Consider the following 144179-nt stretch of genomic DNA (forward strand, 5'->3'; position numbering starts at 1 on the left):
GGTGTTCCTTCGAACTATGATGTTGGAGGTCTGCGTTTATGTTAGACCATAACTGACATCTATGTGACCTGTAATAGAGGCATACAATGGAGATGTTGCAGTTCAGTTCCAGGAATACTGCAATAAAGCGAGTCCGTTTTTGATTTCTCAGTGCATATAAAAGTTATATTTACACTATACAATAGTCTATTCAGTGTGCAATAGCATTATGTCTAAAAAACAATGTACATACCTTAATTAAAAAATACTTTATTGCTAACAAATGCTAACCATCATCTGATCCTTTGGCAAGTCATATTTTTTTTGAGAATTTCTATGAGTTTATTTAAGCCAAAATGACAACATGTGCCAGGGAGCAAGATCTCTAAGTCAGTGGTCCCCAACAATTTTGATCTCTAAGTCAGTGGTCTCCAACAATTTTGGGACCAGGGACTGGTGCTCCTATGAGAATCTAATGCTTGATGATCTGAGGTAGAGCTCAGGTGGTGATGCTAATGCTGGGGAGCAGCTGCAAATACAGATGAAGCTTCGCTCCCTCACCTGCCACTCCCCTCCTGCTGTGCGGCCGTGTTCCTTAACAGGCCGAAGACCAGTACAGGTCCGTGGCCTGGGGGTTGGGGACTCTTGCTTTAAGTCATAACATTTTTGCTGTTGGAGGATCTTGCCTCAGTGTTGATGGCTACTGACTGATCAGGATGATGGCTGCTGAAGGTTGGGGTGTCTGTGGCTGTGGGGTGGTCTTATTCTTAAAATAAGACCATAATAAAGTTTGCTGCATTAATTTATCTGTAGCATGCGGTACTGTTTAACATTTCAAGAGAGGAGAGGAGGCATCTGAAACATGCAAAAGAAAGGGCTTGCAGAAATGACCGACTCAGCCCGTTAAAGTCCATTCCTAACTGCCCTCTGTCTCGCCTGCCCCCACCCCCAGGACTCTCCAGCTAACATGTTTTCCATAATTACCTCCTCCACTTCAAGGACTCTCCAGCTCACATCTGCTGGTTCATGCTATCCAACTAATGTTCTTCCTTATCTCTGTAGCTGTGTAGGAATAACAAGACTGTATAAAACTGCCTGTTATGTTACAATTGGGGCTCAGCCTTTGGATAGGAGTCTACTGAGCCGGTGCCGGCATCAATAAGTGCTACTTTCTGCTTATAGCCTCGGTGTTCTGTCTCTCCATCCAAGAATCCTATAACAGTGCTGATAACTCCAAGGTCGCGGGTTCTACAAGGTAAAAGATTTGTAAATAGATAAGACCAGTGGTCTGGAAATTCCTCCCCCCTTTCAGCCTCCCACCCAAAGCTCCTCTTCTCCATCCTGAGTCATGAGGCACATGTGAAACCTCAGACAAAGCAATCACGCGCCCCTTGCAGTGTAAGAAATCTAACTAAAGGGAGCTCGTGCTTTGGTGCTATTTAAAGCCCCATGCACTCCGCTGGCAATAAATCCTCCTTCCTCTAACAAAGTTGTCATAGTGTCCAATTTCCACCATTAGGTGTCTTTCTGCAACAATTTTACCTACAGTAGAACTCCTTTCAAAATTGGAGTCAATCCTCTCCAACCTGGCTGTTGCTTTATCAACTAAGTTAAGGTAATAGTCTAGATCTTTTGTTGTCATTTCAATAACCTTCAGAACATCTTTACTGGGAATAGATTCCATCTCAATAAACCACTTTGTTTGTTCATCCATGAGAAAAAATTCCTCACCTGCGACAGTTTTATGAGATTGTAGCAATTTTAATCACGACTGCAGGCTCCACTTTTAGTTCTTTTGCTATTTCAACCCCATCTACAGTTACTTCCTCCACTAAAGTCTTAAACCCCTAAAGTCATCCATGAGGATTTTTCAACTTCTTCCAAACGCCTGTTAATATTTTGACCTCTTCCCATTAATCACAAATGTTCTTAATGGCATCTAGAATGGAGAATCCTTTCCATATTTTCAATTTACTTTGCCCAGATCCATCAGAGGAATCACTATTTATGGCAGCTATAGCCTTAAAAAATGTATTTTTTAAATAATAAGACTTGAAAGTCAAAATTACTCCTTGATCCATGGGTTGCAGAATGGATGTTGAATTAGCAGACACAAAAACAACATTAATCTCATTGTGCATCTCCATTAGAGCTCTTGGGTGAGCAGGTGCACTGTAAATGAGCAGTAACATTTTGAAAGGAATCCTTTTTTTCAGTAGTAGGTCTCAACAGGCTTAAAATATTCAATAAATCATGTTGTAAACAGATATGCCATAATCCAGGCTTCGTTGTTCCATTTATAGAGCACAAGCAGAGTATATTTAGCATAATTCTTAAGGACTCTAGGGCATTTTGAATGGTAAATGAGGATTTAACTTAAACTTAAAGTCAACTTAAAGTCATCAGTCTCATTAGCCCCTAAAAAGAGAGTCAGCCTGTCCCTTGAAGTTTTGAAGGCAGGCATTGACTTCTCCTTTGTAGCTGTGAAAGTCCTAGATGGCATCTTTTCCAATAGAAGACTGTTTCACTTCTGTTGAAAATCTGTTGTTTAGTGTAGCCACCTTCATTAATTATCTTAGCTAGATCTTCTGGATAACTTGCTGCAGCTATATCAGCACTTACTGCTTCACCTTGCACTTTTGTTATAAAGATGGCTTCTTTCTTTACACTTCATGAAGCAAACCTCTGCTACTTCAAACTCTTCTTCTGCAGCTCCCTCAGCTCTCTCAGCCTTCATAGATTTGAAGAGAGTTAGGGCCTTGCTCTGGATTAGGCTTTGGTTTAAGGGAATTTTGTGGCTGGTTTGATCTTCTATCCATACCACTAAAACTTTCTTAATATCAGCAATAAGTCTATTTTGCTTTATTATCATTCATGTGTTCACTGGGGTGGCACTTTTAATTTCCTTTAAGAACTTTTTCCTTTGTATTCACAAATTTGCTGTTTTGTACAAGAGGCCTGCCTTTCAGCCCATCTCAGCTTTCAACATGTCTTCCCCACTAAGCATAATCATCTCCAGCTTTTGATTTAAAGTGAGAGACATGAAACGCTTTGTTTCACTTGAACACTTAGAGGCCATTATAGGGTTATTACTTGATCTAATTTAAATATTGTTGTATCTCAGGGAATAGGGAGGCCTTGTACAGCAACTTAAAAGAGCATGGGCTGTAGATGCAGACTTCCTGTTTCATATTCCAACTCTACAAATTCTGCCATTTGGACCAAGTTTTTAAATTTCTCCTTGCTTCACTTTCCCCTTCTGTATATGAGAATGATATAAGTACCTACTTCAGGTGATTGTAAGAATAAAATGGGTTCATTCATGTAAAGAGTTCAGAGTAACACCTGGCAGAGTGTAAGTTCTCAAAAAGTGTTCATTATTATTATTATAGTTATCCCTTGGGAATGTTTTAGTACTGTGCCTTGCACAGTGCACAGTACACAGAAGGAGTTCAATAATGTTCATCGAAAAATTGTAACATAAATAACTAAAATGTGAGGGGGAAAGAAGTAAAAGTACAGGATTTCTATATGTTATTGAAGTTATCAGCTTAAAATAGAATGTTTTAAATATAAGATATATAATGTAAGCCTCATGGTGTTGCAGAAAAGATCCAAAATCAGACCGGTGAGAAACCAAGCAGCCCTCAGAGAGTTAGAGAAAGGTTTATTACACTGATGGTCCCAGAGGAGATAGCACTTTGAAGATCTGGGCCAGGAGCTCAGTTGCAACATTCCTTATATAGACCCTTTTTGGCACGGGCTGATTGGTTAATTTGTCCTCAGACTATTACAAAGGGCGGGAGTTGCTATGGGTTACCGGCAGTTACAAAGTGTTACAAAGTGGGAGAATTGCTAGGGGGTACAAACAGTTACATTTCTTGCTTAGACAGATCAAACAAAAGGGAAGATGAGTCTTTAGTCAATATCGAGTACAGCCCATGCAGCGAGCGTATTTACAGAAGCAGAACAGAGAGCTGATTAGCCTTTTGAATGAAAATTGCTCTTCAATGGTAACCACAAAGAAAAACCTACAGTAGATATACAAAATATTATGATAAAGGGATCAAAGCATACTACCAAAAAAGTCATCAAATCACAAAGGAAGGCAGCAGGAGAGGAAGAAAGGGACAAAAGAACTAAAATATAGTCAAAAAACAACAAATGTCAATAGTAAATCCTTACTTATCATTAATTACTTTAAATGTAAATGAATTGAATTCATCAAAAGACATAGAATGGCTGAATGAATTTAAAAAAACAAGATCCAATGGTGTTGCAGAAAAATCAGACCCGTAAGAAAACAAGCACCACTCAGAGAGTTGGAAAATTCAGGTTTATTACATTGGCCATCCTAGAAGAGCTAGCGCTCTGAAGAGCTGGGCCTCGAGCTCAGGAGTAACCTTGCTTTTACAGGGCTTATCCACATAGTTACAGTTGGCATGGTTGTCCTCAGGCAGTTACAGAGCACAGGAGTAGCTATGGGTTACAGGCAGTTATAGAGCACGAGATTTTCAGGCAGGAACTTAGGCAATACATCTGTTATCTATTCAGAACAAGTAAAGGGAGGCTGAGTCTTTAATGTCAAGGTCACCCTGCCTTTTGGCCTTGCCACATCTATAGATGTGGCAAGCATATCTATAGAAGTAGAACAAAGAGCTGATTATAAGGTTAGCCTTTTGAGTGGAAAATTCCTCTTCAATGGTATTCTGCTGACAAGAGACTGACTTTAGCTTGAAGTACATACAGGCTGAAAGTGAAGGAGTGGAAAAAGGTATTCCAAGCAAATCATAACCAAAAGAGAGCAGGATAGCTTTACTTATACCACAAAAAAAGAGACTTTAAGCTGAAAATATCACAAGCAACAAGGAAGGGCATTGTAGAAGATAAAAGGGTCAAGTCATCAAGAAATTATAACAATTGCAAATATTTATGCACTCAACACTGGAGCACTGAAATATATAATGCAAATACTAAGGGAACTAATAGAGAAATAAATAGCAATACAATAATAGTAACCATAAATAGATTATCCAAAGAATCAGTAAGGAAACAGTAGATTTAAATAACACTATAGACCAAATGAACCTAACAGATATATACAGAACATTCCAGCCAACAACAGAATACATATTCTTCTCAAGTGCAAATGGTCTCAACAAATTCAAGAAGATAGAAATTATATCAAGTATTTTTTACGAAACAATGGTATGAAACTAGAAATCAGTAAGAGGAGGAAAATTGGAAAATTCACAAATACACAGAAATTAACACACTCCTGAACAACCAATGAAACAAAGAAGAGATCAAAATATATCTTGAAATAAATGGAAATAGAAACACAACACACCAAAAATTAAAGGATGCAGCAAAAACAGTTTTAGAGGAAAGTTTATAGCTATAAACACCCATGTTAAGAAAAAAGATCTCAAGTAACCTAACATTACACCTCAAGGAACTAGAAAAAGAAGAACAAACTAGGCCCAAAGTTAGCTGAAGGAAGGAAATAATAAAGATTAGAGCATAAATAAAATAAAAAATAGACAAGTTAACAAAACTAAGAGTTGATTCCCTAAAAAAATAAATTTGTCAAATCTGTAGCTAGACTCACCAGGAAAAAAAAAGAGGACTCAAATAAATAAAATCAGAAATGAAAGAGGAGATGCGACAAATGATACCACAGAAATACAAAGGATTATGAGACTATGGACAATTATACACCAACAAATTAGATGCCCTAAAAGAAATGAATAAATTCATAGAAACATACAACCTATAAAGACCAAATGATGAGAAAATAGAATATATGAACAGACTGATTACCACTAAAGAGATTGAACCAGTAATCAAATATTTCCCAAAAACAAAAGTCCAAAACCAGACAACTTCACTGGTGAATTATATCAAACATATAAAGAAGAATTAATACCAATCCTTCTCAAATTCTTCCAAAAAATAAAAGAGGGAACACTTTCAAATATTTTATGAGGCCAACATTACCCTTATACCAAAACCAAACAAAACACCGCAAAAAAAGAAAAAGAAAAGAAAATTATTGGCCAGTATCCCTGATGAACATAGATGGAAATAACCTCAACAAAATATTAGCAAACCAAATTCAACAATATATTCAAAGGATCATACAATATGACCAAGTGTGACTTATTCCAGGGATGCTAGAAGGGATTAACATTCACAAAAAATCAATGTGACACACCACATTAATAAAATGAAAGATAAAAATCATATGATCATCTCATTGTAGAAAAAGTATTTGAAAAATTCAACATCCATTTATGATGAAAACTCTCAACAAAGTGCACATAGAAGGAACACCCCTTAACATAATAAAGTCCATATATGATAAGCCCAAGGCTAACATCATACTCAACAGTAAAAAGCTGAAAATGTTTTCTCTAAGATCAGTAACAAAACAAGGATGCCCATTTTCCCCGTTTTTATTCAACGTAGTTTCGGAAGTCCTAGCCAGAGCAATTGGGCAAGGAAAAGAAATAAAAATCATCTAAATCAAAAAGGAAGAAGTAAAATTGTCACTATTTGCAGATGACATGATATTATACATAGAAAATCCTAAAGACTCCATCAAAAAAAAAAGTTAGAACCAACAAAGTCAATAAAGTTGCAGGATACAAAATCAAAATGCAAAAATCTATTGCATTTCTATACACTAATAATAAACTATGAGAAAGAAAAATAAAACAATTTCATTTATAATTACATCAAAAAGAATAATGTACCTAGGAATAAATTTAGCCAAAGAAATAAAAGACCTGTACACTGAAAACTATCAGACATTGAGGAAAGAAACTGAAGACACAAATAAATGGAAATATATTCTGTGCTTATGAATTCAAAGGATTAATGTTGTTAAAATGTCCATACTACCCAAAGCAATCTACAGATTCAGTGCGATCCCTATCAAATTTCAATGGCATTTTTCACAGAAATAGAGCAATCCTAAAATTTTTATTGAACCGCAAAAGACCCCGAAGAGCTAAAGCAATCTTGAGAAAGAACAAAGCTGGAGGTACCACATTCCCTGGTTTCAAATTATATTACAAAGATATAGTATCAAAATAATGTAATACTGGCATAAAAACAGACACATAGGTCAATTGACCCATTCATGTATGGTCAGTTAATTTATGACAAAGGAGCCAAGACTATACAATGTGAAAAGGACAGCTTCTTCAATAAATGGTGCCAGAAAAACTGGACAGCCACATGAAACTTGACCTTTATTTTATACCAAACCCCAAAACTAACTCAAATTGGATTAAAAATTTGAACATAAGACCTGAGACCATAAAACTCTTAGGAGAAAACATTGTTGATAAGCTCCTTGTCACTGGTCTTGGTGATGATTTTTTAGTTGTGACACTGAATGCAAAGGCAACAAAAGCAATAATAAACAAGTAGGACTACATCAAACTTCTGTACAGTAAAGAAAACAATCAAGAAAATAAAAAAGCAACCTATGGAATGGGAGAAAATATTTGCAAATTATGTATCTGATAAGGGGTTAATTTCAAATATATAAAGAACTCACATAAATCAATAGCAAAAATAATAACAATACAATTGAAAACTGGGCTTGTTGCAGAAATGTTGCAAAAATTAGACCTGCAAGAAACCAAGCAGCACTCGGAGAGTTGGAGAACTCAAGTTCATTCTGCCGGTGGTCCCAGAGGAGCTAGTGCTCTGAAGACTGGGGCCCAGAGCTCAGTTGCAACTTTGTTTATATAGGACTTATTTGGCGTGGGCCAATTGGTTAATTTGTCCTTAGACGATTTTAAAGCGTGGAAGTTGCTATGGGTTACAGGCAATTACATTTGTTGTTTAGACAAGCAAAAGGGAGGATGAATCTTTCGTATTAACTATTTTGAGGTTGCCCTGCCCTACAGCCTATGCAGCAAGATTATCTACAGGAGCAGAACACAGAGCTGATTATAAGATTAGCTTTTTGAGTGAAAATTCCTCTTCAGGCTAAGAATCTGAATAGACATTTTTGCAAAGAAATTAAACAGAGGCCAACAAATACATGAAAAGGTTATCAACTTCACTAATCATCAGGTAAATGCAAATCAAAACCACAATGAGATATCACCTCACACTGTTAGAATGGCTATTATCAAAAAGACAAGAAACAGCAAGTGTTGGCAAGGATGTGGAGAAAAGAGAAGACTGTGCACTGCTGGTGGGAATTCAAATTGGTATGGCCACTTTGGAAAACAGTATGGAGGTTCCTCAAAAAATTAAATATATAACTACCATATGATCCAGCAATTCCACTTCTGTGTATTTATTCAAAGGAAATGAAAACACTAACTTCAAAAGATTTATGTACCCCCACATTCATTGCAGCATTATTTACAGTAGCCAATACATGGAAGCAACCTTAACATCCATCAACGGGTGAACGGATAAAGAAATGGTAAGATATATATGGAATATTATTCAGCCACTAAAAAAGAAAATCTTGCCATTTGAAACAACATGGATGGATCTTGAGAGCATTATGCTAAGTAAAATAAGTGAGAGAAAGATAAATACTATATGATAGCACTTATACGTGGAATTAAAAAAAACCAAACTCATAGAAAAGAAGAATAGATTGGTAGTTGCCAGAGGATAGGGGTGGAGGAACCAATAATGGTTTTAAAGGGCACAAAGTTTCAGTTATAAGATGAATAAGTTCTTGGGATCTATTGTAAAGCATGGTGATTATAGTTAAGAATACTATATTTTATACTTGAAAGTGTTAAGAGTAAATCTTAAATGATCTCACTACCAAAAAAATGGTAACTATGTAAGGTGATAGATGTGTTAACTAATCTTATGATGGTCATCATTTTGCAATATATACATGTATCAGATATCACATTGTATACATTAAACTCACAGTTATATCAATTATACCTCAATAAAGTTGGAAAAAAAATACAAAATACTCTGGCAAAAAAAATGTTCATTGACTGAATGAGTGACTAAGAGCTGACTAGGAGGAGCAGACATCAGAGATGGAGGAGGACAAGGACTTGCACAGAGGCTGGTCATGTTCCAGTTCAGCTTCAGGGGTGGCATTAGTGAAAAAGAGGAAATGCTCCTATTTGGACAGTGCTATGGGGTTGAGCCAGGGCTCAAACAGGTAGAAGAAAGTTCCCAGGTGGATAGGCCTGACAAGGATGCTCTGCTTTGCTGCCCTGGAGACTGGCCAGATCTCAGAGCCTACGTGATCAGCCTCTGCTCCAGGGGACACTCAGATATCCCTAGCCTTGGTTTAGGGTGGCCCTCCAGATCAGAGATAGCCCTCAGGGAGGGAGAAGCCCTAAGGCCCATCTACCCCGGGCTGAAAATCCCCTTGGAGTGAGCACAGTTATTAACGCAATTTCCTAGAGGAAAAAAGTACATTTTAAGAGTCCACTGACTTGTCCAAGAGCCCTCAACTTGATGCCACTGAGCTGGATTACAAATTCCTGTGGCCATTTTCTTAGTTGCTACAGTATATCACCTTCCTAATTTAAGGCTGTAAGTCCCTTTTCTGTAAAACCAGAACTGTCAATGGTTCCTAGCTCAGTTACTGGGGAAATCCCAGGGCATAATGTGCCTCAGAGCCCGGCACACAGTAAGCACGCAGGAAATAATGTTGGTTCTTCTTCCCTAGTCTCAGATTCCATTTCAGGCACTCATCTCTCACCCAGCAGTGACTTGTACTTTAAGGGATTTTCAATGATCCAAATTAAATCCTGGAATAAACTACTCAGACTTATGAAAAAAGGATCTGTGACCTTGGAAAAGTTACTCCACTCTCTGGTCCTGTTCTGTCACTGTTGGGTGTTGCTCTTAAATTTTACCTAGGAGGATTATGGGAGCCTTAAAGAACAGGAGGAAGCATGGAGACAGTCCAGGGCCTACTTCGTGACGCACGCACGCACGCACGCACGCACGCGGCTGCTGCTTCCCTCCACCTTCCCTATACCCCAGCAGCCATGGCAAGGTGGGAGGAATTCTGTCCTGATTAAACTAAAGTAAGAGAATTAAGAGGATTACTTTCCACAGCGACTAAAAGTGAAACTGTTGAAAGAACTTGGGATGCTTAACTCTGAGAACAAAGGATTTATGTGACCCCAGCTAACTGGGTGCTGGCACCTATGTGAAACCAAGGCTTCTTAGGGATCAAGAGAGGCCCAAGCCACTTCCATTTAATGAGGTTTCTTGTATATTAATGAAAAATCTATATATATGTGTGTTTTAAAAGGAAAAATAGCTAGTAGTTAAAAAATACTAGAGCGGGGTTACAAATACAGTTAACTCTTGAACGGTGTGAGGTTAGGGTACCAACTCACTCCACACCACAGTTGAAAATCTGGGTATATTTTAAATACTTAGCTTAAATTCCCAAATTCACATCTAGAATGCAGTTGACCCTTGAACAAGGAGAGTTTGAATTGCATCAGTCCACTTATATAGGGATTTAAAAAATCTTTAAGTATTACATTTAATGAATGTTATCACAAAAAACTAAAATAATTGTGCTAGTCATAGAGTAACTACTGGATTTATGTATTTTCTGAAAATCTTAATTCCTAGTGCACTGCAGGCAGTGTTGGCAGGTAATGGGACCCGAACTTTTTTCAGCCCTGTCTGAACATGATCTGTCTCTCATGATAGACTCATTGTAAGGGGGACTGACATTCTGCAAGCCACAGGGATCGGAATGGGCCTTGGCGTGGACTCTTGAAGAAGGCCCATTTCTCCTAGGCTGTGCACCCTCGACTCCGTGCCCTCCAGCAAGTCACCCAGATGCTGGAGTAGGGGTAAGAAGTTTGTGCATGACTACTTTGGCCTGTCTGTGTGCAAGACATCTATAGGGCTGGAGCAACGATTTTTAACTTTTGTGGGTTCAAAGAATTGTCTGAAAATCTAATAAAAACTCGGGACCTTTTCCCCAGAAGAATTATATCTCCCCACACACTCACCCGCGCACAGTTGCTCCCCATCCTCCCGGAGTCCATAGACCCCAGGGTGAAACCCCCGGCCTGAGGAAGGCTATGGCACTTTCTAGGGTCTCTCTCTTTCCCGAATTCTGTTCCAGGCCCAGCCTGGCACCTGGGAACCCTGCCTCGGGCGCAAGCTAGCTGTGGGCGGTGGACGGTGTCCGGCCCTTGGCACCTAGACGCGCTCCACCCATCCCGGGACCGGATTCGCGCAGCCAGTGCAGGGAGGGGACCAGGAGCCGGTGCGACCAGGTTCTCCGGCCCCACCTGCGGACCCCGGGGGCGAGGGGGAAGCGGCAGCTGGGCTCCGCCCCCGGACGGCGTGGCCAGCCTGGCTGCGCCCGCCGCCCCAGGGCTCACAGGCGCGGACCGCGTCGCCTCTGGTTTGGCTCCTGGACTGTTCACGTAGCTCGGATTCGGAGACCGCGCCAGCGCCGCGGGTCAGACGGCTCCTCCGCTGCAATCCCAACCCAGACTCGCGAACCGCTCCGCCGCCGCTACCAGAGCCATGAAGATGCACTTCTGTATCCCGGTGTCCCAGCAGCGGCCAGACGCGCTGGGGGGCCGCTACACGGTGCGCCCGGGGCCGGGGTCTAGCTGGGCAGGGAGGAGGCAGGAACGTGGCGGGGGCTCACCTGCTCGCTGGGCTAATATGGGACAGGACGTCTCTGTGTTTGCAGCTGTACTCAGTGTACCTGGACGGCTTCCTCTTCTGCAAGGTGCGCTATAGCCAGCTATATCGTTGGAATGAACAGGTGAGCGGGTCCGAGGTGGGTACCAGCCTGTTCGCCTGAGGCAGGTGAGGAAAAGTGCGCCCACTGGGGTCTGGGAGCGCGACTCTGTCTGGCGAGATACTGGGCCTTTTGAGGCCTGAGGGCAGGCTCGTGGTAAAGATTAACTGTAAATTGCTAGGCATACAACCTAATGAATACGTGGTGATTGCTGCGCCTAATCACCTACAGCTGGGAGATGAGGGGACCGGGTGCAGGTGATTCTCCCAACCCCTTTCCAACCCAGCGATCTCCACCAGACCATCCACTGGCAGGGTGATGATGAGCTCCATTTCAGTGCCAGGACAATGTCCTCATTCAAAATGAGCAAACCATGTCTAGACCAAGGTGTAGTCTTAGGAAGCGTGCGCGTGGGTATTTAATCTCCTTTCTCCCAGTTTCTTAAGCTGACCCCCTTTAAAAGGTGTGTATTTTTGTTTTCAAACGACTGTATTAATAAGTTTCAAGTACTGGTAGGCTTGGAAACCCAGGAAACTGATGAGGAGAATATCGAGGCAGGAGGCCGTTTCCCACTATAGTTTCTCACTCTGAAGTCCTTTTGGTATTTTCCTTGGGGTCAGTACAGACTGATTTATAAGCCTGCTCTAATGGGTTTTAGTGTCCTGATAAGGAAGTGTTGCAAGTCTTCAAAATGGGTTAGAGGAATAAAGTTTGGAAATAAACTTCATCTTCTCCTCTCCTCCACTCCCTTGCACATTTTATTTATTTATTTAGATTTTGTGTCCTGGTAAAGGAAGAAAGAGAAAGAAAGAATGAATCCATGGGTTTCCAGTGAGTGGATACACCATGTTTCTTTTTAACATCTTCTGTTGATGGACAGCTCAGTTTCATTTTTCTATGGAATACCTCGCTGCAGGGAGCCTTCTTACTCATTCACAGAAAAGCCCAGCTCCAATGTGGTTGTTCATTTGCGTGGTGTCTTTGAATTGCTAGTACCTGGTACAGTGCCTGCGATCCAGTAGACCCTCAGCAACGATTGCCAGATGACTGGATCAGGAAGGGTATGGGTTCAGACTTCAGAAAGATGAGAAGCTGCTTGTGACTAAAAATGTGTCTGGGGAGTTGGGAGGACTGCAGAGGCAGGCAGATGGGGATCTTGAAGGATGAGAAAGAATAGGTGTTTTAGGCTTTTGGAGGAGGAGGTTGAGGTATCATCTCCCCCCTCATCTGTCTTCCTGCAGTGGGATTGGGGAGGGAGCCCTCACAAGGTGAAAAGCAGGAGACAGCAAGATAATGGGAAGGAGCAGGGAGATGGTGGAATTGACTGACCACTTCCTGGCTGGTCACCTCACCTTTTCTCTGACATTCAATTTTCTCATCAGAAATCAAAAGTAAATAGGTGGTTATGATTGTCAATGTCCAGTGTACTTGTGAAGATTACACCCAGTTTCTTATACAGGCTGGTACATAGTACATGCTCAGTAAGCACTGACTAACCCAGAGGCTTGAAGGATTCCTGAATCTGGCTCTCCTTAACCAACAGACTCAGGAAAAAGCTTGTTTTCAGAAGAACTTGGACCTATCAAATCCTAGCAGGTCCAGAAGCAGAGACATAAAGTTAGTTAATTTTCATTCTTGGTCTTCTGTTTTGGAAGCCAAGAACAAGAAACAATTTGTGATTCACTGCAGTGGATTCTTAAATACTGAATTGCCACAGCCCAGTGCTCTCTGGGGCAGTATACAATAGATTATTAATGAACCCCTATTTGTTCCAGATTTCTCAAAATTCTAAAGTGGAGATTTTTTAACGCAGTTTCCAACTACATTACACCTTGCATTTATCACTGTTTCCCCTTTCTGTAGGAACAACTCCATTTTAAAGAAACTAGTTAGATCTTAGATGGCTATTGGTATTTATTATTAATTTAAAACAATAACTAACAATTAGGTAGTTACTGTGTGCTAAGGTTTGTGCCAAGAGCTTTACATGAAATAGCTTGTATAATTTTTACAACGGCCCTATGAGCTGGGATTATAGTTAATTCCGTTTAACAGATGAGAAAATTGAGGCACAACTTGCCCGAAATCATACTGTTAGTAAGTGTTGGAGCCAGGATTTAATCTCTAGCACCTTCTCTAACCTAATGTGTTTTGTGGTTTCTTACAAAGCTGACAAAATAAATTGTATCGGTAAAATGTGTCAAATGATTGAGTTCAAACTAACATGCTTTTACTCCATTTGGAATAACATAATAAAATTCCCCAATTTTAGGTGTTCAGAGTGATGAATTTTGGTAAATTTTGGTATACAATTACCACCACTATAATCAAGATAGAGAACAGTCCCCACATTCTTCAAGTTCCCTTGTCTCCTTTGCCCTTGATCCCCTCCCTTCACCTCTGGCCCCAGGCAACCAAGATCTGCTTTTTGTCATGAGAGTTCCATGCACGGGATTTAACTCCAGCTGCTCAGCCAGCCCCTGTAAGGTTGGTGTTGCCGTTGTCATCATAACTCCTATTTTATAAAGTGTCTGAGTAAGGTTGCTAAATCCAGCAAATGAAAGTACAGGATCCCCAGTAAATTTCAGATAAATAACACTCTTTTAGTATAAGTATGTCCCGAGCAATATTTGGGGCACACCTTACTGTATTTTATCTGGCAGTCCTAAATCTGAGACTGAAAGCTTGGGTGACTTCTCCCAGCCGCTTCTCATCTAGATTTTCATTCTTCCTGTTCCCTAGATGATGTGAAATGGCTTCAAATTCTTAATCTGATTTAATACAAAACACAATAAAAAAGAAAACAATATAAAGGCCCCATCTGTATGTGTGCGTGGTGAGTATAAGTGTACTTCCAGTTGATTTCCTGGGAAGTTCTGTATCCCGATAGAATAGAAATGTCATCTTATAGAATTAACTAACTTATTCATTTACTTAAAAAATATCTACTAAGTTCCTATTAGATGCTGTGCACTGTGTTAAATTAAATGAAGACTGAATTGAGCATGTGTCATTTTTGGCTTTAAGATTGGATTTCTATTTTATATGCTGTACATTGTTTTATATTGATTGTATATTAGATAACTGTAAGATTGAGGAGGAGCACCTGGCTCAGGTGAGGTGGCGTGGTCCCTGTTTTTTCTCAGCTAAGCTACATGGAGGCTAATGCATATAGATTAAACCTGGGGAGAGATGGTTATGTTTCCAAGAGATCATTTGTGACCTGGGCCCTCTGAAGTTGTCACCTGCAGCCTTGTCCCATGGTGAGGCTCCCTCAAAGTCTGGCAGCTTGCCCCACCTCTGCTGCTGAAATCTGTCCATCTCTCTGCTATGTGAACTGCCTGACCTGACTTCTTTCTGTCCCTTTAGATAAATAAAAACCAGTTTGATTTATGTACCTGCTTTTGCCTGCATCATCCATCTCCTTCAAATGGATTTAAAGATATCTGTGAAGGAAACATTTAACTGGCTCATTTGGCCAAGTGTTAAAATGAGGCCATCTGTGTAAATGAAACTGAACTCTATGAAAAGATTCTTGCCTCTTTGCAAACGTCCTGCCAGCATCAGACATGGCAATGGGGGCAAGCCATGTAAGCTTGCAAACGCTCTTTCGTGGGAGAGGAGGGCTCTTGTATCAGGGTAGCCCATTCACCCGCTCTACCTGGCTCACATCCCATTCCTGGAGAGACCCTGGCTTTCTGGCCCACTGGTCAGGGATCAGTCCTTTCTCAAGGCCCACCTCAAGCTTCCCCTCCTCTGGGAAATCCCTCTCGATGGCAGGAGATGTCTTTATTTGATTCCTGTGCCATTTAGAGTTTAGAACTTGCCACGTTCCTCTTTTTGTGTGTGTATATTTTGTCTTCCCTGATTATTTAGTTGCAAAAGCCAGATACTTAAATAAAGGAATGGATAGAAGCTGTAGGCATGTTACTCAACAGATAATCCTACTTTAGTAGGTACTCAATAGAGATTTACTAAAGGAGGAGGAGGGAAGGAGGAGGAAAGTGAAGGGAAGAAGAAAAATGTAGTGAAGGGCTGCCCAAGTTCTGCTACTCATTAGCTTGTAGGACATTGTTTTAAGTCATTTTATCTCCCTGAGCTTCATGTTACTCTTCTTGGCAAGTAATTTTGTCAAGGTGGAAGAATATTGTCAGGTACTTTCATTGTCAAGGTGGGAGGTTGGCAGTGTTAACGGTGATGATGATCACAGGGTTTTTTTGGGGAGCAAATAGGATTATATACAAGCTACCAGGCTAACGTTCTTTGGTACCAGATGCCACAGCCCAGATTGCTTTGAGCTGTGGCTCTTTATCTGGAGAATCTGGGATTTTGATTACAAGGGGCCTTTTAAGAGGTGGGATAAGTGAGTCAGCATTAGAAACAGAGACTTATTGAAAGGCCACTGTTTGTGTCTGTAATTGTGTTTGTCCCAGGTCACCGTTCTGGGAGAGGTATGAAGGCTGCGAGTGCATAGGGCAGGGAAGGAGGTAATATTTTCAATTGGTCAGTAAAGTCTTCTTTGTGTTAAAAGACAGAACTGCATGATAGAAAAATCAGTGCAAGAGATTGTTCTGGGATTAAAAATATATTATCTGAACATGGTCTTTCAAAAAAAAAAAAAAGACCAAATAAACAAAAAACACCTCACAATAAAAGAACAGAAGCAGTGTGTTTTCCTTTTGATCTCTTGAAACAATTTTTTGAAAAAGTGGGCTAAGCTGTAATGCTGGATCATTCTCAGTATGCTACTGGTTTTAATAGCTAAACTATGTGCTGTCTGAGACAAATAGAAAAGGCTATATTTTGATAGAGTTGAAAAGCTTGTGAAGTTGAGAAGTGACTTTTGGCAGACTTGACTAAAGTTCATTATATGTTTATCTTCCCCCTTCCACCAATATTAGAGAAGGGAGGGGAAGTTTCCTTGAAGAGGCAGCTCAGGTTGTAAAACCTGCTGGGAGAGTTTCTGCACTTGTGATGGGTATTAGGACCTTGATCCTTGTTTTCTCCCAGGTCGTGGCCTTAGGGTAGGGACTTCCACAGGATGCTGTCCTGCAGATGGGTCACCGGCAGCCCTGCTGGCTCAAGGCTACTGTGATTCAAACATCATATCAAGGGTACCTGCTATCTAGCTACATGACTTATCACTGTTGATGTTGACCTTGGTCACCTGGCTGAGGTTGTGTTTGTCAGCTTTCACCACTGGAAAGTTACTCTTCCTCCCTTTACGTAGTGTACTCTTTGGAAGGAAGTCATTTTGCACAGCCCACAATTAAAGAGTGAGGAGTTATGTTCAGCCTTGCAGGATGAGTGTTTATATAAATTATTTGGGATTTTTGCACAGGAGATTTGTCTATTCTCTTCATTCATTCAACAATTTATATCTGTATAGACTCCTGGATATTTACTTTATACTTTGGGTTATATTTCAATATGATTTTATTTTGCTCAAATTGTACCAGCGTTGACCTGTGTGAGCTCTTTGTTTGCGCCAGTGTCTTTTCGATATACCTCTATTGTTGATTTTTGTTGTTGTTTTTACTGTTGTTGTTTTGAGCACTTCCTTATTTTCTGGTGCTCCAAGATGCTCCAGACTCATCTCGCATACGTACTGCCTCAGTCCTAGAATCAGCCATTTCTCCATGGAACCCTGGTAACTTTTTTTGGAGAACAGTATTAGAAACCAAGATCTGGGCACTAGGTGTGTTTGTTGCTACTGCACTATTGTTGCTTTCAGGTCTTCTCAGCTGTTATATATGTGTACAGGCATATCTGTAAATAGTTCTATATGTAACAATCTGTATCTATATCTATAAATATGAGTTAATACCATTATCTTCAACTATAATCCATTACCATATGGATCTTTCTAGCCTATTCCCCTTACTTATCTGAAACTCCCAGTCCAACAATGAGAAACCTGATTTCCACTATCTGCCGTCTATTTACTTAATTGTTCATTTCTGTACACATATATAGAAGTATTTGAATTGTTAACCTGTATCCCCATGGCAAACAACTTTATCAACTAGAGCACAGCGTTTATGTAGTTTCTGTTGCTTTTAGTTTTACAGACCCCACTCATTTCCAAAGTTGCTTAGGTCAGTGCGTGTTTCTCTTTATTGCAATGTGTCAGACATTTGTAATAAAGCCGAATTGTCACATTCTGCATTCCATCCTGAGTTTCCCCCACCTCTTAAATGATTTTTAAAATATTTTCGTACATTAAGGGTGTGTTTTAAACTTCATTAGCTTTGACAAATGCATAGCCTCATGTATCTACAATGACACTATCATGTGAATAGTTTCACTGCCCTGAAGAATTCCATGTGTTCCACCAATTCACTACCCCTCAACCCAAGCTCCTGGTGACTATTGATCTTTTTACTATCTCTGTAATTTTGCTTTTTCCAAAATGTCATATAATTGAAATCATACAGTATACAGCTTTTCCAGACTGTCTTCTTTCACTTATCAATATGCATTTAAGTTTCCTCCATGTCTTTTCATAGCTTGATAGCTCATTTCTTTTTACTGCTGGATAATATTCCACTGTATGGATGCACTACAGTGTATCCGTTCACGTATTTAAGGGCATCTTTATTATTTGGGGTAGTTATGAATAAAGCAGCCATAAACATTCACACACACATTTTTGTGGACATAGTTTTCAAATCTGTTGGATATATATCTAGGAGCATGATTACTGGATATTATATAGTAAATATTATACAGTAAAACTACATTAACTTATAAGATATTACCACGCTATCTTCCAAAGTGACTATATCATTCTGTATTCCTTCCAGGACATGAATTAAAAAAATTTTTAATCACAAAAATAACTGTTGGAATCAAATTCAAATTCTCTAAAAATCAAATGAACAATGACCTAGCAGAGCAAACAATATACATCATGATGCTGTATCTTACCTACAGGCAGACAGTTAATGATGTCTAGAAAGTTACCAACACTGTCCAATAGAATTTTCTAGCTGATGCTCTATATTGGCTTTTCCCAGTTCTGTAAGAACTTGCCATATTTTGAGTGGTTACTGAGTATTTAAAAATGTGGCTAGTATGACTGAGGAACTGAATTTTAAATTTTATTACATTTTAATTAATTATAGTTCAAAGTTAAGGAGTCATAGGTGGCTATCATATTGGATGGCACAGTTCTAGGTCTTTTAAGGATACTTGCTTTTACTTGAGTGAGATGGGAAACTCTGCAGGATTTTGAGCAGGGCAATGGAATGATCTAACTTACATTTTAAAATATCATTTTAGATTCTGTATTAGGAGTAAGCTGAAGGGAATCGAGGACTTGGAAGGCTACAGTAACCTGAGAAAGACGACAGTCGTTTGGCCAGGCTGATGGCAGTGGGGGTGGAGAGGAGTGGTCGGGTTCTCCGTGCATTTTGAAGTTAGGACCTATGCAAGGTAAATATTTGCCAAATGCACACTGTATTTGTGACAAAGGCCATGGAATTAAAATTCTTCCCTGTTTTCAGTCTCGTCTGTCTGGAACTGTTTCATCTTCTTTAAGCATTGACTATTGTAGCAGTAAGAGTTTAACCCCTCCAGAGGTGCCATTAAAACCTGACTGGGCGTCTGACTGGTTTCCTTTATCTTGCTTTAAGGAGGACGATGCTGTGCCTTAACTTTAAGGTGCCACTCTAAGCGTAGGTTTGGCATGAAGAAGACATACCTCGGTGATCTTAAATTAAAAATCATTTTTAATGCCTCCACTGCTGACTTGAATAAATATAATTGTCATGGTTTGGGGTCATACGTGTGTGGGTGGAAAGGAAGGGTGTGACCGGCTTTCTAGTGGGATCATATGTCAGCCTTATGGGAATTCTATAAACCAACCCTGTCCAAAAGAAATATAATATGAGCTACACATGTAATTTAAAATATTCTGGTAGCCTGACTAAAAAGCATAAAAAGAAACAGGTAGAATTAATTTTAATATATTTACATAATCTAATATATTCAAACTATTATCATTTCAACATGTAATCAATATTAAAAATTGTTAGATATTTACATTCTCTTTTATAAGCAGCTAAGTCTTTACAGTCTGTTATGTTTTACACTTAGAGCACATCTCAGCTTGGACTGGCTGCATTTGTAGTGCTCATTAGCCATAGGTGGCTGAGTGGCTGCCATATTAGCACAGCTGTAAACACCTGCTGTTACGCTCACATTTGGTGGAGGCAGATGTGGGGTAGCAAATTAAATTCCTAACAATCATCATTGATATTATAGATACTATTGAGGTGTGAATTGTATGATGTGAGTGGCAGGTAGTCTTATGAAAACAAAAAATTTTAATGTACCCCAAATCTACCAAACTCAGACTGAAGTTGTCATTCTGTGATATGTCTAATATAGTATCTCTAGGAATCTATACTGAAATAAATTCCTCCTTAAGCCAATCAAAGTATCTCTCTTTCCTCCCTTCGGCCACCAGGAAGGGTTAATTTTAAAGAAAGTCCTGGAGTGAAGTGTGCCCTCTGAGGGGGCTTTGCTATCTCCCCAGCCTTGACTTGGAGGCTCTTTGCCATAAACGTGTGTTTTGTGCATCTTTCAGCTGAGACGAGTGTTTGGAAATTGCCTGCCTCCCTTTCCACCAAAGCATTATCTTGCGATGACCACATCTATGGCCGATGAGAGGAGGGACCAATTGGAACAATACCTGCAAAATGGTAGGTCTTTGGATTTTTCATGTATAGATTTATTGAGATTTAGGTTCCACATCATAAAATTCACTCATTTAGAGTGTACAATTCAATGGTTATTCGTATATTTTCAGGATTGTGGAGCTATCACCATGATCTAATTTGAGAACATTTTCATCACTCCAAAAACAAATCTCACACCTATTATCAATTGTTCCCTAGTCCTCTTTCCCACCAGCCACTACACTAGTCTCTATCTTTATACAGTTGCCTGTTCTGGACATTTTAGATAAGTGGAATCTTACAATATGTGGCCTTTGTATATGATTTTAAAAAACTTTCTTTTCTCTAGCTTACCTTATTGTAAGAATACAGTATGTAATATATATAATGTATAGAATGTGTGTTAATTGACTGTTTCCAGTCAAAATGCTTCCAGTCAAAAGCAGGCTAAGTTTTGGAGAAGTCAAAAGTTATGTTCGGATTTTCAACTGCATTAGGATTGGTGCCCCTAACCCCCACGTTGTTCAGGTGTCAACCATATACAATGAAAGCTTCATTCCCTTCTACCCCAGACCCCCAGGCTTCCTGAAGTAAACACTATTCCAAGCAGCTTGTGTATTCTCCAGAAATGATCTGTGTGTATACGAGCATGTATGTACATCTCTCTTTGTTCAAAAGTAATTGAAACTTAGCCTACACATTTTTCTGTATCTGATTTTTAAAAACGTTTTATTCTTAAAGAATCTCTGACTTACAGAAAAGTTGCAAAAAGTAACAAAAAAATTTCTGTAGACTCTTCACCCAGATTTTCCAAATGTTAACGTTTTACATTTGCTTCATTGTCTCTTTCCTGTGTGTGTGAGTATTACAAATGTGTATGTGTGTATATGTGTGTGTGTGTATATATATATGTATATACAATTTTTGAGATGCTTGTGTTACACAACCCACTTCATCCTTAAATAGTTCTGTGTGTATTTTCTAAGATCAAGGACATTCCCTTCTATAACCATGATACAATTATCAAAATCAGCCAACTAACAGTGATACAACAATGTTTTCTAATCTAGAGACCTTGTTCACACTTCACCAACTATTCCACTGGTGTCCTTCACAGCAGAAGAAAAAAAAATTCTTCTGTATGTTCATTTTTTTCATCTTAAAATATATATCTTATAGATCTTTCTAGGTCAGCAATTATGGATTTACCTCATTTCTCATGGCTGTACATTGTTTTTAAGCATAGTAAATGAAAATTTTAGAAGTCATCTATTTCTCACTTGTCTTTTGTAATGGCAAATATACTTCATTTAGACCTGTTAAATAAGCCCGTTCAAACTCAAAATGTGATAGTTTTTGAATTTGCATTCTCTCTTGGTTTGTTTTCTCACGTCTTAGGGAAATACTCCTTTAACAACTGCCCTTTTCACACATGATCACGGTGTTCAGCAGGTCACTTTCCCAGGTTCAGCCTTTATCCATGTCGTCAGGATGTCTCCCACCTCCACTTTGTCAAGATGGCTGTTGAATGATTCCGGTACGCATGAGTAAAATGATTCCTGGAAGCGGTCACCTGGGATTGCTGTGGTTGTCAAGGCTGCCTGCAGGAGGCAATCGCTGCAGATTTTCATGTATCTGGGAGGTTACAAACTCCACTGCCTTCGAGGAGGCAGTGGTGCTCTGGCGAGGGCCGGAGGGTTCCCTGGAGGACAGAGCATTTTAATAGAGAAGGCAGCCCAGCCCCGTGCTAACCTGGCTCGCTGTCCATGTTTTTCAGTAACTGTGGACCCGAACATGTTGAGAAGTGATGTCTTCGTTGATTTTTTAAAAGTGGCACAGCTGGTAAGCTTGCTCTTCTTCATTAATGTTGTATTTCGCTGCAGAATATATCTCTTCGTTAATCACGTGTGCATTTCTAGCCATCAGCCCTACAGAAGCTTACTTCAACTGAAAGTTGAAGTGTTGTGTCAAACAGAACATTGGAGACTCGACACAGGATGAGTACATGTCTGGGAGACGTTGGTCAGGGAGCCCTTCTAAAGGCAGTGACATCTAAGCTAGTATCGGAAGATTTTGGGGGTAGACAGGGAGATGAAATTATACTCTAGCTTTTTCTTTTCATTAGGAGAAAGAACAACAAACCACTTAACATCTGGTAGTCTGGGAGACTCAGGACTGACATTAGGAAAACAGAAGCAGTCGCCACTTCTTACTGGGGGCGGGTCTACTCCAGCTGCCAGTAGACTCTTCCCTTGACCCCTTCTAGGGCCATGGTGACTCATGAATAGTAAATAGGTGCCGTCAGCGCCAGAGAGAATTTGCTAGCCAAGCTTGCAGCAAGACTGCTCCTGCGGGGCTGGTGGGAGTTGGGAGGGCTGGGATGAGCAGTGGTGATATGTGGACGTGCCAGACCATGAAAGGAGCCCAAGGAACAGAGAACAGGCAGCTTCCCCATCTCAGTATTATAGAGACCCTACCTGGATATTTTCACTGCGTCTGATGAGTTCTTGGCCTGCAGTTTCCAAGTCATTATTGCCAAATAATCACGGGCCCACAAGCCTGGCTCTCCAGGGCTCAGCAAGCACAAGCTCTGGGCAGGAACACACAGCATCAGAAACGTGAATCTGAGAGTCCAAGGGGGGACTTTCCCACAGCTGGCCAAAGGCAAACTGCAAAAATAAGAGGGGTTTGCCTCCATAGGGGCGTTTAATCAGGGCTAGGCCAGAGCCTTAGGTACAGTGCCTCACAATTTGTTGAGGGAGGTGCTATCAGTGTCTCTTTTTCAGTTTAAGTTATTTGTCCAAAGACACATATCTCACAAGGAGAAGAGCTGGGATCTGACCCCAGAAGCCTGTATCAAGAACCCCTGCTCCACTGAGGTTATGAGATATTTCTAGAGTGGTAGTAGCCCACCCAGCCCTGCCACCCATGGTCTCCCTTGTGTTCTGTGTTTAGACCCTCTCTACTTACTAGGCTCTGTGCTTCTGCCCCGTGATCACCTTAGAGATGAAGGGACTTTTGGGAAGGCAAAACTGAAGTTTTCAGACTGAAGACCTTTTTACGTGTCTAATTCTTAAACTGTTGTGTTCTGTGGCCTCATGTGAACATGTTGAGAAAAAGAAGACAAGGTATTTGGAGTGGCTTTGGTGTGCCTGAGAAGTTAGGGTAACTTATGTATTGGGGAAGTTTTGCCCACTGTGGCTATGTTTGGGGATCTAGGAAGTGACTATTTCCCCATTTCCTCTTGAGAATGTTTCCCTTGCAGTGAGATGATTAGGGCCTATTATCAAATGTGATGGAAATTTAGAGTTTGGCAAGTTCAAGTACGGATTTTCTGGGATAAGAAACCTCAGGTGTAAGCATCAGGGCTGTCAGACATTCCTCTTCCTCAGAGCAGAATATCAGTAAAGCACACCGGTTGATATTCTTTGGGAAATTAACAAATTTCTCAGGTTATTAAAATCAATTTGAAAAGAATTAGCACATGTTTTAAAGTGTGTTAAGGGAGCCCATGATATTGGAGGATTGCAATGTTTCTTAAAGGGAAATGTGTCCATTTTTCTAGTGCGAATTGTTTATTTTGTTTCTTGATCTTAGATCAGAATGACAGCTTAATTAAGGTTTGGTTTTTCTATGATCCAAATTCACCAAGTTGGCTTTTTACCTCTCATTGTGCTTTTGTATTGCATTTACATTTATTAATTATATACATTCTAGTAAAATTGAAATATCACAGAGGCCAAACTCCTCCTCGATTACTACTCCAAACCTATAATGTTTTATCTGGCTTTTATTTCATAATATGAAGATCTTTCGATGCATTGTTTATCCTCCTTACCATATCGTTCTAAAAATGTTTATTTTTTTCAAAGCAAAATGTGTTCGTGGTTTTAAAAGTAAAATAGTGCTAAATAGGATTATAACCATTTTCTGCTCTCCAGAGGCAGTGGCTTTCAAATCTTTCAGCTTTTCTTTAGAGATTTAAAAATCTGGAGGTTACTGATATACATCTCTAACTTTCTCTTGTTCTTCAATTTGTAGACATTATCCACTGATTGCCTGTTATGGGGATGGGGACTCGGCTTTCTTATATTCCTCCTTTCTTCTCAGTTCTGTTATGTCACAATTTATAGCTGGTTGGCCAGAATCATGGGTGGCCTGGACTTGCGATTGGCGTCTGAAGTTGGGGCAGCCTTGTGGGACCGAGCTGAACCTGTGGGGTCTGTGCTAACTCCAGGTAGCTGGCGTCAGAAGAGCTGGTATGAGCAGAGTCCCATGAGCAATATAAGACCATTGGAGTGTTTTAAACAAGAGGACATTTTTAGGTTTACATTTAAAAAATATTTCTCTCCCGTATTTTGAATCCCAGAAGCTATGCAATGGATTTTGGGGGCTTTAATCATCTTCCCCACAATCTTCTTCAAGTCATCTCCTGCAAACCGCCTCAGATAAATGCCATTTAGTAAAAATATATATATATTTCTCAGGAAATGCGGAAAATAGTTTGTGGGGGAGAAGAATGGAAGCAAAAAGACCAGTAAGAAGGCCATAGCAGGGGTCTAGGAGAGAAGAGACGTCAGTTGGGTCTAAGGTGGTGGCAGTGGAGATGAAAAGTGGACGGATTTCAGAGATAGTTTAAGATATAAAATGTACAGGACTCAGAACTTGAAAGGATGTGAGTGTTGGAAACATCTTCCTGAATCTTTTCTTGTTTCCTTTACTTTTTATCTGTTGCCACCAATTCAAATCAAAGGCATGTATGTCTTCCTCCTCATTCCCAACAATGACAAAATAAAGCTGCCATCTGAGTGACTGTAATGAGTGCCGTTCCAAGTTTCACACGTTACCCTTTGAATCCTCCCCGCAGCCCGATGAGGTGGACGCAATTGCCAGACTTATTTTAGAGCGGAGGAAATGGGGAATACGGAAGGAGAGTAACCTCTCCAGGTTTATACCAGGTCGCATGCGGGTGCGGGGGGTTGGGGGGCGGGGAGGCTGCTAACCCGAGCAGTTCTGTGGCTGGTGTGGTTCTTAAACAGGTGGTTGGCCCCACCCCTCAGTGCCTTCCCCGCGGATTACCACCACAACCAACCTGCCTCGAGTCTCCCCATCCCCCGGACTCTGTTCTAGTCTATTGTCACCACACTGCCAGAAAAATCTTTCTATAACTTCATTTCTATCCTTCCATTTCCCTGATCCAGAACCACCATGGCTTCTTTCTGCTTTTTACATAAAATTCTCGAGTGCCCGGTTCACGACCACCTATAATCTTACTTGCCCTACTAATCCACTCTGCGTCCTCACTTTTCTTTTGCAGGAGAATTTAATAAAAATATGCATTTATGTCATTTTAACTGTTTATGTAATTTAGATATCTTACTGGTCTGCGATGTGGTTTGAGGTGGGAGTTGCACTGAGGTAACTGAAATCAGTGGTAGATTTTCCTTTAGAATTATCAAAAATCAATGACCTTCTTTCCATTTATTTTATGAATGTTTTTCCCCTGAGGTAAGAGATGTCTGTGAGTATAGGCCAAAAACCTTTAAGAATCCAAGACCTAGGCAAAATGTACCTAGAAAGGGACTATTTGCGGCAGTTGCTCTGGGAAACCCTTTACCCTTGATTACCTGTGTAGCAAGCAGCTAAGTTGGGGGCCTCGGGGTCCTGCTATGATTCACCATCAGTCAGTTATCATGCCGGGGAACTAGGGAAATCTTCCAGAATGCCCCTGGAAAGGTGAGAATGAAGAAAGTAAGAAAGTGTGGCCCTAGGTCGTGTGGGGGTTGCTCAGGACCTGTGCTGTGCAGGGAAACCAAGGGCCCTGACATCCTCAAAGGATTCTGGGAAATGGAATGTGCCAGGACTGGTCGCTTGGAGGGAAAGCCTGGTTGGTGGTTCTACGCTGCCTGATGCAGAGGCCCGTTCTGACAGGAAGAAGTCACAGCAATGTTTGAAAAGTGACAAACATGATGATCAGTAAGTGGCAAATTCACATCATGCACCCAGAAACCTAGTCTATGGAGGGAAGGAGCATAACATGGTGCCTTATGCTGGTGTTATGGTGGTAACTTGGTGGCCATATAACTTATCCAAGCTTAGATGCTTGGGGGAGTGAAAGACGTGCTGTAATTATTACACTTGTATTAGGCCGTGTGGGTTGCCATAACAAAATGCAGACTGGGTAGCTTAAATAACAAAAATTCCTAGAACTGTGAGAAATAAATTTCTTTTTCTCTGTATGCATGGAGAGAGCAGGCTCTCTAGTGTCTCTTCTTATAAAGGCACTAATCCCATCACGAGGGCCACCTAACTCTAATCACCTCCCAAAGGCCCAATCTCCAAATACTACCACACTGGGGGTTCGGTCTCAACATATGAATTGGGGTGTGGGTGGGGGGAGGACACACACATCCCATCCATAGCAATGCTGGATGACAGCTTCATACTGGAACCTTCCCATTTAGAGCCCAGGCCCTAGAGTCATGTGGAGCTGGCCTTGACTCCTGCCTCTGCCACCATCTAGCAATGTGTCCTCAGGCAAGTTACTTGACCTTTGTGAACTCTTACTTCACCTGAAAAAAGGGAGATTAATAAGTATATATGCCTCATGGAGTTGTTCTGAGACTTATGAGTTATTATATGTAAAGCAGTTAGCACACAGCACCATGATCAGTGTCAGATCTAACAATATATTTATATATAACGAATACATACATATTTATAAATGATATGCTATATATACACTTGCCTATATATGGAGATATAATACATTCACAAACGTAAGGTTTTTTTTTTTTTTGGACCAACCCTTTGAATTTGGAAAACAGCACATTTTCTCTTCTAAAGTACTTAGGTTCAGAATCATAGAAACTTAGTAATTGTAAGTATGGCAGTGGGGGGGAGGTTAAAATTTAAAGTTAAAAATTTTTTAATAAAATTAAAGCTTATCTTTTGATAACAAAATTAGGAAAAATAAGCCTGTCACTAATGTGATTGGCCTTTTCAGGTACCTGATCTATGTCGTTGAGTTGTTGCATCCCCTGGTTTTCTACAAAGCTTGATGCCTGGTCTGCTGTGTCTGTGAACCTGGCGGGGAGCGTCCAGGAGGACTAAGGAAAGCGGAGGTGTTGCCCGCTCAGGTGGAAGGGTTTCACCTGGTCAGCCTACCTGAGCTCCAATTCTATGATCTCCAAACGGTCTTCAGATTGATCATTTAGATCTCTCCCCAACCAGATACCAGGAAGGAAGGTGACCTGGGCTGGATAAAAAAAATTTAGTCACTGGAAAGAGATTATACTTCCCCCTTCCCACTCTGCCCTCTGTGTGGGGAAGCAAGTTGCTAAACTGCAGTGGGCTCCCAGCTGAGGGCCGGCACCCCCAGCTCTCCGCAGCTCTGCTCGTGCTCATGCATTCTTGTATAGTAGTCTTAGAACACAGAAAATGGTTTGAGTGACTCTCAGTTCTCCCAAGGATGCCCCATAATTAGTGCCATTCTCAACGCCTAGAAGAGAAATGAGCTCACTGCATGCAGTGGGTGCTGGGCACTAGGAGTTAACCCTGTTGTAGGACCAGGGAAGAGAAAGGCTGTGACCTGAGTCAGCCCCCTGGAGGTAAGGCGACCCTGTAGACTGACAGAATCCGCTTTGGGAGGTGCTAGAAACAGCCCACCCTCAGCTGCAGCACCCTGTGAGACCTGTGAGATCTGTCTGGGAAGCCACTGGTCACGCCCCTTCCTGGCGTCCCTCTCTCTATGGTAAGCTGAGCACCAACCTCAGCTGTGCCCTTTCCTAAACTCTGATGGCCTTCCAGAGTCTCTAGCGTGTCCTTGATATTCTAGAGCGCTTCACCCAGGGACCTCACAGATCCTCAGATTTGCACTCGCCTCCAGCACAGATGTGTCTCCTTACAGAACGCATGAGCACGAGCAGAGCTGCGGAGAGCTGGGGGTGCCGGCCCTCAGCTGGTAGCCCACTGCAGTTTGGCAACTTGCTTCCCCACACAGGCCTCAGAGTTTGCACAGTTCAGATGTTTGATGTAGCAGAATCATAAATTACTGCATTTTATGGACTTTTAGGGATGCCTGGAAATATTCAAAGAGTTAAAATCTGAGACCACCAAGGGTCACTGGGATGATTTTTTTTAAATGGATACTTTGTTGTTCATTTGGAATTATTCAAGCTATAAGTCATTGCTTTGCCTCAGCCCTTCCCCACACCCCGCTTCTAATCCCTGCCCTGCCCTGCCCCCTAGAACCAAATCTCTGCATTAGCTCTGTGTGCTTCTGGGGACTGCATACCCCCAGGGCCTGGGGAGAGGACACTGCTGAGTGTCCCCTGCTGCCAGGTGCCCCACTGAGGGCCCTGTGGGGCTCACTGTGCTTTCCCTCTGCTCACAGGACACGTTTAGCATCACTGCCAAGAGAACGTCTCTGGACATATTTCTGCCCGATGGAAGGAGCATTCAAGCTGAAATTCTCACATCAGACACCGCCGAAAGAGTTCTAGAGGTAAACTCCATCCAAACTCCAGCTCCAGAACTGCACTGAGGAAGCATTCTGTTTGAAGGCAGGGACTAGGATACGGTTGCCTTCTGGAAGCTTCTTGCCTATCATTTCACTCTCGATAACATATCTGTAGAGATGCTGGGATTTTCTGGGAGACTGACCAATGAATCTGAGCTATAGCCAGTCCCATGGGCCCCTGTTGTTTACTTTCTTTGTGGGCGTCAGTTTTCCAGCGATATCTGAAGGCCTTCCCAGGGCTGCTGTCGGGTCCCTGGAACAGCCAGGATATGCCCTGGAACCGAGCAGAGTGCTTCATTATGGGGGGCCCATGGTCGGGAGCTGGAAGGAGGGCAGAGCCCAGATGAGTCTGAAACAGGCTGCACCCACGTGAGCTGGTGACAGGTTCTAGGAGAGAGTGACAACAGAGTTCTCAAAGGCTGAAAGAGTTGTCCCTTCTCCCCCACAGGGAAAACCCCTGAAACCGACACCTCAGTGGGTCTAATTCTGTGCCAGACCTGAGTTTTAGTTGGTTCTCTGAGGACTCCAAGGACGAGACCTAGAAAGCATCCTCTCCTCCTTCAGATGTGGCCATCAGCAGCTCTGCCCTCGGGCCTGTCCACCCTCTGAGCTGGGCTGCCGAGGGGATGCGGTCTCCTCACACCCACACACTGCTCCCAGGCCCCTTTCCTTTGGAGGGTTTTAGTTCTAATCCTACAGAGAAACATACCCAGGAGAATAATATAAACAGGAGAAAGTGGGAAAGTTTCTAGGACCTTGCCAAGTTCAGAAAGCTCTTGTGCTGGGGTCATGGTATCTGCCGCTCTCTGAGCTGGAAACGAGCAGAAGTGTTCCCTGTCGGGCTCCCAGCTCTGGAACTGTCTTTACCTACATCTGGGGTGGGAGAGGGGTCCCTCCTTGCATTGTGGCTCCTCTTTCTAGTCTGAGACTCAAGCCCGCCCGTGCCCTCCCAGCCTCAGAAGAGCAGTGAGCATCCCTAAGTTAGGGGACACCCCTTCTCTAGATCTTGGCCCTGCCTGAGCATGAGCATTTTGGACCTTTCTTCTTGCTAAAGTCACCGCACACACTCCACCCCCACCTTTCACAGCCCCTGTATTGCTGACCTGGTTGAGTGGTGTCAGCAGCCACCTGGTTGCTGAGGCCACCCAGTGAGAAGCTACCCTCAGCTCTGCCCCCACCCTCCCACCACTGTATCCCAAGTCTCTCTCCTACTCACCCCTTCTCCTGTTTCCTCCTATCCATCTCCATGCTCCTCGTTTGTGCTCTTAACGATCTCAGCTAGATTTCTATAGCAGCCCCCAAACTAGCCTTCCTGCTTCCAGTCTCGCTAATCTTCTGCACTGATTTCCAGAATGATCCTTCTAAATAATAAATAGCATCAAATAAATAAATAGATAAATAGCATCAAAGGCCCTTGATGCTTGAGGAGATTTATATAAAAAAAAAAAACCCCAAACCAAACCACAGTTTCCTTGATTGTCCGCCTGGCACCTGCAAAACGGGAGACAGACACAGTAATGAAGGAGAAGGACAGTAACAGTGAGAGTGGGGGCTACACAGACACCTCCAAGGCCCGGCAGGTGATGCGGACGCATCTGCACAACCTGAGATGATTTGGAAACGGTCGGGCCTGTGGGACAAGGGAGAGTGCCTGCCCTGCCCAACAACACCATCATTGACATGTTTTTTGCACACTGGGGTCGCTGGCAACCTAGATATATCTGCAGCTGAAGCTGGCTGCTGCTGCGAGTTTGGGGTCTCCCATCTGCTGGGGTTTGGACAATTTCTGGATTCAAATGACAGTGCTGCCATGTCATAGCTGAATGAGTTTGGGTAAGTTGCTTAAACTTTCAGAGTAACGTCTAAGTAATTATACAGATAGCTCATGTTCCTTTGCAGTGGTGGTTATGGTTATTTATCATAATTGGTATTGTCATTGATGTTATAGGGAGAGCTAAATAAGAATTGAGTAGGGCAATAAGGCTAGGCTACTATAATACCATCTGCTTTGTCCAGGTCCCCTTGTAACTAGCAACATAAGTTTAATTAGGTACATCTGTGATCTCAGAAAAATGTACTTTCTCTCTTCCAATCACAATTGCTTGTGAAAAATTCCAACCCACGACACCAACTTCATTACCATCAGGTAGGTTTAACTGGAGGTTCCCCCCTCAAAGTGGTGGAGTTCCCCCCAAAGGTAAAGTGAGCACTTTGCTAGGAAGAAATGTGAATTCTTTTCCAGCGGCTGGGAAATTCTCTAGCTGGCATAAAACTGTAACTTAAATTTTGTAATTAAAAGTTACGGTCTGTGTATCTCCTCAGGCATACTTGCTGCCACTCTCGCTTTGCTGTTCCCAATCATCTCATGCCCAGCAATAAGCTAAAAATCTTTTTTTCATTGTTTTTCATTGTTTGTGCTTATGTAGTTTTATTGCTGGTGTTTGTGTTTTGAAGCACCATTAACATTTGCTAAGGAGGAAATATTATTGTCTCTTCATACATGCTTACTCCTCTCAAAAGAAAGTGCTTGTATTTACGACTTTATAAAAGCTACTCCATTTCCCTTTCCTATTCTTCTGTCTGCCTTGGCATGTAAGCTTGCTGTCTTCACTGAATGATTCAGAGAAGAGAGAATCTCATTTGAGTGGACGTGGGTCATATTTACTCTAGGACAAGATGTCTTTACCATGTTACCTACCAGCACACGCTCACCCCACACACAGAGGAGCCCTGTGGTTTGAATTTGGTTTGGTTTGGTTTGGTTTGGTTTGGTTTGGTTTGGTTTGGTTTGGTTGAAGAGAGTGATGTAGAAAGAAGAATGGGGATGAGTGTTAAGTAAAGGTGTGAAAAGTTCTTGGGCTCTTCTTTATTTGCAAAGCTATACTGAGAGCGCCCGCTCATCCCACCCAGCTGATAAGACTTCCTCACGAGGTCATTTTCAGATCCCCGACAAGAAAAGTCCCCCTTCGTGCCTGGTATTTGGACAACTTCCATCGTGAGAAGTTGGAGCCGTGGTTAAAGCTTCAGCTCACACGCAGCCCTGTAAAGGCGAATCCTTGGGTGTTAGAGATGACCTAGAGGATTCAGTCGGGGCATGCAAGGAAATCACTGAGGAGCCCAGTCTTACAGAGAGATTGGGCTGGGTGGGTGAAGAGAGAGGGAATCTGGGGTAGCATGGAAGTTCCTGCTAAGGGAAGGGGAATGTGGGTGGAAAACATTATGAGGTTACAGGCTTGTGACCCATTGGTAAAAATGAACCCATTGGTGTTGAAATGAAAGCCGTTTGATGTGAAAGTCATAAAGGAACATGAAATGAGGACAGCCTGTGCCTGGGATCTAAGGATTTCACTGAGCAAACGCCATATAAATTAGACTTGAACATCACAGGAGACGTCAGAGAGAAGCAAGCCTGGGCGTGAAAGGCGGAGAGTGGCTGGTACGCTACTGCCGGTACACTATATGACACCTGAGCAGTAGGGGAACAGCTTTAGTCCCCATATCTGGTAATCCAGCCCACAGGAAGGTAGACTGGCGTGCAGGACCCCGGGGGCACGTATCACAGAATTACAGATGTTCCTTGAGAATGACCACTGCCGTCCAGGGGGCAGTAAAGTCCAAAATGATCCAAAAGCTCCTCCACATCTGGGATGAGACAACCAACCTCAGGGACAACCAGCCTCAGCAGAAGCCAGTTCATGTCCATTGTGGTAGGACAGATTTTCTTCTTCACACTATTTTTTTTTTAATATCTAAATTTTCTAAAATGAGTATGTACCATTTTTAGATTCAGAAAACATTTAATGTCTGCTAGCCCATTAAAGGACTTTTTATCGATGTTTCCAGGCTATTTCAAATTCTGCGTATCACAATAAGCCTGGTGGCCACTCCTAACGCCCCCCTTTTCTTGTCTTTGGTTGAAGGTGGTGTCACAGAAAATTGGACTGTGTCGGGAGCTGCTGGGCTACTTTGGCCTATTTCTCATTCGGTTTTGCAAGGAGGGCAAGCTCTCTGGTAAGAAGGAGAGAAGGAACACAGGGTGGGCAGGTGTGGGCAGGCACTCAGCCCAGGAGATGCAGGAGTCATGGCTGAGGGGCCGGTCACCCCCGTCCCACGCCAGGGGAACTCCCCAGTGTGTGGTCCCTACTACTGTTCTTTGCTCCTGGATCAAAAGTGTGGGGATGGGAGGTTTCGTCTGTGTTCAGGGTGAGTTGGGGACGAGCAGCTCTAGAGAGGTGGCATGGACAGGAGCAACATGCCAGGTCTTTCCAGAAACTGCACTTGCTCTGGCCGGTCCCAGCCCCAATCCTGATGTCCACCTCACCTTTACCAGTGTCCCCTGGCTGCTCACCGTCAGCTGTACCACAGTCTCCTGAGAATGGAGTGCTAGACTCTAGGCATCAGGGCATCCCATCACCGCTATTTCTCCTTGTTAAGGAATATTTGCGATAGAATGTGGGTGATATAAATAAATTCTGAGATTCTTAAAAAAGATGTAACGAGGTAGTGAAAGATGACAGTACGTTTCACATAGCTTGTGCTTTCCTCTGCAGTGCATTTTTAGATATCGTAAGTTTTTTAGCTGTGAAATGCTATCAATCATCTCAAAGTAGTTTACATATGTCCTCAAGAAGCTGTGGGAGGAAGTTTCAAGTTAGAAATTAAGGGGTTTGTGTGTTGGCGTGGCCACTGGGCTACGTGGTGTGCTGGTGAAGGGGCTGGACCTCTCTGGACCTGTTTCTTCATCTACCTCAAGGATAAAATATCACTTACTAAGGTGCTGTTATTTTATCAGAATAAAATATTATTTATATTTTGAATAAACTTTAGAAAATTAAAAATTACAAGTGCAAGAGAATATTATTATTGTGTTTTATCCTTTCCAGTGGTAATGCTTCCTGTTCTCATTTTAAAGCCACTGTATGTAAACTATTTGTGCTGTTTCAACCAGTAGGACTCCCTCTCCCCTTTCTGTAGTCATGAAAAAATTGGCGGACTTTGAACTCCCTTATGTGAGTCTTCGAAGCTCTGAAGTGGAAAACTGCAGGGTCGGACTCAGGAAGTGGTGAGTAAGCGTGGTGGCAGTGCGAGATGAGGCGATCTTAGCACTGCTGATCAGAATTGGTCAGTCTCACCATGTCGGTTCACAACCCCACAGCGAGTGAGAGACCAGGAGCTTAACAGGGAAGGAGAGAGGGAGGAATGAACGAGGACATTTGTCCTGAAGAATAGGATGCTGAGGATGACTTTCACTGATCTTAAGTAAATACCTGAAGGATATTATGAGGATGACAGTCATGAAGGTAAGGCTTGGAAAACAAAGGCTGTGGGGTGGGGACAGAAGCTGGTAACGGTGAAGCGCTGTGGGCCACAGGCTTGCTTTGCAATGGATTACTGGCTGTATTAATTGAGGGCCTTGTTGATGACTACAAGTGGGCCAGATTAATCTGTTGAACTATGGTATTCCCTGAAGCCGAAGGCTGGGCTTTGCCAGCTTGCAGAGCATTTGAACTCTAAGTAGTCGGCTTACCTTTCCTAAAGGATTCCAGCAATGAACACACATATACCAGGGCCAGCCATATTCCTAGATCAGTAGGACACCTTGCAAAAAATACTGTCATTTCCCCCAGAAACAGAGGGCCCTATGGAGAACAAAACACAGAACACTTCCCCCAGCCCGCCTCCACACACACCCTGTCCCCTGGAGTTCCCAGTGATTATTACCATGGCTGTATTGGATTGCTTCTTTGGTTCACTCTCCCCCAGCTCAATTATTCTCTAATCTGAGCACGGAAGCTTGAAAGAAAGGCATTTTGAAGTTGAGGAATGGTAGTTCTCTTGACCTCGTGGTGCCCTGCTAGAGCTCCAGTCTGCGGTTTTGGATTCTGGAAGGATATTCCCAGCAAGGCTAGAAGTTCATTTACTGTTACTCAAAAGTATTCTGAGAAAGGGTCAAAAGCTGTGGCGTGGAACCCTGAGAAGGGAAAAGGAAAACCCCTTCACAGTTCTATGGAAGGGTTTATAGAGTAGCTGTTCTGGAAGCTGCTTAGTAGCACGAGTGGCTGAGCACGATTATTCCTGGGATCACAGTACATGAATTTAAGTCACGACTCTTTCAGGGTTTAGCTGAATAACCTTAGCCAAGTTATTCACGCTCTCTAAGCCTCAATTTCTGTCTGTAAAATGGAAATAATAATAATAGAGTCTACCTCATAGGATTATTGCGAGGGTTAAATAAAGTAATCTATACAGGATCGTATACTCAGTAAATTTTGGTTTGGTTTGTTATCGTTACATTGAGGATAATAATGATCATAATAGTGACAATGACAATGAAAATCTTTGGGGCTTAAACTTTTTGCATATAAGTTCCCCAGAGAACTTGAGGTAGAGGAGAGATGAGAATTCTGCCCCTCACCTTGAAGCCTGAATTTGGAAATTGGGCTTTGCTTATGTCTTCTTTAAATAGGTAAATTCTAGATTATAAGTGCAAGATAAAATGTCTACCCTATCACAAAGCAGTGTCTTGGATCCAGGCAAATTGCCTTTGCTCATGGGAACTGGGAAGAAGGGAGGTCCCACTTCACTTGTTAGAGGTGAGGAGCAGGTCACTGAAAGTGGAGGGCGTAGGATTCCGCAGGTGCCTGGTCCACTTTCCAGAGTGAGTTCTCACTAGGTGGGAGCAGGGAGCCTAGCTCCACTGCCACGAGCTGTGGGATTCCTAGCAGATGAGGCTTTGCCGTGAGGCCTAGCCAGAATCTTAGGGATTTTTCTCTGTCCATGAATCCCCTGGTGCATCTTTCTAATGATGATATAGTTCTTTCCAGACCAGAGGGTGCCCACCCTGGCCTCTGAGAGCTCCAGGCTGGGATGGGCCTGGGTGCTCTCTGACTCCCCGATGCAGTAGTTTCTATTCTCTGCCACAAGGGATCCATGGGAGGTGTGAGTGAAATAGCTAAGTGAGATGTGAGTAGAAATACTTCAGTTGCTTCTCCCCAGAATGAAGTTGATCTTCAAGTAATATTTTCATCCTTTTCCTTGTCTAAGCCAGTCTCATTGGTCCAGTCACCCTACACATCTGAGTGTAGTGATTCTGCTTACCTCTGCCTTCAGATTGGTTATAGACCAGCCATAGCACACCCTTTCCTGACCATTTCTGTCAGTTCTTAGCATGATACCATGCTTATAAAGTAACTGTCATTTCAGTTCATCCTGGTGATTATGGATCCATTAGACAGACACGGAGCCCTGCTATTTGCAAGTCACTTTGCCAAGTCCCAGAGGGGCAACTCTGAATAAGACCCAGCCCCTGGGTTCAGGGGTCTTCATACCTGGTATCAAGATCAAGTTGATCAGAGCAGTGATCAGGATAAACTCAAGTGCCGAGGAAGCACAGTAGGTGGGCTCCTAACACAGCCTTGCAGAGTAGGGACCAGAGGAAGGGACATAAAGACGAGGCTTGCAGGCAAAGGCAGACAAGTCAGGGAAGGAGGTGCTGAGGGGAGTGGTCTTCCAGACTGAGGGAGAGGAGAGAAAAACACATGTAGAGTGTGGGGGAGGGGAGGGCAGGGAGGGTAAGAGATGGAACTGGAAATGAAAGCTGGAGTGTCCTATGACACTCAGAAGTGAGCAGGATAAGTGATCTAACTCCTGGGACTACGAGAGTCTGAAAGGTTGCTTGGGAAAGACCACTTTAGCTAGAATGTGGAAGGTGAGATTGAGGCAGAAAGCCTGCTGAGGACGTTACCAGAGCAGCTCAGGCAGGAGATGAAGGTGGCCTGAATGCCGGGCGGTGATATGGATGTGCATGGGGGGCAGGTGAGCGCACTGGGTATTGTGGGTGGGGAAAGCGCATGTAAGACGTGGCAACTCAGAGTGGGGCTGAGTGTAAACAGGGATGCAGACTGTTCCTCTAAAGTGTTATTTTTCGGCATTTTTGCTCTCTGTGCTCACCAGGCAAGAGCTTACAGTACAAAGAAATAGAAAACAGAGGAGGTGAAGGAACCAATTGAAAGCTAGGCGAGGAGAGGGGTGGGGCTTTGTTAGGAAAGGGATCCTGGGTTCAAAGTGCAGAAGGCCACCACTTCAGAGAAACTTGCTCCCAGCTGTGCCCATTAGTCTTGTCAAATGAATAAACCTTAATGCTCCTGAATTATGCAGGTACCTGGACCCATCCCTCGACTCCATGCTGATGGACTGCAGAGCAGCTGTAAATTTGATCTATATGCAGGTGAGGGTAACCAAGAACCATCAGAACACCGCGTATTATAGGCCATTTGGGTTTGAAACCATTAGAAAAAATTTGTAGTAGTTAAGAATTCTACCTTCATACCTAGAATAGGCAAATTCATAGAGACAGAAGTAGAATAGAGGTTACCAGGGGCTGGGGGGAGGGAAGGAGTTATTGTTTAATGGGTACAGGATTTTTGCTAGGGATGATAAAAAGGTTTTAGATAAGAGAATGGTGATGATGACACAACATTGTGAACGATTTTTAGTGCCACTGGATTGTACACTTACAAATGGTTAAAGTGATAAATGTTACGTATATCTTAACACATTAAAAAAATCAAAATAAAAAAAAGAAGTAAAGGAGTTTAGAGGGGAAAAAAGAATTCCACCACCATTTTAACAATCACTGTCTGAATGTACAGGTGACACACCATTATCTATGCTAATTTACATGAGCCTAGATAGGACATCCCTGATAATTGAAAGTTACACATGGTCCCTATATCTCATTTTAGCATTCTTTTCTCTTTCCCTGACCAACAAGTGGCATTCCTGCCCCCAGGGTCAGCTTCATAGGCAAGTAGCCTGTGAAGCTGCAGTGGGCTATGTGCTCAGAAGAACCCCACACTTGTTTAATGCTTCGCTGTCATATCTTTAAATTCTGAATAGTTTTTGAACAAGGGACCTCGCATTTTTATTTCCCATTAGGCCCTGCAGACTATGTAGTCAGTCCTGTCTCCCCCTCCCCGACAACCCGCCAAAAAGTAAATTTAGAATTTTGCCTCTCCTTCTTTCCCCAACTCACATGAAGGTTCTGCTAAGCAGTGGAAGGGTCAGCATGCCGCCTCCCAGATACATGTCCCATCACCCCCTCTCAGTTCTCCTTCCTGCTTCGGCAGCTCCCCTTCAGTGTTCACCCTCACCAAGTCAGCGCTGTCGGAGGCCTCGTCCTTTCTGAGCCCTGGCTTGACAGTTCTGGGAGGGAGGCGTGGAAACTTTTTTTAAAAGAATTCACAGGCATAGCCCACGATCTGTTCTCACACAGCAGGCAGAGTGGCAGGTCAGATTTTTGTCCTGTTCAAACTCTCTCAAGTCTTTCCATCTCACTCAGACTAAACCCCAAATCTTGACACACACATATATGTATTTATATATGTGTTTATATATGTAGTTTTAAAAAATTTGTTTGCTGTCTCTCTTCCTAGTGGGATGATTTCTCCAAAAAAGCAGGTATTTGTTCACTGCTGTATCCCCAGAAACTAACTATTGCTGGCACAACATCGACATTAAGCCCTGTCGTGGGCTTGACATTGTATTCATTGTTTTAAATGTATTGTTTCATGTAAGCTTCATAACAGCTCTGCAAGGCAGTTGGTACCTTTCACATTTGTGAAATGACCACAGTTCCATATTTTCTTAAAAAACAACGACCAGGTTCTTTATGTGCCCAGAGAGAGGAAACCACTCTGTTTCGTACTGATATACACAAACGGACTGCCTAGCATAGGCCGAGCAGTGCAGCTGAAGGCGGGAGAAATCACCAAATGCCTCAAGAAATAGAGGTAGTTACCAGCCAGAAAAGGCTGGCGTGACTGGTTCATGCACCATACAGGACTGTCGAGAGGCACTGTGTCATATTTTAATTGAGAGTGTTTTTACCTAGTGTCACACAAAATCATGGTATCTCAAAATCAAAGGCATCTCCAGTTTGACAAAATAGAGCATCAGATATGTATACATCTCCCCACTAGACCACCAGCCTCGTGCTGGGACCTTGGCTTTTTCGGCACAGGGCTGAGAACTTGGGTACATGCCTGAGCAGACACAGCAGATCCCAGCAACTAGAATGTCAAATAAGGAATCACAACTTTGTATCCATTCCTCCTCAGGTAATGTTTTAAGAGATCTAGACCATCTAATAAATCATTTCTACAAGTCTCTTCTAAATTCAAAGAAGGCAAATCAAAATATCACTCGATAAATGTTTAATGTTCTCTATTTTTATAGCTAGAATATAGTTTCAAGTTCATTTCATATCATACTTTGATCCATGTATAATCATGTTTAGTGGACTTATACTCATGTTATATGAGTTGGCAGGTAATTTACCATTTTAAATGTTTACTGAGGCTCATCACCATTGTATCCTCACTATTATGATACATTACTATTTGTACCTGCTTTATTTGCTATCACATCCTTGGTTGAGAATGCATTACCTAACTCTAATATTGTTCCTGTGGGAAATAGGGTCTTTGTGGCATGGTTTCCAGGGGTTCATTGTGATGAGAGGTAAGGGACTGCTAGCATCACAATATGATTTTTATCTGTCTTCACTAAGGAATTGCATACCAGAGAGAAATGGATGGTATTTCCTCTACTTACAGCTGAAAAAATAATCAGTTCATGGAAAGCATAGTGAATTGCAGTTTCAAAGATGTATTCTGTCCCTTGCTCTGCCGCTGGCCCTCCCTCTGTCTGTGACCTTGGACAAGGCACTTCTTCCTTCTGGAATTGGAACTACAATGTCCCCTGTTAAGCAATGAGGTTGAACTAACAGTCTCTAAGTTTTCTCCTAGCTTAAATAGACTGTTATTCAAACCTTAGCCTTTGCCTGGCAAAGTCTTCCAAAAATTGGAGTTTATGTGTAAATAACCTGTGCCATTATCATTGCCACCATCATTATTCCCTGAATCTGAGTGGAGGTCCTGAGAAATCTAAAGAGGCCCAAGGTCAACAGGAAGGAGAGGCCTGTAATGACTGCCTCCTTTGGGAAGCCTTCTTGGGCTCCTCTCAAAAGAAAATGCCTCCCTACTCTCTGCTCTCATGGTTTTTGTTTGTTTGTTTAAACTCTCTATTATGATTCTTCTCACCCAGCGTTGTAAATATTGGTGCATGTATGTATCTCCCTAACTAGACTCTGGCCAAGGGCAGAGGCTGTGTCCTAGGTGCCTGGGATATACGAATGAGTGAGGAGCAATTACCATTTTAAAAACTTAAAGCAAAGTTCTCGTGCAGTCTTTTGATAAATAATGGCACTATCATAATTAACTATTAAGGCATACTCTTGATTTTTCTAAAGCAGATGTACCCAGTGATGTCCCAGGATCAAGTGGACTCCGACAATTCTTTTTCGTTTTTAAAAAATGTACCGATGTTAACAAAATAGAAGATTGCATATAAAATTATACATTTCTGGGTTTCATAAATATTATGGTCAATTCTGGGCCTACATTAGAGCAGGGTCAACACAGGCCCATCTGGTAACTGTGCAAATTAGAAAAAGTTGCGCCTTCATCCAGGAAGGGCCCGTGGCTTGGTGAGGGAACTGGGGGCTGACCATTAGCCCCCTAATGCCCGCATGGCCCAGAACTCTTGTACAGGCTCACCAGTTTGCTCACACATCTCTGGCCTTGCTTGGCCACAGACAGAGGGAGGACCAGCGGCTGATGCCTTGTTTAAAGAGGCACGTGTTCTTCATTTCTCACTACTGTACCCTCTGCAGAGGGCACTAAGAGTATGTGTGATTGAAGCTCATGAAAACCACGACTTGTGTGATTTCACATGGTTTAAAACATTCATTTCTGTATAAGTCTCCATCAGCCGGTCTTTGGGGAACCACATAACTAAGTAGAAACATTTGTCTCATCATCTAGAGTGAGGTACTGTATATAACGTATTTGAGTGATGACTTGTGAACTCATAATCAGGGTCAAATATTTTCAAAGGCAGTGAAACAAAAAGTTACGTTACTCGTCCTGTAGGATATTTAAATCTCTGTGTTTGAGGGTCCCAGGTGCCCTAATGATGACTGATATGTCTTCAGTTCGTACTTACTGCCATGATTGCTGTTTACTTTCTCTCTTTAGGCAGGCTTTCTCTCTGACATTGTTGCCCTGTGCTCACAGTAATTACAGGACTCTAACAGCAAATAGAAATCAGGAAAGAAAAAGGTGTTTAGTTCTTCACACCCATGCTGGTTCCATTTTGGTGCGGTACCAAGATTCAGTTTTGAGAACAGTTTTTAACAAGGAGACAGTCTTGGGATGGGTAACTGCCTGTGTGGTAAGAATTCAGTGGCTTGGGCAAGTGGGGGAGGGCCTGGTGTAGTGATCAGATCTGGGTTTTAAGCCAACTTTTTCCACTTATTTTCTGGGTCATCTTGAAAGTCAGAACCTCTCTGGACTTCTATTTACCCATCTATAAAATGGGGTAATTTTCCTACCTTACAGAATAGTAATTGATAAAACCTACCTAAAACAGGTTATCAGTAAATATTACTGATTTTTCTTCTTGCTGAACTCATCTCTTGCTCTCAACCTAAATAGCAATGTTGAAATTTATTCAGCTTTTCGTTCTCCTCTTTAGAGATAAGACAAAACCTGCCAATACCACTGAGGGACGAAAAACACAGATTTATATTTATACTAAGGTGTAAGTAAGCACCTGATAATTGGCAGAGAATAATTATGTGTTTGCTGTATGTACAACACTGGACAAGCTACAATGAAGCAAAGGACACAGGATCTTCCCTTAAGGGGCTAAAACTCTTTTAAAGCGTGATAAATAAAAGCAGGACAGGCTCATTGTACCAATTTAAATTATACCAATTCTATATGAAACTTCTTGTTTCCCAAACCCTTTCAACCCTAAGTATTATATATAATTTTAGGCTTTGCTAAGTTGAGAAGAAAAAAATTATTTGATTTACTAGTGAAGTTAAATATATATTTGTCATTCAGAATTGCTTTTTATCAATTGCCAATACATATCCTCTGTCCATTTTTCTATTAGGGATGTTAACATTTTTCCAGTTGCTTTCTATAAATAATATTAACTCTTTGCCACATATGATGTAATCATTTTCCCTGGTTTGCCATTTACTTCTTAGTTTTGTTCTTGGTAGTTTTTATGTGCAGAAGGTTTATATTTCTATGTATTATATATTCCTTCATTATGACATTTTGTCTTTCAATCTTAAAAAGATATTCCCTACCTTAAGATCAGATAAAGATATTCACTTTTATTTTCTTCCAGTCCTTTTATATATTTTTAATACTTAGATTTTTAATGTATCTGGATTTATTTTATTTGGTGGTTGGTGAGAAAAATTAACTTTATTTATTTATTTTTTTTGCCAAGTGCTACCAGTTGTCCCCAAAACACTGAACAATCTCTTTCTACACTCACTAATTCAAAAGTAACTTTTATAACATGCTAGGTTCTTATATATGTCCACTTGGGTCTGTTTTTACAGCCTTTCATACACAAATATGTTTTTTGTCAAAGTAATTCATTTCTGTGAAGTTTGCTAATTTTATGTTGTTTTAAGGCAATACAAGACATTGAAAAAGAATGGGCCAAACCCACACAGGTGCAGAGGCAGAAATTAGAGGCTCTCCAGAAAGAAGACAACCAAACAAAGGTGAATCAAATATTGCACCAAAAGAAATCCCCTGGAAGGGAGTTAAAGAAACATATTGGAATTGAGCTGTTTCTGTAATTTATAAACCCATCAAGCACTAAAAATGGGACTCAAAAAATGAGAATACTTTCATTGATTTTTCTGATTATAAAATTAATAAAGGCTTTTTGTTTAAAGATTCTAAATAATACAGACACTATATTGGGAGTCCTTTATCAAGTTAATTAGTATAAATGAACATTTTTAATGACCACAGAGTATTCCATTTTATGGTTTATTAGCCTTTAGCTAACCAATTTTCTATTATTGAAAGTCAGATTGTTTGCAGCTTTTGCTGCTATAAATCACTTTGGCAGCGAGCATCATGAGGCCCAGGACTGTGTCTAACTTATACATACACTGTGTATTCCCAACACCTAGTATGGTTCCTGGCCGAAGGTCCCTGAGCACTGCGGCCACATCCTCTGTGTTTGAGTACATGTTCTGTTATGCTTGAGAATATATTTCTAAACATCCATTTTTTAAAACTTCTGTAAAGATGGTACCAACTCACACTCCCTGCCCCCAAGCAGTACATACAAGTCTGACAAACAAGACATATCTTAACAGAAGAAATGGCCGCTACTCCACTGCGTTGTCGTTTCCATTCTTTAAACTTTGCCATCGTTCACAACTACAGCATTGATTTTGACCAAAATGCAAACAAAATTTAGAGGACTCATTTATACTTGGGTTAATATAGAATAATTTTTCAAACTCTGTGATATTTTGAGAATTTTACCGCTGAGCTGGAGGGAAAAAAAGAAAAAGCATATGCTGCCACGATTTAGTATTTCTCCCGCTTGGTATTCCACAACAGAATTTTTAGGATTCGATTTCTCTGTGTATTTGTAAACTTTTACAATTATAGTTTCTATTTCGATGGGTAAAATATTGCTGCTACTTTGGATGCAATTACCAGTTCTAAGAACATTTCTTCCCTGTTGCTTCTTCATTTGGTAAAAATATTGTTTTTACCATGTTGCTATACTATACCAAAATTCGTATCTGTATTTTTGCCACAAAACAAATTTTATCTTCTATGATGAGTATTTTATCTAATTTTACAATACTATTTTTTAAATTTAAGTTTAAATTTTTTTAAAGTTTTTTAAGTTTAAACAATTTTATTTTTCAATTATAGTTGACATACAATTTTATATTAGTTTCAGGTGTCAACAGCAATTAAACATTTATATAACTTACAAAGTGATCACTTCGATAAATCTAGTACCTATTTGACACCATACATAGTTATTACAATATTATCGACTATATCCCCTATGCTGCCTATCACATCCCCATGATTGTTTTGTAACTGTCAATTTGTACACCTTAATCCCTTCATTTTTTCACCCATCCCCCACCACCTTCCACCTGGCAACCATCAAAATGTTTTCTGTATCTATGAGTTTATTTCTGTTTTGTTTGTTCATTTATTTTGATTTTTAGATTTCACATATAAGTGAAATTATTTGTAATTTGTCTTTCTCTTTCTGACTTATTAGCATGGTACTCTCTAGGTCCATCCATATTGTCGCAAATGACAAGATTTCATCCTTTTTCATGGTTTAGTAATAGTCCATTGTATATATGTACCACTTCTTTATCCATTCTTCTATTAATGAACACTTAGGACTTAGGTTGCTTCCATATCTTGGCTATTGTAAATAATTCTGCAATGAACATAGGGGTGCATATGTCTTTTTGAATTAGCGTTTTGGATTTCTTCAGATAAATACTCGGAAGTGGAATTGATAAATTGACATTTTGTCTTTCAATCTTAAATTGTCTCTTCTTTGTCTCTTGTTATAGCCTTTATTTCAAAGTCTATTTTGTCTGACATAAGTATTGCTACCCCAGCTTTTTAAAATTTCCATTTGCATGAAACATCCTCTTCCATCCCTTTCCTTTCAGTCTGTGTGTGCCTTTCAATCTGAAGTGGGTCTCTTGTAGGCAGCATATGTTTTCTTACCCATTCAGCCACCCTATGTCTTTTGATTGGAGCATGCAATCCATTTAAATTTAAAGTAATTATTGATAGGTATGTAGTTATTGCCATTTTATTACTTATATTTTTGATCTTTTTGTTCTTTTCCTTCATGAAGTCTCTTTAACATTTTTTGTAAAACTTGTTTGGTGGCAATGAACTCCTTTAGCTTTTTCTTGTTTGGGAAGCACTTTATCTGTTCATCAATTCTGAATGATAGCCTTGCTGAGAAGAGTAATATTGATTATAGGTCCTTGCTTTTCATCATTTTGGATATTTTGTGTCAGTCCCTTCTGGCCTGCAAATTTTCCATTGAGAAATCAGCTGATAGTCTTATGAGTGCTCCCTCGTAGGTAACTATAACTGCTTTCCAACTGCTTTTCTCTTGCTGTTTTTAAGATTCTCTCTTCATCTTTAATCTTTGGCATTTTAATTATGATATCTTGGTGTGGGTCTCTTTGGGTTCATCTCGTTTGGGACTCTCTGCACTTCTTGGACTTGTATGACTGTTACTTTCGCCAGATTAGGGAAGTTTTCAGTCATTATTCTTCTAATAGATTTTCCATTCCTTGCTCTTTCTCTTCTCCTTCTGGTACCCCTATGATGTGAATGCTGGTTTGCTTGATGTTGTTCTACAGGTCCTTTAAACTATCCTCATTTTTAAAATTCTTTTTTCTGTTGCTTTTCTATTTGGGTGTTTTTTACTACCTTGTATTTCAAATCACTGATTTGATCCTCTGCTTCATCTAATCTGCTAATGATTCCCTCTAATGTATTCCTTATTTCTATTAATATATTCTTCAGTTCTGACTGGTTCTGTTCTATTTTTTCTATCTCCATTTTTATACTTCTTATCTCATCGTTAAAGTTCTCACTGAGTTCATCTACTCTTCCCCTAAGTTCATTCAGCATCCTTATAACCAGTATTTTGAACTCTGCATCTGGTACATTGCTTGTCTCCAATTTGTTTAGTTCTTTTTCTGTAGTTTTATTCTCTTCCTTTATTAGGGATATGTTTCTTTGTCTCCTCATTTTGGGTGATTCCATGCATTTGTTTCTATGTCTTAGGCAGATCTGCTATGTCTCTTGGTCTTGATAAGAGTGGCCTTATGTGGTAGGGGTCCGGTGGGGCCCAGTGGAACAGTCTCCCTAGACACTTGAGCTGTGTGTTCCAGGTGCGTCCCTTGTGTGGTTTGTGAGTGCCTTCCTGTTGTAGTTGAGCCTTGACTGCTGTTGGCACATCAGCGGGAGGGATTGACCCTCAGGCTGACTGGCTGTGAGGAATGGCCATGGCTAGAATGGAGGAGCTGTTATGTAGGGCCGGCCTCACAGAGCAGGATTTGCTTTAGTGGGGCTTGGTGCCTGCTAAGTTCACCCTTTGGGTGTGTCATTTGTGGAGGTAATAGAGTGGTGATGTTGTGTAGTCTGGAGCTGACCACTGGGTGTTTTGGTTTCTGGAGCCTCTTGGGAGGGGCTCTGGTTCAGGCCAAGGTCAGCCGCTGCCTGTACCCTGCCCAGGGCCACCTGGTATGAGCTACAAAGTGATCTGCAGATGACTGTCATTTATTCTGGGCTTGGGGGTTTCTGGAAGAGACTAAGCTGCAAACTGAGTCTGGCTGTCACTAGTGCTAGGCTTGGAGCTTCTTAGCAAAAGGTACGGGGCACACCAAGGCCAGCCACTGCTCATTTGGGTTAGTGAACCTTTGAGAGATTTTGAGAAAGTATGCAGCACAAGCCAAGCAGAATGTTTGTATGGAAGAGCTGCTGGAAGTGGCTTAGGTGGGCCTGCTATTTGGATGGAGCAGGTTCTTAGGGAATCACCAGGTGGGCTGAATGCTATTAGGTTGATGGAGACTCAGATATGGTGTCTGCCTGCATATGTAGGCTGGGTGGGGGGAGGGCTCAACAAAGAAACAATGGCATCTGCCAGCACTTCTGTTTGAACAAAAAGTGCCCCTCTAGCCCTACCCTGATGCCAGACAATTCGGTTCCTCCCCCATATGTCTCTGGTACTTTTGGAGCTGCTGCCTCAGTGCTGTAGATCAGAGCAAGTGATTCCATCCGCAAGTAAATCCATGCTCAGGCCCTTTAAGAGGAATACCTGGGACTCCAGCAGCCCTCTGTCTCACTCAGCCACAATCTCTGCTGGTTTTCATAGCCAGAATTTATGGAGACTTCTCTTCCTGGTAATGGAACCCGAGACTGGGGATCCTGGTGTGGGGCTAGGATCCCTTGCTCTTCAGGGGGACCTCCTCAGCTGAGATGTCCCTCCCATTTCTTAACTGCCACACCATGGGTGTGGGGCCTGCCTGTTCCTCATCTCCACTTTTCTACCAGTCTCGATGTGGCTTCTTATGTATGTCCTTAGTTGTAGGACTTCTGTTTAGCTAATCTTCGGGCGGTTCTTAATGATGGTTGTTCTATAGTTTAGTTGTAATTTTGATGTGGTCATGCGAGGAGGAAACAGCATTTACCTGCTCTGCCATCTTTACCAGGAGTCCTTATGATACTATTTTAATGGTGGTCTTTTAAAAACTTTACTTTGCATACAAGAATCTGTCCTCTAAATGTTGTCCTCTAAATTTTCTTTGCATTTTATTCAAAATCAATGTTTTAGTGGTGAACATTGGCCAAGTCTAAAGAATTTTTAAAAACCACACACACAATAAAGCAGAGGCCAGTTTTTTCCTGTTAAAATATGTCTTGTTTGTCTCACTCATATACACTGCTTGGGGACAGGGGTTGTGTGAGTTTTCTACTATCTGAAAAAAAATAGAAGCATTATTCAAACAAACAAGTGATTTTTCTCTTAAAGCATCTAAGGATATTGCTATGACACCAACATTATTTAAGTGTTTGTGAAGTTCTTCTGCTAACGGAGCCAACGCATTAGCAACTGTTGCTTTACTTTATGTTCATGTACAAGAAAACTCATAATTAACTAATTAATTTATGTTCATGTACAAGAAAACTCATAATTGAAAATGAGTGAAATTAATCTAAATCGGAGATAGGCTAACTATGGCCCCATGGACCACTATTTTTGTAAATAAAATTTTATTAGTATACAGCTATGCTCCTTCACTTTCGTATCGTCCAAGGCTGATTTTGTGCTAGAGCAGTAGAGATAAGTAGGGGCGATAGAGACAATATGTCTACAAAATGGAAAATATTTACTATATGACTCTGCAGAAATGTTTGGAAACCCCTGATCTAAATAAAAATATATAAACATACCTTCTGCAGTCATACATGTTAAATTATCTTTTCCAGGTACAGTCTTCTTAAGAGAACTAATTTTCAAGTAGATAATCCTTGCAGATTTCAGTCATTTGGTTTTCATATAGTCAGTAATATTACAGCACCCCCTTGCCGAATGGCAAATGCCAGCAAGCATTTTGAACAGGTTACTTTCTTATGACCAACTTTCTTGAGAAATGGAGCTTAATATTTAATTAAACAAATACTTTCATCTCTTTTAGAGCACTGCAGCCAAGAGTTTATTATAATTTTTTAAAGTGTTACCAGACAAAGATTTATACCATAAAGTAAATATGAAACTTTTGTAGCAAGAGCATGAAACTATATGCTCTGTGGCAAAATTACTCAGCCCCTGCCTCCACCCCTGCACAGTTAACATCGACTCACAACCTGTCATTTCTGACCCAAAAGGAGGCCCAGCAGCTTAATGCATCTCTTAAGTTGGATGCCTGGGCCACAGCACGAGCTGGTACAATATGTGGCTGGGAGAGACAGGAGCCTCGAGTACTTCTCTTTCCTTGTAGCAAGGGTCAGCTGTCCCTCACTGCATGTGTCTTAGCACTTCTATCACCAAGCACTTCATGTAGTGCTTGAAAGGGAGACATAAGTTACCCTGCTTCAGGAAAGGGTAAAGAGCCAGGCTGTCACTGGGTGGTCTTTCTGATTTAACTGTGTTAAAGTGAGAACTCCCCTCTGTGCACACACATCTCAGATACTCTCAGGCAGGACCATGGTGAAAGCTGGAAGGAAAAGGTGAAGGTCACCAAGCTGATATCAGGTTATTTAAAAAGTCGTTAATAATCACTGTTAAAAAAAAAAAGTCCTCAATTAACGTTAACAGGATAGGATGCTTGACCACAGGTGTGAACTGCAGCTGTCCTCTGTTCTTAAGTCATGTCAGAAGCAGAGAGAAAAGCTAAACCTTAAATGTCACATAAAAGTGTTCCCTTGACACTTTGGGGCTATCTAGAACTCTACCTAGAAAGCAGACTCACTCTTGCTCTCATTTCATGGCTATTTCTAAAATCTCTTCCTCTGACAATTCATACCACCATCACATAAAACAGCCTGCAAAAATGAACTACTTTCCTCCTACATAGACCTCAGCTCAGTTTTTAAAAGACAGCATTTTAAATGTACACTTTTTATTTATTTTTGCTGTTATAATCTACCAAGATGGAATCACATCTGCTCATTCATTTGATTCATTCTATTTTTTTTTCATTCATCATTCACACATCAAATATTGCTACTCTGTACCAAGCACTGTAACAAAAGCAGGGACACAATGCTGAATGAGGCAGAAATGCCCTGTCAGAACCCACCACAAACTACCCCAGGTTTTATTGTCAGAAAGCACAGGGGTATTATCTTCATTCATATTGTCCAGAAGAAAAATATGCTTTCATTGTGACTCAATTCTATGTGTCCTACTAGAATGGCAGTAGCTTCTGACATGAGGTTTTCATCTGTTTTAAGTGGTCTCTTGCTTCCTCCTGCCTTCCACATCCCCCTTGGAGCAGTTTTTGGAGCTGTCCCAAGAGGTATGGCACTATGGATACCTGCAGCTGGATCCTTGTACCTGTGACTACCCGGAACCGGGCTGTGGGGCTTCTCTTTCTGTGGGCAATAACGAGATCAGCTGCTGCGTGACCCTGCCTGATAACCAGACCCAGGACATCATTTTCCAGATGAGCAGAGTGAAGTGCTGGCAGGTCACTTTCCTTGTGAGTATCTTGGCGCTGCCTTACCCATGATTTAACATCTCCACTCATGATTTAAAATCCTATTGTTTTTAGGTGACAAAGTTGACACTAGGAAGACAGGTCTGCCATTTAAATCAGTATCTTGAACTAACTAGCATCTAAGCCACAATAAGCATCACCCATCACTAAAACCAAGTTTCTCACCCATTGCAGTGGAGACACCCTTCTTCCCACCTGACAACAACAGACTTCTCTGTTGCTTGAAGGGTGCCTATAGTAATAACAGCATATAGAAATAACAGCTACCATGTATAGAGCACTTAATATGTACTTGGTACTGATAACATCTCTACCCTTGAAAACTGGCTGCTGACCAGCAAGCTATACCTGAGGACTGCTGGCATCATACCTACATTGTCTATTTCTTTTGTGTTTTTTATCATTTTTTTCCTGCCTTCTTATTTTGATTCCACTTATTGGCACCATTGATTTTTATTAGCTATATCTTTTTTATTATGATTACTTATGAGTTTTTAATACACATTTTTAACTTATTAGAGTCTACTTTCAAATATACAACTTCACAAAAAGTGTAAAAACATCACAACAGTGTATTTCTATTTTCCTCTTCTGTTCTTTATATTTTTTGCCATACTTTATTTCTGTATATATAGAAATATATACAGAAATATAATAATGCAGCTTCATTCTGCATGATAATTATTTTTGCGTTAAATGCATTATAATGCAACTTCATGCTGCATTATAATTATTTTTGCTTTAAATAGTTAATTATTTTAGTTAAGCTTTTAATTTTGATATAATTGTAGATTTATGCACAGTTGTAAGAAATAGTACAGAAACCCTGTGTACTCTTTACCCATTTTTCTCAATTATTACATCTTGCAAAACTATAGTACAATATCACCATCCAGGATTTTTATATTGATGCAATCAAGAGTCAGAACATTTCCAGCACCACCCTCATGTTGGCCTTTTAGAGTTGTACCCACTTTCTCCCACCCCCACTCCTCCTTAACTCCTTGCAACTGCTAATCTGTCTGTCATTTCCATAGTGTATCATTTCAGGAATATTATATGAAACTTTTAGAGGTGATAGATACATTTATTACCTTGATCGTGGTGATGGTTTCATGGATGTATACTCGTATATCTAAACTCATAAATTTGTATACATTAAACATGTGCCTTTTTTTGGTATATCAATTATACTGCAATAAAACTTTATAAATAAAACAGAAACACATAAAATGACATTATGGATTGGTCAGATGAAAATGTTGTGACCAGAAGTTTGAAGGACCCAAAATGTATTTCCCCTTGGGCTATTATTCAGTATTCAATAATTCAGTGTTTATGGTGACTTTATAGAACATGAATACTGTGAATTAGAACAATTGACTGTTTTTAGAAAGTAAAAATATAAATAAAAGCAAGAAATTGATTACCTTAAAAAATAAAAAATTTTACATAAATGGAATCCTATCGTATGTAGCCTCTGGGATTGGCTTTTCTTTTACTCAGAATTTCTTTGGAAATTCATCTAGGTTCTTGTGATCAATAGTTTGTTTCTTTTTATTGTTGAGCAGTATTCCATGGTATGGAATGGCCAAAATTTGTTTAACCATTCACCCAATGAAAGATATCTGGTTGTTTCCAGACATATAAAAGTTGCATGTTTCATCTTTTAAGAAACTGCCAAATTGTTTTCAATTTATATTCCCACCAGCGATGTTTGTGTATTCCAGTTACTCTGCATCCTCATCAGCATTTGGCATTGTTACTACTTTTTATTTTAGTCATTCTGATAAGCGTAATGGTATTTCACTGTGATTTTAATTTGCATTTTCCTCATGGCTAATGATGTTGAACATCTCTTCATGTGGTTATTTACCATATGTTTATTGTCTTTGGTGAAATGTCTTTTCATATCTTTTGCTCATTTTCTAATTTGATTGTTTACTGTTCAGTTATGAGAGTACTTAATACATTCTAGACAATAGTTCTCTGCTGGATATGTGGTTTGCAAATACTTTCACTTTGTAGTATTTTTGTCCTCTTAACAGGTCTTTTGTGGAGCAAAAGTTTTTAATTTTGGTGAAGTCCAATTCATCAGTTTTTCCTTTTATAAATTGCGTCTTAGTGTCAAGTGTAAGAACTCTTTGCCAAACCCTAGACCATGAAAGTTGTTTTCCCTAGGGTTTTTTCCTAAAAGTTTTATAGTTACAGGTTATGCATTTAAGTCTATTATCCATTTTGAGTTAATTTTTGTATAGGGTGTGAAACTTTGGATGAATTTCCTTTTTTTTTTTGCCTATGGAAGGCCAAATGTTCCAGGACCATTTGTTGAAAAGGCTCTTTCCTCGAATGAATTGCTTTTGTACCTTTGTCAAAAACCAGTTGGGCATATTTGTGAGGGTCTCTTTCTAGGTTCTTTATTCTGTTTCACTGATCTATATCTCTATCATTCCAATACCACCCAATCATTCTCTTTCTTTGTAACAGTTTTATCAAGATATTGTTCACATACCATATGATTCACCTATATAAAGTGTACCATTTAATGGCATTTAATATAATCACAGAGTTGTGCAACCATCACCACAATCAATTTAAGAACACTTTTATCACCTCAAAAAGAAACCCCATACCCTTTACATGTTGCTTTCTTATTCCCCAATTCCCACCAGCCCTAAGAGAACTTTAATCTACTTTCTGTCTCTATGGATTTACCTATTCTGAACATTTCATATTAATGGAATTATATGTGATCTTTTGTGACTGGCTTCTTTTACTTAGGATGTTTCCAAGGCTTATCCTTGTAGTAACATGTATCAGTACTTTATTCTTTTTTATGGTCAAATAATATTCCATTGTAAGAATATACCAAATTTGGTTTATTCGTTCATCCATTGATGAACATTTGGGTTGTTTCTACCTTTTGGCTGTTATGAATTATGCTGCCAAGAGCATTTGTGTACAAGTTTTTCTGTGGACATATGTTGTAATTTCTCTTGGGTATATACCTAGGAATGGAATTGCTGGTAACTCCACCATAGTGGTACCTCTATGGTGAGCCTTTTGACAAAATTCCAGGATGTTATCCAAAGTGTCTGCTCCAATTTACATCCCCACCAGCAGTGTAAGAGAGTTCTGATTTCTCCACATTCTTGCCAGTATTTTATTATCTGATTTTTTAAAATATAGCCAGATATGTAAAGTGGTATCTCATTGTGGTTTTAGTTCAGTCTTTTTTCTCTCTGTGTTTCATTTTGAGTAGTTTCTGTTGCTATGGTTTTAAGGTTGTCTGTTCTTCTGTAGCGTCTAACATGTTTTTTCCCATCCAATGTATTTTTATTTCTATCATTATATTTTTCATCTCTAGGAGTTCCATTTGGATTATTTTTGTGTCTTCCATTTCCCTTCTTATCATGCTGTTTTTCTCTAAATTCTTGAGTGTATTTTTAAAATAACTGTTTTAATATTGTTGTCTACTAATTCCATCATCTGTCATATGAGTCTGATTGATTTTTCTTCTGTTTGCCAAATATACTTTTCTCCTACTTTGCATACCAGGTAATGTTTTTATGGTATGCTAAACATTGTAAATTTTACGTTGTTGAATACTGGAATTTATTGTATTCTTTTAAACAGTATTAGACTTTGTCCTGGCATGCAATTAAGTTACTTGGGATTGGTTTGATATTTTTATTTTTTTATTTTTTGAGGCTCACTTTTAAGCTTTCTTAAGGCAGGTCAAGAGCAGTCTTGAGGGCTAATTTAGTTCTTTCCTCTTTGGTTACCATTCTTAGGATTCTTCTAATGTCTTGTTTATTACAGTCTCTCTACTCTGATAGAAACACAAATGATTTCCAGCCTGATCTGTAAGCTCCTGGAATTGTTCAACCTACTGCTTTTCTGTGATTCTTTCCCCAGCCTCACATACACAGATGTGTCTGCACATCTGCACATCCTCACACATGCACAGATTATTCAACCAAAGATTTGAAAGGAGCTTTCTGGAACTCTTTCTCTGTATAAAGCCTTTGTCTTTGGTCTTCTGTCCCACAAATTCTAACCTCGACCTCTTCAAACTTTTTTCTCATTTTTCTCAACTCAGTAAGACCTTGGGCTCTGCTGAGGTTTCCTCTCCTGGTGCCACCTCCTGGAAACTCCTCCAGGCAGTAAGGAAGGTAACTGTAGGGCTCACTTCATTTGTTTTCCTTTTCCCTGAGTTAATAGCCCTGTATTATCTGGTTCTGAAAACAGGTGTTTCCCAGTTCATTTTTTACATTGATGTTGTGAGACCAATATTTCTAAAATATAAATCTAATTGTGTTATTACTCAGTTTTAAAAATCTTTTAATAAATACCTGTTGCCCTCAAGATAAGAGTCCAGGTTTTAGCTTAGCTTATAAAACCTGTAACAGGGCTCTTTGGTGGCTAGCAATGGAAAGCAATATATGTGGCTCTAGTAAAAAGGGGATTTATTGGAGGGACATAGGGTTACTGATTTAAACTAAAGGCTGAAGCAGCGGCTTAGGAGTCAAGAAGGAAAGAAGCTGAAGGTCTCTAGGAATTCTTTATCAGGAACCTGCTCCTTGAGTCTCTATGCCATGGAATCAGATGAGGGGCACAGAGAGTGTTTGTTCAATTGGCTTGAGCTTGGGTCATGTGCCACTCTCCAGAGGGCAGCAATCCCTGATTGTCCTACCTGCATAGCCACAGTAGAAGAGAAAAGTTTTTCCCAAGGGAATGTGAGACTCCATTGTTAGGAGAAAGAGGGATAGATGCCATATAGCAAAAATCACAGGTGCTTTCTACTAGGCTTTCAGGATCTGGCCCTAGCCTGCCTCCCTAAGTGTCTTTTCTGACCACCCATGTGCCTCGTAGCCTGTGCTTCAGCCATACTTGATCCCTTGACACGTCTCCTATGTGCCAGGCTCCCTCATGCCCCAGTGCATTTGCACTTATTTCTTCTACTAGGAACAACTTGTCTACTAGGAACAACCCACCCACCACCACCAACAACAAAAAAAACAAAAACAAAAACCCGCAAACGGCAAACTTAATTTTTACTTCTGCCTAGATCTCCTACCTCCAGGAAGATTGCCTTTGCCCTCCTAGTCTGTATAAAGTGTCCATCCTATTTCATAGACCTGTATTTACTTCCCTGATAACATTTATTATATCCAATTGTGGTGATTTACTCTCATGGCTCCTCATAGCCTGATAGCTTCTTGGGAATAAGGACAGTCTCACTTGTTTTGATATTTTGCAAGTATATAGTAGCCACTTAAATTTCTACTGATTACCAAATAATATATTTTCTTCTGTAGGGGACTCTGTTGGACATGGATGGGCCCCAGCGAACTCTCAACCAGAACTTAGAGCTCAGATTTCAGTATAGTGCGGAAAGTCGCTGGCAGTGGTTTGTTATTTACACAAAACAGGTGAGTTCAGAGCATGAAAACCACCAGTCCTGAAATGCTCCCTTGCTTGCTGGGGTAGATAAAGCACCTTACCCTAACCCAACTGGAGTAGAGTACTAGAATACACTATGCACTCTCTTTTTGACCTGTAATATAACCTGTTTGTTTTGTTTTGTTTTGTTTTGTTTTGTTTTGTTTTACTAGTCATTGCAGCCTTCATATCAATTAGAAACAAATTTAGTTACCAAATAACAGGAGACTCAACTAATAGTGGCATAAACTATGAGTCAGTAAACTTTTTCTCAAAGGGCCAGAGAGTAAATATTTTAGGTCCTTATGGTCTCTTTTACAACTGCTCAGCTCTGTTGTTGTAGCACAAAAGCAGCCACAGACAACATGTAAACAAGTGGGTATAGCTGTGTTCCAATAAAACTTTATTTATAAAAATAGGTTGGAGGCTGAATTTGTTTGCTCAGACAATACAGATTTTTATCACCTCACTGGAGAGGTGGTAAAGAATTCACCGGAGGTAGATGATTGGCATCCCTATCATTCTCTTGATCTTTTCCAAGCAGAAAAGCTATACCTTATCTGGAAAACAAAAACTTTACCCTAGAAGACCCCAGTAGATTTTCCTTTTGTCTCATTGGCCAGAAGTGGATCACTCCTAGCTGCAAGAGAGTCTGGGAATCAAACATTTAGCAAAGGGGAACAGAGTTCATAATCAGCTCAGAGTAAACATGAGTCATTCATTGCCTGGAGCTGGGCATGTGTTGTCCCAAACAAAATTGGGCTTATAACTAAAATTGGAATAGAAATTATTTTTTAAAAATCAAATTTTCTAAATACCAACCTCAGTTGAAAACTACTATCTACTGAACTAAAGAAAGCTATTTCAAATTGAAATCAAAACTACAAATGTTCTAAAATGAAACAAAAATAACAAAGTAATCCTTGCATCAACATTCTTTTCAGCTTGAGTCCCCGATAGTCACACTAAGGTCCTTGGAGCATTCTGATTTTAGGTAAACAAAACTTCCATTCAACTCTCTACTTCTTGTACAGTGTGATCAGAGGTACGAGATATCAAAGTCCTCTGAGAAACATGAAATACTAAGCCAAAATCCTACGTTAAAGAAATGGATCCTTAGGTTCACCTTCAATATGAAACATCCTCAGGGAAGTGGTAGGATGTTTCCTGACACAAGATTTGCAGTCCCTTGGAGAGACAGAGATTTTGGTAATCAAACCACCCTCCCTCCCCCAGAATGCTAAGTGCAATAGTTAAATTTTATTATGGTCTTTAGTCTGTAGCAAATGAATTTAAGTCACTATAGAGAGGTATAGTAAACATTCTTTTAAAGGATTTCTAGTAAGGTTTTATTTCCTTTGGAGTATGGGTTTATTGATATGCACCCAGGGGCTACTTCTGCAAAAGGCAGAAATGTGGGTTATGTGCCTTGCAAATACATACAAATGAGGGCTTGGGCTCAAATCTTTTCTAGACCCTTTAAACAAAGGCTCAGCCTCTTTATATTTAATAAACTTTACCTGGTTTATAGCAGAGTCCTAACCTGCATATCTATGTACATTGTATAATAATATGGAATCAGTTCATACCTTGTGGGACACCATTAAATATCCTTCCTAGCTGCATCAGCTCAGGAGTTATTGTTTAACTGTTTTATACCCTGGTTTTGTGTAGGTTACATATATGCACAGATCAACAGGGTTAGTTCTCATCAAAACCAAGAAGTCAAATTTGTTGTCATATATAATCCCCACATTTTTTATTCTTTTCCTTATTAGTGGCAGTGCCTTTCTTCTCTCTTCCCACCTTTCTCTCCTCTTAAAATAAAATGAATTTCTATCATGCTCTATATTCCTGCAAGACTTTGAGATGTTCCCTCTATGTAGCCCACTCTCCCTCTAATTATTTCTTTGAACTGTCCTCTAAGAGTTATATGAACTACCACCCTAATCTGAGTGTTTGCTCTCTTTCCTCCTTTCCATCATTCCCTCTATCCCCCCAGCGCCATCTCAGGCTATACTAAGGTCATACAGCCTCAAACTTTGAGCTTCGGTTGTCTTAAACCTTGGTAAGGCCCAAAGAGAAGAGAGCAAGGCAAGAACTGAGAGCAAAACAAGAGAGAAAAATAGGTCTCTCAGTTATTATGCATACAATTAACTATCAGATTAACCAACATCAGCTTCTTTGATTATAATAATAAGCACTTTTTATTATTTGTTGCTTGTAAAACATGAGCTGCTTACAAAGTAATAGAAAAAAATGGGATGTGAAAGGTAAGTTTTAAGAGGCAAAAAGATTAGTAATGAGATCTTGGCCATTTCTCAGCTGTCTTTTTAAAATTTACTGTAAATAGATCCACCTGATTAAGCAAATTTATCATTACTTGATAATTATATCTTATGCAAATTTATGGAAATCAAAGAACTCTAAATTCATACTATTGGAGGCAGAGATCAAAATCTGATTTGTGGTATAGGAGGGAAGGAAGAGAATGAAGATCTCCTCAGCTGAAATACTTCTTTTCTTCTGGATTTCTTAGGCTTTTTTGCTGAGTAGCTGCCTGAAAAAGATGATCTCAGAAAAGATGATAAAGCTAGCTGCAGAGAATCCAGAAATGGTAACTGCTCTTATTTGACTATATTTTTCACTTTAAGTTCCCACCATTAGCCGACACTAAACTATACTGATTAACTCTAGGGCCTGAGAGTCTGGGCCTCAAGGAAGGAATCTGGCAGCCCACCTGTGAGCTCCTCTGCCCTCTGGGAGCTCAGTCTTTAGAATTCAAGCTATTTTCCAAGGAGAAGTCATCCTTGGATTGCTGAGAACTCTCTAATCCTCTCTATGGAGAATTCTGGAATTACCATCAATGCTACATTATAAAGTCAGGATCTTGAGAGGTTTTTAACACAACACAATGATCTTAAACTCTACAGTTTGTCTCTAGAAAGAGCCCTCAACCTCTGTGATACTTCTACTGTGCCAAATTAAAATACCTTTAGCAGTTGAGAGAAACCATTGAGGAAAAGAAGCTCTCCAGCCTATAATTTTTTCTCGAATGTAAAATTAAACTTTGTTTTTCTAGTCTATATCTCTTCAATAAAGGCTTAGGAACTCATTGAAAGGGCCAGTGGCAGACTGTAAAAAGTATTCTTGAGACATTAAATTTTTCTATTTGCTTTGTCATCATCATGATATAAGCATGTCCTTAATAAGACAGTACCATTTGATTTTTTAAAAAATAATTACAAATACTAATGCCTGGTTGACATTTATAAACATAATTCTTTTGCAGAATATTACACTGATCTTTAAAAATGCAACAAAAAACATTTGGAAATGTTCTCTAATGTTTTTATTTAAATTTAGTCCTTTATAAGAGGATGGACGACATCTTCATTTTAACTTTGCTCTTTCTTGACTTTGTAGTTTTTTTCTAAGAAAATAGTTGCATTTTATCTTTATTTTTCTTTTTTCCAGAACTGAAAATATTTTCCCAGGGAAAATAAAATGTACTTGCTATTGGTGTTTAAACAATTCAAAATGTACTAGAGTAGCAAATTAAAGCAATACAAGAATCAAGGATTTTTTTTTTATAAGAGTAGTAAAATCTAACTTCTTAGGCAGGATGGATTCCCCAACTCCCCTTAAGTTCCAGTTATTATATATATTTAAAAAATAAAGAGAAAAGTAATTGGCTGAGTAGCCCCATTAAAAGGGAGAAGTATCCTCAAATGTGGTTAAATAAAATGTAAGCTACTTGATGCAAGAAATACTTCTACAATAAATAGCTAGAATTTGCTCAATAATAGGGAAAAGTGATCTATTTAAAGTTTTCAAGAAAAACAGCCACACTACATCCCTTAGATCTGCACACAAATTGAAATCTATAGTTATCCCTGTGGCTGATCACAAAATCAGCATTTTAGTCAATATTTGTATTGCTTTATCCAAATACTCAAGTTTTATTTCCACAGACTTTTAATTTTATTTCTTATTTTGGTTCTTAAAAAGACAAGTAAGGCCTTCCCTTTTGAAAATTGAGTTTTCAAGAGGATGTTGTAGGCAAAGTCTACATTTCAGTCTGGAATTTTATTTATCTACAAATCCCTGGATAGAATGGGACCCTGGCAGGGAAAAAGAATAGACAGATCAGCTGTTTGGATTTTAGCTGATTCTGGGCCTCCTCTCAAAGTAGAGTTGATGAGAACAAGTCATTTCATGTTTAAAGTAGCCATATAAATGTATGACTGTGGCATTCACTTGTTTTCTAGGTAAACACATAAAATCTGAACTGACGTATATCACTTATAGAAGGCTTGTATAGACTAGAATAAAGTGGTCTCTATTTTCAAGGCAGAATAGACTTCAAGATTTTGATAATCATGAAGAATTTGGGGAGGAGGAGAAAAATTAAGGACACTGTAACCAAATGAGCCCCATAAATAAAGCAGATGGTTCCTAGAAGCAGATCAAATAGTACTATTTTATCCTAGTAAGAAGGAAGGAATAAAAAGAAATTTAATTAGCTTAGTTAGCTTTAGGCAATGCTTTCAAAGGTAAATTTGAAATGTTTATGAAGACATCATTAAAATTTGAAAAACAAATGCTCTAGAGAAAAATGTAAATACTCGATATTAAAAAGTTAAATTCTTAAAAGCAATATTCCCTCTAAACCAGAAAAAATAAAAAATGCTCCTACACAAAAGCCTAAGTAAGTTTTGTTAGTATTTGCTACTTTCAACTAGAACAGAAATATAAAGATTTTTTATTTGAAAATAAAGTGTATTTGTTAGGTGTAGATTTGGCTACATATTACAAAAACAAACCACAACAAAATAAGTGTTTTCAGCAAAAGAAAATTTGTTTTCTCTCTCATCTAAAAGCCCAGAGGTAGGCATTCTAGGGCTGGAATGGTGGCTCAATGGTGTAACCAGAGAGCTTTCTACTCTGCCATCTGCAATGGCTTTTACTTCATGCTCAAGATGGCTGCTCGAGCTCCAGCCATTCCATTCATCCACATTCTAGGCAACAAGTATGAGGAAAGTATAAAGAAGGGTTTACTTCTTTTTTTTCAGAAGTCGTCTTAGAAGTCTCACACAAAATTTCTGCTTATAGCTCATTGGCCAAGAGTTAGTCAGACCACAGGCCCACACGTAACTGCAAAAAAGCTGATAAGTGTAGTCTTTTTATAGGGTATGTTTTTATCTTTTCAAATAAATTCGGGTATTATTATGGTCAACAAAACGTTGCTGCCACCAATCTAATGACAACAGGAGTCCCCAATCTTGGGTGCGGAAAGAGGAGAAATTTTATTCAGACGAACAGTTTGCAAACCAAGGAGAGGCATCCTCTGGTGGAAACCAAAAGAGCTCTCCAATGAGACAAAGAGCAGGCCCACTTCTATAAAGTGTACACCTTTGTACTTCATTGGTCTATTTTTATGCAAATGAGAAATCCAAATTTACATGGTTTGATTGGTCCAAATAGCAAATAGCACTGTCCTGATTGGTCGGAACCACAAGTCTGGATTGCTATTACAGAGCTACTCTGATTGGTCAGTAAAGATACAAATGAGGATATAGCTGTGCAGCTCCAATTAGACAGGGCAGGTCTCAGCCCATTGGTCAACATATGATTCCAGTAACTCCTTTATAAGATTCAGCTCAGCGGGCAGGAATACAGTGCAGGAGACTTGACAGCTCAGTCTGCAGGCTGTTCCTTAATATACAGTGTGTGTGAGATGCCTCGGTAAACAATGGCTGCTAGACTCTGATTATGAATTTGGGCCCAGTTAACTACAAGTTCTTCCTGGCGGATCTATGCATTCTCAAGGCCCACATTACTAAAAAAGAAGGGTGGAATAGATAATGGAATCTCTACCAGAAATCTCTGCCATGTAATGAAATACAAGACACCAAGAAAGGAAAGCAGATGTATTTTATGTAGTAGATGTGTTCCTAAGAAGTTTCTGGAAGTATATCATTGCCCTTATTATTTTGTATATTGAAGCATAATCTGAATACATGAGAGTTATCAGGAATATGCTAGTGAATAATATTCTGAATTGTAAATATTTTGTATTTTTAATAATCCATACCTAGTTTGATTGTTTTATTAGTTCGTAAATTTTTTTCTTAGGTTCACTTAAAAGTGGGTCTGAATCTCTAAATTGGTTTTCTGAAAATTGGCAGAGAACAAGATGGCCTCTGGTTCCAGCATGCCTCGTACCTCTCACCCCTGCCCCACCAACTACCATCACCATATATATTTTTCTCTCTACTTCTTTTTCATTTGGGGTAAGATTAGATTATGTAAAAGGCCACTGAGCTCAGAAATGGGTGCTTGGGAGTGTGTTCTTGTTATGTGGTAAGGTGGGGACACACTAAGAGCAGTGCTATATGATGCCCCAGGAATGTCGGTCTTCGAATGGCTCGTCCAGTTCAGAAAATAGAAGTACAGACATGTTGCACCTGTCACTAGAATGGCTTGAATATAGCAGGAGGGCAAAGTTTTAGAGAGCCAAGGGGAAATTACAGTGCAGGATAGGTGGTTAGATTATTAACAGAAACTATTATTAAAGGAGAGAGTGCAGGAATACTGCATTATGAAAAGGATTAGCTTTTTCCCCCAACTTGATTCCCCTTAGTATATAAAATATGTGAAGCCTTATAGAAATAAGTCAAGGAAACAGATTATATCAGAAATTGCTTAACATTTGTAGTTGGTTCTATTTTGTTTATTTTGGTATAGGGAGAAAGAGGGGAAAGAAAATAGGAGAGAGAAAAATACCAACTTTTCCCCAACTCTATTTCATTGCATGAGACTACTTTAAACTATACTTGTAATATTGTAAAATAATAATAACAACAATAGCAAAACACATAAAACATCAGAGTATTAATTTCTTATTACTGAGACTTATAACTGATTTTTTTAAATTAGTGAGATAAGCCCCAAATGTAGGAAGTTTTCTCTCAAGAATACTAACCTAAAGGACGTCCTTTGCATACTTCAAAGTATATTTTACAACAGAATTAAGTTAAACCATAGTTAAAAGATAATGCTCTTTTGCAGTGTCATGTTATTTATCCCACTTATTTGAAAAAGTCCCGCTCCATATTCTCATGAATAATAAGCAGTAACAAACATCTTAATTCACTCCTCATTCTATTATTTTTGAATGCCTGTATTTACCATGCAATGGCTAGAAACTGAGGCTCAAGTATTAAGGAGCCTATTTGTTGGAGGAGAAAGGCAATTAGTAAAGAGATATTTACAGTTAGAGCGATGGGTTGAGACATGCTCATAATGCATAATTGTTTAATAGTAGTTCTCTTCCTATAAGAAGAGTTTAAGAATTCTTTCCCCCAAACCCTGGCTTGGTCATGTTTTCTGGCTGTGACAGACTCTCTTTGCCTCTCCACATTCACTCTCCACTCTCTTCCATCCTCTCTGTGCCCTGGAGACTGAACTTTGTATGCTGTGTCTTTACCTCTGACCTCCAACCTTTAACCAAGCTCACCACAGTGGCGGTGGGGTGGGGTGGGGTTGCGGCGCAGGAGGTGGCGGGGGGCAGGGAGAACCTAGCAAGATTGGAGGGTGGGAGAAAAGTGAGATTGGGTATTTATTTCTCCCACTCTGCTTCTGGGTAGGTACAGTGCTATCGAGGGCTATGCTCCTGTAGGTGGCTTCTCCTTCTTGCAGCTATAGCTACTTCTTTTTCTGTACCAGCTGCTCTCCTTGCCCTCCCAGGTCCAGAGGTGGTAAGAATTATCCCCCACACCACAGCCCCTTATTGCTAGCCCCTGGGGGCTCCAACATCCTTTCTTTAATTCCCTTTAATCCTGTCCACACCTCCATTAAATAGTTCCTTTTTTAAAACCCTCTTCAATCACCCCAGGAGAGCACCATCTGTTTTCTGCCGAGACCCTGACTGTTATATTAAGTTCACCTTATATACATGAAGTAGATTCAAGTGTCTCGAACTTCAGTTTGATTCTTCCCTTGATTAATGGTGCCTTTTGATTAATCAAAGCCCCATTTGGCTTTGATTCAGTGTATGGATTGGAGTTCTGTGGATTATTTCAGGTTTTAGAAGTTCATTTCATTTTGTGTGAAGTCCTTTTAGAATACGTGTTAAATCATAATATCCACTGGCAACTACCAAGGTCAAACGTTAAGCTTCACTTAACTTTTGGCGGTTCAATTACTATACCATTTAGACACTTGCAAATGGAGGGGGAATATGCAGATGACAAGCAGGTGTGCCTGCCGACTGCCAGCTTTGGGCCATTAAGAGGATTATTGTGGAAGGAGAAATGTGCTGGTTAAATAGGTAATTTGTGAGCTTGCTTCTCAGAGCTGTACTGAATGACATTTTACTAATCTATTTAGCAGATTGAAGTTCCAGAACAAGGCAAAAGTAAAAAATACCACATTGAACAAAGCTGGTCGGTGAGTAAAATTATGTAATTGGTAAACTATAATTTTGATAAATATACCCTTTTCCCCTCTGTCATTCTACTTTTAAGACTAAGCCAGAATTCGCTTTTTCAGAAACTCTTCCATGTAGGTTAGGCCGATTGGAGGGCCATCAGAGAAGTACAGTATGTTTATTGTAGCCCCCAATAAGGTAGGGAGAAATGATTTTCTGAGTTTTTACATAAAAATTTTTTAAGAAACACACAAAATTCTTTAGTGATTACCTTCTACACCCTATGCTGTTTTTGGAAAATTCTCTTTCTAGTTTATATTTTCTACAGTATACTCTGTATAAAACAACTTTTAAGTTTGTAAAACACTTTTTTGAGCATTTACGTCTCCTGTGCAGATAACAATAATAGTAAAAAAAATATTAATAGAAAGCATTAATAGTCTCTTGTTATTTCCAGGCACTGTTCTGAGCACTTTTATGTGGATCAACACAATCATTTTCATCATTGCCCTATAAATCAGTTGAGGAAACTGGGGCACAGAAAGGTTAAGTGACTTGCCCCCGGTCGCACAGTAATCGATAGGGAAAGGAAGCAAGCAATCTGACTTCAGAGCAGTGACCTTAACTGCTTTTGCTAACTCTTCCTTTCTAGGTTGAAATCCTAGTGTAGGTGAATGAAATAAAGGTGGCCTCAAAGTAGCATTTGAATGGAATTTATTATTGATCTAGCTCTTGTTAGAGGGTCCGCTATATATATAAAAATACTTAGTATATAGTGATAGTATTTATAAATATGTAAGTATATAAGGTTCTTTCTTGAGTGAATAAGCTCAGAAAAAAATTTAAAACAGACTAAATGCAAAGTTTTTTCTCTTTCATAATAACGTTTCTGACTGCTTAGATCAGGGATAGAAGATGAGAATACCACTTATGGCTATGTGTCTTTAGGCAAAATACTAAATGTGTGTAAGGGATTCCTGAGGTACTTAGTAAAATGCAACTCCTGGGCCTCACCCCAAAAGATTGTTGCAATAGATTCTGGATAGGGGCTCTGAATCAGAATGCATAACAAGCACCTCAATGGGAAACACTGCACCAAGCCTCAATTTCTGTATCTGTAAAATGTAGGTCATCACTCCATCATTTAAATACATCCATTTCAGCAGCAGAGTGACATTGTAGAGCTGTGGTTCTCAACTTTGATTGCACACAGGAATCACCTAGAGATATCTGAAAACTAATGATGGCTGGGGCCTGGACACAGAATTTTTAAAAGCTCCCAAGTGGTCTAATATACAGCCAGCACTGGAATCATTATTCTAGAGCAGTGGTTCTCAAAGTGTGGTCCCTAGACCAGCAGCATCAGCATCGCTTGGGAACTTACTAGAAATTCAAATTCTCAGGCCTGAAACCTACTGGGATCAGAAACTCTGGGGGTGATGGCCAGCAATCTGTGTTTAGCAAACCCTCCAACTGAGTCTGATGCATGTTCAAATGTAAGAGCCACTGTCTTAGAACAACAGGCAACACAACACACAACACCACTGCAATCAACATTAATGCTAATTTGTTCATCCTCTCAGATGAGCAACAGTGCCAAAAAGGAAAATTTCTTTCATGCTCTAAGCAAGGCTATCCCACCATATTGAATTCCAACTTATTTTAGCAAACCTTTCTTTCTTTTCTTTTCCTTCATTTTATCTATCTATCTATCTATCTATCTATCTATCTATTTATTTTATTTATTCATGCATTTATTTATTCGTTTATTTATTTATTTTTTAATCTTTTATTAAAGTATAGTTGGCATACAATAGTACATTAGTTTCAGATATGCAACACAGAGATCCAACATTATATACCTTATAAAAAGCAAACCTTTTTATAAAGCTTATCCTGAGCAGGCACTGTTATAATTACTTTCCATACATAATTTGTTTAGTCCTCATAACAATCCAGGTATTATTATCCTTGGTTTATAGCCAAGGACCGGAAAACACACAGAAAGATTAAGTAACTTGCTCAAAGTCACACAGCTAGTAAATGGCAGAGCCAGTGTCCAAACTCAAGCCATTTATATTTGCTGTTTAACAAATAAAGTTTTTTTGTTCCTTTAACCACTCTGCTATGGGGTCTCTCTATCAAGACAAATCTCTCATAGAATAAAAAAATTTCAGCCTATCTGCCCATTGAGGTGCCCCACATTTATTTCACCAAGGCCAAAGCATACTCTCCATGGCCCCGTCTTTTAGATTTCATAAATACTGAAAGCTGACTACTCACTCATTGAAGGTTTGTAGCAACCATAACCTCTTAAAATGTTTTAAAATAACTATTATACTTTTTAAAAATGTGTATTTGTGTGAGATGTGCACTAAAGATTTGGGGTAAAGTTAAAAATTGAAAGTCACACGGCTCTAGGAGGCAGGAAAAACAAGAGAGAAAAAGTTTGTTTCCTGGAGACATCCACAGGCTGGAAAGGTGCTCTGGACAGGGCTACCCCGGCGTGCCAGCAGGGGGCGCTCTCAGCCCTAGCAGAGGTCCACCTACCCAAATACAGCTTCTACAGGGTATAGCCATTTAAAATAACTGTTGCTGAAACAAATGTAACTTTCTGTTGCCTTTTTAATGTTAACATCCTTGACTTTTTTATTGTTATTGTTGTTATGGAAATTATTTCCTCTCATATACATTTCTGACCTCTGTTTACTTCACAACAGAAACACTATTCTAGCTTTCTATCAAGAAAAAGCAAGATTAAGATAGCTGAAGCTGACTGCGTTTCGGAGACCATAAAGGAAGAAGGTCTTTGAAGAGAAAGTCTCACTTTTTAAAATGTCCTCCAAGGCTGTCTTGACAGTGAAAGAGATTAGGGGTTGAAAGTGGGCTTCCTACCATCAATGAAAGATATTTGACCCCTTCCCATTTTTGTGACTTTAAGATGGACCATATTCATCAAGACTACTGCAAAACTTTGTTTATCTCAAGATTTAAAAAATTTTATTTTTAAATAAATTTATGTTTATTTTCAAGGACTCATAAATGACAATTGGCAAATCTGAATCAATCATATGAAACTCATTCTCCCCCTCTACCCTCCAAATAGATGTTTACCTAGCTTCATGAAGTCTTTTATATGTTCTGGTTATTGTACCGGTGAAAGGCTCAGTATAAGACAGAATAAATGCATTTAAGGTTAAGTTCTAAAGACAACTCATCAGCTGAGGAAAGTGTGACTCTAAGAAATGGAATCATTGAAAAAGAAATCTAGACGTTATGCATCCATCCACTGGAGCAAGGAGGGGATGATTTGTTTCCTTATGTAATTCTGAGCCTACCAATATGGATGTACTCAAAGGAATAGGCTGCGTGATTCTCTATTTCTCCACTGGTGTAATTCTGTCCTTAGAATAGTGAATTCAGTTCAGTAATCATCATGCTATTTTGAATATTTTTATTTCTAAAAGCTATGCACTTGATATCAGATACCTTATTAGTTTCTTAGCTTTAAAAAATAAGTATACTTTTTCACTCGACTTTTCCTTATTCTAATTCAGTTTATCATGATAATTAATGTAATTATATATAGAATTAAGGCTGTAGTAAGAGAGAAGGGCAGAAGAATCTATGTAATGTAATTAGGCAAAGTGCATTATTCTAATGTTCTTTTCTAACTGGGTTGTGTAACTATTTAATAAATATAAAATATATTCTAGTGACTAGTTTACTGATGAAAACTTTATAAATGATCTTTTCGAAGTATAGAATCTATTGAAGTTCTATAGTATTTGTAAAGCAATGCCTCTAGCCATAACTTCTAGTGTCATAAAGTTTTATATTTATATTTTAGGCTATAGTAGGGAATTTTGGCAGAAAGGATCATAAACATCCCAAATCATCCACGGTACTACATTAATGGGTTAGATGAAAATGGAAGCTTGTCTACTATTTTGCCAAAAAAAAAAGAATAGTTAAGATCTATTTATTTTTAATAGCAAAAACCTACACTGTGTAAGAGACTGTTGTAGATACCACAAATGCAAAGAGAATTTGTATTTGGGTGAGGAGACATATATATTAGGTTGAACTATATGCCATTGCTGTTATGCAGGTCAGAAATAGTTGAATGTTGTCAATTTGATCTGTTTCAACTTGATACATAAGAGCAAGTAATCCCAGAGAGCATGTGCTAGGTGCGCAATGCATAGTATGGACCTGTGTGTCAAAGGCAGTTGGGGGGCCGTCAAGAAGGCCCAAGGGGAAGCGGGACTTTGAAGAAAGAGTAGAACCATGTGGAGGTAGAGATGGGGGCACACACGAAAAAGGAAAGGATAAACACGGATGGGAGAGTGAGCACAGCGTTTGGGAAATGATCAGCAAACCTGCTTCGTGCTAACGAAGTTTTAGGTTGAGGGAGTAGTTAAGAGATATGATGCTAAGAAGAATGGAGATCAGTACATATGCAGACGCAAATGTAGCATCCCTATAATATAAGTAGAGTGGTTTATCTCTTATTCGAGGATGGCAAAAACAACATTATATTTGTTAGTTTTTTTAAGGCATCGAGATTTTCATTCATATATATCCGAATATGAGAAGAAAAATACAGGTGATGAAATGCATTCACCGTATATTCTGTAAAGAATAAAGGAACTGGGATAGTAGAAAACAAAATTCAAACTTACTTTGTAAAATGACACATTCTTTAGCAGTTCTATGAGAGAAGAAGAGGCTGTTAGCCCTTTGGGGGGTTAGTAGGCCTATCTTTATCGAGAAGTTTGAAAGTTTGAATCACTGCGGGATCAAATCATGTCATTATTGGATAAAAAATCTGAACTCCAGCTGCCAGCATGGCCTTCCCTGCTGCAGCCCCTGAGACAAGTCCCCCAGCACTCCTGGGGGTGATGACCTCACCCTTTGGGTGGTACTACTGTGGCGTGACCTTCCCAATAGTACAGCCACCCAGCACAGGAAACATCAGCCAGCATATGACCTTTTTAAAGGTAGGCAACTCTTGAAATCATTCAACTAACTCCTAAGGGGTGTGACATGAAATTACCAGCATATGCTTTAGCCTATAGATTCCTTCCTCATATACCTGCAAAATGGTCCCCAGTCAGCCAAATTTTTTTCTGATGCATTTACATTCACCAACTTCATTTCTCTTATCACTTCCAGACATGGATCTTTTTTTCTACTGCTGTTCGTATTCCTAAAATAACTGTCATAAGCTCTCTGCCCACAGGCAAACACATTTGAGTTTGAAATTTTCAGAAAAAAATCACAATGAGAATAAAGGGCAGACTGCTTAGGCCCCGAGGTCTGAGCCCTCTTGAGTCCTGTGATGGAAGCCTGTGCAGGCTTTGTCTGAAGAGCTGACATGCTCGCTAAAGCCAAGTCTCAGTCTAGGTGAGTATATGGTGAGCTTACTGCTTGCACACATCCCTGTATGGGCAATTAGGACTCAAATTTTATGTTAAATATGTAAGTGAGAAATTTAGTTCATCCTCAAAGTGAAGTTGCGAATCACTAAGTGATCTTAATTTGTGGAAAACCAAATAGGTTCCAAGCCTCAGTGAGAAGATAGTGGCTAAAGTGATCCTAAATACAAAACGAAAGAAAAATCAGCAGTGGAGGCCACTCTGCTTCTCCAGATGCGTCCTGGTCATCCCTCCTCTCGGAGTTTGTGGATAGCGGTTCACCAGGCCATGGAGGGAGGGCCCGTGTGGACTCGGGATGATGGGAGATGGAGCAGAAAGCACTTCTCTCCATCAAGGTGCTCTCGATCCTGTCATCAGTGATCCTAGAAAAAAAGTTAAGACGTTATATGTATTTTGCTGGCCCTTAACACCCCAAAATGAGATGTGCTGAGTTAACTTAGAAAAATTATGGCTAACCAGTAATCCCACGTGAAGTGGCTTTTAATTCTTGTATTTGTACTTTTCTCCCACTTTATTGAAGTATAACTGTACTTCATGTATAAGTTGCTTTATAGTAGCGGTTTGTTGGATTCTTAGAAGTAGTTTGTATAACAATTTTCCAGACAAAAAAAACAATTAGATAGACCTTTAGAAAAAGTACATGGTGAGCTTGGGTCTTTGGTCTAGCCCTAACCCATGTACTTTCTGTAGGGCAAAGTCTTTAGCTAACCATATGAGCTTTGCTTGTGTAATATCTTGGAAGAGGTTAGACATTCAGTTGATTTAAAGGCACTGACCCTAGTCCTTTTACACAGGTCTCTGCACCGACTGTGGTTTCTCTCCCGGGAATGTGGGAACACGGAGTTGGCTGTACTTCCTAATGGGTTTTCCATCTGTCCACACAAGCACACGTTTGATGGGTTCTGCGGTGCAGCAGTTGTCTGAGGCGCTCTGAGCAGCGGGCTAAAACTGGTATGTGTGAGCTGGCTTTGCTGAGCGCATGCACATTCTTATTCTGGCTGGAAACTGGTCCCTGCAGAATTTCTGGGGAGTGCCAATTCTTTGTAACAGGGGGGTCTAACGTGCAGAGGAAGAGATGGTGTAAATATACTGCTTCTGGGTCCTAATCAAGGAAAATTCAGAACTTGATTTTCAGCAGAAAAATTATGAGTAAAACAAGTGAAAGGGCTATTAAACACAGATGTTGCAAAAGTTGGAGAAGGTTCTGTTAAAAAATCAATTAACTGTAGAGTTGATTCCCAGATTTTGCTTTACAATAGGTGGTGGAGCATCCGCTTTCCAGAGACACTAGACCAGCAAGTACACCAGCTTTGCACAGAGGAAATGCAGGCCCACGCCTCAGCACTTGTATGGTACCATGTTAGAGAATATTGTTTATCAAAGTTTATTTTCATGTATCGACTGAATATGCATCATAGTGGTTAAATCTAAGAATCTTACAGGTAACTGGACTTATATCAATTATGTATGTAAGCATTGGTCAGTCTTTTGCAATTAACTATGGCTTCTTTTACCCTTTTTTCCTACCTTATCTCCTCTTTTCCCTTTTCATTTGTCAAAGTTAAAACAGGTGACATGCAGCCTGAGAATCACAATGAAGACAGCTGAGATCTTAGTTAATTCACTGTAGAAAAATCCTAATATCTTACTGCCCTATAGCAAACTCCCTTACCTGGGACTTCAATAAAATTCTGCTGCAAGGTTAATAAAACAAACACAAAAAGCAACTGTCTCCATTCTTTTTAAATGTACCTTGTGAGATCGGAAGATAGACATGTAAAATATATTTTTCAGATTTTTTAAAACTAAAAGCAAGTCTTTTCTGTTTGCCTTAAAACAAATGCATAGCCTAAGCAATTTACATCACTTATCCACTTTTTTCCCCCTATAAAAATGTCAAAAGTATCCTTCCTTGTTGGTGGGGAGTGTTGAGTTCCAAAGTTGTATTAGTCCAGTTATTTACAGAAAATGGTTGTCAGAGTGGAACAGCCTTGGGCTATTTAGGCAACACGATTTTGTCACAGTGGAAATAGAACCACAGGATCAGTGTTTTGAGAGGAGAGTAGAATCGAGGCAAGTTCTGATAAAGTTCACTTCCTGTCATATATTTCAAGCCTGAGGAAGAGATATACTTTGCTTCTATGATTGCCAGGAGTTTGTTTTGAGACTAACATGAGAGTTAAAAATCCCTCTAAGCCTAAAATTTCAGTTCGGCTTGAGCCCCTGGGCTGAGCTAAGTGTGGTTCTAGAATTGAAGCAACTGCTTTAACAACACAGATTGCTGGAATGGGCCAAGCTGCTCATTATCTGGACGGAGCAGACATCCCAGGGCCTCTGGGGATCAGCATGAGCCCTTTTTTAGTGTCTCCTTTGCTGAGACTTAACAAACCCTGAACTGGCAGGGTCTCTAAGGATTGGGAATATTAAAGAGATAGAAAGGAAACTTACAGCCAGAAAGGAATTTAAAAAAATAAGGCAAGGCTGGCTTGGGCTATCAGCTTTCCTCATATTATCTTCTGTTGCCTTTTCTTGTCCACTTCTGAGAAAATTTATAAATCTATTGGCTTCTCGAGTTTCTGATGCTTGCTTTGAAGTATAAAATTCACGATCACATATGTGAACATTGTCGTTTCTTATGTACTCTGGAGTTTTTATCGACTTTTTCAATGATATGCAGCAGTGTTCTTTGGAAGATCATTTCTTGAGTGCTTTCGAACCCAAGTCCTCACATGGTCCTCCACTCCAAGTAAGATATTTCTTTCACTTGCCTAATAGCTTCTATCTCATTACTCAGCGAGTTTGTGATCTGGTGGTCACAGGCATAACTTCTCACCACAGAGCCCCTGTAATCCAGATGCCCAGAGATAAGGGAATCAAGACAGTCTGATTTATGTGTAGGCTGTTCATGGACTCAGACTATGAAGGGAACTTGGAAATGATGCATGAAATTTTTCTAAAATCTTTCGACATACTTAAGAGCGTTTAAGTTCCACAGAGGATGGGAGTCATGATAGTAGAGTGACTGGAATTCTGCCTTGAATCCTGAGCCTGCTTCTGCTTCAAGTTAGCAATGTGAGTTTCAGCAAGTTACCTAACAATACAGCCCTTAGTTTTCTCATCTGAAAAATTAGTTGTAGGAGCCTACACGTGTACTGGATTTCTTTTGCATGTGCGTGCCTACTTGGCTAAGTTAGAACTGGCCTCACCTGTATGGTTCCAGTTTAGAATTAGCCTAAAGAGAACCTTGCATGAGGACTGAGAGACAGCAAGGGAGTGGCATCACTTTCTGAAGGTCTTTTCACAATCGGATACAGTGGCATGCAAATGCAAGGTGTCCACAGTTTCCAGTTTGTCCTTGTCCCTCTGCACTCCAAATTCAGCTTTTCTTTTTGCCTGCTGACCCGCAGAGCCCGGGCCCACCACCAGACACTGGCAGGGGACTCGCAGAAACAGCAGCTGCACAGAGGCAATGACTTGCACGGATCCCTCCAAGAGCTCTTCCTTAGTGGTCCCATTTCAGTGGCACCCAAGCCATGCCTGGCTTCCTCGAATCCTCAGGCCAACCAGTTTGTGACTTTTTATCTTTTCCCAACATCCCTTTCCAAACCTTCACTTTATGGACTCCTCCCGCGATTGCATGAGGTGGAATGCCTTCAATAAATCCTTTGTTCTGTACCACGGTAGTTATGCTTCCCTGACAGCCCAGCCTCTCATCAGTCATCCTTAAAGGCTTTGAAAGCAATACATTTGCTTAAAACTTTGCAAGTTATTCTCGTAGATCAGTTACTTAACTTTTGGAAGGGAAGGTTAATCGGCTAGGCACAGTATGTGTATCTGTCACGTACATTATCTTGTCTAATATCTGTGTGAAAATCTGTGTGGGTCTGGCACGTGTGGGTAACTGCAAAGAACAACAACAAATGGGTGTTACAAAGAGGAGCCAAGCTTTTCTTTCCAGGGGTCCAACTATTAGTAACTCCAGAAATTCAAGGAGATCTAAGATGTTTACTTTTACTTTTCGGAGATCCTTTTCTGAAAGTTTTGCTTAAATTCTTAATTTCTAGAAGAAAATATGATCCTCCTGTTGTGTCCAGAATAACCAGACCCAACTTGAGTGCTCTTAACCAGGAGACAGTTTATTAGCCGGCGGCTGTCCTTGCAAAGGAGCAGCCTCGAAATGCCAAGATACAAGGTTTTTAAGCCCCAAATCCCATTCCTCATTCTGTCTTAAACACAAAGGTCCATCTTTCTCCTATTCACTACCTGTCAACCCACTGGTCAGGTGTGCAAGCGGGAAGTACAGAAGCAGAAAGCTTGTGTTAGAATGTTATGTTCCTATGGGTGATTGCCTATGTTCCCATGGACAATAGCCAGTGTTCCCATGGGCGATGGCCAAACAGTAATTTTCAGCTTATATACAACTGATTATTTTTCATGCCACGCAAGCAAGCAGGGTTACACAGGCTAAAATTGGCAGTTAGCGTATGAGCTCATTGTTACAAGTTTCATGATTAACAGAATGTGGTTAGAGGTTCCAGAAACTAGGCCTAAGTTATAGACTTCTTTTGTCCAGTTTCAGGTTTTAATTATTCTTTAACCCTTTCATATTTCAGCGGGCTATTACACTCCTACCTTTCAAATTTTTTCCTTAGTTGTGCAAATACAATGCCTAGTGCACAGACACACTTCATATTTTTTTTTCTGTAGTTTAAATGTTTAAACTGTTGGGGAATTGAAATGAATCTAACTCTAGTGTAGATAAATATATGCTACTTGTCTCATATCCTGTGATGTGTTCATGGTTATGCCTTGAGAACCCACAGTGTTTTAAAAACACCTGATTCGTGGTAGCTGATGTGGGGTGGAACACCTGTGGAAAACACCTTCGGGAGCATGTCTCCCTCTGATGGTCATTCATTAGTACTACAAAACAAAAACAAAAAACAAAATGCCTTCTGGACTATAACGACAGCTCAAAAACAAGAAGAAATGCCTCTTCCTTTGTAGGTACAGTGTGTTTTTTAAGTACCTCTTCATTTGAACATATTTCTTTTCTGCAGAGACAACTGCTTACACTGGGATGGTTGCTAGATCACTTCAGGCCTCTTCTGATAAGCATTCAATTATGTATTTGAAAGTCTTTTCTGCATTTTCTAAGACTGGATATATAATCTATGTAGAAAAAACTCTTCTTTTCCTTAAACACAAGAAAACCTCCCAAAAGAAAAATCCTACCCCAAACAAATGTTTTCTGTCATCTATTCATTCATTTGCTCATTTAGTCGTATCTAATACAATGGATCTCAGCCCTGGCTGCACACTAGAATTCCCTGAGCAGCTTTGAAAAATATTGATATTGGGCCATACTTCCAAACTATTTTTACTTGGTCTTGACTAGCGTGGGGGTTGGTATTTTTAAGCTCCTGTGGTGATTGTAATGGGGGTTGGTATTTTTAAGCTCCTGTGGTGATTGTAATGTGCTGCCAGGGTTGAGAACTACTAAGCTAATATTTCTAAGCACCTACTATGTGCTGTTCATTGTGGTAGTGCTAAGGATCTAATGGTAGGGATACAACTTGGCTGCACTGAACTTCTGACAGCACCATTTCCAAGCCACCATACCACCCCCTCTGCCTGAAACTTCACTTATTCATTGCATAATTAACTCCTCATCCTTTGCGTCTCAGATGAAATATCTCTTATGCAAACTGCCCTTCCATTTAAATTAGTTCCCATATTTGGGGACATTGTTTGCCCTCACAGCATCTCTCCTCTTTTCCTTCATAACACTTTCCCCAGTTATAATTATAGGTATTCCTTCCTGGGGAACTCTAACAATCAGAACTCAGTACCAAATAGATTTTGGTAATGAGGAAGAAGAGGCAAATTTACCTGAAGGGAATGGAGTTTAAGCTGCAGGCCACTTGTAGTGGTTCAAATAACCTACCCTCAAAGATCTGCATATTGTAATCCCCAGAACCTGTGACCATGTTACCTTGCAAGGTAAAAAGGAATTTGCAGATATGATTAAGTGAAAAACCTTGAGATGGAGAGAATATTCTGTATTATGCAAGTGTGTCAAATGTAATCCAAGGGTTCTTATATGGAGGCGGCAGGGTGGGTGTCAAAGTTAGAGAAGATGCGAGGATGGAAGCAGAGGTCAAAGGGATGAGAAGATGCTACCCTGCTGGTTTTAAAAATGAAGGAAGGGGTCAGGAGGCAAAGAATGTGTGCAACCTTTAGAAGCTGGAGAAGGCAAGGAAATGGAGGCTCCCTAGAACCTCCAGAAGGAATGCAGCCCTGCCTAACTTTGATTTTAGCCCAGCGAAACTGATTTGGGACTTCTAACCTCCTAACCTATAAGAGAATTAATTACTATTGTTTTAAGTCTTTTAGTCTGTGGTAATTTGTTACCATGATAATAGGGAATACAGCCTCCCCTTGTACAGCCCCCTTCTGAGATCCTGGAGGGGACTCTGGAAGTGTGTTCACATGTTAAATGTTTCTGTAAAGCTTGCAAAATTAAAATATTTCACTACGATTGATTAAAGCTGCTGTCCCTTTGCAAACTTCCCAAGGCTCTTTTCTCCTCTGATTGAGTAGCACTGAGTGGCTACAGATATTTTCAGGCTCTGGCTAAGGAGAGATGTAGTTGAAGATACTTTAGTTTGTGTTTAATGGTATAAGTACCTGTGGTTCATGGTCACTTCCATGCAGCATTAAGTTATTGCTGGAGTGTGGGAATGGCTTCCGTGAATACTCCTTATGCCCACTGTGCTAAAGTCCCAAGATGTGGTGACATGAAGGAGTCACAGACTATGTAGCATGCAATCCATTCCCTTAATCTCATTGGAGAAAAAAGCTGTCCATATATTCCTACATTTTTCAGATCAAATAAAGCAGTAATTCATGACGACGGAGAGATAACATTTGAATAGAAGTAATGAATAGGCTCTCAGATTGTTTGCTAAACCAATTAATGAAGAAGAGTGAATCATATGAAAACACTGGGAAAAGGTTGAAATTCTTTTCTGATTTGACATAATTTACAGGCATCAAAGAAAATATTATAAACTCAACACACAATCACAAGGACATCCATGACAAATTGGTTAATAAATGTCATCCGTTTGAAGAGTATTTAATATTTGCGATTAGTCACTGCACTAATCACAAACCACTGCACTAATCAGAAAATGTTAAATGCCCTGAAATCTTATAATTCTTATGTGAAAGAAATTTGATAGAGGTTTTCTCAAATTTGACAATAATCGTAAACATTTACATGACATTTCCAAGAACAGACTGAGTAATCGCCCTTGAATGGATGGTCATGTGACATTCTAGAAGGTGGCTTGGTTGGATAGTATGCTAGGATTCAGAGGAGCAATGATCACTGCGCAGAGGAAGTCTTGGCTGTAGGATCAGAGATGGTAAACAAAAAAAATTTGCGGTAAATGAACTTACTACCACCCACATCACCAACCATATTACTAGTACATATGTATGTTACACTTAGTCTGGAGAATTCTAAAAAGTGGGATGTAAATATTCAAACCTTTTTTGAAAAAACAAAAACAAAAAAAGAAACTCAGGGTCACATTTTAGTTAGAGCGGTCATTCATTAGTTGCTAATACAGTTTGGGTTATAGAGAAGACTTACCTACTGGCCAGCAACTATTAATTAATAAAACTGTCTTTGCCTTTGAAGCCTTCATTTAGCTGAGTGGGTGCGTGTACATATAGAAAAGGGCGCGAAAAATGCAAAATACTCCTGGACTCAGATCGGAGAAAACTCAGGTTGTCTTCCCCTTCTGCCCTGCCGCAGTTTGGGTACTTTGCGGTATTCAGAGCCGGCTGGCTAACTCCGACTTTCCGATTCGAGCAGGCCGAGCCGCCGTGCGGGCAGCCCGCCTCCAGGGGGCGCGCCGGCCGCTGCGGCGCGAGGCCGCTCTGGCCCAGTTGGGGCTCAGCGTGGCTCTGTGGCCGGCCTGTCGCCCCCGCGCGTCGTCGCCGCGGCTGCCGGGAAGGTGCAGCAGCTGGCATCTCTGCTCGACTGGGTCGAAGGTACCTGGGACGGGGCCTGTGGACACTTGCAGGGCAGAAGCCACTGACATTTCCCCCGCTGGCCCCCGAAGCACCGGAGAGCCCGGCCCGCGGCCTGGCCCGGGGCTGTGAGGGGCGAGGCCGCACGGCCTTCGCGCACCTACGCGGCGGCCGGAGGGAGCCGGGCGGGTCGTCGCGGATCCGGGCAGGGGCTGTGCTGCTCGTGAGGGCTGGGAATGGCCTGCGAGGCGTCTTGTTTGCTTTTGCGTGTCGTGGCTGTGGTTGTGCGCGCGAGAGTGTAACCATAGATTTGCCCGCCCCGGCGGGCGAGATGGGCTGGGTGCGCTCGCGGTTAATCGGGAGGTGTGATGTCCGAGCCGAAGCCATAGCCCGCCTCTAGTCATCAGGCCTGACGAACCGTGTGCTTTTGTCGCATTAGCACAGAGTACGTGGCCGATTATAAGGAACTCGCAGTCTAGGCGTAAACGCTGTTGAGATGTAAGCGAACTGCGGGAATGGCACCAGGCTCCCGGGGTGCCTGCGTTCAAAGGCAGCACTCGCCCGTTAGAATTGCAGGTTATTTACTCCCCAGGTTTTCCGACACAGTGCTCTGCCTGGAGAAAAAGACATTTATTTTTCAAAACGTTCCACAATTTCAGAATATAAACATAATGAGGTAAAGAATATACCGTTGAATAAGCAACGCTTCTCATTCCTTGAAAAATGGTGGTACCAAGGTGGTATCAAGGAAAAATGGTGGTACCTAGCTTGAGCTGTAATATCAGTGATGTAGGGATTACGTTATGGTAGTAGCTATCTTCAGTGCTTACTATATGTCAGACATTGTGCTGAATGTTTTAAATACCTGGTAACTTTATTTAATCTTAAAGCAATCCTGTGAGGTGCCATTTTCATTTTACAGATAAAAAAATTGAGGCACAAAGTCTAAATTTGTTCAAGGTCACACAGCTAGCAGAGTGTGAACTTTGAGCCTCCTCTCCCTTACACCAGTGTCCCTGCTTCTGTTAATGATCCAGGCGTGTTACTATAAGATATTTTTGTTTGTTTGTTTATTTGATTTGTAGCGCGAACTGACTTCTGGCTATATGCAATAGCCGTATACCAACTCCTTTTTAGTTTTTAGTTTAAAAGGAGTTTAATGAGAAAAAATGTTTGCTCATTAAGGATTATAATGATAATGAAGTTAAACTTTGGACTAGCGCCCTCACGACTCTAATACAGTTTCATTTGTAATATAGATGGGTTTATTTGGTTGTAAACAAGCTTCATTTCTTTATTTGTGTTTCAATACCAGTTTTAATGAGTTTACTTTGCCTTTGCAATATTTTGACAGTAGTGCTGAAATGAAAAATTTTTCGATGACAGTACGTTAATATTTTACAAGATGTGACGGCATTGGAGAGAGTAAAGAGAAGGAATGAAGAGATTTTTTTGGCATGTTTTTTAGAGCAAATTGAGTTACTATGGAAGATAAAAATTTCACAATTTTTATCAGTGTCGGAGAGAAATCATATTTCCTGTTGTGGAAAGAGGTCGGATATTATAGTGTCCTAAATCTGTTGGCCTTATCACAAGTTGAGAATTTGCATATTCAAAAAAAAAAAAAAAGTTGGAATGTTCAGCATCTGTATACCAAATGTATTTTGAGTGCCTTCCACGTCTAGGCACTCTTCTGGGCTCTCGGGATGCAGGCGTGAACAACATAGAACAAAATCTTTGTCCTCTTGGCGCTAACAACATTCCACTGGAGGAAGATGGGGTTGAAGATGAAAAACAAAATAATTTTTACAAATTAAAATATATCCAGTCAGATGGTAAAAGTTGCTAAGAAGAAAAATAAAGCAGTGAAGGGAGATAGGGAACACCAGGGATGGAGCAGATGCGATTTTAAAGTAAGGCACAGTGTCATGGAGAAGACTCTCGAGCAAAACCTGAAGAGTGCAGGATAGCCATGCAGCGGCCTCAGGGAGGAGTACATCTAGAGCAGAGGCAACTGCAAAAGCCCAGAAACTGCCAGTCTTAGTGGGGACTGGCAGCGAGGTCAGAAGATTTGAGCAGAGTAAGGGATGGAAGGGTGGGGTCTGAGAGCTAACTGGTCTTGGTAAAGACTTTGGCTTTTACTCTGAACGAAGAAGGTGGTTGGAGGGTTTTGAGGGGAAGAGTTAGAGGATTTGACTTAATATTTTTAAAGGCTTAGTCTTGCTGCTGCATTTAGAATCAGCTGTCGAGGCAAGGATGGAAACAGGGAGACCAGTTAAGAGGTTGATTTAGTAATCCAGGTGAGAGGTGATTGGGGTTTAGGACTAGGTGGCAGCAATAAGTAGTAAGAAGCAGTCATTTTATATAGCTGACAGGATTTGCTGATGGATTGGATGTAGAGTATGAGAGCAAAAGAGTGAAGCATGACTTCGAGGCCTTTGGCCCGAGCTGTTGGGAGGATGGAGTTGCTGTTTACTGAGATGAGGAAGATTTGAGGGAGGAGAGGTATGGAGGGATGGCTGGAGCAAGAATTAAGAATTTCATTTTAGACATGTCAGGCTTGAGATGCCTGTTCACGTGGGGTTATATGAGGCTGGAGTTCAAGGAAAAGTTCCAATAGACGTATGAAAAGATGTTCAATATCACTAGGAAGTTGCAAATTAAACCATAACGTGATTTCACCTTACACCTGTTAGAATGGCTGTCATCAATACATCAAACAAGTGTTGACGAGCATGTGGAGGAAAGGGAACCCACGTGCACTGTTGGTAGGATTGCAAATTGGTGTAGCCACTATGGAAAACAGTATGGAGGTTCCTCACAAAATTTAAAATAGAACTACTTTAAGACCCAGCAATTACACTTCAGGGTATTTATCCAAAGAAATGCAAAGCCCTAATTCAAAAAGATATATGCACCCCTATGTTCATTGCGGCATTATTTACAGTAACCAAGATATAGTAGCAACCTAAGTGCCCATCAGTAGACAATTGGATGAGGAAGTAGTATGTATATACAATGGATAGATGGACCTAGAGAGTATTATTCTAAGTGAAATAAGTCAGAGAAAGTCAAAGACCATAGGATCTCACTTATATGTGGAATCTAAAAAAAAAACAAATAAAACAGAAACAGACTTATAGAGAGAACAAACTGATGGTCGCCAGAGGGGAGAGGAGTTCCAGGGCTGAGAAAGGTGAAGGGATTAAGAAGTATAAATTGGTAGTTATAAAATAGTTGCAGGGATATAAAATACAGCATGGGAATATAGTCAATAATATTGTAATATTTTTATTAATTATTTGTCCATCACCTCACATAGTTACTTTTGTGCATGGCGAGAATACTTAAGATCTACTTAGCAAATTTCAGGTATACCACGTAGTAGTATTAACTCTAATCACCATGCTGTACATTAGATCCTTGGAGCTTACTCATCTTATAATTGAAAGTTTGTACACTTTGACCAACATCTGCCCATTTCTCTTACCCCTCAGTCCCTGGCAACCACTGTTCTACTTTGTGGTTCTATGAGTTAGACTTTTTTTTAGATTCCACATATAAGTGAGACCATACAGTGTTTGTCTTTCTGTGTCTGGCTTATTTCACTTAGCATAATGACCTCCAGGTTCATCCACATCACTGCAAATGGCAGTGTTTCCTTTTTATGCCTGAATATTATTCCATTTTACATATATACCATATTTTCTTTATTATTTATCTATTGATAGACACTGAGGTTGTTTGCATATCTTGACTATTGTGAGTAATACTGCAACGAACATGGAAATCTTTTTGATTTCCTTTCCTTTGGATATGCAGGGGAAACTTGTTCTTTTTTTTTTTTCCTTTCAGTGCAGTGCTGTCTTGTTTTTATGAAGTTTCTCTTTGTTCACTAGGATTGTTAGCACTTCCTCTAAAGCAGTGTTTTAGAAACCTTAATTAATTTAACCTCCGACTTATTCATCTCTTATAGCTTGTCCAGTTTGTCGACATATAATTGTAGTAGTCTCTTATGATCTTTTGTATTTCTGTAGTATCAGTTGTAACTTCTCTTTCAATTCTGATTTTACTTATTTGAGCCTTCTCTTTTTTTCTTGGTTAGTCTATCTAAACATTTGTCATAGATACAGAGAACAGATGGATGGTTACCACAGAGGCTGGAAGTTGGGAGGCGAGCGAGAGAGCAGAAGGGGTGAAAAGAGTCGATTGTATGTGGTGGTGAATGCATAGTACCTAGACTTTTAGGAGACTTTGTAGAGTATACAGATGTTGAATTATAATGTTGTATACCTGAAACTTATATAATAAAAAAAAAAAAAGTCCTGAGTATGACATCGTTAGAACAGTTTTATCTAGGCATTTTAACTTTGGTGGCATTTTTAGTCCTAATGCCAGTCAGTTTTTCCAATAGCCAGATGGCGCTGCTTCTTTCATTTAAGTGTCTCTCAGCCACTTCTCCATTTTTTGGCTGTATTTTCCTTGTTCACTATTATACTGACTTCTTTCTTGAAAACAAAAACTGGTATTTGACTATAAAAGAGCTTTCTCATGGCAAGCTTATTTTTATCTCACTCGTTTATTCAGAGTATTCTTTCGACCTGTTCTTGAGGCTATCTCCTTGGTCAGTTCCTTGAATTGACCCAGCTCTCATTCAGTGTCCAATGTCCTGCGCTATTTGTTCCATTTAAATATGAGATTTCTTAGGCCTTAATTCAGCTGCTCCTTGAAGAGTTAGATATCATTGCACCCACCTTTGACCTTTGTCTTTTGCTGAAACATGTAACATAAGCAATATTTTTTTTCTTCTTAGGCAGAAGTGACAGGTACATATAACAGTAGGTATCAAGTAGTAAGGACCACTTTAAGTTCTTTGTCATTTAAATATTTGGCTCTAAGTAACAGAAAACCTATTTTAAACTGTCTTAATTAAAAGGGGACTTTATTGGTACTGTATTTGGAAAGTCCAGAGTTAGTATGAGGTTCAGATGAGGTTTAATCTCGGCGTGGCTCTGTTCTCTTTCTGCCTCACTGTGTGCTTCCTGTGTGTATGTGTACATGCACCCATATATGTATGAAATACATGTCAAAATGATGAAAGCAACTTTAGATGTCATGTTTATACCATAGTTTTAGGAAAAAAAGAATGTATTGCTCAAGCATTTCAAGCAAGGAGTCTTATTGAACTGGTTATATATCCATGTCTAAATAAACCACTATAGCTAGGGGAATATAATGTGTTAAATGGCTTAAAATAATCAGGACTGACCCTTTCATAGCATATAGGCAGCAAAGCATGATAGTGTTGGGTACTAATGGGACAGAAAAATGTAGGATTGACTTCTAGGTAGACAGCCAATCATGTCCATTACAGTGGCACTAGGCATCTGAGAGAATGAAAAATACATAGTTGGTTTTAGATCAAAATGGGACATTTAGTTCATGTTTTAGTATATGGCAATAATTAATAAAATGTAAAAAGTGAAAACCAAAAGTATGTAGTCAGAACAATAAATAAGCTAAACATCTCTATACAATGGCACAAAATGATAAATGGAGCTATAGCTATTCCAGAAATGGGTAGTGGTGACTGAGAATGTTGAGTTTGCAAGATAATGAAGAGTAAACGTGCTCCACACAGGACAGAAGACAGGAGTAAGGTTACAGCTGAAAGTCAAGGCCATGGTTAGATACCCTAAGCATAAAAGGAGGCCTAATAAAACTGCCCTTGACTGTTGCCAGAATCTAATGGCATAAAGAAACTGGACCTAGCACAGTGGGAGGGCACAGACAGTTTCCTAGTCAGAAACTGAACCAAACTTTGGCTCAGTGACTGGATCTGAGTAATAACCCCATTATCACTTAGAGACAAGAGTTTAAACTTACCTTGTATAAGACCTGGTTCTGAACTGCACTCCCAGGTGGCAGGGCCAAGGAACTGTATGAGGGAGTAAGCATAGCGGGAGGAGGAATGGAGAACAAAAACAATTCTCTCTCCCAAAATAAACTTGCAGCAAAAATTCTAAAATGAATATAAAAGGAAAAAAAACCCCATCCAATAATATTAGCATTAGAACATGAATTCAATCCTGGTGTAAATAATTTTAAGAAACCATTTGGCAAACAAAACTTTAAAGTGTCTGTGCTCAAAGAGAAAAAGGACTCACATTTATTAAAAATGAACAGTAAATTATGAAACAAAAAGTAGCAAAAACATTAGATATGAAGAACATTTAGAACTCATAGAAATGAAAAGTACAATTTGAGATTAAGAAAAACAAGTATGATAAACTTGTGGACCCAATCCAGCCAGAGAAGGTAAGTGAAACAGTGATCCCTTTTTGGCACCAGCGACCGGTGCTCCTATGAGAATCTAATGCCTGATGATCTGAGGCGGAGCTGAGGTGGTGGTGCTAGCGCTGGAGCAGATGGAAATACCGATGAAGCTTCACTTACTCGGCGCTCACCTCCTGCTGTGCAGCCCTGATCCTAACAGGCCATGGACTGGTACGGTTGCAACCAGGGGCTTAGGGACCCCTGAATTAGAAGATAGTGCCGAGAACTGCACCTGGAATGTAGCAGAGAAAAGCATTTTTTAAAAGAAAAAGACAAATTGATCCTCGAGTTTCCAAATAACATCTAATAGGAAGATATGGTTGAACAGCAATATTTGAAGAGATATTGAAGAGAATTGTCCAGAATTCAAGAAAGACAGGAGTGCTTAGATTATAAATACACTGAATTCCAAGCAGAGTAAGTAAATCTTCCTAAATAGATCTCAGTGAAACTGTAGAACATTACAGATAAAGTGAAAACTTTGAAACTAAAATCAAAAACAAAAACAAAAAACATCTCTTACATAAGTATAACAATTAAATTGAAACAGACATCTCCCAGCAATAACAGACGCTGGGAAACAGTAGAGCGATAGCTTCAAAGTGCTGAGGAAAAGTAACTGGCAACTACAACCATATAATCAGTAAAGTCAAAAGCCATTTTTAAATATACAAAGACAAAAGAGTTTACCATTCACCAAAAGAAATAAAGGATGAACTTCAGCCAGAGGAGTAAATCCAGAGGCGAGGCATGAGGATTTTTTTTTTTTAAAGAGTGATCTGATTGATAAAATGTCGATATATTTAGTTAATTTTTTTTTTTTTTTTAAGTTTTAGGATTCGGGGTTGGTATTTTTTTAAGATAAAGCTAAAACTATAGACAACATTTATGAAATGTAGTGTTCTGTGGTGGTTATAGCATGTGCTGGGTATTGTGTTCACAATATAATTTCTGGATAATTTTAGACTTTTTATTAGCATGTATGTCAAAAATTTAAAATAAGCCCTTGGAAAAAAATATAATTAATAGTTTTTAAGTTAATACAGAAGAACACGGAGAATATAGAGAAAAATGTAATAATGCAGGAGATGATAGAAAAGCAAAAAAAAAAAATGATAAACAGGAAACATAAAGTAGGATGGTGGAAATAAGTCCAAATAGGTCAGAAATCACATAAATATAAGTTGATTAAATTCACTTGTGGGAAAAAATCTTCAAACAGTTAAAAAGCAGTGTGTTTCTTGCTCTTTACAAGATACACATCTAAAAGCCATACAGAGAGGTTGAAATAAAAAAAAATATCCCCCCCAAATTATAACCATAGAAAGCTAGTATAATAATATCATTAATGTCAAATGTTGAAGAAAGGAACGTTAATGGGAATAAAGAAGCACACCAATAAAAGCAATACTCTTCCAAAAAGCTAGAGCAGTTATGAATAATGTGCACCTAAACAGTCTCAAATGTAACCCCAAATTTCATAGACTTACAGAATGATAAATCCACAATCATGGTGAATAGGAATTTTGACACTATTTTCAGAAACCAGTATATCAGATGGCAAAAAATTAGGATATAGAACATTTTCTCAACAAATTAACGTTTGATCAAACGAATTTATATGTATAATTTAGACTCCTGTCTTCAACTAATAGTTTATACATTCTTTTCAGATACGCATTAAAAGACACCAAAAGAAAGTCTGTAAATTTTGATAAATCCTTGTCCTAGATACCATATTCTTTTACCACAATGCAGATAAATTAGAAATTAACAAAAAGTTTTTCAAGTACCATGTTAGGGTGTTTAAAATGCACTTCTATATAATGTTAAAGAACATCACAGAAATTATATAATATTTAAACAACAATGTAAAATACTATATATGGAAACAAGTGAGGCCAGTTAACTTATTACTTCAATGTAAATTTATAGCTTTAAGCACATTTGTTAAATGTATTAAAAGTAAGTTTAAAGATACAAATCAAGAAGATAAAAAACTGCATATAAAACTTAAAGTAGAAAAAAGAAATGGAACAACAGAAAATAACAAAGGAGAAAGCCGAAGTAGTTGAACAACAAAACTGGTTCTTTAAAAAACTAACAAACTTCTACCAATAATGATCAAGGAAAGAAGAACAAAACAAGCACAAATAACATCAGATACAAAAAAGGAAACAATATAGATATAACATTTGTTAGTCATAAAAGTATATAATGAATAACTAAACTAATAAATTTGATAAGTAAGAAGTTTAAAACAACAGTGATTATTACGTCTGTGGCTCAGGAACTTGAAAGTGACTTAGCTGGGTCATTGTAGCTTCATCTTTCAGACAAGATTTCAGCCGTAACTGCAGTCATCTGAAGGCTTGACCGGTCTGGAGGAATTTTTCCAAGATGGCTTACTCGCACGACTACTGGTAGAAAGCTTCAGTTCCTTGCTGGTCACTGGCAAGAGATCTCCTCAGTTACTCATCACATAGGCTTCTGTATTACTGCTTGGTGTCCTTATGACATGGCAACTGGCTTTCTTCAGAGCCAGCAATCATGAGAGCAAGGGACAGGCTGTACTGTCTTTTCTGACCAAATCTTGGAGGACACTTCTACCATATTCTATTTGTTAGAAATGAATTAGTAAACTCATACTCAAGGGGAAAGGATTTAAACTTCATCTTTTAAAGGGAGGTATATCAAAGAATTTTTAATATTTTTAAAGTATCACACTGTACTTATTTAAGTGATATGATTAATACATGGAAAATTCAAGAGAACCCGTAGGTGTATTACTAGAACTAGTAAGAGTTCAACAAGGTTGTTTAACACAACACACATGCATTAATTTTATTCCCAGTATTAGTAATAACCAAATTAGGACCATAATTAAAAAAACAAAAAACCTAATCATAGCTGAAATAAAAGCAATAAATTATTTTCTTTTTTTTCCTGGCTTTATTGAAATATAATACACAGTTGCACGTATTTACATCATACGATTCAACAAGTTTTTTTTTTTTCAATTATAGTTGGCATACAATAATATATCAGTTTCAATTGTACAGCCTAGTGATTAGAGCTCGGGTGATCACCCCACCAAATCTAGTACCCCTTCTCCCCTTACATATTGATTACAACATTATTAACCATCTTCTCTATGCTACACTCTACATCTCCATGTCTATTCTGCAACTATCCATTTGTACTTCTTACTCTCTTTGCCCATTTTCACCATCCTCCCAAACCCCTCATCTGGTAGCCCTCTAAATATTCTCTGTATCTATGAGTTTATTTCCATTTTTGTTGTTTATTTTGTTCTTTAGATTGCACGTGTATGTGAAATCATGCAATATTTGTCTTTCTCTTTCTGACCCATTTCATTCAGCGTAATACCTCTAGGTCAATCAAGGCAATATCTTTTTCCATCCCCTTCCTTTTAGTCTGTGTGTCTTTTCATCTGAAGTGAGTCTCTTGTAGGCAGCATATGTAGGGGTCTTGTTTTCTTATCCATTCAGCCACTCTATCTTTTGGTTGGAGTACTTTATTCTTTTCCATTTGAGGTACTCGATAGGAACGTAGTTATTACCATTCTTTATTCCTGTTTTTGATACATGTTTTTTCTTCTTAAAGAAGTCCCTCCAACATTTACTGTAATACTGGCTTGGTGGTGATAAATTCCTTTAGCTTATTTTTGTCTGGGAAGCTCTTTATCTGTCCTCTGACTCTAAATGATAGCTTTACTGGATAAAGTATTTTTGGTTGTAGACTCTAGGTTTTTATCACTTTGAATATTTTGTGCCAAGCCCTCCTGTCCTGCATAGTTTCTCTTGAGAAATCAGCTGCCAGTCTTATGGGTGTTCCCTTGTAGGTAACTAATTGCTTTTCTCCTGCTGGTTTTAAGATTCTCTCTTTGTATTTAACCTTTCACATTTTAATTATGATGTGTCTTGGCGTGGGCCTCTGTGGGTTCCTCTTTCTTGGGACTGTCTGAGCTTCCTGGGGTTGTATGTCTGTTTCCTTCACCAGGTGAGGGAAGTTTTCCATCATTATTTCTTCAAATAGCTCTTCAATGTCTTATTTTCCTTCAGGTACCCCTATGACACAATGTTTTTACATTTAATTGTTTCCCGTAGGCTCCTTAAATTATTATTATAGTCTTGGCTTCTTTTTTCTTGCCCTTCTGATTCCCCATCCTCTATATCAGTGGTTCAATCCTCTTCTTTATCCACTCTGTTTTTTTCCATCTAATATACTCTTCATCTCAGATAACCTGTTCTTCATTTCTGACTGATTCCCTTTTATAATTTCCATTTCCATTTTTATGGTTTTTATCTCTTTGTTAAAGTTCTCACTGAGTTCATCTACTTCCCCTAAGTTCATTGAGCATCTTAATAACCATGTTTTGAACTCTGCCTCTGTTAGATTGCTTGACTCCATTATTCCTAGGTCTCTGTTCTGTTCTCTCATATGGTTTCTGCTTCATTGTCTTCCCATTTTGGCTGCCTTTCTGTGTCTGTTTCTATATACTAAGCAAAGCTCCTAAGTCTCCCAGTCTTATTAGCGTGGCTTTGTGTAGTAGGTGTCCAGAGGCACAGTCCTGAGAGGGGTTCAGCTGCAGGCCAAGTTTATCCCCAGCCTCGGCACCTGTGGGCCACCTGTTAAGATTCATTAAGCAGTCCACAGATGCTGTGCTTATAGTTGTCTCAAGAAACTACACCAGAAACTGAGGCTAGCTGCCACCAGTTTGAATCTCCTCTGCTCAGCAAAGAGCACCTGACTCCAAGAATACATTTGGATGTGGCTTGGGTGGGGCCGTGAGTTAGGGGAGGCAGGGTTTCAGGGAATCCTCTGGGCGGAGTAACCTCTGTTATCCAGTTTGATGTCTCAGCTCTGGGGGCGGGCGCTGAGTCTGTGCACTGGGAGAGGGGAGGGCTCAACAGAGGAGCAATAGATAATGCTGGCACTTCTGTCTGGGAGAGATCCTCGCCTCAGGCCCTCCAACAACTCAGTGTCCTCCTGTAAGTCCTTGACCACCCCGCCACCCTCCCTCCACCCCCTACCCAGCCCCAACACAGCCGACCTGGCGCTGGTGCTCAGAGCAAGCGGGTCTGTTACCGTGAAAGTCCACTCACAGACACGGCCCCTTAAGAGGCGTCTGCAGCTACCGCAGCCCCTGTCCCACACTGGGCAGCCTCGTGTCCTTGCCCCATCCTACCTACTCCCATTGCAGGGTGCTTTCTAGTTCTCTCCCTAGTTGTGCTTCTGTTCTTCTAGATTGCAGACGACTTCCCTTGCTGTTTGCTCTGTGTTTCTGTCACAACTTTGATTTGATCACAAGAGAGATGAACAGAGCCTCTATCATCTACACCATTTTGTCCCGTCTCCCGTAATTCTTATATTTTTAAGTCACACCAATGAGCGTCATGTTTGTAGCACTTTAGTTCTATGTAAATGAAATCCGCTAAGATGGGTTCAATGAGCTAAGATTTCGGAATAGGCCTGGAATCATTTAGCTATTAATTTGGTTGGTAAACTCTTTTTTAGGGAAAATTGAACTTCCCAACTCTGAATTTTCACAAATTCAGAGCTAGTGAGAATTATAGTGATAAATAATTGTGAAATTAAAGAGAAACTTCAGTGACTCACGTCTGGCTTTACCTGTTCTAGATGTTAAAGTTGCACTTGAAGCCCAGGTAGCCCACAAGGTGGCACCATTAGGCCATATAAATGAAGTGCTGCTGTAGCTATACAAAACCGATTTAAAAAAATTAAGTTAACATTTTACAGTAGTAATATTTGTACATGAAAGACTTCAAATTGATCTCCAGTGCTTATTTAATGTTTTTATTATATAATTACAAATTATAAACTGGAAACTTCCAATGGGAGGAAATCCCTTGCTAAGAATTTTAAACATGGTAAAAATATACAGTAAAGATTTTGGAAAATACTGAAAGGTATTAGAATAAAGTAAAATATCCAAGAAGACCAATCAGTTTTGATTTATTTTAAGCCATTATCTTTCTAAAAGTTGAATTGTAACTAAATTTTAATAATGGAAACAAATAATAAAGTAATATAAATATTGCAGGAAGTACATATCAGAAATCCATGTTTGGTGTTTTTTTGATTTCCTGATAGAGAAAAAACAATTAAATGTTTTCTAGGTATCCCAATAAGTAACAAACTTGAGAATAGTGAGTCTAGGAATTTAGACACTTCCTATAAAGTAGAAAACATTTCTAAACATTTTATTGTTGTTCTCTCCCACTTTAAAAAATTTGCTTCATGTGAGATGTTTGCAGAGAGTTAATTCAGAATATATGAGCTAGACTGTGAAGTAAGAAACATTTCCAGATATTTATTGGTTTTCTACAGTTTAAAAAGACGTTTATTTTCAGTGAAATGATTGTAAGGGGTTAATTCAAAGGAGTGGACTAGAACTAATGTTTCCCTTTATATAATATTTGATGGAAATTTTTGTTCAACTAGTTTATTATGTAAAAAAGAATCTTACGAAAACAAACTTAGTGCCTTAATTTTTTCACCCATAAAATGAAGATAATGATAATATTTGCCTTATGGAGTTTTTATGAGAATTAAACCAGTTATTACAGGAAAAACAATGCCTAGAGTATAACAACTTAATGTTAAATATTATGTATCTCAGATGTTGCTAAGCAGTTGTTTGCATAGTAATAACAGATATACAAACATTCTTTTTTTTCCTTTTTGTTAAGCTTTGTTCCCTGAAAACCTCTACTAAGTAATACCTGGTTAGCCTACTTTTAATTATTATATGAACTTAAAGATAATGAACTGCCCTTTCTTGAAGTAGCATTCTGTAATTCACACATTTCAAACCCCACCTTTACAGCATTAATAAAGTTTTTATTATGATGTAATTGATAACTTGACAGTGGAATCCCAAAGTTAAGAATTTTAGGCACAGTCAAATTAGACTAAAGTGTTGGAAATATTACAAAATGTGACTTCTCCACAGATTTAGATATAAGGTAAAAATATATCTGTCCATGGTGGACCTAGGTTTATCTAAAAATTACTCATATTGAACATGTATTACGTTTGAGCCTTAGAAGTAAAATTTAGAAGGTTCTACTTATAAATTTCCTTCAAATGTTCCTTGTAGTGTTGGGATATCCTGAAAGGATAGTATTTTCAACTCCTTTTTTTAATTTACTTACTACCACGCTTTCAGAAAGGGGCCTACCACTTCCTTCATTAAGAACTCAAATAAATATTCACATATTTGTCTTTATTTTGGATAGATACCTCAAAGGTTAAAAATTAGAATCCTAGTCATAAGATACATGAGAATTTAATTCCTAGGCCTTTCTAAGACAATCTTCCAAAAAGTAGATAAATAAAGATCCTAAATCCAGCTTAGTTTAAGATGAACTATAGTTTAAGATGAACTGCAAACCAAAATCTTGAAAATGAGCAAAACAAGCATTGCATCAAGATTGCTGTCACAGTAAATGATTCACTCATAAAGAAATGGGACTGGTTCCACAGCCGTACATTATATAGTCAGATCCATTTGTGTCACATCTTTAAAATATGTTGCCTAAGAACCCATTATGGTACTCAAATTTTGACCAAAAATATTATTTTAAAATTCTCATTTTGATTGGCTTAAAATGTCAATGGATTTGAATCCTGTAATAATAGGACAAATACAGGGAAAACTTTTAATGTGCTCAGTTATTCAATAAGAAAATTATGGTACATACAATAGACTAGAACCATTAAAAATTATAATAGAAGACAGGTAACATGGAAGGAAGTTCACAATATAGTAAATAAAAGAGTTTAACAGTATATATAGTATGAATTAAGTATATAAATATAGAGAAAAAACGCTAGAGACCATAACACTGAAATATTAATAATAGTTATTTCTACTTGGTAAGATTATGGGGAACTTATTTTCTTCTCCTTTTTCGTATTTTCTTTAAAAATTTACAGTGACTGTAGAACTAGTCATTAAAAAAATGTTACTTGAAAATCCTATTAACAGTGAACTCAATTGAGTGTACATTCAGCAGAGAATTATTGGATTTTCCTGTGCCTGGATTTCAAGAAATAGTGTGCCAGGCACCATGGAATCTGCCAAGATACACAGATCAGACCCATTTCTTGCCATCTACAGACATGGTCTGGCAGGAATTTTTGCAGACAGTTGTAAACAAGCAACACAACTTTGTATGAACCATTTTCTCCTAATTGTCTTGATAACTGTATAGAGGCTGCATGGCATATTGGAAATATTGGAGACTAAATTTGAAGCCCACTCCGCCACTTACAAGAGTATTGGCATTACTTATTAGCCTCTGAGCCTCGGAAATTAAGACAACTCTATTAGAGAAATATAGCTGCTGAAGGTAAGCAGACTGAAAAAATGTATTAATGTTTTGGGAAGTATTTAACTTGCTGTTGAAATTCTTACTTGCTCACAGCTAGATTCCTTATTGATATGGCTTTTTTCCTTGCCTAATATCTGTGCAGTGCTTCAATTTTAAGAACAGTATTTAAAAGTGCTAGCAATTAGGATTTAAAGACTTCCTTGGAGGTTTTTGTTTTATGCTTTTTTTGAGGTTATATTATGTTTTAAAATAACTATCCTTTTAAAGGGATAAGAATTAACCAAGTGAGGTATACAGAATCCAGATTTGGGGTTTCATTTACTATATATCATTCTCAGTTTTAGTACTTTTCTTTAACATTAGAAAATGTATGCAGTAGGTTTAACAGTGTATCTCTCCAGATATGCCATATGTTCCTTGCATTTTGCTGAAGTGTCTGGTGTTCTGATCTCTGGTTAAAATTGCTATGTAGGCATATGTGGTCAGTTCATTTAAACCAGGAATGTAGCACTTAGTCTTGCCTTTCCCAGTGACTTTCAGAATGAAAAATCAATGCATTATATATAGTTGGCGAAATTGAATATAGAAGACCAATTTAAAGTTACAGTACATGTTAAGATGGAACATGCTTTTTTCATTAGTTCTTAGCCATCAAGAATACTATCTAAAGTTGTGCAGATTGACCTACGATTAACATGAAAGAAAAACATAAAAGAAAATATTAACTAGAACTTTCCATCAAGTCTGTGACTCAGCTTCCACTAAAATCTCATTGTTTTGTTGTTTGGATTGAGACAAACACTCTTGTAACTGAGATCTAGATGACTGCCTCATCCCAAAGGTGGGGTGATTCCGTCCTCACGAGGTCTCTCGGGTGTGGGGTCAGGAGCTTTCAGTGCTGGACCGCGCCAGCCTTCTAAGACCTGACCACCAGAGTCCTGCTTTTAATAATCCCAGCAAGTCGGCCTCTGAGACAGTCATTGGACACTGTCCCTCAGGAACCAGGCCGTGGTGAACAAACAGGGCTTTCTGGGGCTTGCCTATTCCCACTACTGACTGTTCTTGTGGTTTTCCTTATGCCGAGAAGCAGTTCTCTTTTTTCTTTCCTGAAGGTCTTTACTCCCCACTAGAGGCCACCCCAGTGTTAGAAGCTGGTGTGTTACCAGAGAATCAGTGTTCTGTGCCAGCCATCTTCGGTACAGTGGAAGACTGGTCTCCCCAGAGCTGTGCCCAACCTTGGGAGGGCAGTAATTGGTATTTTGGGGGCACATAAGTCACACAGTTAAGTAAGTAGCTGTAGTGGGTTTCAAACCCAGGCTGTCCAGCTCCAGATACGTTCTGGATGGAGTAGCCAACCTCTTTGAACAGCCTCTAACTGTAGAATATCTGCCTCTCTATAGCATTGTATGCTCCTAAAAGCAGCCCCTCCCAGGAGAGTCAAACTGTATCACATCTCTCTCCCTTCTGCATTCCTCACCTTTAAAAGCAGCTTCAGTGTGCTTAGCTTTCACGTCCATTTACGGGGGAACAGATTCCCCTCTGTAAATCTTGAAACACACGAGTTCACTTTCTGGGGTTATTTCACACATCAGTGTCTTTAGCTCTACTTGTGGAATGGTTCTTATTACTTACCTTGGTAAATGCCAGGGCATCCACCTGAGCCCTTCCAAGCGCTTGGTCCTGTGAGCTCTTCCATAAGTAACCTCTCACTTTCCTGATTGCCCGAGGCACCCAGATAAATGACCCCAAAGAAGATTTTACTTCTTCCTTTGTATGGGGAAGGCGGGTACCTTCACACTCAACAGCCTTTTTGTCAAAATCTTTAGGCCTCCATACAACCCAGCAATTGTACTCCTGGTTATTTGTCCCAGAAAAATGAAGACATACGTTCACATAAAAGTATGTTCCTGAATATTTTAGAAGCTTTAATGTAACAACCATAAACTGGAGACAACCACATGTCTGTCCTTCGATAGATGAATGGTTAAGCTGGTAACACCCATACCATGGAATACTACTCAGCAATAAAAAAGAAACTATTGATAAAACAACTTTGACAAATCTCCAGAGAATTATGTTGAGCAAGGAAAAAAAAAGCAATCCCAACAGATTACATACTGTATCGTTCCATTTATACAACATTCTTGAAATGACAATATTATAAAAATGGAAGACAGTAGTGGTTTCTGGGGGATAAGGAGGGGTGGGGTGAGAGGGAAATACATGTGCCTAAAAAAGGGTAATAATTAGAGATCCTCGTGATGGAAATGTTCTATATCCTGACTATCAACGTCAATGTCCTGGTTGAGATATTTTACTCCATAGTATTACAAGATGCTACTATCGGAGGAAACTGGCTGGGTAAAAGGTCCACAGGATCCCTATATTATTTCTTATAACTGCATGTGAATCTATAATCATCTCAAAAAGCTTAATTTTAAAAATTTCCAGTCCTCTTCACCCTTTGGACAATAGTTAACATGTGTCCTGAATTTTATTCACTTCTATAACTTCTTGAGGAAGCTATGACTAGTTTGTAGTGATTAAGATTTAATTGGGGTCTCAGACATTTTCTTTGCGGGTTTCTAGGAATTACGTCTAATACATTTGTATAATATTGTTTGAAATCATGTAAATCTGTTATTTGATCAAGTTTATTTTCTTACAGGGCCTCATATCAAAAGAAAATGATGGAAATATTGTCTTTCTTGTGAATTTAAGGGAACATTAGGCTTATGGGGGGGTGTAAATATATAATCTATAGTTCTATCTCCAAACAAGAAGTAAAACTTGTCCTTTTCATAATATGAACCCTCCTGTCTTTAGAATAACCCCTCTACTCCATTTTAACATTGAAAATTAAAGCCAGATTATGTATTAGAGAAAGGCTTTAGACATGAAAACTCAGCTCCAGGGGTCAGGACAAGAAAGGAAAATACTTGGCTTTAGGTGAATCAGTATTTGTTCAAAGAAGTCGATTAAGTGACTCTGTGTAATGAAGTTTGTCTAATTGGTATTATAGAAAAAAAAACTAGAAACAGTTGAGGGTAGATGTTTTGTGTATTCTCAGCCATCATGCTATTTGTTGACACTATTGTGAGACTGGTCCTCATGTATAGTTTGTCAGCCCTGGTCTTCACTTCTAACCTAGCACCGGTAGCCCTTATGATACAACCTGCCTTACCTATTGTAAATGGAACTTCATAAAGTACCATTAATTATTCCCCTATGTAAGTTTATTTAAAGGGATTTGATAACAGTGAACGTGAATGACTGAAAGGTTAGCCTGGATTCTAGCCGGAGCTGTAAATTTGAGATTTAAACTTTATACCCCACCACTGGCACATTTCAGGCACACAGTAAATGTTTGTTTGGCAAATTAGTACTAGTTTTTTGTTGTCCATACTGCCTGTTCATGACTTCCTTTTTAGGGATCCTTCAAGAGAAGAGTGCAGTGGGACAGACAGGGTACCATTGAAATGTCTCTCAGTGCACAGAGACACCTGACTGAGACCCAGGAAAGCGTGAAGGTGGAATGGCACCAGGGTTCAGCAGGAGTGGGGTCAGGCATGTGGAAAAGACTGCACATAGATTTGAGCCAGTTTTTCTTTCACACTGAAAATAAAAGAGGGAGGACAATCTTGGGATTTAAGTACCAGCATTCAAGATAAATAAGAAATATTTTTTCTTAAATGTATTCTGTTTGGTTAAAATATAAGTATTGGTTGTTTCTACTTTTTTTTACCTCATATTTTTAAAAATGCTTTTGTGGGCTAACCTGAGATCTAGCCACCATTGATGTGAAAAATATGCATTCTGAATTTCAGTGACTTAGAGTGAATTTTTGGAGCCCAGTTTTTTTCTCCACTGCTGGCACATAATTTGATTCTTCTTCTATCTTTCTGACTATGCTGTCTTGTTCGCAGGCAACAGAGCCGCTCTTTATTAAGCCCTTCTTTCTTTTCACTACCTTATTACTCGTCACTTACTGTACTAGCCTCATAAATTGATGCCATACCCGTAGATTTTCTGGAGAATATGTACAGGCCCCACTAGCTTGTCTGTATTTATTAGAACAGTGAGTCCTTTTCTACACCACACCTTCATTATAACTGAATTTTCGATTTGCCGTAGATCCTTGCCAGCACGTTTCTGGATATCCTGTTGAACCTTCTTCAGAATTCAGAGAAACTGCCAGGTGACCACTGAAAGAAAGATCTAATCTTAAGGCCTACGTGAGTATTTTCTACTGTGTCCTTGGTTTAGGGCGGGTTCAGTTCTGTGATCAAGATGAAAAATGTTATCTGTCATTGAGCTTATTAAATTTAGGGGTAAGGTTAGCAGTTTCTCAAGGACGCAAAGAAACTCACACAATACACCACACTTATTCTTTCTTAAAAAATAGACAAGAAAGGCTTTTTTTACTTAGCCAACATTCAAAAGAATCCCAGTCTGCAAACCACAAGAATTCTTACTGTGTTTGAACCAAAAACACCAAGTAGATTGTTTTTCATTATCTATTCATACAGAGTTTAACCAAAGCGCATTACATCTTGAAAAGCACTTGAGACCTGGTGGTTTATTTTTTAAACAGTTTATGATAGCTTAGTCTTTTTTAATGACCCAATCTAATGAGTACTTTAGGGGAAAATGGGCACATTACTCTCAAAAGAGAATTCTTGATTATTTTATTGAGTAATTTTTTTTTTTTCTCATTGGGTTAATTTCTTTAAAAAGCATTATGTAGTATCATAATCTGAAGTTTATTTTATCTTGATCTCCGTAATTCCTAATCATAAGCAGATTTTTCCCTTATTTAGAATTATCCTTAACAGCTCCTTTATACCCTTTCTATCCAACATGTCATTAAGTTATGCTAATTCTGTCTTTTATATCCTTCTCCAATATGCCCTTTCTCCCTGTCACTGCCTTAGATAAGGCTCTCATCATTTCTTGTCTGGATTTCTGCAGTGACCTACCAATCAACCTCCCTATCTCCAACCTTGACCCCCTCCAATCTGACCTCTCCGTACTGCCAGCAGAGTAATCTTTCTGAAAGACTAGTATAAGACCATGCCATTTTCTTGGCTTAATGTCCTTCGCTGACTTCTTACTAAAATTCAGGTGTAATAAACCATCCCATGGAGTTGTTAGGAAGGTTAAGTAAAATCGATTATGAACCCCTAGTGTGATGCCTGGCTCAGCACAGGCCCTAGCACGTGTGACTGTTTCCCCTCTGCACGGAGAACCCATGGGACCAGGAAGCCTGGGATCAGAGGGACTGCTGGGAAACCAGGCTGAAAGGAGCAGGTGCCAAGAATCTCACCAAACTCCACAGCCACGCTTTTCAGACGCCCCCTCAGGTTACGCATAGGAGTAGATGGGTCTAGCATCCAGTTCCATCAGCATTCCAGAAAGAAAGACTTTGGCCGATAAGTTATAAGCCAAGCCTGTCTGTGACTAAGCTTTTGTAACCTCAGAGTAAGGGAGCCATCTCTATAAACATATCAGCCACTGCTTTTGTTTCCTTGTTTTGCTTTGTTTTCTCTTCAATTTCTTAGTAAAGGTTCTTTTGTCAGGCTCTCACTTTTTCTTAAATGAACCAAGAAGGAGAGAGAGACAGGCAGAGAGAGCTGCACTGAGAGACCCCTGGACCAGGGAAGTATCAGTGAAAGAGTTGTGGACAGACTGACTGGTGAGGCTACACTGCTCAAGTGGGTGAAGCATTAGAATGGACACGGTCGAGATCGCTGCCTTTGTCCCAGCTCTGTGTTCCCAGACAGACTTGGTTTTTCTCATCTCTCAGTCTTAGCCAATGGGAGTTTGGTAAAGTCAGATATTTAAGTAGCTGTAGAACAGAGCAGAATAGGGTCAATACTGTGAAAAAGACAGACAGTCTGAATTGATTTAATGATATTTCCAGTTTTTAACTTCAGTTTGTTACTTTTCTGTTTTTCCCTTTCTATTAAAATTTGAAGGTTGCTCTATAAATATGACATTTAGCACATCCTTATTGAATGTTAAGTTATTTGTGTTTTTTTCATGCTGATTTAGTTAACTTTTGAGCAGACGGTTCTTAGTGTATTTAGAATATCTCAAATACACTAAGAAGCATCTGTATGAAAGAGAATTACTTTGTTTTAATTAACAGCAGTAGCATTTGCATGTATACGTGTGTATAGACGGTTCTTTGAAGTCTAAGGATTGTGTGTATGTCTTCTGACAATACAATAAACTTAAATCTAAGCAATTATATCTTGCTTAACTTTAAAAATATCTCTTAATCTTTTTACATGATGAAAAGGAAAATAGAACTTTATAGTAATTTAGTTGCAATTTTGATCCAGCAGATATGAAGAAAATAAGACATTTTAATGGAAAATAAAATATAATTGATAACTTTGTTCTTGTTTCTGTTTGGTGAGGTAATTTATTAGAGGCAGGAGGCCAAGAAGGATAAGAAAAAGTGCTTTTCTAAATGACTTCATTGTCTTGATTTAGTTTGGCTTCACTGACTCTCACTCACCTCGTATTTCATTACAGGCATATTCTATCCACCACATCAGAACAATGTCCTACGTTTTTGTAAATGATTCTTCTCAGACTAATGTGCCCTTGCTACAAGCCTGTATTGATGGAGACTTTAACTATTCCAAGCGGCTTTTGGAAAGTGGCTTTGACCCAAATATTCGTGACAGCAGAGGCAGAACAGGCCTTCACCTTGCAGCAGCCCGGGGGAATGTAGACATCTGCCAGTTGTTGCATAAATTTGGTGCTGATCTTTTGGCCACAGATTATCAAGGGAACACAGCTCTTCATCTCTGTGGTCATGTGGATACTATTCAATTCTTAGTTTCCAATGGACTCAAAATTGATATTTGGTAAGTTCTCTGTGGTTTTTGAAGTCTAGTCATTTCTTCCCATTAGTCTCTTAACCAGTGGTCTAATCTCGGAGTCTATTGATTTTGTTTCCTCATTCATCCATTGTAGTGACACATTCAGAAAGGCATTGAAAACAGTGGAGTCTTGTTGGGGGAGTAAGGGAACAAGGATCTGACTTCTAGATTTATGCTGAAACAGTGTAAGTTCTATGAAAATAGTGGCTAGGTTCTGCTAGTTAATTGCGTATTGGAAGACGAGGGAAAAAGAAGAAAAGAACTATCCTTTGTTGTAAAGCTGTTATGGGTTGGGTTTACTTAAGTTAGCTCATTTGATCCTCAGAATGAATAGCTCTTGTGGTAGGTGTTATCTTCATTTTACAGATGAAGTAGTTGAGATGAGAAGGGTTAAATGACTTAACAAAGGTCACATAGCTTATTTGCCTTTGACTATATACTATTCCTGCTAGCTTCATAATCTCTCTGGGGCTCAGAGTCCTTTTTATACTGAACAATTTGAAGAAGTGGTTTTCTTTGTTTTAGAGGTGCCCGCTCTTTTGAGTGGCAAAGATGTCAGGCCGCCTTTAAAACTGAGCATGCTCTTGAAACTACACTTATATGTTTCCCTAATTTATTGGTGCTGTAATGTCACTAAATCTGAATAAGACAGAAAGTGGTTCTGCTACTATAAGGACAGTATGTGGTGGAACTTGACTACAGGATTCAGTGTGATTCAGGTTCTCCCCTATTATTAGCTAAGTGTACCAAAGCAGCTTATTTGGTTTCCTTTGGGATTTTTTTTTAATTCTTAGACTTTTTTTTTTTTTTTTTTTTAGTACAAGTACTCTTCCAATAAAATGTAAACATCAAATAAGAACAAATCTAGAACTAGATTTTCCAGTTAATTTCTGGGAAGATGCCTTCTTTTTCTTTTATTCATTCTCATTTATCCATTCTTTGACCTACATATTCTTTTTCCTTTTCCCCTAAAAGAAAAAAAGGTTAACTCAAAAGTCAGGTTCCGGCTCTACCATTGGTTCTGCTCTGGGTTTTAATTTTGAGTTAATTGGGCCCATGCCTTCTTCACCGTCTACACAAAAGGTACTGACAGTGCAATACAACTGCTGTGATACCTCTTTATTTTTATGCCTTTTTTTAGCAACCATCAAGGTGCTACACCCTTAGTTCTGGCAAAGCGCAGGGGAGTGAATAAAGATGTCATCCGACTGCTGGAATCTTTGGAAGAACAGGAGGTAAAAGGATTTAACAGAGGAACCCACTCAAAACTGGAGACCATGCAGACAGCTGAGAGTGAAAGGTACTTAAGATATTTTTTTTTAATGGGCAAGTCACTTTAAGTCTCTGGATCTTTTATGACAGCTTCATGAACTTTATATTTATTTGCTTTCAAGTGCAGAGCTTTGATACTTTCTTTGAACTTTACATAGGCCCCGTGGCTCCAGATTACAGTCGAGAAGCTATTAACAGAAAGCACTACGTGCCCACTTGCACACAATGTTCTATTAGTCACTGTGCAAGGAAGCCAGCCTGCTGTACTGGCAGTACAGGGGGAAGAGGTGGGTAAGAACCGAATTTGAGGGAAGGAAACGGAGAATTTTACTATCAGTCACTAAAAGCATGGAATTTCAAAAAAGGAGGGGAAAGATAAGTAAGGCTAAGAACTTGATAATATTAAAAAAAACCAAAAAGGTAGTTTCAGAGGTAGGAAAGTAGACTGCTGAGAAAAGGTAAAACAAAAGGAGAGAAGGTAAGACAAGGTTTAACACATACATAATTCAGTAATGTGAAAGCGGAAGTGACCTTCACATGAGTTGCAACAAATGAAATTTGGGCTCCTCTAAGTAATTGAAACTAAGATGCAGTGACTGACAGGGTCTTAAATATATCATTTCTCATCTAGACGCAGTCAGAACACAGTTCAGGGAGCTCTGAAAAGATGACAAACTATTTTTTCTCCTAGCCTCACTAGCTCAACAAATAAAGTCAATAGGCCAGACTTTGTTGTACTAGCATGTATTTGGTTGTCTAGCAAGGAGTTCCAACCTTCCAGATTATACCAGGTCAGGAGGACCAGGAGTTTACTATAGACTCCACCTACAGTTTTTAGTGGAATGTATTTCCGGAGCCATTACCAGTTGTTGACCCACTAACTGATGAACCAGCACTTGGATTTAGGATCCTATGGACCTAGTAGACTGTTGGAGTCATTGTTTCTTTTATATCTAAATGAAATCCTCTCCATTTTTTGTAGTTCACCCTTCGATACCTTTGTACTCATGATTGCTTTCCTTCCTCTTCATGTGCTGACTGGGGTACTCCCTGAGGACCATTAATTCCACTCAAGCTTAGGGCTATTTGTTTACATACTTTCAAATATTTATTGCTGTCCAAAGAACGTAAAGGGTTTTACTTCTAGAAGAGGGCATGCTTCTCATGGGTTATCACTGAAAGCTGACAAATAGGTAAAATAAGCAGGAAGTTGAAGATGCATTTGCAAGCCCTTTTTCTCTTCCCTGTGTACTTTGGGTGGGCTCTTAGAATACCGTAAGCAATTTAATAACAAAATAATAGCATTAGGTAATATTTATTATAGATCACGTTCTTCCAAAATAACTTGAAACTTATTCTCATCTTTCTATAAAATAGTAGTAAATTACCTTAAGCTTCTTTACCATGATAATTATTCAAGAATCTGTTTTTATTTTTGCTTGATATATTTTAATAGTTCATGTCTTGACATCTCTTTATCAGAAATTAATTCTTAACTCTATTTTGCCTCAGTTGTGATTACTTAAGTAATTAGTCTTTTGAGCAGCTCAGTATAAAATATTTACTCCTCTTTCTTTCACATACCTGCCATTTCACTTCAGCATGAAAATTTGTATTATTTACAGCAACTGTATAAAGCCAGTTCTTCACAAATTGAATTATTAATTTAGCACTATCAGGCTGTCATATCTTGGTTGTCTCATCTTACTCTTGCCCCTCAGCGTCATGATAGAAATGTAGTGGTTGAAGCTCAAATTAAAGAGCTTAAAGGTAACATCATTAGTCATTAGAGAAATGCAAATCAAAACCACAGTGAAATACCACTCACACCCAGGAACATGGCTATACTCAAAAAGATGGACAATAACAAGTGTTGGCAAGGATGTGGAGAAATTGGAACCCTCATACATTGCTGGTAGGAATGTAAAATAGTATAATTGCTTTGAAAAGCATTCTGGCAGTTCATCAAACAGTTACACGGTATTACCATATGACCCGGCAGTTCCACTTCTAGGTGTATACCGAAGAAAATTGAAAATATGTTCACACAAAAACTTGTACACAAATGTTCATAGCAGCGTTATTCATAATAGCCAAAAGGTGGCGAACACCCAAAAGTCCATCAACTGATAAATGAATAACAAAACGTCATCTAGCCATCCAGTGGAATATTATTCCACTGTAAAAAGGAATGAAATCCTGGTACATGCTACAACATGGATAAACTTTGAAAACATGCTACATGAGAGAAGTCAGTCACAAAAGGCCATATATTATATGATTCCATTTATGTGAAATGTCCAGAATTGGCAAATAAAAAGTAGATTAGGGCTTGCCAGGAGGTGGGGTAAGGGGCAATGGGAAGTGACTGCTGTGGGCACAGAGTTTCTTATAGAAGTGATAACAATGTTGTGGAAATAGATTCACTTTGTGAATATACTAAAAACCACTGAATTGTGCACATTGAAAAGGTAAATTTATGGTATCAGAATTACATCTCAAAAAAGTTTTGAGAAAAAAAGCTCAAACGGATTGGCTAGCACATGGCATTATGGCTGTGAAACAGCTTTTTCTAGAGCAGAAGGCAAAGAAAGAGTTTGCGTTTACTACAATATTTTCCATTTCCCTTAGGTTTCCCTGAGACATAGCATAATTTCTTAAGGGCCTATAAATCAAATTGGTGGAAAAGATTTCCCCACTCCACCAAATAGCCTAAGTTTAATTTAATTCTTTTTTACTTTGTAGATACAGGATGACAAAGACAATGTAGATGACACATGTACAAAAAAATTACACACACGCACACACACCATCATGCTAGAATTGGGTATTTCCTGGACAATAGAAAACATTTTGTTGAATAGAGTCGCTAGAACATTCTGACTGGCAGAGCTTCATGAGTTCCTGGAGAATGCTAAACTGAGAATTCACATTTTACATCTAACATCTTTGAGTAAGATCATGTCAACTCACATATAGTTAGTAAATTTCATGCAAGTCAGAATTAACCTCTCCTGATTTTGTTTACAGTTTTATGGATTTAGGCCTTCTCAGTGTTCTACTCTTATTTTTTTAACTTGCTTGAATTTTCTTGAATTTTTGTATTGTAGATTTCTGCTGTAAATATCTTCTCTTATTCAGAGAATAAACATCTTTTAATATGAAAAATGTTTTGGATGTCCAACAGACTGGTGCATTAGGAAGTCAGCATCCCATGATAAGAGAAGACCTCTAATACTAGTAAAGGCCGAAGAACCTATGGTTAACAGTGTCAAGAAGTAAAAGTTGTAGGTTAAAAAAAAAAAAACTGCCAATTTTGCATAGTGAACCAAACTCCAAGACATTGTTTTATGTCATTTTCATTGTTCTGTACCCAGATAGTTGGAGGAATATGAAGAGAAGGGGTTTAGGTAGGGTAGTAACAACCTTTTATAAGCAATAGGTAGTTGATACATATGATTATGGTCATTGTGTCTTTAATTTAAATGGTACCTTGTTATTGGGCCTGCATGTTGTGACTTAAGTGTGGGTGCTAATCCCTTAGAGCTTTGAATTCACATTATGGGCTTCCAGATACCAAAGTCAGATATACTGTTTTCTATTCATAGCAGTCATATTTCATGTCGCTATAGCTCTAAAATCAGAATCAGTGTTTTTATGGTGTTTATACTACCTTATTTCAACTAGATTCAGCCTTTATGCAGAAGAGGTACTTATTCTGTATTATAGTACAAGATAGAACTAAGACCAATGGGGGGAAACTATTAAGAAGAATTCCTAATGAGTAAACGTGTTCAAATGTCCAACAGACTGGGGAGTACGCATCCATTATTAGAGAATTACAGTTAAAAGGAGGAATTCCTTCATTAGTCCGATTATTAAACTAAATTAATAATAATCCCCTTTTAAGAGTCACGTACTATATTAAACAGTTTTTTAGATTTGCCCGTCTTTGCTTATCTTCATTAACATGAATTCTCAAATTATGAATTTTCATTTTAAATTCTCAATTTAAAATAACCAAATGTGTTTTGGTTTAGCACCTGATGGAAACAACTCATTTGATCTACTTCAAGACTTCTACATGGGAACTTTTTATTAGAAAAGGATTTTTAACTTTGACTCTGCTAAATACAAAACCAAGAAACATAATCACTACGGTTTAGCAGTTTACCGTTTAGGGTAGATTGTCCAGATAAGTGCAGATATACATAAATCAGTACGTAAGTGTGTGAGAGTATATGTATATATGTCAGTTTTCTTCTTGTGAGTGTTGTATTATAAGGTTGGTCTTTTCCAAGTAATACAGTTCCTTATTGTTTTATGTTTTCGGAGTGAGTGGAATGTGTTATTTCATGCTGTTTTATTTTCTCTTTGCTTCTTCCACAGTGCCATGGAAAGCCATTCTCTCCTCAATCCCAACCTACAGCAGGGTGAAGGAGTCCTGTCCAGCTTCCGAACCACATGGCAGGAGTTCGTAGAGGATCTGGGCTTCTGGAGGGTTTTGCTCTTGATCTTTGTCATTGCTTTGCTGTCTCTTGGCATTGCCTACTATGTGAGTGGGGTGCTACCCTTCGTAGAAAACCAGCCTGAACTGGTGCATTAAAGGAGCCCCTGGAAGATGAGGCAGAAGTCTGTTTCCTGGCTTCTAATATTTCTCAGTTTCTCAAAATTGTTTTCTTAGTGCAAAGCAGTGAGAGCTGTACATTTTTTTTTTTTTTTGCATTTTTATGTATTGAAATCCTTTTAGAACAACATGTTTATTTGAACTAACTATATACTGTATTCAAGTATACTGCATCCTAAAGCTACCTCTGACTCAACCTGACTTCTTAGGAAAGTCTACACAGGTTTGATGAAAACATGGAAATGGCTGAAGAATGAAAGGTGAAGGAAGAGACTAGGAAGTCCTTGCTATAGAAACCTACCCTAATATAGGACCAACTAAAGCGAAGTGTTCAAAAAGGAAAAGGTTTTGATTAGTTTTGGTTGGTGGTTTGGTTTTGTTTTTGTTTATTTTTGCAAGAGCCCCTTTTCTCCTTTTATTCACATTCTCTGGGAGTAGGGGAGAGAGTGAAGCATTCAGCTTAAAACTTGAAGTGCTTTTTTCAAATCCCACATAGTAAATCAGTATTGTTGGAATCCATTTGATTTATTTTAATACTTTCAAGTCTAGTCACAAACCAAATAGAACTTTCGAAAGTAAGCTATATTTTCTTCAAAAATAATTGATTTGATCTTATATTTGTTTTTAAGACTATTTTGGTTTTGTTTTGTTTTGTTTTTGTAAACCGCTTTTTGTTAATCTCTGTAAAAAATGAACATGACTTCATTTTGTTCATTTTTCAATTTCCCCTAGTATTTATTTCAAAGATAACTTTGTTCATCAGAAATATAATCAGAAAACACTTTTTCTGTTCAATAGTTAGCAGGGAAAAAATAATTATGATATTTAACTGTCACTGTAATTTGGTAGTGCTATTATTATAGTGAAAAATTCAGTTCTATAAGCTTGCCATGGTGTCACAATTGTATCATAGTTCATAATTATTTCATTTTGTTTGCAGTCCTGTTCAGAGGCCCTGTAGACTTGTCATAACAATCCCATCCACGACCGCAGTTCTCTGATGGCAAGAACAGATGGAGTGTTTCTGAGTTAATAGCACTGAACACGATTGTGCTGGGCGTCATAACGCTTTTAAATGGTAATATTATGTAAATTGAAATCTGGCCCCCAAACTACATTGCAGTTTTCAGCAGTATGTTTGAAGGCCTCTTTTGTTAATGATTCTGTTATGTATAAACCATATTCTTGGGTTATTAAAAAGGAATCTGAAGACTTGATAATTACTCATTGGGTATAGTCAGAAAACTGTAGTGAAGGAACTAATGGCTTTACTTTTGAAAACAAAGGCATCCAAGCTCCTGCTAATTGAATTGTTGCTAGGATTAGAAATTATAGTTTAGAATAGAGTCTGTATTTCTGCAGTTCGTTTTGCATCTCATTATTTTCTCTTTTGTATTTACATATCTAGAATTGAGGTATTTTCTTTCATGTGGCTTTATCCTTTCCTAAGGAGCTGTTTTAAAATTCCTGATTTACCTCGCTGCTTCAGTATCAGCTCAGAGTCTTGCTTTTAGGTTAGATACAAACAAAATAAATAACACTTGGTGTAAATATGGGAAAAAACAGCGAACTCTAATTTAGAACAGAGGACACTAGAACACTAGAAATCGAAGTATATTCAGTATGAAAGTTGTGGGATTCGTTTTACATTTGCTTGTAAATCTAAACAGATAGGCAAAATTAGTTAAACATATGTAAATATGTTGCATTTCTAAGAGCGATGTTTCCTTTTAAGTGCTGATTTCTTTGTATCCTATTCTTTGCATTCAAAATTCAGTAACACTGCCAATAAATGTATTTATAATCTCTTAATCACAATCCATTTTCATTGTTTTTCTTTTAATTTAAGGTTTTTTAAAAATGGGTTGCAGTTGGCTGTTTTAAAAGAGTTTTTTTCTAAACCTGATGTAATAGGTATACCAAGTTTATATAAATTAGCCTTATAAATGCTCTGAAACTAATTTGGGTGAATTGCTTGTGAATTTAAAAGTGATAATAACTACCTTGATTAAGCATCTTCCAATTATACAGGTCACTTTACATGCCTTATTTTATTTCTTCCTTGTGTTCCTCCCCGCCTCACTACATTTCCCCCTTTTATAACATGAGGGCTCTAACTGGAGGGTTAAGTAGCTCGTTCAAGGTCATAGCTAGGACATAGTGGAACAGGCGTTCCTGATGGAGGCTCTGTCCTCAGTTATAAGCTTGCTTTTTCTTATCCCCTGCTGTCATGAACCTGGCAGCAGTGCCATCTAGAACCTCGCCTGATGCTGTCTCAGCAGCATGTTACTAAATTGTCCACTCCTGTCCCATAATACTTATCTTCTCCTGCTTCTGTAACATACCATTTCCCCACATCCTCCCAGTGTTACTAACCTTTAAAATTTAAGCTCAAAAGCCTTACATATTCAGAAAATCTTCCATAGTTAGCCATATGTGACTGCCCATTTCTGTCTTTTTCTCATTTCCTCACTTACCATACTCTGTAAGCGTGTATTTTGTTTTTCATTTGACTCTTTAATTATAAGCATCATGAAAGCAGAGACTTAGTCAGTTTTTACTACCATGTCTACAGTCCATCCTGTAGAGCTCTTTGTATGTAATAGCTTTACTTTTCTACCTGTAGCTACATTTTTTCTTTTCAGATTAAATAGCTTTTTACCTTTCACAAGTTTCCTCCAACATGCTGCGTGTGTGAACTGTACTAGACATTCTTCCACAATATGCCAGCCACCTGATTGAAGAAATACATAATCTCATACTGTGTAGCTCTTTCACATAAGAGCACGAGGCCTTAAAGACCTGCATAGCTCCTTTATTTTATCCCTTAGAAGTCCAGAAGCAATATTCACTTGTCGTTTAATCAGGCCTTCTTCTTTGACTTATGAAATTATATATGTAGCAAAGTACTTTCAGCTACAAGAAACCAAAATCCAAATTCAAGATGGCTTAAACCATAGGAAGTTTATTGATTTATGTAAATGGAAATCCAGAGGTAGAGTAAACCCCAAGAGAGACATAATGCAAATTTAGCTCAGTTTCCCGGTGTTTTTGGCTTTGCCCTCCTGTTTGTTGGCTTCATCCTTCAGCTGGATTTGAAATGAGTCTAGAATTTTCAGGCCTCACATCCATTTGTAATCATGGAAAGAAGAAGAAAGAGAACATTTTTCCTGTGGTTCTCTCTTAGGGACTCCTTCGAAGCCCCCAGCAAACTTCTATGTTTCCTTGGCAGACATATTCTCAAACCAACCAATGCCATGCGCTGGTTGATTAGGCTTGGGTTGATGAACCAGTCATTGGTGGAGTGGGGTTGATAGATTTAATATGATTGGCTCAGACCAGTGGTTTTAGAAATAATCAAAGACACTCCTGGCAAGGAGTGGACAGGAGCCAAAGACTTACATTCCATAGCACATGGACAGTTTAGCACAACAAAGATTTGTTCCACATCCTGCATGATTCTTGAATGTTCTGGTAAGCATTCACATGGGTTTAAAAAAAAAAAAATTCAGTTATCTAAGCTTAAAACCTAATCTTTACATTTTAAAACAAAGTATTTTTATACAGTTTTAATGTACACTGAATATTCCAAAAATAACCACTAGGTAATTGAGGGAAGATTCCACTTTATTATGTTTAAAACTTGATCAGAAATTGTATCTATTTCAAAGAAATCTTGTTACTGACAGCAGTGCTACTGATGATAATTGAGTGTGATTAATAGCATGATTCTATGTATAGCCACTGATGACTTCATTGTTTCTAGAGTGGCTATGCCTGAGCATTAAGAGATGGAAATACACATTTTATTATCAGTTGCTTTCCCTTTATTTTGCCTTTCTATTGCATGATTTATATGAAATCATTTTATTGATTTCAGCAATTGTTACTTTTACCTGGGACTCATATTACAACTTCTCTTATTTAGTCATCTTGTACCTTTTCCAAATAATTTATGTTGGAGGGTACCACCAGGAAATAGCATTTTTGAAAAGTTAACCGGAGAAAAAAGAGACCAGTATCTGGTTAAACTACCCTGAAACAATCCCAGCTGTGCTGGATGAAGTAGAACTTTGAGACCAAGCCCATTTCTTTGTGCTCTGATGTAGATACAAAACAATTTCCTAGGGAGGATCTTGGCTCCGTCATAGACGCCTCACTGTCTCTCCTTGAAGCTCAGACAGGCCGGCGTCCTGTTCAGTCATCATCCTTGGACTCTTGACATCACAGCTCTACAGCCCATGGTATAGGGGTCTACATTCACCTGGCAGCAGAAAGTTGGCCACACTTAAACTAGATGTCAGTACAATCAATTCAGAGTTCCTTGTTGCCTAATATTCATCAGAGGCTTAGCAGATAATATTTAGAGACTGTTGCACTGGTCAGCACAGATACATAACGTTTTCATTTTTATAGAAAGTTCTTTTGGACAGCAGTGTTTTAAAATATACCTTGGACTTGGGTCAGTGCAGAGCTGGATTTTGGGCTATACTGTAGCAGTGCCCACCCCAAGTGCTTTTGCTGAACTCTGTTAACAAGTAGTAACACCGTACAGTGCTGACTAACCCACTTAATCTTCACAAATGGCTGTCGTTATCCACACCTCGGGGAAAATAAGGCCCCTGAAGTGCCTGAAATGACATGCCCAGGGCCACATAGCTAGTAAGTGGCAGAGCCAGGATTTGAACTCGGGTAGTACGGAATGGAAGTCTTCCTCTGACCATCGTGCTGTGATGCCTCCCTCTACTTAGCCACGATGCGATGGTGCTGAAGTAAGGACCAGCCCTGTGTACCCAACCACCGCATCTATTCAAGGAAAGTTATGGGGCCTGCTGCTGGCACAATTATTCTTTGTGAAGACCCCTGAGCAGGAACTCTTGCTTCTTAGAATCACAAACAACTGCATTTTTGCTGAGCTTTACTTCCATCATATGTTCTCTGAATTATGTAGTTGATTAGGTAGAATTCTTCTTTCACATTGGATGCTGAAAGGCTTAATGCCAAATTTGGGTTCCACCAGAAGCAACTGTAATATTGGATTATTATGGTGATTTATTAGAATCTCATTCCTCATTTATTTTATATCTTCATCTTTATTTTCTTATTCTAAATGTTCACTTTTTATTTATGCTATTCTGTATTACTTAAGCTCTCTTAAATTATGTTTGGATTGTGATGAGAGAGAGAGAGTTAATTATACAGTTATTGCTATGAATTGCTAGGCCTACCACAAAAGTATCTGTCAATTTCTGGAAGCTAACAGCAGAAAATGCACTGATCTTTTGCAATTGTTGCCTCTTATTCAAAATGTAATTATGATTTTTGGCATACCTGCAATTGTCAGTTTACCTTATTTATGTGCCTCTCTGTTCCAAAAAGGACTTAACGTTCAGCTAAACTCTGGAAATCAAATGTTTTAGGTTGTTCTGTTCTGGTATTCTGGTTAATCATTTGAGTGAAGCCTGTTAAATGAACATTAACAAGTTACTATAATTGCAGCATTGTAGAGATGGCGGGACATTAGAAGTCACCTAGAGAGAGGAAAAAGACCAAGAGGGACTGAATGACTACGATCCAACAAGAAAAGGGCAGAACTCTTATGTGATCCAGACACAATCTATTAGTCTCACTTCTGCACGGCTTCTTACTCACACATCTCCACGCCCCGTCCCCTACCACAGGCTGTTCTAAATGTTATTTTAAAACACAAAGATAAACTTTCTTGTCACTGTGTTCTGTATACTTTAATAATTACCCGAAACACTGACCTGTATATTAAACTGACACTGTCATAAGCCAGGATATATTTTTCTGCAACCCCGGTCTCCATTTGTTAATACACAGGAGAATTGCCACAAACCTATCATCTTCCCTTGATAAACATTTTAAGTAAGAAATCTTTTCACTCGTCACAAAAACTCCACATCAAATAATGTACTTTTTACTACAAAGCACCTTCCACCTGGAAATGCCGTGAGAAAGCAAAAGTTTCGCGAGCTTCCACGGCAAGGCGCGGTGTTCCCGCATTTTCACCGGTCAGTGACACTACTTTTTCTTAGTAGAACAAGTATTTCTTCAGTCTCATTGTCGGCTGCATACTTTTAATTCAAGTTAGGAGATTTATGGTTGCAGGACCGTTTGTAAACCGAAGCCCTGGGGTTATAAAATGCCCCCGCTTAACAGTGTTTGACAAAGCCATTCACTCACCGCCCGCTTCCCTGGTGGGTCAGTGGGTCGGCGGGTCGGTGGGTCGGCATGTCTCGTGTTGAGCTCTTCGACGTGTTTTCCTGTGTGTACTTTCCCACATCTTTGGAAGCATTTCTAAAAAGACAATGAGAGATGTGAAAATCGGAGACTATCCCAAATTCTGCAAAACTGTACCGGTAGGCTTACAAATCACGAGTGTAGGGGCGTTCTTCTCCCTCCTGTATTTCCTAAAGTTTTGTTTTGTTTTAATCTAGGTTAATTTTTCATGTTCAAATTAATTAAGAATCAATTTAAAAATAAGCTCTGACCTAGGGTAATTCCAACTAGAAATATATAATAGTAAATCTACTCCTGAGATTAAAAAAAAATGGATAAATTTTTTATTTGCTGGAATTATTATAAATTAATGTGTGGATAGGTTATTTTATGAGTAAGCATATTTCAGCAAATCTCAATTGTTTTTCTTTTTTATAGTACCTGTTTATGTGCTTTTAAAATTATGTGGTATGCAATGTTAACTCTACAGAATGCTTATGTGTTTTTATATGTGTTCATAAACCAAATTCCTTTTTGCAGGTTTAAGAGTAATTGCTAGCCTAGTTCTCTTGCATCTTCATGCTATTAATTCCAAGTACTTAGAAGTGTGGCATTGCAGAGTTAGTTATTTCTTTCTATAATTGGGCTATGAGAAGGTTATTCTCTGTAACAATAAAATTCCTTTTCTTCGGGGATTAATTTCTAAATTTGCAGACTCTGGGTCAGAGTTGGCTGGATCATTTCACCGAAATTTCGGCCCCTAAGAAACAAAAATAGGCTTTGAAATAGTTTCTAGGTTACTGGCACAGAAAGTTGGCAAAAAGCTATAACTGACTTTGGATAGTCCTAGTTAGTATAATTCCATCAGAACAGGCTGTTCTTTTGGACTCTGATTTAAGTTTAGGAGAAAATAAAATATAGGGATCCCCAAATTCTTACTCTATAGGTTTAGGCTTGGGTGATTCTCCTTTATTTTAGTAGACCCTCTGACTTAGGGAAGGAGAGACATATTTAATCAGATATCAGTTCTGTATTTCACTTTATTGAACTATCCACATTTATTTGTTATTTCAGTTTAAGTTCCAGTTTTGGAGCAGACAGTGGAGGCTGTGGTTATACCGAAACACATGTAGACCTGGAATTGATAGATCCCAGCTCTACTTAATGTGGACTGACCTCGGCCAAATAATTTAAGCTTTCAAAACCTCTGTCTTCATATCTAAAACAGAAATAACACCCACCTCATAGACTTATAATAAAATAACTTATCTGAGTGCTGTGTGTGTGGATGTGTGTGCCTGGCCCTGCAAGGGCTGATACTTTTGTTATCCCCATAAAGAAAATAAGGCTTAAAAAGTTAAGTGTGTTTCCTAAGGTCGTGAAGTAAACCAAACCAAGAGTCTGTCTAACCCTGGTGATTTTGTGTGTAGCCATTGGAACATGGTGCTTCTCCTATTAAGTGAGACACCACAGCTGAAACTACCTGGCACTTCATTGGGATTTAGTGTAAGTTCTCCTTTTATCTTGGCAGATTAAATTATGTGATTTATTGACATTTTTATGTACAGATGATTTACACAATTTCTGATTTGCTGTGGAAGCTTTAATAATTGCTTTTTTAATTAAAACCCTGTCCATGATTTTTTTTTATAGCAGTGGCCTTTTATAAACAAGTGCACAGAATCTTCCAGGCTGCTAGAGCTAATCATCTCATTAGCTCCATAAAGGAGCCTCTCAGTCATGACTAGAGCCGAGAGACCACTTCAGTGACTGGGTAAAGAAAAATGCCCAGGCCCATCACTGCTGAATTGTCCAATCGCAGGTTTACATTGAGAAGGGGCGTGTACCTTTTTAACCAAGAGTGAAGCTTTAAAATGCCTGAGACTCGAGAGGATGATTTCCATTGGGTTCCATGAGAAAAGATCTAGATATTGGTAGCCACATTTACTAAATTCTTTCAAAACAGATTCTTCTAATAGAACTACTCTGGAAGAAAACAGAGTAAATGAGAATTATGGAAACATTTTCTTTCTGGTTGAGCTTTTCTTCTGTTTCAGAAGCATGAAATTTTTCTCTCATGATTTCTATATCTGTGATGATGTTGGTGTTGTCAGATCACCAGCAATGGTGACATCGTCTTGCCTAATTACAGAAATGTTTTAATGCTTGAGCTTAGAAATCCACCATGCTTGTTATGATCTTCAAAAAGTGGGCATTTGTCACATGAAATAGGAATGCACTAGATCCTCAGTCAACAGACCTTCGGCCATCTGGAATCCCCACCCTGGAAGATGGCAGTCCCAGTACCCAACGCAAAAGAGCTCTGCCCTTTTCTATTTTCTCTTTGACAAACCCTACACCTTTCCAAGGCCTGCCATGCCCCAGTCTTGAGCTGCAGTTGGAAGAGATACTTGGAAAGCAAGCAGTTACCTGGTTCTCTGGCCCCGACTCAGAGAATGCTATATATAGAAGGGACCTGGAATTCCCACTCCCCCGAAAAAATTATGATCCTATTTGTACAGACTAAACATCTGACCCTGCTCAGAATACAACTTTTATTAAATAGAAAGTGTTATTTTTATTAGAAATTATTCGAATTCCAGCGTTGAGAGACTGAGCCCCTTTTCTCTTGCCGATTGAAATTCTTTATTGTCATTAATGGAGTCCTAATTACTCAGACCGTGGTCTAACTTTGGGTTACAACTGCTCTGCTCAAATAATATCCCCAGCCATGGAATAAATACAGATGATCAACTTATGTCAAATGTCAGCCTTTAAAAATATTTACAGATATATGATGTTTCTCAATCATTTAATTTGGTTAAAATAAGTTGTAACAGAGGGTCAACATGGTGCTTCTGAGTTGCAAGAATAGACACAAAGGGATGAAATGAGATGCCCCACCTTCAGCACCACAAGAGAAATACACACACAGACAAACGTACACACAAATTGGTCTTCCTACCTCACCACTTACCAGGCTCCTATGAAAACAAAATAAACAAGGCAGCTTTTCACAGACACTCTCTGTTTGCACTTGGGAGGCAAAACGGCCCAGGACAATTAAATTCATGGACCCCGGAATCAGACAGACCTGTCTTTGGATCTCAAGCCTACAATTATGTGAAGTGGCCTTGGGCAGGTTACCTACCACACTAACAAGGGGCTCAAATGAAATAATGTATGTCAAATTCTCAATGCAGGGCTTAGTAACTCTCAATTATTAGCTTAATTATACAATTACTTCCCCCTTTAGGCCAACTGCTACCTAGAACTGTGGCAGCACCCCAAAGACAGGACAACTTATGTTCTGTAATTGGTCAAGCCCCTAGGCACTGGCTGATTGGGTTCCAAGATGACTGGATGGCTTCCATTTTTCGATGAGCTCTCATTAAATTAATTATTACCTTAATTATTAGCTAGAGAGGACGTTAACCACAGTCACTGCCCATCTCCCTGAGCCCTCCCTGCAGGAAACCAAGGACTTTGAGGAGCTACAGGACACTTCCCCTTGGGCCTTAGGAGAGATCTGAGGACAAGAACAGAAGCAGATCCTCAGCTTTCTGATCCATGCATTCTCTTATTTTGTCCCAGTACATCTCTGTAGGATAGCAGAACTGGGATCTTTTACCTTCCCACCCCGTGCATTAGAGGCTTTGCAAGGCCTGGCAGAAGCTGAATCCGGGCCATCTAACCTCCAGGTCAGTGCTTTCTGCATCTGGCTATCTATCATCTGAGCATCCGAGACCGAGAGAGGAAGGACTCAGACATTAGTGTCCCCGACAGGTGCGGCAGTCCTGGTCACAATCTGTGTCAAGGAGAGGCATTTGGAGAGGAAGTCCGCCTCCCAGCTGGGCCCCTCCTGTGCAGCCCCGCCCCGCAGGCCACCCAGCGGACCTGCCACCTTCCCCGTCCCAGTTCCTCAGGCAGAGCTCAGAGGACCGTCCCTTCCTCTGCAGGGGCAGGATGACCTCCACAAGGCAAACCACATTAATCTGATCTTGAACAAAAGACTGCGAAGGTGTCTGAAATGACAACTCCCTGGCGGGTGATGTCATGCTGTTTTGTTTGTCTCCATGGACTGTGGGGATCCAATTTCAGTGAAGAAAATGGTCTGGGGAAAAAAAGTTACTTCATTCGGAAAATTCCGAGAAGCCATAAATACAGTTTGCAGCTGATGAAAGCACATTCACAGGCAGACAATGGCTTGGGGATGGAAGAAGCGGTCTCCCGAGAGAGGAGAGAGGCCCGCCCTTCACCCTGCCCCGCCTCCGCCGCCCTGCTTCTCCGCGCAGAGGGACTTGCGCGAGCTCCCGGCGACATCCCGCAACCCCTCCTCGGCTCCCGAGACTCCGCACCCCAGCGGCGAGTTGGCTGCGGACGCGTTCTCCTGGTTTTCATCCTAAATCGCCTCCAGCCAAGCCCATCCCTGGAGCATCCGGCACAATTGCACCCACCTCCCTCTTGTAATCTATGGACCTGCGTTTCTTAGTTGCTGTTAAAACAAATTTGAAATAACATTTTGTTTTGTTTTCATTTCTTATTCACTGTCTAGTCTCGCAATCCCTTGCGAATCCTCTGCTTTTCGTATTCTTTTCGTTTCTCAACGGTCCTCACAGTGAGAAAGAGGGAGAAAACAGGATGAAATTCTGTTTTGCTTTTCACAAGAAATTTAAGAGTATAATTCCCAGTCTAGATTTTCAACCCTGAGTCAGGAAGGAATAACCACCAGGAAAGACCCGGGTCAGAGAGCTGAGATCCAGAAGTAAATTTTCAAGAGATCCCCGTGCCATGTTTGTCTCTCCCCTTCCCTTCCTCCTCCCCTCCCCTCCGCCTCCTCTCTCTCTCTCTCTCTGAAAGTCTCCCTAACCAGCCCCTCTTTCCACCCTTGTGTCTTTCCGGTGTCAGCCCCTCCGTCACTGAAACCCTCCTTCCGTCTTTTCTGTCCCCCTTGATCCTCAGCTTTGTTGTAGAGCCCCTCTCCCCTGGCCTGGCTTCCACAGAGTCTCAGGCTCTGGGATCTGGTTTCTCCTGAAACTACCCACAGCCTGTATTTCCATCCCCAAAGCAGTCCCCGGAGTCCAAAGTCTTCTTGTATTTAGTTCTGTGAACCCGAAGCCCTTGCCTCTGGCAGCACAGACCAGCAGACCTGGGTGGTGTCCCCTCAGCCCGGTGGCTGCAGCCCTGCAGGTCGGAGCTGGGCCATTGCTGTACTGACATGCCCCGTGGAAGACGTGCAACGTTCAGGTCTCCGCATCCTGCTCCCCCCAGTTCCCAGCAGATGGCGCAACTCAAGTGAACGTCTGAGGCACCAAGGAAGAGACTGTTCTTTGGGAGGGCTTTCAGCCCCTCAGGCAAAGCCTTACCAGATGATAAAAGAACAAAAACAAAGCCAAAACTTCTTTAAAAGTCCCCATTAACCCAATTAGTCAAATCCTGAAGGGGCCTTGGCCTTAATGCAATTTGACAATATTATTTGAAATAAAGGAACCATCAGTTCATATTTAGGAAATGTGTTTCAAGCTCATGGAATTTGATTTCTAGATGTGAGTAGTTTTCCTAATAGATTCAACACTGTCCCATTGGATATTCTATATTATAGTATACAGTATACATTATATGTTAATCGTGTATATTAGAATGCAAGCCACTTATGTAATTTTGTGTCTTCTAGTAGCCACATTTTAAAAAATAATAAAAAAGGTATATTTTATTTAATATTTTATTTAACAGTATATTTTATTTAACCCAATATATCTAAAACAGTAACATGTAATCAATATTAAAAATTGTTAGTGAGATATTTTACATTCTTGTTTATACTGTCTTTCATATTTACCTTTCAATACATCTCAACTTGGACTGGCCACAAGTTGTGTTCAGTGGCCACATGTAGTTAGTGGCCACTATGCTGGACAGTACAGTTATAGACAAATGTCATCTGGCCTGGAAGATGGGGGTTCCTGTGAGATCTGACCCTAGAAAGCAGGCACTGGCTCTGAGGACAAAGCTGCAGCCCAACAAACCAGAGACCCAAGTCTGCCTGACATGGATCATAGGGCACAACTAAAAGCAAACCAGGAGGAGGCTGGAGCCACTCCCAGTTTTCTCAGGCCTGACATGAGGTAGGATACCTCCACATCCGCCTTATTTCTGTAGTCTCTTGGTTCAGTCTGACCAGATCTAGGCTGATAGATAGATCAGAGGTGGGAAGTTTGCTGCCTCTGGAGAAATTTCATTAATTCAACAAATATCAGGCAGCTTCCATGTACCAGGCACTGTTCTAGAACTTGGGGTACAACAGTGAACAAAATAGGTTCCCGCCTTTGAGAGAGTGGACAGACAACGAAAAGTAAAAAAAAAAAAAAAAGCATATTAGAAAGTGGTGGAGGAATGCTATGGAAACAACAGGAAGAACGCAACGAGGCAAGGAAATAAGTGCTAGGCGTGGGGCAGTTTGCAATATAAATCTCGTGGCCAGAGTAGGTCTCATGGAGAAGGTGAGATTTGAGCAAGTCTGAATGCAAAGCATTGAAGGAGGTGACGAGGTTGGCCAGTAGAGCACCCAGACAGAACAGGTAGAGCCCAGACCTTCAAGTGGGCAGGAATGTGCATAACATGTTCAAAAAACAGCAAAAAACAAAACAAAACAAAACAAAAAAAAACAGTGTGTCTGGAGAGGTATGAACAAGAGGGAGAATGTCAGGTAAGGGTGGTAGGGGCGAGATCGTATAGGGCCTTGAGGCCATTGCAAGGACACTGGCTTTTATTCTGAGAGAAATGAAGACTCTCTATAGAATTTTGAATGACATGATCTGACTTTAATTTTAACAAGGTCATTCTGATTGCTGGGTTGGGAACAGAGTGCAGGAGGGCAAGACCGAAAGCAGGAGGACCAATTAGGTCTGTTCAAACAACCCAGGTAGAAGATGATGGTGGCTGGATGGCACAGTAGTAGTGGAGATGGTGAAGCATAGACAGATTAGGGCGTATTTTCGAGGTGGAGCCAGGGGGCACAAGAAAGAGAATAACCAGGGATGACTCCTGGGCTTTTGATATGAGCCAATGGTAGGACGTCAGGGCCAGCTACAAAGGTAGAAAAGGCTGCAGGTGGGCATGTTTATGGGAGAAGAGCAGGCAGTCATTTTGAACATGTTGAGTTTGAGATATCTATTCAACAACCAAATAGAAATGTCGAGTAGGCTGTTGGAAGTATGAGTCCAAAATTTGGGAGAGAGATCTGAACTTGAGATACCTATTTGAAACTTCTCAGCACATGGATGGAATTTAAAGCCTTGAGACTCAGTGAAATCATCTGAAGAGTGAGTACAGAGAAGAGGATCTGAGGCACTCCAACACAAGAGGGAGAGGAGATAAGGACCAGCGAAGGAGCCTGAGGAGGAGTGATCAGAGACAAAAGGGAAACCGAGTCTGCTGTGTCCTGGAAGCCAAAAGAAGAAAGTGCCTCAAGAAAGAAGGTGTGAACTACAGTTCCGGTTGGTGAGGTAGGATGTAACTGAGAAATGAGAACTGACCATTGAATTTAGTAACATGGAGGTCACAGCAGTCTTGATGAGAGCAGCTTCCATGGCATGATGAGGAACAAAGTTTGACTGGTGTGGAATTAAGAGAGAACATATGGGATAGAATTGGAGACAGTGAGTATAGACAACTCCTTCAGGAGTCTTGCAAAAAGGCAGCTGGCAGGGTTGTGGGGTCAAGAGAAAGCTTTTTAAAAAGTCAGCTTTATTGAAGGATAATTTACATTTAATACATTTGAAGTATACAGTTCAAGTTTTGACAATGTATATATCCTACATTACCCCTCAAAATTCCCTCATGTACCTTTATAGTCAATCCCTCACCCCACCCCGCCCCAGGTCCTAGCCCTAGGCAACAAACGATCCATTTTTTTGTCACTGAGAATAGTTTGGCCTTTTCTAGAATTTCATACAAATTGAATAATATAAGAGGTACTCCTGTGTTTGGCTTCTTTTGCTCAGGAAGTTTTTGAAATATAGCCATGTTGCTGTATGTATCGGTAGTTCCTTCATTTATATAATTCAGTAGTATTCCATTGCATGGATAGGCCACAATTTGATTGCCCATTCATTTGCTGTGGGTCATAATAGCCCCAGTTTGGGGCCATTATGATTAAAGATGCTATGAAAATTTGTATACAAGATTTTGTGTGGATATAAATTCACTTCTCTTGGACGTATATCTAGGAGTAGAATTGTTAAATCATATAATAATGTATGTTTAATTTTATTAAAAAATTACAAAAATGTTTTCCATAATGACTACATATACTTCTACATTCTCACCAGTAATGCATGAGTTCCGGTTGCTCCACAAATTTACCAACACTTGATATTGTCAGTCTTTAAATTGTAAACGAAGGGGTTTTTTTAATATATTTTTTTATTTTTTAATTACTGTCGACATTTAATATTATATTAGTTTAGGTGTACTGCATAGGTTGTTTTTTTTTAAAATTTACTTTTTAATTTTGGAATAGCTTTCGAGTCATGGAAAAGTTGAAAAGACAGTACAGAGAACTCTGGTATACCATTTACCCAGCTTTTATGGATGTTATCTTTTTATGAAGTCATGATGGATTTTTCAAATCTAAGAAATTAACTTTGGTACAATACTAATAGCCCAACTATAATCTCTGCTAAGATTTCACCAGTCTTCTAACTAATGTCCTTTTTCTGTTCCGGGATACCACATTGCATTTAGTAGTCGTGTCTCAGTTTTCTCCAATCTGATTGTTTCTCTGTCTTTCCTTCTTGGTTTTTGTTTGTTTGTTTGTTTGTTTGTTGTTTGTTTTTTAATGACCTTTACAGTTTTGAAGAGTGCTGGTCAAATTTTTTGTAGTACATCCCTCAATTTGAGTTTTCTTATGATTCTGTTGGGGTTATGGGTTTGGGGGAAGAACACCCTAGAAGTGAAGTACCCCTCTCATGAGATCATATCATGGGATACATGATAGCAGCATGGCTTATCACTGGTGATGTTACCTTCATCACTTGTTTAAGATAATGTCTGCCAGCTTTCTTCTCAAAAAGTTACTGTTTTTCCCTTCCATACTCTGCTGTTTTCAATCCAGTCACCACGTGCAGTCCACCGTCATGGAGACAGGATCAAAGCTCCATCTCCTGGAAGGTGGGTATCTACATGTATTATTTAGACTACTCCTGTAGAGGAGATTTCCCCCTTCTTCTTTATTTCTTCATTTGTTGAATTATTTATTATTGAGAAAAATCTTTTTAAAAGATGAGAAATATAGTGTATTTGAATGTTGATGAAAATAATCCAATCGAGAACAAAATATTGTGAGAGTTTCTTTAGTGTTTTTAGAATGTGTTGAAATTCTTTTTCACTTTAAGAGTTTCCACTAGCCCTTTGCTCATGTCATTTTAAACTTCACTTCTGCCCTTAGGCCCTGTTGGAGGTCAGAGGACCTGTTGCGATGGGGGCAGAGTTTTCATAGATGGCTTAACCCTGGCCAAGAACTCCTTGGAACCAGACATCAGGTCTGGTCAACCAGCAGAACCTCTCAGTGTTTGTGGAAGGGATAGCCTCTCTCCAGCCCTCACCCTTTTCACCTCCTCAGCAACTCAGCCCACAGGAGCCCAGTACAGGACAAGGATTTCCGGGGCTGGGGAAGAGCTCGTGTCTTCCTTTGGACAGGAAAGAGCCGGACATCTGTCATGGGGCTCTGTGGCAGTGGGAGCCCTTCGGAGGGGACTGTGAGGGCTGGTGATAACTGCGGGGGAGGATCCTAGGGGAAGCAAGCAACAGATGGAGCTCCTTGGCTCCAACTCAAAATCCAGAACAGCAGGCTCTGTGTTTCTTCTCTTCCATCATTGGGAGAATGGAGCTCTGAGGATAACGGCCAAGGTTCTAAGCCCTGGCTGGGGGCTCAGGAGAGAGGCAAATATGAGCACCCTTGGGCAGGGGGGTGAGATATGAATGACCTCGGAGGTCCAGGGTAGAAACTCAGTGGTGGAAGAGACAGCCCAGGGAGAGAGAGGCCCAGGACAGGCTCTGGAAGGGACCTTGGCACTGCCATCAGCTTACCACGCCCTCTCTCACCGCGACCTCCACTCCCCATTCCCTACGCACAGAGACATCTCATCTGGCTTCCCACTGGGGAACTCCAGGCCCCCAAGCCTGGGCCCGCAGGGTGTGGGGGTGGTAGAGAGAGCGGTTGTGACAACGGCGACATATCCTGGGTAGCAGAAATGTTCTCCAGGCATGTATTTAGCAGAGGCTAGCAGTATGGTGTCTACATAGATGTATATATCTATAGATGAATCAATCCACACCCTGCCGTGCCACCAGAAGAATTGTCACCATTGAAAGGAAGGTGGTAAATTCCCTCTCATTCAGAGAACACCTCTTTCTTCTCAACCAGCTGCCCACGGGTTTCTCATCAAGATAGCAATTCATCATGCAGGGAAAGGAACTTACCGCGTGGAAATTCCCACTTCCTCCTGAGAACAGTGTGCCCAGTGTTACCCCTGGGGTGTGAGAATCCCCTGTCCTCCACGCTTCAGACAGCTTTTCTCTCTGGGAGCCTGCAGTCATTTAGGTCTTGTTCAAACTCTCCGTGAAAGTCTGAAAATGCCCAGGGCGGACCTAGGGGTGAGTGTTGCAAGCACGAATGTCCTGATTGATCAGAGCAGACATTGTAGTATTTTTCCAGCCTTGTGTCTCCTTCTGATGGCAGCCTTTTGGTTTTCCTCTGGGGCAGCAGATCTTCTCCTCTCTCTGTTCCTGTGCTTCCACAGGGTCAGGGGCATGTGGCCCAGTCCTGGCCGAGCACAGTAGGACATCTCTCTGGTCGCAGGGATGGACACATAACCCAAGTGGGCCGGGCAGAGTCAACTTTGGCAGGTACTGCTAGGCTAGGGCACAGCCTGCCTGAGAACGGAGCTGATGCTGAGAAAAGGAAACAAAGAGATGGCCAGAGCAGCGAAAGCATCCTTGGTGCTCTGGGCTCCAGCTGGTCTTTTCAGTTACAGAACCAAGCAAATCCCTTCCCCCTTTCCTTCCTTCCTTCTTTTCTTTCTTCCTCCTTCCTCCCTTGCTTCTTTCCTCCCTCCCTCCATCTCTCCCTCTTCTCTGCTTCCTCCACTTTCCTTCTCTCTCTCTTTCTTTAATACTTATTTGGCTCAGTCCAGTTCGAGTTTAATTTTTGTCTCGCACTAAAACTGTCTCAACAAATACCCTAATGGCATTGCCACCTTACATAACTGCCCAACCCATCCCCGCTCCCCTGCCCCGACACTGTTGAAGAAAGGTTTAAGTTCTGTATTTTTGAGGGGTCAAGAGGCTACTGAACCACCCCAATCCACAGCCCTTTTTGTCCCCTGCAGTGTAAAATAAGAACATATTTTAAAGATTGAATACATGTAACCTTTTATTATACGATTAATACAAAAAAATTTTTTAATTAGGGAGGGGGAGAAATTACTCATAATCCAGCTACTACGAGCATTTTATTTCCTTACAAACATTTCCCCATACATGTTAACAAGTGATAGCCCTAGTGCACACGAAATGAACACTGCCGTCATCAGCAGCAGCAGCATATACAGCTATTGTCGTTAGCATTTCTCTCTTCCTGTGGTTTTTCAAAGTCTCCATTTTCAATGGCTTCCCTTTGAGGAGGTAGAGTTGTGAGATTGGAAAGTAAGTAAATCATCTAGAACAACGTAAACCCACTTGTTTGGGTGGAAGCTGTTACTGTAATTAATTCTTTTATTGTTTCCAGGAACCTAGCTTTCATCACCTGTAGTTTTATGCTGATGATGCCCGGGTCACACCCCTAGAGATTCAGATTTGATAGATCTGGGGCAGGTTCCAAGAATTTGTCTTTCTAAGCAGCGGCCAAGTGATACCAATACCGCAGGTCTCAGTGTGTAAAACTCACCTGTGGGCTGAAATGCATTTGCTACTCAGGTGATTCCTATACATACTCAAGTGTGAGAAGCCTGGATATAGACAAGTCCTAACTATCAGCTTACTCGACATTTACCAAACACTAATTCATGATCTGTGGTTTCTCAGAAGCCTACATTTTTCCTGGGGGCTGAGTTTCGGAGGTGAGTATGACCTACAGCTTCAGGCCTAAAGCCCCTGGGAACCCCCAATTTCACATAACCAGAAAAGGGAAAACATCACTAAAGGGTTTCTTTCACTGTTCTCTTTTAACCTTCGTTCAGTTGGTTAGAGGTTTAGGGGCAGGCTGAGTGGGATTGGAGTCTTCAGTTCGGATTCATGTTTATTGAGTGTTGGGGACTATGCTGGGGCATGAAATGATGACTAAAACCTGGTTCAGGTCCGGTAGAGCTGACGGCCAATGGGAAGATGAACCAAAATGAGTAAATGCAACACCACCTGGGAAAGAGGTAGAGGAAGCCTGGAGAGAGGGCGCCCGGCTGGTTTCAAAGACCGGGGAGGCTGAGCTACATAAGAGCCAACACTTAGCAGGTGAAGGGCGGTGGGGAGGGCAGCCGTGGCGAAGGAGACAGCAAAGGCAGGGGCAAGGGCTCGTGTAACTTCCTGCTGCTGCTGGCGGATGGGGAGAACGGGAGCCGGAGGGCAGCATGGGCAGGTGCCGGCAACCTCAGCTGAAAGGGCAGTTCGGAACCTTTCATATCTCCGGTCCTCGAGCCCAGCGTGGAGCCAGCACAGGACTGATCGAGGATTTCAACCGGCGGAATTCCACTAAAGGATGATGTGGTTTCTCCAACTGCTCACATTTTCTCCTAGAAGGCAACGCATTTGGTCAATGGTCCCCCAAGCCTGGTTTAGGCTTGCACATACCTGGCCACCACACTGGATTACATGAAATACAGGCACATTTTCTCTGGAAAGCAGTCCAGGGTTCACATTGTGCGGCCAGGGGTCAAACTTAAGCACTTCCGGCGTTCAAATCCGTCCTCCTTGACTGCAGGGCCCCATGCCCAGCAGCATCACAACACTGGGAACTTGTTAGAAGCTCAGATGGGGCCGACTCCAGACTTACGGAACCACAGTCTGCATTATAACAAATCCCCAAGTGGTTTATTTGAACATCTCTAATTGAACAAGTTGGCCTTGTTTACTCATTGCAGCGAAGGTGACTGCCCACCCTGGGGAACTGTTGGTCATTTCAGTAAAAAGGTGTCTGAAAGGACTTGTAGGACTTGAGCTTTGATTAGGTGAATTGGAGGAGAGTCCAAGAAAGCAGGGCTTTGCTCTGGGTTGGGTGCTCTCAGGAAACAGAACAATTCTATGACAATTCTTAGTAAAGGTTATCTTCAAAGGCGGGCCAACCAGATAGACTCTAAAGCTGCAATTGATAAAGAAGCAGCTGTCACTCATATTAGCCAGGAGAGGGAGATGTTTAGTATTTTGATTATTTTTGTCTGTACTTAAAATTATGAAGTGGTCTGATTTGACTCTATCACAGTAGTAGAGTGACCTTGTTTGATGGTAGTGTTCTTCGAGATTGTTTAGGTCCAACAAGAGAATATCTAGGCCAGCTTCTAACAAGACTAAGTCCTAGTCAAAAGTGTCAGGCCAGTTTACAGATGTCAGGGCTGTTTTTGCCTTTCTCAACATTAAAGATTGAGAGTCAGTGTTTTAGTTTGTGGCTTCCTTTTTCAAGATTGCTCATGGTCCAATATGATTGCTAGAGCTCCAGCTATCACATTAGTATTCCAGGAGTAGGAGCCGGGGAAGGCAGGGTGGAGAGTACATTTCCCAGTTCCCTTTAAGTTTTTAGGAACTCCCTCCTAACTCCTTGCTTTTTTACCTTATTGGTTGTCTCTAGTTTTAAGAGAATTGGGAAATATAGTCTTTTAGCTGAGCATGTTACTGCCTTTCCCCAAATCAGGTAATGTCGGTAAGGCAAAAGGGGAAATTGGGTGTAGAGTAGGCTCCTGGCAGTCTGTCTCAGACAGAGAAGCCTGGGCTCAGGAATGGGAAAATTCCAGGCCTTAAAGGGCATTGAGATTTTATCTTTTCCACCTTATCAATTTAACATTCCCGCATCCAAAGTTGGCCAGAACCATCATAGTAAAATAGAATAAGCCTATCTCCAGGGTCTACAAGAAATTCTTGTAGGGTATAATTTGCTTCTCGAGTTTTCCATGCCAGTGACTGGGAGCAGAAGTGGTAAAAAGCTACAAGTCAGAACTGCCCCTTGGGCACAGATGGGAGAGCCTTTGGAACGAGGAAGATTCCCCTGAGAAGAGTCAGTCTGCTCTAGTAGAAGGTTTTTTCTCACCCTTAGGGAGGAGAACAGCTGGAAAAGAACTACTTCAAAACAAGAGGTCCGGGCTAATAAGAAGGAAGCTCGCCTTCCTTTTTATTCCATAAACCAGTACAGCAGCTGGGAGCCCAAAAGGTCACCAGCCTATATATACATACGGTAGGGTCATACTAATGCCCAGTTCACAGGGACTCACCCCCCACCCCCGCCACTCACATAACCACCAGCTCAAGTAGAAATTTACTATCTTTGGGGTGTCCTCCAGTCATTTTTCAGAAGCCCCGAAAGGGACCCCCTCACATGGCCCCCATTCATGGTGTGCCATTTGCCAAGTTCATGGCCTCATTTAAAATGATTTGATTGAGCACCTTTGAGACACCAGTCCCTGTGCTAGACAAACAATTCAGGTGTCAATGAGAGAGATCACTGTATCGAGCTGACAGCTTATTGGAGGAAGACAATGAATTGTCTAATAAACGCATAATTATAAATTGTGGAAATGCTACGATTAAAAAAAAAAAGTGACCAGCAGAAGATAGGGTGTTCCATAAAAATACCCCAAGCGTCAGACGTGTTCCCATTTCGGGGTACAATTGCTGTTCTTTCTGCCAGTTTTTTCCTACACATCCCCATGACTCACTCCTCACTTGCTTCAGATCTTTGTTCCAATGTCACTGTCTCAACGACGCCTTCCCTGATGCCCACCCACCTCCCCTGAGCTCCCTAGCTCCTGTCTTTGCTGTGTCTTCTGCACAGGTTTGCCATCAACATTTAATATCTGATATATTGGTTCATTGACTGTCTGACATCCCCTCCACTAAAACTTTGTTCTAAGAGATCAGGATTTTTTTTTGTCCATTTTGTCACTGCTGTGTCTAAAAACATTGTGATAGGGATTTGGCGAATGTGTGTTCAATGACTGCGTTAATGCATGAGTGAGCACAGGCAGGCAGGGTGGGCCCTCGGGGCCATGATGACAGACTTGTCTTTTCTGCTTTGGGAAGCTGATGCAGCAAGTGCGAAGGCGATTTAGTTTATGCGTTATCACTCCTCCTCTGGCTGCTGTTTTGGCAGAATGGCTTGGAAAAGCCCAGTGTGGAAGTGGGGGAGGGGGACAAGGTGGGCGGCCATTGCAGTGGCTGAGGCAGAGGAAACCGCATCCGAATAAGATGGCTGGACGTGGCACTGGAGGAAAGTGGGCCCAAGACACATGTTGTCAATGGTTGGACAAGACTTTGAACCGTGCTGAGTGGGGCGGGTGTGGGAGAGATGTCGACCCTGACGCCTCGAGTCCTGGCCTCTGCTGCTTGAGACAGGGCAGATGGGAGGAGGAAGGCAGGGGGAGTCAAGCGTTTCTTTTGGGATATGTTTTCCTCTCTTGTTCTGCCCCCACAGTCCTCAAGCCCTCAGGCTTGTGCCAGGGTCTCAGCGCTGCCGTGAGGACAGTGCCTGGCCAGGGAAGGCCTGCGGCCCTGGCAGGCTGGGCGTGAGCTCTGCCAAGGCAGCCTTTCCTGAAGGAGCCTGAGCCATGCTGGGTTCCATTCAGAGGGGCGGAGGGATGTGCCCGCTGCTGGGCCACACGCTGCCTGAGCCCCTCTGGCCATTACCCCTCTGGGTCTGAGGTCCAGAGCCTCGCCCCAGTCCATGGAATGGGGGTGTGGTGGGAAGCAGATGCCGCCCCCTCCTGCACTGACCCACTGCCTTTCTCATCTTCAGTACCCCACGCTCCAAGCCAACTGACCAGCCTCAACTGACTAAAAAGACCATCGCGCATGCCAGTGTCCCCAACGATGAGATAATAGTTAATAAGCAGTAGAGCAAGCACACTGCCAGCTTGGACGCTGTCCAGATAACCCTCAGCTCCCATCCACCAGCGCACCTGGAAGGAGCAGGGAGGAACTGCCCAGCGTCAGATTCCCCACCCCTCCAGCCCGGAGCCGTGAACCCAGCACCCGACAGACACGCCGAGGGCCCAGCCCAGCCGCCTTCTCCAAGAGCTCTGTCCCCAGGTCCAGGGGGACCAAAAGAGGCCTCTATTGAGCCCCATGTGCCACGAAACCGAGTCCAGTCTTCTTAGTTTTGCGTATTCTCACTTTCCCTACTCTCTTTCCTGCCTTCTGTCCCCCAGATAAGCTTCAACGCCATCCCCACTTCTTCTCCCCACTCCACTTCCTCCATGAAGTCACCCCTGGTTCCTTCTCTTCTCCTTCTTTGTCTGTGGTTCTCCTCTGGGCTCTTGGGTAACTTATCTTCATTTCAGCCTTGGGGCGGTGGTGGCAAGCGGACTCTGAGGCAGACAGAACATGCATTCAGGTCCCATCTGCCACTGTGTGGCCTTGAGTGACTTCTCTGTGCCTCACTCATAAATGAGGATACAGGGTCTACACAAGAGGCTCCTGGGAAGATTGAATGAGACCCTGTTTGCAGAGACCCCGCTTGGTATCTGGCATGCAGTAGGGACCCCGCAGAGGTCAGCTACAATTCTAGTGTGACAGGTCTCCACAATACTCAATATCACACAGGCATTCAGTAAGCGCATAATAAGTACTCAGTGGCTAAATGGGCTGAATCTCTTTCTTTAGTTGCCTCACCTGGGTTATGCACTAGGGTATTTGCTTCCATTTTTCTATGGACTTGTCTCATATCTGTAGGACTGGAGAAGCACAAGGCTGATCTCTCATTTGCTCAGAGCATGAGCTGGTGCAGAGAAGGCAGGTTAATTCACAGATTAGTAAAGGAGCTGGATCCCTTTCAAGGGGTGGAGAGAACGCTCCTCACAGAAATTTTCACTACTCATGCCACCCGTTTTCTCATAGGCTTCCTTAAAGCAAGAGCAGTCTGAGGCAACCCTCTGCCTCAAAGACAGATTCTGGAAACAGTCTGAAGATCTTTCAGATCCCGTGTGACCTGCTGTAGTGACGAGGCTCTATCGAAGAGTGGCGAGCATCTCTATGGCACGTGGTTATCATGACACTTCCCTTATTGACCCGTCCTGGACTCTAGGGCCTGGACTAGCCACTTTATATACAGATGTCTCCTGTCATCCCCATGAAAACCCCATTCTACAGGTGAAGAAACCAAGGCTTGACGAGGTTAAGTACCATATCTAATGTCACACAGCTGGTAAATAGCAGACCTGCGATGGCCACTGTCCCATACCTACCCACACTCTGGCCACTGGTCCTGCGCCTTTTGTAATGGGGCAAACTCTGACCTAGAATCCAAGTATTCAGCTCTGAGCCAGATGATGGACTCTCCCACTGGAAGCTCAGCTTCATTGCTTTCTAAATGTGGGGAGGAGAGGCCACCCACCCGATGCCCAGGCAAGGGTTTTGGGTGGGTATAGGAAGAGACTAAAGAATGAAAAAAAAATTTTTTTTTTAAATTTACAACTAACCAGATTCTCTCTCGCAGCAATTTATATATCCATTTCCCCTAATTCCAGCAACTCTGAATATGAGAAAAGCATTCAGCCGTTTGAAGAGTGTTATTTAACTCACTACAGAGAACAAGCCTTTTGCCTCGATGAGAATTTTCTGGAGGTCACATGTCATTTTCACTTTCACCTATTAAAATCGAAGCTTACATTCAGCATTTTGAAAAGCTTTGCAGTGCGGGGGTGGCCAGCAGCCATGAGTGCAGGCTGAGTCTCAGGCCTGTGCCAGGAATCCTCACTCTGTGGAAGCAGAGACCAGCTCAGCCAGCTGCACTCTGAAGCTCAAATCCGAACTTATTTTGAAATTTAAAACAAAAAAAAAAAACTGCAAAAAAGTCACAATGAATCAACAGAAAATATTCAACATCTGTCACTATCTCAATTCACCATGGGCTTGGGAGTGGGACATAGCACATTCTGAGAGCCAATGAGAAAAACCTGAGCCCTGAGTAAATGGAGTTTCCTGAGCTGGGGTGGAGCCCAAGGCCTGGAGGAGACCCCTTCACACATCTGCTTCCCTCGTAAGGGATCCCGAACTTCAGGATCTGCCAGACGGAAACCAAAGCAGCCCTGGGCCAGGAGCTAGAGCAAGGACTTACCTGGAAGGGACATCTGCTAAGCTCTTTGAACCAAAGGCACAAGCTGCTATTTTAATGATCATAAATTCCTACAGCAGTTTCCCCCAGTATCTGGCTACCATGTTCATGAAATCACTTTTCAATTTACAGAGGAGACCCAGTGTACAGAGCCAAGCAGAGGGTGTGTGTGTGTGTGTGTGTGTGTGTGCGGTGTGCACGCCTGCATTTTTCAGGAGTGAGGATATTTGCATCACGCGGATATCTTTGCAGATACCAGGCAAACAGGAAGTTTCAGAACCTATGCCATTTCCGCTTACTGTGAATCAGCAGCCTTTTTCTTCGCGTATAGAAATAATGAAAATCACAGGGTACAGCGCTGGAATGTAAAGTACAGGAGCACAAAGGCCTCCAAAGTCACCTTCTTTGGTGCGAGCTTCCCTAAACACCTACCCCTGCCTGCACTCCTCAGGTGGTCTCTGGCCACCTACCTGGCTTCCTAGAGTGCTTCAAGAGATGTTTGGATGTCAGCCTGAAAACAGTCTCCAGCCAGGAGAGCTTGGGGAATCTCACCCCCTAGTTCCCAGCCCCAGGGTTGTATCACACAGAGGCGCTGTGAATTAGCAAGCACACCCCAGACTGGGCTCCAGGCTGCCTGGGATCAGACATCCCCCGACATCGTCCACACCCAGCTCCACCAGAGAGACCTTGCACAAGTCGCTCTCCCACTGCAGTTAATTTGGGATACTAGTGGCTCTCTGCAGGTTTGGGGCTAAAGATACATGGGAAAGGTGGGGACATAAGGGAGCAAATAAAAGCACAGGCTTTGGAGTCAGATATCTGAATTCAAAACCCAGCTCCATTGGTACTGGCTGTGGTTCTTTGAGCAAATTATCTAACTTTTCCAAGTTTTAACTTGCCCAGTCTATGGAGATTAAATGACATAATCACTTAGCATCAAGCACAGTGTCTGGCTCACAGGAAACTCAACGAAATGAAGCAGTTTTCCCATTGCCTCCTTCCCCTTCTCCACCCTCCTGTAACACCCAGTATGGTGAGATCTGGGAGGTGGGGACCACCTCCGATCGTCACCAGCGAGTGCTCAGCGGCTGGCGTGGCTGTAATAAGGCTTAATAAATCAGTTGAATAAGTGAATGGATGTTCCTGGTTCATAGCAGGTGCTGAGGAAATAAATATATCTATATAAAATAAATTTATATAAAAGCCACAGACTAAATCATGCCTTCTCTGTTTCTGAACTTCCTAAAAGGGATCTTGTCAGATCCAGTGTGTCCTTCAACTTCTCTCAGCCTCACTTTTCTGATCTGTCCAAAGGGCAATATAGCAGAAACTCACCCACACTGGGTTGTGTAGGGGTCAGATCAGATAATGCACGCAAAACACTTAACTCGGCGTTCTGCACATAATGAACGCGTGGAGGGATGTGTCAGATAGATCCCAGCTCCATGACCCTAGAAGATGTTTGAAGATTTGACTTTTCCAAGAGGACAAGGCTTTGGGACCGGCATGTCTCCTGCCTCATGTCTCTTGGTTCCCTCCTTCCCAAAAGGACCCTCCTCCCTCCTTAGGTCTAGCAGTCTTTTCTTGTAGAAGAGCTAATGTGTCCGGAGCCTGATCTCCCCACCCCCACGAGGCTCCTGCGGGGGACAGTGAGCCACACTGACCGTGCCCCACTGCCTGGGAGTGCAGGGGTGAGGACGCTCATCTCTGCAAGGAAGATAGCAGACATCTGTGCCAGGGTCATGCTCCCTGGACACTTCAAGAGTAAGTCCAGGACCCATGGGATGCACAGATTAAGCGCCAAGTTCTGGACTCCATCTGGCTTTGCCTCCAAGCTCTGCACAACATCGTTCAAACTCAATTTCCTAATCTGTAAAATGGGACCAATGCTAGTACACACGGCTAATATTTAAAACATTTAATAACCAGCTTTGGCACAAATCTATGAAATGAATGCCAGCAAGGACTAGGATATGCTTATTAAATATTAGCTCTGCTAATTTCTACTGCAAAGGTTGTTACAGCTCCTGGCACATTGTAAACACCCTAAACATCAGCCACTGCTTTTCCTATTTTTACATTTAGCTCATGTCACACAGTTCGTATCACAGCCCCAGTGGGGGGACATTCAGAGAAGTAGTGGCTCTAGACAGACCTGGGCTTGGTCTCTCCGGGTTAACTCAGGCCTTTTTGCCCCTCTTTGCTCACCAGAAAGTCACAAAAGCGCTGGGGATGGACTAGGACCTTGGTCTTACCTGCCCAACGCAAATCATAGTGCACCCTCCGCCACCCATGGGGAGAAGCTGTCTCTGCCTTTAACCCTCTTTGCAAGTCTTCATCACAGCAACATAAGAGCCAGATTCCTGGTGGCCCGGTCACCGAGTATAAATTTACAGGACAAGCCAAGCCAGTGCGTGGCTGACACATCACACACGGAACCCTGTGTCGTTTGGAAGGAACCCTCCGGAGATGTCATTGTGCACATACCACTGGACGGGTTCTGTGTGGGGGGCCAGAGGCGCTTCACTCACGTCGTCACTCCGTGGATCGGTTTTAAAAAGGGTTCCCAGGCTACTTGGGGCATGGAGGCAGCCCTCACAGCAGCAAGAATTTCAGCATGGGCATCCCCAGTTCTGCTTCCTGTATCCCAAAAATACAAAGCCAGAAATATCAAGGACACTGAGCCCAGCTGCACAGAGACTGAGGTCATCTCTGCCCCCAGGGAAGCCTGCTTGTGTCCACATCTGCTAAGAGCCAGGACAGCTGGTCACCCCGGAGGCCTAGGATCCCCTGCCTGGGCTTTGACTGCCTGCGGGGCCCAGCTCGTGAGGACTCAAAGCAGCCATCTCGCTCCGGCAGACCCAGCAGCCCTTCTGTGTACTGGGCTGCAAATCTATGGAGTCTTCTGTCACCTCATAAAAGATGCTCCCGCTGGAGCAAGCATGGCAGTGGTCCAGGGAGGAGATGACGTCATCTCAGAGCACTGGCTCAAGGAGTGTAACCAAGGCGATGGCTACCCGTCAAAGCCAAATAACAGAACGCAAGCCCAAATGGGATTTTCTGGTAACTGTTTTATCAACGGACTTTTTCTTTTTTCTTTTTTAGTACTGTAACCTTCATGACTAGAAGCCAGCAGGAATTCACCCATGGGTTTTCTGAGACTCTATATCTGTCCTTTTCTATGTCATGACTGTGAACAATATAACATAACTGTATAATCATAAAGCTACCATTTCTTATTTGTAAACTGCACTCCTACCTTTAGCAGGTATTTATATATGTTCTCTCTTTTGATGTAGTCCTTCCCAAAAACCCCGAGAAAAGAATTACAATAACAATAATTATTATAATTTTCCTTTAAATGTAATAATAATAATTATTAATAATACAATAAAATAAATTTTATTTTAATAAATATAACATTTGTTAAATTTTTCAACATGCCAGGCATTGTGTTCATTGTAACTAACATCTCCTTTGCTCCCTCCAAAAGCCCCATCAAGTAAACACTATTGTTATCCCATTTCATAGATGAATTGGGAGAGATCTGGGACTCCAGCCCAGATTCTATGTCCCTAGAGCCTGTGAGCTTCTGCTCTACACATCCAGCCTCCAATCTCAGCCTTGCCTCTTTTTATTGTCCCCTGACGGGAGAGGTAAGGGCCAGGGGGCTGAGGAACCATGGCTGGAGTGCACAGGCAGCTGAACCAGTCAAGCTCCAGAACATGCCCTGCCCCCAGCCCCAGCCCCACCCCCATCCCCTGTCTGGTTTCTCTGCAGGTCAGAATTCTGGGGCTGGCTGGCTTCCTGCTGCCTCCCCACCAGTCAAGGCAGACCCATAGTAACTCCCATTAGCACAAACTAAATAAGCAGGGTGACTTCTGAAGCTGCACTGACGCCTCTGGATTGGTTGCTCAAACGATTGGATTTACTTTGGGGGCTGAAATTAGAGGACTTGGACTGAATGACATTAGAGGAAAGTACAGAGTTCCCATCTACTTCCCCCTTCCTCCCCAGTTTCTCCTATTACTAGCACCTTCCATTAGTGTGGTGCATTTCTTACAATTGGCGAACCAGTATTGATACATTATTATTAAGTAAAGTCCATAGTGTACCTAAGAGTTGGCTCTTGGTGTTATACATTCTCTTGGTTGTAACAAATGTGTTATGATATGTATGCACCATTGCAGCATCAGACGAAATAGATCCAGTGCCCTAAAACTCCCCTGTGCTTCTGCTTCTGCTTATTCATCTCTCTCTCCCGCTAGTCCCTCACCGTGCCGCCCGCTTCTGCCCCAATCCCTGGCAACCACTGATCCTTTCACTGTCTCCATAGCTTTGCCTTTTCTAAAATGTCTTGTAGTTGGGATTATACAGTATGTAGCCCTTTCAGATTGGCTTCTTTCACTTAGTAATGTACATTTAAGGTTGTTTCATGTCTTTTCATGGCCTGATAGCTCATTTCCTTTTGTCGCTGAATACTATTCCATTGTATGAATGTGTCACAGTTTATTTATTCAATCACCTACTAAAGGACATCTTGGTTGCTTTCAGGTTTTGGCAATTATGAATAACACTACGATAGACATTTGTGTATAGGCTTTTTGTGTGGAAATTGAATTTTCAACTCCTTTGAGTAAATTTGCCAAGGAGCCCAATTGCGGGATTATATGGTAAGAGTGTGTTTAGCTTTGCAAATAATATTTTACTTTGGATGTTTTGTGTTTTAATGTGAGTGCTTAAGTTTTTCTGGAAATTTGCAGCTCCTCCAGTAAGAGTAAGAGACCTCCCAAGTGCAAAGCTCTAAGGGTCCTGCCCCACCTCTTGACCTGCCTCTCCACCTCTCTATTCTGCCCCATGCTCTGCGAATGTATCCGCTCTCAGACCCACCCTGCTGGCATTCAATGCAGAATGTCTGGTTCAGACCTTCCCCGGGGCAGAGAAGTAATCGTAAGGCTTTTAGAACTAGTTAAAATTCAGTTTTTGCGGACTGTACACAAAGATTTTATTTATGTCAAAGCTAAATAGTTTAGAATGTCAATAGAATTTGAAAGTAAAATTGTGGAATAATTCTGGAATATAATTGAACTCATTGTACGCACATTATCACATTCTTGAATTTTAATATAATTCCTTTTTTCTCTTTCTGACTGCTGTTTTTCTTAATGAATTGCTCCTTCCTCTTCTTGACATATCTACCTCTACTTTGGAAAATCACACTCATGTTTTATTAGCTCAACAGGGCAGAAGGCCAGCCTTATTTGTCTTTGTAATGCCTAAGTACATATTTATTGAATGAGTATTTTGGAGAAAAGTATCTTGTTTTTTCCCTTCAGTTTGAACATGTCTCTCCATTGAGTCAATCTTCATAGATATGTACCCATGAGCATCATTGGAATGTCATTAACATACGATTTAACACGTATTTAAATGTATTATTTACTTCTCTGGGTCAGAGTCTTGGAGGAGATAATCAAGGGCATGAGTCCAGCCTCAAGGGCATGACCCTGGGATTTCTCAGGCCTTTCTCATGAAGTCAGCTGCCTGTTGCTGCTGCTGTCAAGGTCCTTTACACACTGTCCCTTGGGGCCTCATAGAGGCCAGCTGCTCCCAATCCCACGGAGGGTCCCTGCATTCACCTGTGGTGCCTTTTGGGGACCAATTTATAGAAGAGCCCCTGGCGTTTTGAGCCACTGGTACTGCACTCCTCTGTAAACTGACAGTTGCTCCCTCATTTTTCATTTTTTTAAATTTATTTTTTTATTGAGGTAACATTGGTTAATAATATTATATAAATTTCAGGTGTACAACAAATTAAAATTCAGTATCTGTATACTCTATTGCATGCTCAGCACCAAAAGTCTAGTTTCCTTCATTACCATGTATCTGACCCCTTTACCCGTTCCAGCCTCTCCCTGCCTCCCGGCCCCTCTGCTAATCACCACTCTTGTCTGTATCAATGAGTTTGTTGTTGTTTTCTTATGTTTGTTCATTTGTTACTTTTTCATTTTATATTCCACATATGAGTGAAATCATGCTGATCTTGTCCTTTTACCACTGACTTAATTGCGCTTAGCATGATATTCTCAAGATCTATCCATGTTGTTGAAAATGGTAATATTGCATCTTTTTATGGCTGAGTAGTAGTCCGTTGTAAGTATATACCACATCTGAGTTTTCATCATTGCCAAGCTCCTCAAAGGAAGCCTATTGTGTTCGACTTGCCCAGCTGGTCTGTTTGATTAACCTCTGGTTCCTTCCACTGAAGGAACAGACCCCGATTTCCAGAGAGCCTTTGAATGACTGTCACACTCAAAGTTTCTCCTCCTACTATCCCAGATGTGTGGCCAAGGAAGAGCCTGCTCACTGAGATGCCCCTCCCACCTCATGAGAGGGACAGCCCACCCTCCCTGCTGTGTTCAGGGGCCTTACTTCTGGTGTCCAGTGTTCTCTACACCTTTTCTCTGGAAGCCCTAGTTTCTGTGGCCCTCGCTTTCATTCCAGAATTCCTGTGGTGGGCATGCCGAATTGACCCTGCTTCAGTTAGGGTAGGCTAGACTTCAAAAAGCACTGACCGAATACAATTAAAATGTATTTCTAGATCATACGGCATTCCAGGGTGGAGTTCCAAGTCAGCAGGTGGGTCTGTGTATGCTACATGGCGATTCAGTGACCCAGACTGCTTCCAGCTGTGGCTCCAACATCCCCAGGGCCTTGAGCCGGTGGAAGAAGAATGACAACATACAGGAAGCATGCTGCTGTCTCAGAAGCTCCTCACACTCCACTGGCTGGAGATTAGTTTTATGGCCGCCCCTCCCTTCAAGAGGGACTAGGAAATATTCCCTAGCTCTCACCCTGTAAGAAGGGGCAATGGGTTTTGGTGGAAAGCCCACAGACCCCATTCTTCTTTTTCCCAAATCCACTTTCCTTTACCTTCCTGCTTTCACCCTGTCACCCTTGCAATGTGACATATTGAGAACTTTATAACTCAAAAACTAATACAATCAAGAGACAGCCAGTTACTGCTTCTAAGAAGCAGATAATAGAATCTGCTCACCAAGGACTAATCATTGCTGTCATAGTGACACATACCATGTCCCAGCACTGGTCTGCATTAATTTTGTTTGTTTTAAAATTTATTGTCCTTGCTGTTATTCATTATCCCCAGGCCTCACTGATGCATACCAGCTCCAGGGGAAATAAGAACCAAACATTAGCAAACATCTTCCCTGAGCACAAATACATTTCAGAGCTTCGAGCTCAGTATCAGTCTTGTGATATTAATCTTTGGATAAGTTCCATTCAGACATATTTGCCTTAATGATGTTGCTAATGGAAAATAAGACCAGACTGGGGGTTACAGCCCTTGACACCAGGGTCCTATAGCCTCCACCCCAATCCAGCAGAGGCCTATTTCCCCCATCTAGCAAGGAACCAGAGAAGTCAAGTTGACTTAGGGGAGCACTGGACATTTATCTGTGCCACATAGAACAAAGTGAACTTTGGGCTGGGAGGTGGGGTAGGGGCAGAGGGGGAGAGAAGATCAAATGTGGCATCTACAGAAACTGTGAGGTGGTCCATGGGAATTTGTCCAACTGGAGGTCACCATTTACCTTATGAGAGACTCCCCAATTTTTAATTGTGAGTGTACCTCAGCCAGGGCCAGCCTTCTGCTGTTAATCTACCAACAGACCTCAGCTCGTCCTGACACCCACCCCTCACTGTCTCAGGGCTCAAGATCTTACCGGTGCTCTCTTGTGTGAATTTGGTAAGCCCCCCATTTCCAGGCTCAGCCCTCTCCACTTTGACAGTCCCCTGCCTGTATCTCTGCCCTAAACTCCGTGTGAGAACCTCCTGCTGCTGTTCCTCCCCATGCATGCAGAGACCCGAGGGTCTGGACACCTATAGGCACCATCCTCCTTCTCCTTGGCCCCTACTTCCATCTGCAGTCTGCAGTGGGGTTAGTTCTTCTAAGCAAGACAACCTACTACTGTCTACTTCTCTATGCACAGCCAGGGACCTCCTATGTGCTGCCTGCTGGTGGAGCCTGCACAGGTCATGACAGTCATTCCCACCTCAAAGCCTTCCTTCCTGCTGTTTTCCCAGCCAGGAATTCCTTATCTATCCTTTTCTATCTGTCCTTGGTCAAGGCCCAGCTCCTCCGTGGAGCCTTCCTCTGACGAGCCTGCAGTGACTTCCTTGTTCTGGACCCTTAGGTTGGGGTAGCTACTTCCAGGCCCAGGGCTTTAAGCAGAGTCCTCTACTAGAGCAAAAACTAAATTTTCTGCAGAATGAAACTACTGGAATTGTGCTGGAGGCAATCAGCTTTCCCTCCCTCTTTGGTAATAGAAGCTTTTAGCCACAAAGGGGTGCGGGCATACTTTGTCCTTGCAGTAGTAGAGAGTAGAAATACATTAATCTCCCCTATCCGCGGGAGGATATGTTCCAACACCCCCAGTGGTTGCCTGAAACCACGGATGGTACTGAACCCTGTATGGACAGTCGTGTACCACTTAAAGACTGGGATACGTTCTGAGAAATGCATTGATTAGGTGATTTCATCATTGCAAACCTCACAGAGGGCACTGTCACAAACCTAGATGGGATAGCCGACCACACACCTAGACTACATGGCATACCTTCATCGCACACGCAGTCTGTCGTTGGCTGAAATGTCATTATGATGGGCATGACTTTTTTTCTGTACATACATATCTATGAAAAAGTTTGATCTATAAATTAGGCACGATAAGAGATTAACAACAAAAAAATAATAAAACAATACACTGTAACAAACATCATGTGCATATAGTCTCAGTCTCTTAAAATATCTTATTGTACTATCCTCATCTTTCTTCTTGTGATGACGTGAGGTGATACAATGCCCACGTATGAGCCGAAGAGAGGTGAATGAGACATCATTAAGTAAAATAAGGTTTACTTGAACACAAGCACTGTGGTATCGCGATAGTATATCTGATAACCGAGATGGCTACTAAGCAATTAACAGGAAGGGGTCGGGTGGCGTATACAGCGTGTAGACGCTGGACAAAGGGATGATTCACAGCCTAGGTGGGATGTTCCAGGACAGCATGAGATTTCAGCACACTACTTAGAACGGCATACAATTTAAAACCTATGAATTGTTTATTTCTGGATTTTCCGTTTAATACTTTCCAATCGTGGTTGACTATAGGTAACCAAAAACTCAGAAAATGAAACCTCAGCTGGTGGTGGTTGGGGGGCGGTGAGGAGTGGGGGGCAGAGACGACTGCACCAGATGAATCCACTCTCTAGTGGCTGTGGTCAAAAAAGAGTGATTATCACTTCCTTTTTTTTGGTGAATATGCTGTGAGGAGGGTTGGGTGAAATTTTTATCCCAGATGCCTCTAGAGGTGAAACTCTCCAGGTGTGGTCCTTGGACCTCCAGCCTCAGAACCACCAGTGGCTCTAGTTGAAATGCAGATTCCTGGTTTCCTTCCCCAAGGCCCAGTAAACCAGAACCCCTAGAGGTGGAGCCCGGAATCTGCATCTTTATCTGGCACTGTCTCCATGGCTTCAGCTGTTCAGCACAGCATGCTGTCACCTCGGCCCTTGTCCTTGAGAGCCTTATGGCATACCCTAAGGGTCTTGGAGCCTCCTACCTCAGGAGCAGAGTCCTAATAGCTCCAGGCCAAGCTTTACCCATGGTTTTGACATACTGTCCTACACCATTTTGCCTAAGTGGGCATTTTATAAATATTTGTTGAACTGAACTAGTAGCCTTGAGTGCAGTACTTTGTCTTCTCTATTTCTTTGGGGTCACCTCCTGGCACACAGTAGGTACTCACTCTACCCCAGACAGCAGGCTGATCCATGAGGTCACAGATCCCGACTACATCTGCAAAAAGAGATGGGAGAAGAGACAGCAGCTTTAGTTAATGCCAGCTTCCTTTCTCCTCCAGACATTTCTAGAAGAAGAAGAAGCTGTTTTGTTTATGTTTACGATCCACAGAGTCTCAGCTGGATAGCAACCCTTGGTATGACTAGGGAAACGCAGGTGTCAGCATGGGTGTATTTCCTAAGAAAGAGCCAATACTGCTTACATGAATGAAATTGACCTCGAGTGCCTTGACAACAGCTTGGCCAGACAGAATTTCTGTGCGTAGTTTGGTTTTTGTTCTCTGGCAATAAGGGACATATCGACAGTCCTTGGTGTGCTTCTTGGGTTTCTCAGCTTAAAGGGAGAAGACAGAGCCCTGAAATATGTAGGAGGGAGCCCACCAGCCATGGTGAGAGAGATCTGAACGTGACTGAGAGAAAAGTTAAAATTTCTATGAATAAAACTTAAGCCAAAGATCAAAAGGAAATGAGAAGGCTGAAGAGAGCCCTGAGACAATGAGCTAAGAGATAACCAAAAACGAGTGGACTCTTTTGTAGCTAGAAAATGCACATAATACACATGTGGGAATGAGTGGGAATTATTGGCTCATAAGGATCGTTTATGCTGTGAAAAGCAAATTACCTGTATTACTGTCTCAATCAATCAGCAAGCATTTAGAGAACAATACTACAGGCTAGCTTCTCTGCTGAGATACAAGAGGTCATCAGAGCAATCCCTACCTCAAGGGTTTAATCTGGCTGGAGAGCTAACACAAGCCCTCTGGACAGCGAGAACCACACAGGGGATCTCAAAAGCAAGCACACCTGCCTCAATGGCTAGAAAAGCTGTCGAAAGGGTAGATTCTGGATCTTACCTTGAATCCTAAATTTTTAACTTTTCAGTATCTTAAATGCTTATGTAGATCAAGTCTACCTGTCTTAGAGTACCTAATTGCAAACAACAGAAATTCTGGCTGGTTCAAGAAGAAAAGAAATTTAGAAAAGCATAGTTGGAAGGCTGAGCTGAAAATCGAGCTCAGAAGATGGGCAGAAACCACAAGAGGCTGGAGAGCAGGAAGCACCATTGGGCTCCCCCATAGCAACAAGCTGGTGAGATGTCCACCGCAAGGCTTACGATTCCAGGGCTTTCAATTCTAAGACAGGGGCAGGAGGCCTGGACCACACGGCCATGTCCTAGCTGCAAGGGAGGCTGAAAAACAGAGTATTTGGAAGGTTCCGATATTTAGCAAAAGGTGGACACCCATTCATGAGGTGGGGAATTCCCCAACCATAGGAAGGAGGTTCGGCAGCAGGGTAGCCAAAACAGATGACAAATGTTCACCACGCCTTTTATAGCTAGTACAGAAACAGAAAGTATGAACGTGAAAGAGATCCATTTCTTTTTTTTAAAAAGGAACACTGCAAAATGGGAGTTATGGAGGTTATCGGTACAGTAATATTCCACCCAGTGGGAATGAGGGACGCCTTAGGCGACAGGGTACCTCAAATTGTTCAAAGGATTGGGACAGATAAAGAAGATGTGGGGAGGATCCCCAAGCTGGATAACCACCCAGATGTCAAACTTAGCTTGACAGGGGTGTGGCGTCAGGGCAGAGACAGCCCAAACTCCCTACTAAGCCAGCCCTCTCCAGATTCAAGGTCCAACATGGGGAAACCCATTTCATCCAACATCTGTTTTAGTCTCTTCAGCATCACTCAGAAGTCCTATTTTTCATTAACTGAGCGAGGCATCACCATTACTCTTTGAACAGGTAAATGACAAGGGCCCGCTTCTGACACCAAACTATGTTACACCTGGAATAACAATGAGCTGAAATCAGTTGCTCCTAATTGCTCAGAGTAAAACTGTTTTCAAAGTGCCAGGTTAACAGGCGAAGAGAGATTACCAAAAATGAAAATATTGTTTTTCTTGTCTGTAGTATCTCACAGTATTCCTTATAGATAAAAGCAACTATGGCCTCTTAGACCAATGTTTCCTAACATGGATGGTTATCATCTGGTAAGCTTTAAAAAATATTCCCAGGTCCATCCCGGATCAGTCCTTAATTGGGAATTCTGGGAAGCTGGGATAGCCATATCTTTAAAGGTTCCCCATGATGTTTCCATGATCAGCTGCATTTGGAAGCAGTGCCCTAGACATTTCAATGTACCTCAACTTTCCCTTGTTGCCTATGAATTCTAAGACTCTGTCTTTACTTTTCTTTCCACTTAACTTTATTCTCTACTCTTCTCCCAACCTACGAAAAACTTCAAAATGCAAAAAAGTTACAAGCGATCACTCATATAACCTCTATCTAGAGTCTACATTTGTTCACATTTCACTGTATTTGCTTTATCACATATCTATCCAACCATCTATCCAAAAATCCCTCCATCTAATTTTTTGATACAATTCTAAGTGAGTTGCAGATTTCAGCATCCCTCACCTCTAAACATTTAAGACTGCATATTATTAACTAAAGTTCGGTATTTGTGGGTGCCTTTTTTCCAGATAAAATTTACAAAAACTAAAATGCACAAATCATAACTATACTACTCAATGTGTTTTGACAAATGCATATTCCAGTGTAACTCAAACCCTCATCAAGATACAGAATATTTCCATGACCTTAGAGAGTTCCAAATACCTCTTCCCACTCAATCTATATCCCCACTCCCAGAACAACTGCTATTCTGATTTTTTTTACCTTAGATTAGTTTTACCTGTTCTAGAGCTTCATATAAGTAAAATCATACAGTGCATATTCTTTTTTGTGTAAGATTTTTGTTATTCAGCTAAAAATTTATCTTTTTTTTGCATTTAGTAGTAATTAATTTCTTTTTCTTGTTGATTTTATTCCATTTGTATCATAGTTTGTTCACCCATTCTCTTGTTGATGGACATTTGTGGTTTTTTTTTTCCATTTTAAGATGTTATATATAAAGCTGCTATGAACATTCTTGTACAAGGCTTTTGTAGATATATGTTTTCATTTCTCTTAGGTAAATACTCAGGAGTAGAATTGCTGAGGTATAGGGTAGACATATGTTTAGTTTTATAAGAAACTGGCCAGATCATTTTTCTAAAGTGTTTAAACCATTTTCTACATAATGTATGAGAGTTCTGGTTGCTTAATATCCTTACAACATTGAATGTTTTTAGTCATTTTACTTTTAGCCATTCTAGTAGGCATGTAGTGGTATGTCATCGTGGTTTTAATTTAAATTTCCTTGATGATTAATAATTTTGAGCACTTTTTCACATGTGTATTAGCTAGTGGTGTATTTTCTTTTGTAAAATATCTGTTTACATCTTTTGCCTATGTTTAGTGAAGTTGTTTGTTTTTTATTTTTGAAGTTCAACATGCTAATATTTAGTTAAGAATTTCTGCATCCATATTTATGGAGAATATTGGTGTAATAGTTGTCGTATGTGTTACATTCACATATGTTTATATACCTTAAAATATAATTTTATGAATTTTGCTCTAACTATCCATATATAATTTAAAGGTATTAAGAGAAAAATGGACTCTTACATGTACTCACATATTTCGCATTTCTAGTGTCCTTTGTTCCTTCCTGATAACTTGAGTTTTTATCTGACATAATTTCTTCAGCATAAAATAATTTTCTTTAGCATTTCTTATAGTTCAGGTCTGCTGATGATTACTTGTCTTAGTTTTCATTTATACGAAAGTGTCTTTATTTTACGTTCATTTCTTGAAGTGTATTTCCTCTGAATATAGAATTCTGGATTGACAGTTTTTTTACTTTCAGTACTTTGAAAAGGACCCACTGACTTCTGACCTCTACTGTTTCCATCATTCATGAATGAATTAGCTGTCATGTATATTGTTAGTCCCCTATATGTAAAGTGCTATTTTCTCTAGCTGATTTTCTCTTTATTTTTTTTTTTAGCACAAAGTACATGCTTATTTATGATTTTTTTTTTTTTGTATTTAGCTTGCTTGGGTTTTGCTTACATTTTCGCATCTGTAATATTACGTATTTCATCAAATTTGGATTCATTTTGGTCATTAATTCTTCAAACATTTTTTATGCATTTTCTCCTCTCCTTCTATAACTCCAATAACACATAATAGACTTCTTGATATTGTCCCACAGGTCTCTGATCACTGTTCATTTTTTTAAACCTCATTTCTCTCTGTTCTTCAATTGGATAATTCTTGTTTTTTGTTTGTTTATTTGGGAGGAATAATTCTGTTGACATATCAAGTTCACTGACATTCTCTTCTGTCATCTCCAATCTTCTGTTGAGCCTATACAATAAATTTTCATCTAATATTGTATTTTTCAATTCCAGAACTTCAAGTTGTTTATTTTTTAATAGTTTATATTTATCTACTATGATTTCCTATCTTTCAATTTATTGTGAACTTATTTTTCTTTACATCTTTGAGCATAATTATAATAGCTGCTTAAAAGCCCTGGTCTGAGGAGGAAAAAATGGCGTAGATGATAGAGGCTCTGTTCATCCCTCTGATGACCAAATCAAAGTTGTGACAGAAACTAGGAGCAAACAGCAAGAAAAAAATCGCCAGGGATCTAGATGAACAAGCCTACACACAACTAGGGAGAAATCTGAGAAATCTAAGAAATCACCCTACAACGGCAGAAGGTAGGACAGGGCGAGGATGTGAGGCTGCCCACTCCTGAGCACCTGAGGGGGACAGATGCTGTGGCAGCTGCAGCTTCAGACACCTCTTAAAGGGGCCTCATCTGTGAGTGGACTTTCACACTGACGAACTCGCTTATTCTGGGCACCAGCACTGAGTTGGCTGCTCAGGAAGGCACCAGGGACTTACGGGGGACACTGAGTTGTCAGAGTGAGGGCCAAGGCGAGACTCCTTGGTACAGAAGTGCCAGCGGTATCCATTGTTCCTCTGTTGAGCTCTTCCCAGTCCCAGTGCGCAGACGCAGTGCCGCCATACCCCAGACGTCATCAAACTGGATAACAGAGGTCGCTCCAACCAGAGGATTCCCTGAAACTCTGCCTCCTTCAACTCTTGACCCACTCAAGCCACTTCCAGGTGTATCCTCAGCGAGTCAGGTGCTCCTTGCTGCGCAGCACCTAGACTCACACTGGAGGCAGCTGGCCTCAGTTTTTGGTGTGGCCTTTTGAGGCAACTATAAGCACAGCACCTGTGGATTGTTTGCTGAATCTTAACAGGTGGCCCCTGATGGACAAAGGCTGGGGCTAAGTTTGGCCTACAGCTGAATGAACTCCCTCTCAGGACTGTG

At 40.5% G+C, this 144179-nt stretch overlaps 2 protein-coding genes across 2 annotated transcripts; both read left to right on the top strand.

Moving 5' to 3' along the window:
- Positions 1-11505: 11505 nt before the first annotated feature.
- Positions 11506-66804, top strand: SNX31 (sorting nexin 31). The gene is made up of 14 exons (XM_039853537.1): positions 11506-11571; positions 11678-11752; positions 20322-20436; positions 22190-22254; positions 28808-28918; positions 32854-32944; positions 33908-33995; positions 37091-37160; positions 42495-42587; positions 49401-49604; positions 54944-55057; positions 57607-57684; positions 63462-63521; positions 66222-66804. The coding sequence occupies exons 1-14, from the start codon at positions 11506-11508 to the stop codon at positions 66312-66314; spliced, it is 1323 nt and encodes a 440-aa protein (XP_039709471.1). The 3' UTR covers positions 66315-66804.
- Positions 66805-76878: 10074 nt separating this feature from the next.
- Positions 76879-106321, top strand: ANKRD46 (ankyrin repeat domain 46). The gene is made up of 5 exons (XM_039853528.1): positions 76879-77009; positions 95843-95943; positions 98252-98589; positions 99746-99904; positions 104266-106321. The coding sequence occupies exons 3-5, from the start codon at positions 98279-98281 to the stop codon at positions 104480-104482; spliced, it is 687 nt and encodes a 228-aa protein (XP_039709462.1). The 5' UTR covers positions 76879-77009; positions 95843-95943; positions 98252-98278; the 3' UTR covers positions 104483-106321.
- Positions 106322-144179: the final 37858 nt, after the last annotated feature.

Source organism: Pteropus medius, unplaced genomic scaffold, assembly GCF_902729225.1.
Source record: "Pteropus medius unplaced genomic scaffold, Ma_sr-lr_union100, whole genome shotgun sequence".
NCBI classification, from domain to species: domain Eukaryota; kingdom Metazoa; phylum Chordata; class Mammalia; order Chiroptera; family Pteropodidae; genus Pteropus; species Pteropus medius.

Coding starts and splice junctions, on each gene's coding strand:
- ANKRD46 (XM_039853528.1), top strand. CDS start 98,279: ATGTCCTACGTTTTTGTAAATGATTCTTCTCAGACTAATGTGCCCTTG. Junction 98,590..99,745: donor GGACTCAAAATTGATATTTG/GTAAGTTCTCTG, acceptor GCCTTTTTTTAG/CAACCATCAAGGTGCTACAC. Junction 99,905..104,265: donor CAGACAGCTGAGAGTGAAAG/GTACTTAAGATA, acceptor CTTCTTCCACAG/TGCCATGGAAAGCCATTCTC.
- SNX31 (XM_039853537.1), top strand. CDS start 11,506: ATGAAGATGCACTTCTGTATCCCGGTGTCCCAGCAGCGGCCAGACGCG. Junction 32,945..33,907: donor CAAGGAGGGCAAGCTCTCTG/GTAAGAAGGAGA, acceptor CCCTTTCTGTAG/TCATGAAAAAATTGGCGGAC. Junction 49,605..54,943: donor GCTGGCAGGTCACTTTCCTT/GTGAGTATCTTG, acceptor TTTCTTCTGTAG/GGGACTCTGTTGGACATGGA.